The sequence below is a fragment of the Euprymna scolopes genome, chromosome 1 (assembly GCF_053919585.1).
Source record: "Euprymna scolopes isolate OS-2025 chromosome 1, ASM5391958v1, whole genome shotgun sequence".
Classification (NCBI taxonomy): domain Eukaryota; kingdom Metazoa; phylum Mollusca; class Cephalopoda; order Sepiida; family Sepiolidae; genus Euprymna; species Euprymna scolopes.
Window position 1 is genome coordinate 99,339,059 of NC_136482.1, and position 129,335 is coordinate 99,468,393.

The 129,335-nt window shown below is 32.9% G+C and overlaps 3 protein-coding genes and 1 long non-coding RNA gene across 7 annotated transcripts; 2 read left to right on the forward strand and 2 right to left on the reverse strand.

The window, feature by feature from the left end:
- Positions 1-9,623: 9,623 nt before the first annotated feature.
- On the reverse strand, positions 9,624-24,123 carry LOC145258714 (uncharacterized). 3 transcript variants are annotated; one of them, XM_080116636.1, is made up of 4 exons: positions 23,244-24,123; positions 17,927-18,096; positions 13,462-13,620; positions 9,624-10,314 (listed from the first exon to the last, which is right to left on the reverse strand). In XM_080116636.1, exons 1-4 carry the CDS (start codon positions 23,704-23,706, stop codon positions 9,772-9,774), a joined length of 1,335 nt encoding a protein of 444 aa, XP_079972762.1. In that variant the 5' UTR covers positions 23,707-24,123; the 3' UTR covers positions 9,624-9,771. The 3 variants fall into 3 exon arrangements, with proteins under 3 accessions (XP_079972762.1, XP_079972773.1, XP_079972780.1); XM_080116647.1 differs by lacking the exon at positions 23,244-24,123 and adding an exon at positions 22,273-23,229; XM_080116654.1 differs by lacking the exon at positions 23,244-24,123 and adding an exon at positions 20,092-20,294.
- A 54-nt stretch (positions 24,124-24,177) lies between these two features.
- Positions 24,178-87,496, forward strand: LOC145258349 (DNA repair protein complementing XP-C cells homolog). The gene is made up of 22 exons (XM_080116596.1): positions 24,178-24,324; positions 28,232-29,346; positions 30,599-30,692; positions 32,271-32,358; positions 33,258-33,452; positions 38,085-38,153; positions 41,272-41,355; positions 43,456-43,808; positions 43,932-44,065; positions 46,617-46,670; positions 49,692-49,784; positions 54,602-54,754; positions 56,784-56,841; positions 61,001-61,112; positions 62,966-63,010; positions 64,976-65,020; positions 66,903-66,992; positions 69,627-69,708; positions 74,935-75,028; positions 76,642-76,735; positions 78,449-78,538; positions 84,790-87,496. Exons 2-22 carry the CDS (start codon positions 28,236-28,238, stop codon positions 84,922-84,924), a joined length of 3,273 nt encoding a protein of 1,090 aa, XP_079972722.1. The 5' UTR covers positions 24,178-24,324; positions 28,232-28,235; the 3' UTR covers positions 84,925-87,496.
- Positions 33,446-100,336, reverse strand: LOC145259054 (uncharacterized). The gene is made up of 3 exons (XR_013864117.1): positions 99,769-100,336; positions 63,655-63,722; positions 33,446-33,751 (listed from the first exon to the last, which is right to left on the reverse strand). It is a non-coding gene; the product is annotated as an uncharacterized LOC145259054 (long non-coding RNA).
- LOC145258458 (uncharacterized) lies at positions 94,671-120,083 on the forward strand. Of its 2 annotated transcripts, none has more exons than XM_080116612.1 (2): positions 94,671-95,273; positions 115,550-120,083. In XM_080116612.1, exon 2 carries the CDS (start codon positions 115,629-115,631, stop codon positions 117,009-117,011), a length of 1,383 nt encoding a protein of 460 aa, XP_079972738.1. In that variant the 5' UTR covers positions 94,671-95,273; positions 115,550-115,628; the 3' UTR covers positions 117,012-120,083. The 2 variants fall into 2 exon arrangements, with proteins under 2 accessions (XP_079972738.1, XP_079972747.1); XM_080116621.1 differs by lacking the exon at positions 94,671-95,273 and adding an exon at positions 95,941-99,274.
- Positions 120,084-129,335: the final 9,252 nt, after the last annotated feature.

Consider the following 129,335-nt stretch of genomic DNA (forward strand, 5'->3'; position numbering starts at 1 on the left):
ACTTTTTGTCAGGGAAGGGTGGCTTTTTTCACCGATATCTTTGAAAGTCTTCCCCTCTTTTCGATTGACTAGCCTTAATTTAAATATTCATCACTTCCGGTTTGGTGATGGGTGCAACAGCAAAGACATCACTTTTTTTTTTCATGTTCTTTTCCTCCTTCGCGGTACGGGTTTGAGCCTGCCTACTTATTTTGCTCAACACCCAGGCAACCCCGGGCACCCAGGCTAGTTTTTACATAAATAATAATTTAAAAACTTTCTCATTTATCTTTTGATTATTTTCATTTTCTAAATTAAAGAATCACCCGCTTCTTCCCAACTTAAAGTAGTGATTTTTGTGTGTGGGTGGTGTTGTAGTCTAATATAGAAACAAACATGGTTGAAGTATGTAATGCTGTCACATATTAAATAAAATTTTTAAAAATGATTTAAAAAGACCTTATAAAATCTATAAAAATGCACAGAGATTTCTAAGAATTTTATGACCATGAGTATCCATGCAAAAAAATGGAACTATTGAAATAAAGATTCCTAAGAGAGCTCTACATGAACTCCAAGGATCCAAAAATTTAATGAGGCCTACAAATAAATTTATTTTTATTTTGTTTCTATTTGTTTTTTGTTTTTTTTACTAAGTGATGTATGTATGTTCATTGAAATTGTCGAGATTTTTATTTGAATTTTATGTTAGGAATATAATAAAATTGATTCATTGTTAGTTTTTACTAACCTATAAACAAATGTTTGATTTTTAAAAAATTATACATTCATATATGGTGTCTATGGACGAGAAAATAGCTCTCAGGAGGTCCATTAGTAAAATAAGATAGTAAAAAAAAATCATGTAAATTGGTCAAGTAGATTTTTATATATATAAAAAAAAAAAAATCAGGTAGATTTTTATATATAAAAGTAGATTTTTATATATTAAAAAAAAAACAATAAAAATTCAGCATACCAATGTATAATAAACACTTACAAGCCTCCACCCCTTGGAAAAACTTCAAACTAACGAAAATCGCCATTTTTACACATTTGAAAATAATTTCTGACGAGGATGCATCAGACCGTCTGAAACGTACGTAAACGATTTCAATGACTTAAAAACATTATTACAATGATCCAAACATAATTCTCAATGAAAAACCAAGACACGGAATAATAAAATAATGTTAAAAAATACACATTGTTGGTGACTACTCCCTTATTTATATATATATATATATATATATATATATATATATATATATAAAATCGTTTTTTTTTTTTTTTAACAATTTTTAGCGATTTTAATAGTAAATTGTATCCATTATAAAGCTGATTTTGATACTAGTAGTTTGAATTGAGTTGCTTCACTTTATTTAAAACAATATGGCAAATCAAAACACACTCTTGCTTACTCTAAACTCTAATAAAATTTGATTTTCTTTTTTTAAATAAAAATAAAACTGGCACTATGGGTGAGGAGCTTTGAGTTTCACACATTTTGGGCCTTTATGTCAGGCTTGCTCTTGTGGGGAAGCATGCTCGTATCCTGCAGGTGCTGTATGATTTTCAAAATGTCAGAATATATCAACCAGGTTTGACTGACAGTTATTTACGAAACTCCCTTGTGTCAAAATGATCTGAGACCCCAGAATTCAAAAGAACTCCTCACCGAGGCCTATAAAAGCTAAATGTTCACGTGTTTATACATCTCTCTCTCTCTCTCTCTCAATGAGGAAAGAGAGGAGAATTGAATTGTAAAAAAAAAACAGTCACAGCGTGGATTCCATGCGCGACTGACATATAGCAGTTTTGCACTCGCCGTTGGTGATACGTAAATAAAAGAATTATTTTTTATAAAAAATTCCTTTGTTCGCTATTTTGCACAAGCGTTAATTTTCAGCAACAGAGAAGTGATTCCTGCCATTTAATGCCAATAGTGTAAATGCTGCCCATAATGATGCAAAGAAGACTTGACAATCAGACTTGCCAGCTGATTATAGCCAACATCATATTGGACACCTTGATGTAAGGGATGTACCTATCATTTTCATTGTGGTTAGGTCTCGGGGAGTTGCTGCCATGCCAGGATGGAACAACTGTTTTAGAAACATCTCTACGACACACACACCAAGAAACACTCCTCATTTCTGCATCCCTATAAGCTAACTTAGCAAACAGAACCAACTGACTTGCTAAGTCTCTTTCATTCTGCTTTATTCTTATTAAAGCCCAAGCGGTGTCTGCGGAATTTATGCACTCACTGTACTGGACTACTATTTTGTTGAGTAGATCTTTATTGGTACACTCCTCGGCAAGCAATTGGATCACATTTGATACCATGACTAGTTATCATAAAACACAACAGCGGTCCTAACCACTAAATGATCAGACATTGTCGCATTTGTGACTTAAAAACAAAGAAATAAATCAATGGAACACAACCAAAAGTCCAAGCATTAGGCGACAAAGAAATAAATTCACGGACACAAGAAACCACAAAAAGCCACATCAACCCGAACAAGCATCAACAGGGGAACAAGAAACTGTAAAACCAAGAAAAACTAAAGTAGGCGACCTTTTGCCCTCCTCTTTTTTTTATCACTCTGAAAATTTGTTGGTTAAATAATTTCTAAAAATTATTTGTGGATAGAACTTTTTATTTTAATGTTGGCTATATATATATATATATATATATATATATATATATATATATATATATATATATATATATTTATTTTTGAAAAAATGGCTAACCGTAACCCAACTAGTAACTATGACATACAATTTTTCAGATGGTTTTATATCGGAATGAATCAGAGAATATCTCGACAATCATCCGAACTGTACCAATAAAGATCTACTCAACAAAATAGTAGTCCAGTACAGTGAGTGCATAAATTCCGCAGACACCGCTTGGGCTTTAATAAGAATAAAGCAGAATGAAAGAGACTTAGCAAGTCAGTTGATTCTGTTTGCTAAGTTAGCTTATAGGGATGCAGAAATGAGAGAAGGTCCAGCTGTGCAAGTGCACCTAGCTAAATTCTTTATAGATGCTCTAAGTAATCTCTTTATTAAGGAGGATATGGCCAGGTCCAATCCGGCCACATTATTGTCTGCTGAAAGGTTCTATGGGCGACTCCAAAGTGTCCATTAAAAAGAGCAGGTTATCTTAAACAATCGCTTATACTATAGTGTTAACAGGCAGCAAGGACCGAGGGAGCCTCCAATTAGATTTAGGGTACTCAAAACCAAACCTTATGCATTAAGGAGTTTTGTGGGTGTGCTTTGTCAAGACCGCAGCTAGGGCGTTTAAGCCATAATAGACTAGAATGAGAATGCTAATGGCCACCGGAGGAAGAAGTAAATGACTTGTCTAGGGAAAAGAAAGGCCAGGTTACCCTCGAAACCCACTTACCACTGGCCTAAAAAGAAGCCAAACACACGGACATACAACCATGTCAAATCCTCAAATAAAGGACTAACTCTGGGAAAGATAAATCCCAGAAGACATGAATGTCCAAAAGGTAGTTAAAGCAATCCTAAATAGGCTCACCATAAACTTAATGAATCGGACAGGGAAACTCGGGTAAACAAAGGAGCCCAAAAAAACAAACTCCCCAATAAGAGCTCTGGAATTTAGTGTATAGTTAAAAAATAAGGGATAAACCGATAGAGGCACTGATCGACACTGGATCAAAAGTCTTTCTCATCAAAACATTAGTTTTTGAAGAGCTAAAAACACAAAGGGGAGCTCAGGTATTCTAACCTAATATTGGGGGTGAACTGGTTGCAAAGGAACCAAGCCCAAATAACTTTTTACCATAACCAACTAAATGTTAGAGGGGTGAACATCTTAATAGTAATACCAATGATAGATTCGGAAGTTCCTCATTAAGGAAAGTGGACTTGCCAGCATGCACTACCAAATCCTTCACCATTAGATCGGTTCCTAACAAACACAAAAGGAATCCACCCCATCAATATCAGACCCCCAAACCTGTAAAAGAGTCAATTAAGGTATCTCTTCCTCTACCTACCTATACCACAAAAACTCATGAAGTGTAAAAGCCTCAAAAGCACTAATTGTTTTTGACAGAACTTTTAGACGAAGGAGAGACTCAAAATTGTTTATCTTCCTTCACAGAAAGCAAAACATTAAGAAGATTAAAAAAATTATGCCACTCCCCCATTATACAGGTAACAGAAGCTGATGATAAAAGTTTCTGATGGAGCTTCTTGATGCCATACTAGTGGGTAATTGTTACGGCTTTACCTTATCATGTACTACAAAAAAAAAAAAATTCCTCTCTTTCTCTCTCTTACTTTCCCCCTCTGTCCTAACCAAGTCTGTCTACCTGTTTCACAAACTCCAAAACTTCAACATGAAATATCTCTAAAAAAAAAAAAACATGAATAAATCTAGAACCTAATCCTCCAACATAGACCTCTACTACCATGTCTCCTTCTCCAACATCAGGGGTCTACGTTCCAACCTTCCAGAGGTTGAAACCCAATTACAGGAGACGAAACCGGACTTAGTCTTTCTAAGCGAAACTGGCATAGGGCTGACCACTTCCCTAGATGAGTTCATAATTAAAGGATACTCTAACTTAACATCTAAATTTGACCCCCAAGATCGCCATGGGCATGGAACATGCGCCTACATTAAAGATGGCTTTCCATGTGGTAGGGATATCTCCAGAGAAGACCCTAATTTACCTTATATGTGCTTCCGGGTTGCACTTGCTTACACCACCGCATTCATATTGGCTCTCTATCACCCCCACAGCAGCGGGGTTACTGTCCTTAAGAGTATATCTGAGAAAATTGACCTCATCCTGTCTGCTCATCCTTTGGCTACCATTCACATTTGCGGTGACTTCAATGTCCATAATGTGGAATGGCTGACCCACTCAAATAAGACAGATGATGAGGGGAGGTTCTGTCATGATTTTGCCATTGCCTATGACCTCACTCATTGTTCATGAACCCACCCGTGTGCCCGATACTACTGGTCAGTATGCAAGCCTTCTAGACCTTTTTCTCACAACTTCCCCTTCATGTTCCGTCCCATCTCCCCTGGGATCCTCCAATCACACAGTTGTATCAGTTAAGATAAAAATGAAATGTAATAAGTCTTCAGATATACCTCTCCATCGTACTGTATATCAATACTCTATGGCTGACTGGGATAGTTTCCCAACATTCATATCTGATCTACCTCTTCATTCCATGTTTAAAAAGGATGTATCCTCTATAGTATCAGACCTTACCGAATGGTTAATTGTAGGTATAGACCGATTCATACCATCCAAAAAATTCCAACAAAAACCTAACAGCCAGCCATGGTTCTCCCCAGAATGTGCCACTGCCATTGCGCACAGAAATCACTTTTTCCATAGCTACCAACATAATAGATGTACTGAGACTAAAGCTGCCTTCAGGACTGCCAGCAACCACTGTAAAAGAGTAATAAAAAATGAAAGAGAGCTATATGCTCAGTTCGTCAAATCCAAAGTAGCTGAGCAGCGGCTTGGTTCCCACCAGTTTTGGCAAATAGCAAACATGATCCTGAACAGAAGTGTGCATTCCATCCCAACCATCATCAATGGACCAGAGGTCATCCCATCAGCATCAGACAAGGCCAAACTATTCGCCAAGAACTTTGCATGCAACTCTACCCTCTGCGACAAAGGCATCAACTTCCCATATTTCCTCCTACAACAGACAACACCCTATCCAACATACAAATATTCGTGCACAAGGTCGCCAAACTAATCAAGAACCTTGATTCCAGTAAAGCAACTGGCCCAGACGGCATTCCAATTATAGTGTTGAAAAAGCTTCGACCAGAACTTGTCCCCATACTTACAAAACTGTTTAAGCATTGCCTTAAGGAGAAGTGCTTTCCAACACACTGGAAAACCTCGTCAGTATGCCCTGTATTTAAGAACTCAGGTGATAAATCATCCCCCTCTCAGTACAGACCAATAAGTCTCTTGTGTGTCATGAGTAAGTTACTGGAATCCATATTAAATAAAGAAGTAGTCAACCACCTCAGCAGAAATAACCTCCTTAGTGACATGCAATATTGTTTCCGTTCTGCTAGATCTACAGCTGGTGTGCTAACAGTTATATCCCATAGGATTAGTGAATCTCTTGACAAAGCTTCCTTTCTAGGGCAATTGCTCTTGACATAACAAAGGCCTTCGATAAGGTTTGGCATAAGGGCCTACTTCACAAGATTTCCAGCTACGGTATACCTGGAAATGTTTTCTCAATAATTAAATCATTTCTCTCTGATAGGTTCATAAGAGTAGTGGTTGATGGGCAGAAATCTGAGGCCCACAGTATTAATGCTGGAGTCCCCCAGGGGTCCTGGAACCAACTCTCTTCCTGATCTACATTAATGATCTCCCAAAACACATACTAAATTCATTCGTTGACGTCTATGCTGATGACACAACCATCTACGGCAACACATCAAAGGCCGTAAATGACAAAGCTCTCTCTGATTCCCTCTCCTCTGATCTTGAGTGCGTCATTCAGTGGGGGAAGAGATGGCTGGTTACTTTTAATGCATCTAAAACCAAGCTCCTAACTTTACATCATCAACGCTCTGTTCCTCATCTAGCATCAATTGAAATGGATGGTTCTCGTCTTGGGGAGGCTTCATGTTTTAACAAGTTCCTGGGTTTGACCTTTACTCCTGATCTGAAAAGGAACACGTATATAAAGTCTGTTGCCTGGGCTGCTGGGAAAATGGTAGGATCCTTCTACCGCTCCAGAAGATATCTCACTACTGATGCAATTCTCTATCTCTATAAAAGCCAAGTACGTACAAAGATGGAGTACTGCTGCCACATCTGGGCTGGAGCTTCAAAAAACAGCCTATCCTGCCTTGACAAAGTACAAAATAGGCTTAGTGGGGGATGCTCTCTTCTCTTCCCTGCAACCTCTCTCCCACAGAAGAGACATTGCGAGCCTGTCCTTGTTTTATCGTTATTTCCATGGCAAGTGCTCATCCGAGCTCCAATCTCTGCTCCCCCCTCGCCAATCCTTCATGATAAACACCCGTCTAGCTAAAAACCACTGTCAGTAATTTCCCCCACCCTTTGTCTGTGCCTTAATCAAAACGTAGATTCCATGAACATAGCTTTTTTCTTAGAAGTGCACGCCTGTGGAATTCTCTTCCGTTTGGCTGTTTCCCACCTGACTACAACTTGGACGTCTTCAAGTCCAACATAAACAAATTCCTGATTAATCGCCCCCTTAAGTAAGACGCTTTATCAAATCTCCAATACCAACTATTACTACGATATTATCCCATTGATTATTGTACACAAAATAACCCTTATCCCTGAATATCTCACGGGCTTTGATAAGTGGTGATCCCCATGTAAAAAAAACAAAAAAAAACAAAAAGGCTTCCCAAACCACCAAGAAATTTGGAACGGAGAGAAATTGTCACACCTTAAAACATAAAAAGAAATATAATTGTGGAAAAAAGGGTAAGGACAATAAATGTTTTTCTAAAAAGAAAAAGAATCAAATAAAATATAAAAGTCAATAAAGTTAAGATGTTATATAAAAGTAAGGGACAATTACTGTCTTTTTTTTTTTAAAATAATGAAAAGAATTAACGTTTCTTTTTAAAAGAAGGAGGGCAAATAATTAGAAATATAAAAGTAAACAACCTTAAAATAAAAAAAATGGGGAAACTAATGTTTTTCTAAAAGAATAAACATTAAAAAAAAAAACTGAATAATTAATAAAAACTAGCAGGAATACCCGATATTGCCTGGGATTGAATGATGATCATTGAATGTTTTACACTCCTATATTTTTATTGTCGGTGAAATCGCCCATTTTTCAACCAAATCGATTGAATGCCTGCTCTAGTTGGGGACCCAGCGTGGTGCACCAGGAGAAGGCTCATATGCCTCTTGCAGTGACTTAGTTCACAATGCACTGTAGAGAACCTATTGTTGAATTTATAAAATCATTTTATATATATCATGGCTTGAATTAAAGTTTAAAATGCAAAAGTCAAGTATCATACTTCAATTGTGCTCTAAAGAAAAACATTCATTTCAAATGCACCCCAGTCATATTAAAAAACCCACTGCAGATTTTATATGTTGAGCTTTTCGACTTGTATGGTAATAAAACTTCTCAAATGTATTTGTGATGTTAGGCTGTGTAAGGTGTTAACTTTGGTCAAAATCTTTTGCTCCTTTTTTTCATCGGATTATTTTGATTATCGATACTTATCAGAGACATTCCTATACAAAACCTATCTAAGAACACTACCAATCACATAAAGTATCATCTCAGCCATTTTCAAATCCATGGGGAATGAACTCACAGACACACAGAGAAAGTTCATTTTATATAGTAGAAATAATTGAGAGAAGAGGTAAAGAATTTTAATAATAATCATTGTGCCCTCAAAAGAGTATGACCATTGCAATTTGGAGTAAAGGTCACAAAAAAGGGGTGAGGAGGCAAATGTGGCACTATGGGTGAGAAACACTTCTCCACATTTTGGGCCTTTATGCCAACCCGCTCTTGTGGGGAAGCATGCACATATCATGCAGGTGCTGTGTGATTTTCAACATGTCAGAATATATCAACCAGGTTTGACTGACAGTTATTTTTTACAAAACTCCCTGGTGTAAGAACGATCTGAAACCCCCAGAATTTGAAAGGTCACACCCAAAAGAACTCGTCATCGAGGCGTACAAAAACTAAAAAATGTTCAAGTGTTATGTACACATATCTCTCTTTCTCTCTTTCTTTCACGCTTTTTCAATAAGGAAAGAGAGGAGAACTGAATTGTATTGTAAAAAAAAAAAAACAGTCGAAGCTTAGGTTTTGTGCGCAATGGATACATGGCAGTTTTGCAACGCGTTAGTTTAAATATGTTCGACCAGAGTTAAAATAAATAACTATATTTTTATAAAAAATACCTTTGTTCAATATATTATGCAAGTGTTATTTATTAGCAACAGAGAAGCAGTCCCTGCCATTTAATGCCGACGATAGTGGCTGCCAATGAAACTTTAAAAAAACAATTTTTAATTAATATAAAAAACAGTAATACTAAACAACGCAATGAAGACTTCACGCCATACCATTTATGTAAAATGGATGTGCCTATCAGGGAGCTGGCTGCCATATCAGAACATAGCAACAGTTTTAGAAATGTCCCCACGACAAACCAAGTAACTCTCTCCGGGTTCATGAATTATCGGATCAGAAAACTACTTGATCAATTTACATAATTTTTGGAACATTTTTGTTCGGTGATGTATACGGACATCATAAAGATTTTTTTTTTTGTATTTTATTTTTTTAATTAGGTTGAATTCTGGACAACCACCAAAATTTTAAACAAAATTATATTTTGTGTAATGACATGTAAGAAACATTACAATAAATCATGAAATTGGATGAGATAATTCATGGTATCAACATTCATTTTTCTTTTCTCAGATTAATTTAAATCAACATAACTTTAGTAAAAATTACTAATTTTATGCAAATTATAAAAAATTTTGTTTTAATTTAAAAAAAAAAAAAAGAAGGTAAAATATATATAAAAATAACAAAAGGAAAAACAAACACAGGAAGAAATCATCAAAACGAGAGATTTACCGGTTTCGTTCGGATCGACGAACGTTTTCAGAAAAAGCGAAATATATATATATATAAAAAAAATCGAGATAAATTTCTTTTAAATTAAATATTTCAAAGAAAGAGTGAGAGAGGGAGTGAGTGTTAATGTTCTGGTAAGCTTATATTATCACATTTTGAGGGAGCGTATATCTCATTCATGAGTTTTTGTCTTTTAAATAAAGCAATATCTTTTTCAATGGATATTACTTCCATTCTAGCTTGATGTTCCTCAGCCAGGTACTGCATCTTTTGCTGGTGCTCTAACCTGTGAAAGTCTAGTATTTGTTCCTCCAAACATCTGTTATCTTCAACAATGTTATCGGTCATGAAGTTCATATTGTCCATACTGTTCATAACAATCCCTCCTCCTCCTACTCCTCCCCCTCCCTCACCTCCGCCATCGTCGGGAAGATATTCATAGTTTCCCGGTTGCTGAAAATCAACAAGGTTGTGTTGTGCATCTTGAGGGAATTCCGGTATGTTATCTTGATTGTGGAAGTTTGGTATGTTTTCTGTGTTCTGGAATTCCAACGGGGCTTCTTTTATTGGAGGGTCAATTATCTGTACTCCATTGTTATCTGGTGGCGGAAGTATGTTTGCACTTGTGTTAATATTGTTCTCAAGTAAATCGGGGTGATGATCAAACTATAAAAGAAAAAAAAAAGGAATTTTTTAATTATTATAAAAAAAACAGTGATACTAAACAATAGCAATATTTTTGTGTCGGATATTTTTGAGATAAGGATGGATTATTCATATTATTTCGTCCGCAAGGACTCATGGCATAGTGGATAAAGTAGTTGCTAAAATTCAATTGTAAGTTACACTCTTCTGAAGATTAAAAGCTCAATCCTCAGTGTAGGCAACACTCAAAATACAATTGTGAATTGCTTCGGACTTCTAATCAGTCGTAGGTGGCAGAACGAGAGCATGTTACCCCCGTATATTAAATAAAGAGTTTCTTTTGAAATTTTGTGAAGATTCCCAAGTTCAACAGAAAAGTTCTCGAGTTTGACAGAAAGATTCCAGAGTTCAACAAGATATACCTGAAGAAGGTTGGAGGTTACATCGACCGAAACATGAAAATAGCACTCAAGATGAGAATATTAATGCGAATAATCCAAATAATACGACTTATCAATTCTTATCTAAAACAGTTTAGAAACATAAGGATGGATTAAATGTGAAAGATTACAATGCAAAGAACCGGGTGTTAAAATGATGTGATGTGTGAACAAAAATGGACAAACGAAAGCGGGTCTTGTAGAGCTTGTTTTTATATCTTCATATATTCATTTATTTTTCAGATCAAATCATAGATACAAAACAGTAAAATAGATTTAGTGTTTGAAATAACTGGAATGGTAGAAGTCTTTGATATTTTGAGAATATAATCACATTTTCAAAAAAAATGAGACCAAAAGAAATGCTGTTAAAAAGAAAATGAAATTGAAAATATTGTAAAACTGGAACCGGGAATAGGTAGGTAGTTGAGGTGTCATGCAGAAATAGGATTTATTTTAGATTAGTTCAGTATTCCAATCATTGTGTTATTTGTGCATACTGATGTGTAATTTTACTTTACCCAATAATATCACTAATACATCGTAATATTCACTGTTATATTTTATTTTATTTATTTATTCATTTATTTGTTGAATTATTATCTGGTTTAATTTTAGCAAATCAGAGACCGGTTAGAGTTTTAATCTGAACTGGAAGTTAAAGCGTTAAAGGTGTTCATCAATGATGGATTATTTGGACTACTGTCAACTTGGATGTTATTCTGCCAACATTTTAACCAATGTAACCTCTGATCACTTTCAGGTGCATGTGTCAAACTCTATAATTAAAAATTAGTTAAGACTCATGACTACTGAAACAAGAACAATCTACCATCATTGATTAAATAAAAGGTTCAGTTCGAAATTCTATACAGGTTCTCAAGTTTGACAAGATGCAGCTGGAGACGGTTGGAGGTTACATCAGCTGAAACATTGTAAGAATAACATCAAAGATGCCAACTGTAATCCAAATAATATAAGCAATATATATTTTTTAGTTTTTAAACTAGCAGGCCTAACTGGCATCGCCTGTGGCCTTAATTTTCTTAAAGTACAAAAGAAGAAAAAAAATTAACTTAAAATAATTTAATTTACATAATATTGTAATTGTAAATGTTGAAGTTTATTTTAGGACAAAACAGAGTAAAAAATACTTGTGAATCAATTCTCTCTCTTATACAGTCTAATGTTGGTTAAAAACAAAAAAAAATTGTCCTGTTAACAGTTCTTGTCAATTCTTGTATTGCTTTAATGTCCTGTTGTCCTTTTAGCTGTGAAGAGATTGCTTTGAAACTTGTAGAATTATATTAGTTTATGCTCAATCCTCTCTGTTCATATGTCGTGTGTTTGTGTGTTTTTTTTTTTTTGTAACATCACCTATGGAGCAAACTTGGGAAAGAGACTAAAAGTTGGAAAGGATGCACAAATTGAACCAAGCTAGTTTTACTAGTTGGCCTCTGACTGGTTCTTAATCACTTCTAGACATTGTTACAATAGAAAAAAAGGAGAAGTCAGTTTAGAAGGGAGATGACTCCGATAATACTGTAAACTATTGATTTATATAGATAAAACAGATGATTGTGTGTGTCTGTCTGTGTGTAGATATTTAATCAATAAACTGTTAAACTACTGGTCACATAAGACTGAAATTAACTCATTATTAACCATCCTTGGTGTATGATTACTATTTAATAATAAATAGTAATCATACACCAAGGATGGTTTATAACGAGTAAAATCCTTGTTTGGATGGATGAGTAACGCGTACAAACATATATCGGCAAGTTAAAATGCAGACTGTTCATTCCAATTTGCTGATATATTTTTACATCTTTTTGTGCATACCCAAATTCAATTAATTTCTTCAAGTCATTTAATATTAAATCTTTCTTACTTATCTCTCAGTAGGAAATGTGGTTAGAGTGCTAAACGTTTTGGTTTCAATTCTAGCTGATGGGACCCAAGTCATTTTTTTAATCACTACTGTATATTAGGTACAAAATAATACTCAATAGAGAATTGGTTTTGTAATAATAAATGTGAAATCTGCATGAATTAAAATATATTTAAGCGTATTTTATGACCTGGCATGCCCTCCCCATCCCAATAATTGGTAATATTTTGTCCCTTCATCTATTGTTAAAAATACACCTCAAACACCAGGTGTTAATAAATGTTTCCATTTTTGCCAAAACTTATTCACCAAGTCCCTATTTACTTGCCTACTCACAAAGACAGAGTTAGATGCAAGTTCAATTTTTAATGTGGGGAAAATCCACCATCTCAAAAAGGATTATTCTAGATTGAGGAAAAAAAATAACTCAGCCTAGGATTTCTCCTTCACTTACCAAAGACAAAAAAATTAAAATATCAAAACAGATACTACAATTTGCTCCTAGTCAAAAGTTCAAGGAACCAAACTGTATGACTGATTTGAAAGCACATTATTGACATTGCTTTTCTTTGGACACTTACCCTCATCAAAGTTGATGTTTATATTCCATTTCTATTCATTGTTTTCCCTGCCTGTACCGAAATACAGAAATTTAAATGTAATGTGAACAAACATCTTGTTGTCCTACTCCCCATCCAGGTTTCCCCCCATTTAAGGTGGCTTCTTATGTCTCAGTGAATTAAAGTAGAAAACATATTATTTAAGAAAACAAAAAATATATGAGAAAGAAAAAGAAAAAATTCTTTTGAAATTCACAATAGTCTGTTTACTTACCAATCCGCCTTGTATCAACAAATCGGCATTTTTTTTCCTCGTTGGAGGAATGTGTGGACTTAACTGTTGTTTTAAAGCTCGTTCATTTTGAGACAATGATGTAAACATGGGTTTATTCTTTACACCTTTCCTCTGCAGTTTCAGAACTTTTGAATGGCCCTAGTTTAAAAATCAAAAAAAAAAAAGAAGTTACATACAATTTTTTATTGATTAGTTTTGTTTTGTCTTTTTTATGCAGTGACAAGTTGAATTAGTGCGCTGTGCAAACGTCCATTATAAAATAGGAGTCATTTTTTAATAGGCCACCACTGTCTAGTTTATTGAGTGTTCAAGAAGTTTTAATGTTTTTTTCTTCTGATTTTAATGGGTTTCTTTTTGTTTTAATTTTGCAAATATTTCAAATAATGATTAAAGATTAGCGTTTTTCATTATAAATTCCTCAACCTAATATTCACAAGTAACATGAATTGGAGCAGATACATTGAAGATACTACCATGGCTGCTGCAAGAAAAGTTGGTTCTCTCTACCTACTACTGCTTCTTATGCCAATATCCTATATCTCTACAAAGCTACCATCCACCAATGTGTAATGTATTTATTGTCACATCTGGGATGGTGCACAAACCACTACTCTCTTCCTCTTAGACAGGGTTCAAAAAAGAGTTTCTAATCTAAGCTCCACACTGTCTACCAAGCTCCATCTCCTGACCCATCACCAGAATGTTGTCTCCTTGTGTCTGTTTCACAAGTACTACAATGGAATGTGCTCCCCCATAAATACACCCAACCGATCCGACATTCAGATAAATCTCATCCATTCACTGTAGAGTTTCGAAGATGCTGGCGGGCTTCCTACTCTAATAACTTCTTTCCTAAAACTGCTCACCTTTAGAATTCCCTTTCTATTCACTGTGTACATCACTGTACCAACATGCAGAAATTTAAATTGTTATGAACAAACATCTTGCTGCATAACTCCCCACAGGATTTTTCTGTTGATATCACCCCTAATTCACAATAGACTCTTACATCTCAGTGGCAATGTGGCTTGTTTAGGGTGAAATGAAGTAAAAAAATGTTTTTTTTTTAATTTCTATTCAGCTCAAACAAGGCATATTACCACTGTGACATAAAGGGCTACTATGATCTGAGGCCAAATTTATAGAAAGTATTATAGGTAGGGAGTTGTGCAGTGATATGTTGGTTCACATTAAATTTAAACTTGTGTATTTGTACAGGCAGGGAAACAGAGAGCAAGAGAGAATTCCAAAGACAAACAGTCAGAGGAAATAAGCTATTAAAGTTAAAAAGTGCTCTGGTATTTGGGGACATCAACATTGAAGGGGTGGAATTTTGCTACTAATTGAGTTCGTTGGGAGTGCTTACATTGCATCAAGTTTGTCAGAGGTCGTTTTGTGGAAGTACTTGCCACTTGCATCAATGATTCAGAATTGTGATGTAGGTAGTGGCAGAGTTTAAGTTACAAACACATAATCTCATTTATAATAGGATATAGTCACATCTTATTAGGTCCATAGACTACTTGCGGATAAGGATTAATGTCAGGACAGTGAAACAACATGCAGATTGGTAACAATTGTTGAAACCGGTCTGAATTAGATTATTTAAAGGACATCTCCACAAGAATTGGTTAACATTGGATTTAAAAACAACTGTAGTCAGCTGGGAAGCAGCCCTGTGGTATTGTGTTCCACAGATAGATCATTCTTGAAGAGAAACTTTGCTCATGAAAGTTTTTTAGTTCTAGGTACATAGATAGAGAAACAAAAATTGTTTATAGTGGTTGCAACTAGACGAGTTTTTGTTGTAAATTTAAATATATTTGTTTGGGTGGATCTAGCCTCATGTGTAAATAGGATATATTCTAGACAGGTGGTCATGATAAGATTAAAAGGTTGACCTGCCACGAAATAAGCTGAAATGGTGAGAATTGAAAGCAATAAAGCTTAAGTAGAAGTGACATCAGACAGGTAACTGTGTGAGTGGTGGTTTATATCTGGGGGGGTTAACAAGTTGGATTGATAAAATGTGTTGGATTCTCATGTAGCTGTTGTCTCTCTGATTCTACTTCTGCTTTTTCTCACTCACATGCCCCTATTCCAAATTTCTGCAGTGGGCCGACATCAGTGGACTTCTTTTTTTGTTTTTTTTTCATAGAATCAGGAGACAACAGTTACATGAGAACCAATGTGTTCTGAGACGAGTTAAACTGATGGGAAATAATTAAGCCATGGCCTTATAAAATAATCTTTCTGATTCATTTCTTCTGCCTCCTTTTTGCACTAGGCAATCAACATGTTGATATGAATAAATTTTTCCTCTCTGAAAAGATCTAATGTCATATCATGTAATTAAATAGAAAATGCTATAACATGGTTTCTATTACATCTATGACATGGTCCACAATCTGGCAAGATCACAACACATAGACATGAAACACTGGCTAGCAAAGAAAGTATGATTTAAGATGATTTGAACTGTTCATTTTTAATGACTATTTAATTGTGATACTACTGATGCCCCCCCTCCGAATTGTTAGGAAATAAATTTAAAAAAAATAGAGGAAAAAATATAACAATAACAATATCAGACAATTCTTTTCTTTACACCCAAAAAAAAAAACTCAAATCAAGTGTTATTAAAAAATGATTAAATGAGAGCATGTAACTCCCACGAAGTAAATAAAGGGCTTCATTCGAAATTCTGTCTAAATTCTTGGGTGGTAGAAACATTCCTGAGTTCGACAAGATACATCTGAAGATGGTAGGAGGTTACATTGACCAAAATGTTATGAAAATGATATTCAAGATGAGAACAGTAGTCTGAAGAATTGAAATAATACGAATAACCAATCCTGATTTAAAAAGTTCAGAAATGTAATACAGAATATTTATAAAACACCCTCCCTTCCTCATGTTAAGAACGGTTTTCTAAATAAGATCATTTTTTCAGCCTGGTATCTTTTCTACAAATATTGTGATACAAGAAAAATATCTGTAATGTTATTTAAATATTTCTAGAGTGCACCAGTAGATAATAATGAAAAAATAAAAATAAAAGAATGAATACTTCATTGTTGTAAACCAATTTGAACATACACAAAGATTTTATTACGAATTTTTTTTGTGTACGCCACGGCACACAAAAAAATCTCATTATCAGCACTTGTCACCATTTCTGTTGATACTTACATAAAACGTTTTTAATCAATTCTCTTATAATTTTAGGAAAATAAATTAATATACTACTATTAAATATGGTTTGAACAAAGTTTCTTCTATGTACTATAAAGTCTCAACTTTGAGATAGTCTAACAATTGATTGGAAAGATGCCCATATTTTGTTCAAATTCTGTGAAAAAGACAATTCTTTTCTCTGACTGGTTAAAAAAGTATGAAACATCATCGACTGGTAGAAGTTCCGTAGCAAGTGTTTATATGTACAGACCTTGACCGCACAGTTGCAAAAAGTCATCTATTGCTAGCAAGCATGCTATGTCAGCATGTTTCATTATTAATAGGCTGATTTGAATAGCAATTTTTTGGAATATACAAATAACAACAAAAATATTAAAATAACATTTTAAAGAAAAATTTATTGTGAGTCCAGTCGTATAAGTTTTATTTTGATGGACATAGGAGAAATCTACTAATTACTGATTTGCAGATTCTGACTTAGATTAAGTAGCAGTGTGTGCCATAGCTGAACAGTATGTTTTCTGATATTGCTAATAAGAAAAGGAGGAAATAAGTTTATCAGCAGAACAATGGAGAAAAAGTTATTCATCAAGATACACAAAGGAAGCTGGATAGGATTGTTGATCAAATTGTGGCAGAAAAAAAAAACCTGGACATATTTAGAGTTAGTTTATGGGCAGTTTTAGGTTTGGTGAAGAATTTTGCGATAGTTGCAGATAGTCTTGGGTTTGTGATGGTTGACGACACTTAGAGTGGAAAACAGTGTCCAGTTTTGGACAATTGGTTGCTCAGAGTTTTTTTTTTTAAGAAAGATCAAAGAGATTGGAGTCCACATTGAGCGAGAGTAGATTGGACTGAGAAGAAAATCACTGCAACCAGTTTTTGACAGATGTTTGAAGTTCCTTCTTCTACGCCATGTGATTATCACACACACACACACACACACACACACAGAGTTTAGCTGATTTACACTGTGTACTCGTCTTGTGTTATTTTATTCCAGTGGCAAAGGTGAATGTCAGAATCAATGCTGTTTTATTTTGTTTTAAACTAATTTTTTTTTTTCCAGATGACTTTTTTCATAACTGAGGTAGGAAGTCAGAAATTTTCACTGAAACTGGAGTTCAGATTTTTTAATACCAACTCCCAGTTGAGGTTAAATTGGTTAGAACATAGTATTAAAATAAGTATCAGACCTAATGCAGACAACAGTTTGTCAACATACGTTTTTTTTTTAAGTACATACCTTCCGTTCTCTGAGTTTTTTGACTGGGGGTACCCAAGAATCCTCGGGTTCAATGTGACAACCAATTGTCTTTACTTCCCAAGTTCCTATCCGGTCAGAATGCATTGTGAGTAAAACTTTAAATGAACACCGATGACCCATTTTTGCTCTCTCATTTTTCTTTGGACAATCTAAAAAAGAGAAAAATATATTAACCATAAAACATAATGACAAGATACTTCAAGACTGATTGGGAATCCATCAAGGATCACATCAGAGATGTTTCATGGAGTAGTATCTTTTCTCTTCCTGTGGAACAGTGTGCTACTGGATGGTTGAAAGCAGCAATTGAAGCACATGTTCCCACAAAGAAGTTCTATAGCTAACCCCACTCTCCCGAATGGTTGACTTCTACTTGTGCAGCTGTCATTGCTCCAAGGCAGCATGCATTTCACAGACTTATCACATATAAGCCTATTACAAATAGATAAAAGTATATAGAAGCTAGAAATAATTGTAAGAGTGAAATAGCTACAGCTAAGAGAAAGCATACCAAAGTCACCAGAAAACGCATTGAGTCACAGAAATTAGAAACTTGTGATTTCTGGAAAATTTATTACAGTGTAGCAAATAATGAGCAATCAACAATTCTCCTACTATCCAACAACCACGAGGTTGTTTCCACAGCAACCAAGAAGGCTAACCTGCTTGCCCAGCAGTTTGCTCTCAACTTCACTTTAAATGCAAAAACTACCTCCTCCCAAATTTCCATTCGTGGACAGAAAAATGTTTGTAATATCATATAAAACCTAGACACTTTGAAGGCATGTAGACCTGATCTCATCCCTGTTATGGTATAAAAAATGCTTTGCTGAGGTTGTCCTGAATCTCTCCACACTCTTCAACGAATGCCTTAATGAATCTTGCTTTTCTAACTAGCTAACTAATCATCAAGAGGCGGGGGGTGACTTTTGTGCTCGGCAAATAACTTGAATTCTGGGTGAGAGCTGATGAAGTACTGTTGAAATAGGAAGATTATTTTTTAAATCCCAACTCATGAATTCTGTTGGACTGGTATCTTTCAATATTATAAATACAAACTTTATGGTTTGTGTCAACAAATGTCAACACAAATAATAAAAGTTGTTAATAGTTAATAAAACAGTGTCATTCTCTTATCTGGATGAAAACCCTTTCATTCTAGTTAACTGGACACATTACAACTGTCATTCATTGAAATCAAACACCTACACAATCTGGACGTGACATTTTTTTTTTACAAAATGGTTACCGATTATCAAAGCCTAGGGATCACTCAAGGATAAGGCTTAAAGAGATGGTGAGTCATGATCGCCATCACAAGAAGACATAAAACAGTGAGTGGAACAGATAGAAATTACTTAAGGAGAATTTGTTGTCCATGATTACAGATCAACAAGTGTTTGTTCACATTACACTTGAAAATGACCATGTTGCAGTCAGTTGGGAAGCAGTCTCATGATATTTTGTTCCACAGGTGGGACATTCTTGGAAAGAAACTTTGTTCATGGAAATTTCAAGCAAAGTTCCTTGCTGTGGTTGCAGTTAGATGACTTTTTGCTGTGAATGTTTGACAGGGAGGTACCAGGTGTTGGAGCTCAGTCAAGCACCTCACATTCACCATAAACATAACAATAGAAAAGAGAGAGGTGAACAAAATCTCGTATGTGTGAAAAAGGCTGAAGGGATGAGAACATCTACTAGATCACAGTCAAGTTTGTACTCTGTCAAAACAGGAAAGAGTGCTCCAAGTGCCACAATGATGATTGTGGATCTCATCTGACGCCACAATGATGATCACTCGATCAGAGAAAGATTGGTTTTATTTCAGACTTTTTCTTCTCTTATATTAGTTATATAACCAAGGCTTGAGAATTTGGTCAATCCTATTATTTAATCCATAGCTGGATAGTATGTTTGTTAATAAAGGATGAAAGTAATACTAGAAGAGTACCCTGATTAATGGATTTCCAACTATTGTATTTAGATTTTTCCCGATTTTTGTTCATTGTCAGTAGACATTAAATGTTTTGTGGAACAAATGGAATTCATTCTTATTTCTGAACAAGATCTTTTTTTGTTGATATGCCATTTTTTTGACAGAGTAAGTGAATAGATTGCGTGTGTTTGAATGAAAGCTCAATTACCTCAATTTAGCTGATCATCATCAGATTGGCATTCTTCACTAAATTTTTTACATGAATTTTTTTTAAAACATGTTTTCTGATAAAAGACCAAAAAATGTTAACTTTTACAAAAGGAGCTCAGTTTTATTGTAAATCGATCACCAATATTACAAAAATTGGAATTCCTAATATTTTCGTGTATTAATGTAAGTTAACTACACAATATGTTTGTATTATTTCTACCTGTTATTGTTACAACTAGGCTGGTGCACCAAATCACTACTCTCTCTCTCTCTCTCTCTCTCTCTCTCTCTCAGACAGGGTTCAAGAGGCGCCTCTAATCTAACAATTCCCACACTGTCTACCAAGCTTTATCCCCTGTCCCATCACTGCAATGTTGCATCTCTGCACTTGTTTTACAAGTACTTCAACTGAAATTGCTCTGGTGAACTTGGTGTACTTATGCTCTCTTAATGTAAATACTCCCGACCAACCTGACAATCAGCAAAATCTTACCCCTTTAATAGCATATTTCCTCAAATCACTTGCCTTTAAAATTCCCTTTCTGCTCCGTCAACTGTACCAACATGAAGAAATTTAAATGTAATATAAACAAACAAATTACTGCACAACTCCTCACTTGGAATGCTCTTATAAATCTGGTTCATAATTTACAGTAACCTCTTGTGTTTTAGTGGCAATGTCCCTTCTTTGGGTTGAATATAAGTAAAAAACAAAATAAAAAAAATAGTGCATAGGCAGCAATAACACGGTATGGATTCTCATTCCAAACTATCCTATCTGCTTGATATTACTAAATAGTTTCTGAAACGCACGGTGACACAAAACTGTACTTGATACAAGTAGACAAGTTGTGTATGTCCATCTCAACTAAGACAATTGGAATTTTTCCTTAGTACAGAGTGGAACGATAAAATTGTTGCCCTAGAAAAGACAACATGATTCCATTTCCATTTGATGAAAACCAGTTTTCTTTTTTTGTTGCAGACCAACTACTAGTTGGTCAGTTCTGTACAAATCTCAAAAGCGATAAAAGCCTTCTATCATGTTTGAAAATGACACAATGTTCAACGAGTGAAATTAGAGATGTGCTGCTGTACAACTCATGCTCTCTAACGATCCAAGTTATGACAACAGGACCATTGCCAGTACCATCAAAATGCAAATCCAGATGGTTCAATGCTTGAGGACATAGCTCAACCGAGTTTCCAAGCAGGTTCATGGTTTTTGGTGTGGTTTCAAGTGAGGGCTACATCATACCATCTCACATCTTTGAAGTTGGCTTGAAAGTCAACACCAAAGTATATCTGAATGTGCTGAAGAGTGTGGTGATCCCCTGATGCAATCAGGTGGCCACTAGCAGACTCTGGGTGTGGCAGTAGGAGCCAAGCCACAAGTTCAAAGAGACCCAGGTTTGGCTTCATAAGGAGTGCTACGATGTTGTACCCTTCTCTCACTGTCCCTCTCCTCTTCTTCTACTGGACTACTTTGGTCATACATCGAGAACATCACCAACATGACCTCCCACAACACCAAAGCCAGCCTGATTGCCACCATCTGCTGAGTATTTGCAAAGCTCCCGCCAGCGCTTGTGGAAAAGGCGCGCTCCTAGTTCTGGATCCATATCAAGGCGGTGGTTTAGGCTGAAAACAACTACATTGAATAGATGTCAACTACACTACATAATCAAGTTATCAATAAAAGTTTTAAAATAAAGCTGTAGTGTTGTTTTCTTTAGGGCAAAAAATTTATCGTTTCATCCTGTATATTTCTAACAGAAGCTGGACTCCACCGTGGGTTATAGAGCACAAAACAGAACCAGTGAATCATTCTTTCTTTTTCAATGAGTGAACAAAATTTGCAAAACCCAAAAAAGGAAGATGAAGTGCTCTTTAGTTTTGATAGACCATCACCTAGAGATAACGCCTTGATAAAAACACTGGTCCCGATCATCTTGTTAGGAAGGGTATCTGACCTATAAAAATCTTGTCTCAAATAAGATAATGACATCCAAAAAACATGTCAGTTTATTTTATATGGCCAGATATTGTCATTCTTTCTTTTAATATTGCCTTGCCCTCTACACTAACAGTCATAATCATTTGTTCAATCCTAATGGATGAAAAAATAAAGGGAGGTGACAGTGGCTAAGTGGTTAATCGCACAAAGTTAGTTTATTACCTCTTCAGATGTGAAATGGAAAGTTGCCAGCAGAGTAGAGATCACAAATGCTATCAGTGATGAACGCCATCTTCATGGACGTGAATCAAGATCCGATGACTGAAGTCAAGAAGAAGCTTCTTTCGGCATGTTGAACCCTTAATAACATCCCAGGAAGAGACAAGACTACAGTTGTGAACTAAACGGCTAGAAAATTACCTTCTATTAACATGGGAACTTCTCCTTCTAAGGCCCTCCCTTCCGGGTCAGAAGGCTGCAACGGAAAACACTCAACCGCCCGAGAACAGGAATAGGTCGTTCAAAAGCTGCTATGACCAGATGGGGCTTTAAAACTGACCCAACTACCTGCAAATGTGAAGACCATGCGATGCAACACCTGCTCACCAGTGCAGTTTGAAAAATGGCACAATAATAATATAAAGGAATGCGTAAAAAGTGGAAAACTGTTGGATAACAACATGCTTCAAATGCAAAGAAGCTAATCGTCTGCAGTGCCTCTACCACAGCCCCGGGGTTGTAGGGCAAAGTGCACACATTTCTTATGGAACACCTTCCAACCTTGTGTCACATCTTCCCGAGGTGGAACAGATGTCAATACAGCGACAAGAAGAAGGAGAAATCGTAGAATATAAGAGAGAGGGCATGAGATAATTGGGAGAGAGAGAAAGTGTTTAACAGAATCTTTGTAAGAGACGAGTCATTTGATAACTACGGCTAATTAAAAGAATTAAAATGCCCCCCCCCCCATATAACCCAATCCCAGAACTACTAAATACATATGTATTTGGTGTTACTATTCTTAAAGTAAGAAAATGCCTCCACCTCCAACACAAACGTCGATTCAGTTAGCTTTAGTATAATAAGAGGTCACAGATATGATTATGAAAATAAAATATTCGAAATCTAATTTGTTTTTGTTTTGTTTTTGTTTTTGTGTGTGTGTGTGTGTTTAAGACAACATCATCACGAACCTGGAATGCAGGATCCGATCCCTCCACATTTGCGCCGGCAACTGCCCTCCCCATTGCACAACAGATCTTCCTTGACAACAATGCATCGTCTCGATGGGGAAACTGCAAAAATCGGATGGAAAATGTCCGTTAAAAACCCGCTGGGCCCTTCCTCGATTCCGACAAGATCCTTTCTCATAATCTCCCGACCTTTTCTTATCATAATGGCACGGGCGAAATTTGGTTTACTGGCAAGGAATTCAACTAGCTTCTCCTGCCGAACGGTTTCCAATTCGCATCGGACTAGACTTAGAATTTTATTGAGTTTGTCGTTTTCGGAGTTTTGTGGTTGTTGGTTCATGTTTGTAGCTTCCTTTTGTATTTTTTTTTCTTTTATAAATATAAGATTATAATTTTTGAAAAAGTCAATTTTAGAAGTTGTATATGAGCCACGATGGTTACTTTTACCTTTTTTTTTTTTCATTAATTTATTTTAGAAAATTAAACTAAGTTGGAAAAAGTAAACATTTAGTGATAGACTCCATCATTTCACGCAGATTAAAACCAATAATTCCTTAAATAGACTAACTATCTATCATAATCATTTTAAGAAATAATAATAATAATAAAAAAAAGAAACACAAGAAAATGTAAACACTATACAGGATTATTAAAACCTCCAAGTAAACAAACACTACTGGATCGTCGAACTTGCTAAGAAAATAAGGAAAAGCTAGTCTAAAGTCATAATTAAACTATAGTCATTTAGAATTTATAGACTCTAAAAAAACACCGTAGGAATTTTATATTAGCATATAAATATAATCATTGTAGTTGTAATTTGTAATTTGCTTTTTCAAAATAGAGGAAGACACAAAACAGGTTTCGAAGATGGTCACTACGTGGCGCTGGTGTTGTGTGTTGCTGCACAGCGATCCCTAGCGGTCAATCAATGAACTGTCATATAAAACGTTTTGGGTTCGTGGATAGTGCGGGAAATTTCCACGTGACCACATGCCATTTGAATTGTTATGTAACCTGTTTCAAAACTATCGGCTTAATCGTTTATAATAAGTTCGATTGCGGTGTACAAGTTAACCAGGTTTGTTGGCAACTTTTTAATATTTCAGTTTCAAAACCAAAACAGTTAAAACCTTTGCTTGAACTTTCGCATTTCAAACTAACGCACTGTCTTTAGATATGAGTTTGTTGGATTTTTTTTTTTTTTTATTTTAGTTTTTTTTTAGTATGGGTAAAATCCAGCTTTGCCTTTGCATGGAGGACAAAAATTAAAATTGCTCCAGTTTGAAAGGATTTCTCCTTTACTGACCGAGGGCAGAAAAAGATAAAGTGTAGTATCAGAACAGCCATATTGTCGTATTTACAGTTCAACAACAATAACGGCACGTGCATTTTTAACACCCCCAAACAATTAATTCTTTTCGTTTCAGGAGAATTTCATCCGCGCAAGGGAAAGTTAACAAAGCCTCTCCTCCCCGTGTTAAGAATGGATTTCTAAATTTACCGTGAATAATAAAAAGTTTGATTTGAAATATCGTGGCTTTTTAATAGTAAAATAATATCGTTCTTTTAAAAACTAATAATAATGTTTGTTCTAGCAGATCTTCTAGTGATCATATTTTTTTTTTACCAATTACATAACCTGCAATTACTTAATAGTATATTTTTATTTTATTTTATTTTTTTACTTGAAATGGATTTTTTTTTATATCGGATTATAATACATAAACGCCTATTTTTATTTAGGGGTTTGTGTTATTACACGCATAGCTTCGAAAAAGTACTCAAAAACAAATATAGGTATTATTATACAAACACCGTGACAGCGTTAGGGTTAGGATTAGGGTTAGGGTTTAGGATTAGGGTTAGGGTTTAGGGTTAGGGGTTAGGGTTAGGATTAGGGGTAGGGTTAATTCGCTGTCACGGTGTTTGTATAGTTTTACCCAAATATATAACAAATAAATAGATAAGGATTTTAGTGGTACTCATGCAGAGAGTGATCCGTGCTGAAATAATAACGTTATTATTTAAAAAAAAAAAAAAATTCTTAACATAGGGAGGATGTTTTGTGCCTATTCTGTACTTTAACCTTACAATTGAATAAAAAAAAACATATAAAACTTTAATTAAATGTGGAAATACGATTTTAAAAAATAGCGCGGATATCACTCTGTATTAGCACCGGATTGTTACCTTCTATCTATCTAGAAAAGTTTTTAGTGGTTTTAAAACGTGTAATCGGTTCGGAAATCATACAGTGTTATCGATCTATTTTAAAAAGACAAATGACGGCGAACACGGTAAGTTTGGGGGGTTTTGTTTACTCTTTTGTCTCCCAATTTTTCGTCTGCTAAAATTTTAATCACGTGATTACGGTTTGGCGTCAATAAAAGAAACCATTCGTACAAATTCAAGTTTTACGATATCTTTTTGTTTATTAAATTGGTAGGTGAAAGTACAGAATAGTTACAATACGCCCGCCATCCCGGTAACATAAGTGCATAAGTATCAATAAAGATTTTTAATATCGTATTCACTAGCTAAATCCATAAAAAGCGACATTTGAATGAATGGTTTATTTTATTGACGCTGTCGCTAAAATTTTAGCAGACGAAAAATTGGGAGACAAAAGAGTAAACAGTTCCCAACACGGTGTGTTGATCGTGAAGAAAACTTAATGATAATATTTTATTAAAAACGTATTGTACTTTCCCAACTATGTTCGATAACTCTAAAAGAGGCATCTTCCCCCTTTACACTGTCGATAATTTCAATTTAATGTCAATCAATTTACTGGTGTTCAACAAGTTCCGTTTGTGTTTGTTTACAATGTCACGACGATGAATACCCTGGAAAAGTCATTACTGATTAATGCTTACCAGTTTTAAAATATTTTCTTATTTTGGAGAAAAAAAGAAGAAAAAAAGCTGCTTATGCACTTTTTGAACCGCGCTATTTTTTTAAACAATATTTTCAAGTTAAACTCAAGTGTTACTGTTCCGATATATATATATTTTTTTAAATTGTTAGGTGGGTAAATGTGAAGAATCTTTCCACCCTCAAAAAATCCTTTGAAATTACCACTTTTATAATTTTTCGGAGATGCTGAAAACGAAAATAACGTTTACAATACCGGCAAACGAGTAGTTTTAAAGATCTGAAGAAAATGTTAGTTTTAAAAAAAGAGGGGGATTCCCTTTTCTATTATAATTTAACGTAAAATGAACACTTCGTTTATGGCTACCTTTGTTTGGGTGGGGGATCAACGTAAAATGAGCACCCACTGTTTTTTTTTGGGGGGGGGTCTTTTTTTTTCTGGCAATATCAGTGCAGTGGGAGGGAGCACTTTTTATATTAATTTAACGTAAAATAAGCTCCCACTTTTTTTTTGGGGGGGGGGGGTAACGTAAAATGGATAATGTCATAAAAATAGTATTTTTTGTGATTTAGGTTGTTTTGGGGGCTCAGATCAAAGTATAGTATGCATGTGGAATTAAGGTTCCAACAAATTTTGTCTTTTCTTAACAGCCCTTAGTGTAAACTAGCCTGGGTGCCTGGCGTTGCCCGGGTGTTTGGAGGTGTGTTGAGCAAAAAGAAAGAAAAAAAAGTGGTATTAGGCAAGCAGGCTCGAATCTGTACCGTGAAGCTCGAAATGGCGAAGGTAAGGCTAGTCAATCGAATAGAGCGGGTGACTTTCGAAAATATTGGCGAAAAAAGCGACCTACTCCTTGTAGAAAAGTGCCCAGTTGAGAGTGAAGGAATTAATATTTTTTGCCAATTTTTCGATATTTGTCACCCAAAGGGTCGGTCTTCAAAACAATACTGATCTCATGAAAATCTGTCTCCTCTGTAGAAACTTTAGGCAGACATACAAACAAACAAACATACATACATACATACCTTTAAACAGGCAGGTGAGATTTATATTATAGAAGATGTGGTATTGTGTTGTCAGATGATTTTAATTAGAAGTAGGATAGACATTTTTATTACTTTAGACCACGGATGACCGACATCTTTTTTCCTCACTTTTCATGGTCTTGTGCCTAATTTGTTTTAAACATAATTTTTAAATATTTTCTGCAAATAATTCAAAGTGTAGTATCTGTTCTCAGAATCCCAGCAACAGGAAACATTTTACTATGGACTAAATTATTGCGTATAATATAAAAAAAATATGACGATGCAAATTACAAATGTATATTGCAGAATACAAATTTAATAGGTGTTTATGAAATAAATATGCAAATTACTACCCAAAGATGTTTGTGGGTTTTTTTGCAGGTTACTATATATACAGTATTTCAAAATATAATCTTGTATCATAAAATTAAATACGCATAAGCCGTTTTAATGTTCATATAATTAGCATAGGTGGAAAAAAATCTTTTGAATTTGTTCAGTTAGATCGATTAGAAGTAAAGTGTTAATTTGAAGATGTTACTGAATTTCTTTCCTTTACTTGATCTGAAAAATACTTAAATATTCTTTAAAATCAGTTTACGGATATTTTTATGTTTTGACCTACATGTTTTTTAAACTATGTTAACATTCATTTTCTTTTCTAATTATTTGAACAAATTATTTAAAAAATTGTTTAAACCTATTTATTTTAAAGTTATTTAAGCATTTATTTAAACAAATGTAAACAAATTATTTAAACAGATTATGTAAACATATTTATTTAAACAAAAAAGCACCCAGGTATTCATATTTATTATCTTAAAAAAAAATATTTTACTTTCAGTATTAATAATTTCTGTAAAAATGAGTTTATGGATATTCTTATGTTTAGACTTACATTTTTGGAATCGGTCTTCAAATTAAGTGCCACCGTTTAGTTCTGAGGATTTCTAAAACTAGAACTCATTTAGATCAGTAAATACTCGATATAGCTAATAAATAATTTTATTTGAAAATTTCTTTCTTCCCTTTTGAAATGCATGATTTTTTTTTGTTTTTAACAACTATTTTTTATTTTTTAATAGACTAATGGGTGTCAAGAGAACTCAGAAAACAGCATCAGCATCTCTCCAAAAGAAGGCAAAAAAGATTTCTGCAGTTTCTCAAGAGGACAAGGACAATGGAATGAACCCCAGTGAAATTAGGCGGAGATGTCCGAGGAAAGATTATTATGAGTCTGACAATAGCTGCATGGATGATTCCGATGCTGACTCTGACTATGAAAAGCCAGCTTCTAAAAAAAGAGGATATAACAAAAGGAAAATAAACAGTGAATCAGATTCAGCTGAGGACACCGATGAGGTTTTGACAAAACCGAAAGTGCAAAAGCGCAAACAAGTTAGTGTGAAAAAGAAAGCCGTGACAACAAGGAAAAAACCTAAATCTATAAAAGCCTCTTCAGATCCGTATAGCAGCAGTGAAGAAAGTGAAGGTAGCAGGAATGAAAGTCATTATTTTAAAAAGTATCAACCTTTGCTAAGTAGTGAGGGCTCAGACTCTGACATCCCAATAGAAAGCAATCGGGGGAAAAATAAAATGGGTAATTCATTAGAAAGTAAACTACTGGATAAGTCTGAAATAAAGATGGAGCCTGTTACAAGCATCAAACTGATGAGTAAAACAAACGCAGATGAGGATATCCGGGGGAAAAATGAATGTAATACAAAAATTGACAAAGACGTTTTGAAAGAGGAGAAACTATCCTCAGATAGTGATAAAGAAGATGAAGGAATTAAGATGGCACTCAAAAAAACTGAACGTGACAAGCTGGTTTCATTGGAAGATAAAGAAGATCCCAAGAAAGATAAAGCTTTAATGAAAGCGAAAAAAAACTCAAAGGAATCTGCTGCTACAAAGAAAAGTAGGTCACGGTCAAAGACAGTAAAACGTGAGGCAGATTCTGTCATCAAGGAAACCTCAAAGAGAAAAGAGGCAAAAAAAACTCCTAAATCCAAATGCATAAAGAATATTGCTACAAAAAAGGAAATGGGAACGTCTAAAGTTAAAAACCTTGATGATGTATCTGCTGTGCTGATGCAATTTGAAGGAAAGAAGAGTGAAAATAAGATGAAGCTGGCTTCTGGAGAGAGTTTAGAAGATGCAGAAGATAGCAGTGAATCAGACTGGGAGGAAGTTGAAGGTGACTTTTTCTTCTTTGTCTTTTCCCTTTTTTTTTCTTTTTTACATGACTTCATTGTTATTAACTTTTCTTTTGTTAAAACTTAAAATTTAGTGTTAATGTGTAAGTCACAAAAAGATGGGAGAAAAAAAATGTCTCAAAATCTAAGGGAGATAACTCTTAAGTTTAAACAAGAATTATTTCTTACATTTTGAGGTCAGTATTTAAAATTGCCTTCATTGTAATAATCTTCCATGTCAGAATAATGAAATTACATTATTATAATGAAAGTATACTTTTTAGTCCGTGAAAAATGGGTAGAAGCTGTTGATTTAAAATAAGTGCTTTCTGCAAAACTTTGAGTAAATATGGTATTGTGGTGACTGATTCTTATTGATCCTTAACTGAGTATCGAACAGACTGAGACATGTAATGTCGATAACAATGGAATATTTTTTAGTGATATACTGCCAAGTTAAAAATGAATAAATTGCTAGTTAGAATCAAATACAAATTTGTCAAATTTATTACATTGTAAGTCTAACGTGAAAAATTCAACTTTAGAGATTAGAAGAAAAAGCTAGAAGATAATGAAATCATTGATACAGTGTTTAAGTACACTACTTGTGCAATTGTCATGAATATGAACGGTGTATGAGTCATGATATACATGTGTGCATATGTATGGAAAAGGGGAGGAGGGCATTAGGTGTAATTTGGGTGAATTTTGGTAAGTACGAGAGTTTGAAAGGATGCAGAGTCCCAGCAGCCAACAACTGATACATGGAAATTGTTGAATAAATTTCAGTGTTAAACTACAGGGCAGCAGACTAATTGTTTCATCATTGCCCCAAACACAATTTTAATTGTTCTGAATAAATTTCTCTATCTCTCTATCCCCTCTCTGCTTTTCTTCTCTTCCTTCCTTCCTTCCTCTGTCATCTTTTCTCTTTTTTTTACCACTCCCTCTCTCGTTATCTCTGGAAACTGGAGAAAAAAAATCATTGAGGAATTATTACATAATAACATAAAAAAAAATGGCTCTAAATGTCGCCCACCCCCTACTCTTTTTTCAAGTTTGACCAACACATACAGATGTTTGCCATTTGTATAATAAATGAACAAGTTCCAGTGTTACAAAAAAGAATCTTTGTAAGCACACGCAATGAGCATTAGATTTATAGATAATATTAAACACAATTGATTTGATATTGATTACAATCTATTGAAAGCTGAAAATATGAGTGATTAATGATGTATTTTCTGCCTCCAGATGATCCATCTGTACCCAGCACAAGTAGCGGAAAACCTCAACAGGCTGTTGAGATTACACTTGAACAAGGACAATGTATGAAGCAGAAAAAAAAGTAAGTTATAAATTTTTCAGATTTTTTTATTGGAATTTTTCTTTCTCTTACTAACACAAATCATTGACTTTGGGAGGGGGGGTCCTATTTACTTGGTTTCTCATAATGACAGTTAGACACGAGTTTGGTTTTTAATGTGAGGAAACAATCCAGATTTCCTAAAAAGAGGCACTCTAAATAAAAATTAATTTAGTTTATGTTTCTGAATTTCTGAGATGAGGTCTAAATAATTTGTATCATTTGGACCACCATGCTCATCTTCAGTGGTGTAATGGATAATACTAAGTGACATTTTTTTTTTTTTTTTTTTTTTTTATAGGAGATTGAAGGTTCAATCCTCAGTGTGGGTGATATTAGTAATATAATTGCGACTTACTTAAGACTTTTACCTGGCCATGGTGGATCAAACAAGAGCATGCTATCCTCATGTATTAAATAAAGAGTTTCCTTCAAAATTCTGTACAGACTCCCGAGTTTGACAGAAAGATTCTCAAGTTCAGTGAGTTACACCTGAGAAAGGTCAGAGGTTATATCAGCAGGAATGTGAAAATAACACGAGATGAGAACAGTAACCTGAATAATCTAAATAATACAAAATACTTCAGTCTGGAAGGATTTCTCCTTCACTGACTGAGAACTGAAAAAATGAAGTGCAGTGTCAGAACAAATACTACCATTTACTCCTAGCCAAGAAGAGTCACCTGAATGCCAGAGATTAGATTTCACATTCAGGTGACTGGAAAAAGTTTACGGAATGTTCACCTTAAATACACAAAGATCAATATATCCACTCTAAGGGCAATATGATTTGATATGTGACTTGGAAAGCAACAGCGAGATTGATCAGTGTGGCATTGTTCCATCTAATGAAAAGTTATGGAAACCTTGCCAGATCACTTTATGGCATTCAGCTTCTGCCTCGCACTTAGACATTTTTTGATATTTCACAAGCGCTCTCTAGAGTCCTCATAGTTCAGCAGGTCAACTGTCTCCAAATTTCATTTTATAGTCTTGTGTAATCACTTGTTTCTAAGTTTTCCTTGATCAGTCAGCCTTTCTACAATTCAAGAAGACTTCTATGCTCTTGCAAAAGTTGATCCTGGAAGATGAACGCTCTACATGACCATACTAATGTAACTGATTAGTCCTTAGGATAATGTCTACGCTGAAAAAATGTAGTGCTTTCAGCAAATTCTCCAACTTAATGTCTTGAGTTTGGTCAGATTTCCCACTGCAAATCCATCTATTCATAAATCTGTCATTGTGCAAGATAGGGAATTAAATACCGTATAATATGATGCTTTTATACAGCTTACTTCAAATGTAGAAAAGAACAGCTTGTGGTGTTATCAAAGGCAACAGATCCGGAAATATTGCCTATGCTTTCTCACCCTTGCGGTTTTTACTAAGTTCGCATCCACCATATGTGCATAGCATATCTTTTCTTTTAGATTGCAGAAAAAGTCTACTACCTCCAAGTTGTCATCTAGTACCATTGCTTTGTGTGTGTAATATAAAATATATTTTGTCTTAAAAATAAATGTTAATCAAATGCTATATTTTTTTTTTTCTTGGTAGAAAAAAGACTGGTGCCTTTGACTGGAAGGCATTTTTCCGAAGACAAATGAATGTTTTTCAAAGAGAATTACAAATAACAAAACACAAGGTTAGATCTTTTTTTTTTTTTTAATTTTTTTTTTTTTTTTAATTTTTCAATAATCCAACTTTGCCTTGATTGTAAATCAGTCCCCCCTTCCAAACATACACACCCCCATAATAACATGCTCTGCACCTTGATGATGTTTTACCAATTTATAGAAGACTTTGGTTGCCATCTGAAGAACCTGCTAATAGCAGTGTCTAACTAAAATGATTGGCGGGAACGGATCGGGAGACTCATAAAAAATTCTCAACCTGAAAAAAAATAACGTTCCCTAGTATATTGAAACACAAAATTAAACAAAAATCTGCATGATGTACATACTCGTGACAAAATGAAAATATATTCCAAAATTGACTCGGTGGTTTTAGTTTTACAGTAAAATCAAATTTTATGAGTATCCAAGAAGTGGCTTTCTCGTGTTGTCATTTTGAAAAAAAAAAAAAAAAAAAGTTTGAAACAAAGGGAGATAAACTTGACATTTACTCATACTCACGAGATTTATGTTGTAATCCTTACAAATTCCTATTAATCACTTAAAAATGATTTTCTTTGTAAAAATAAAACTACTTGATCAATTTACATGATTTTTGGAATATAATATTTCCATTTATTCACTGGTACATACATCATACATGTTTTTCTTTGTTTTTGTTTTTTTATATAGGGAGAATTCTGAACAGGGACCAAGACATAATTTACATTATTTTCATATTTCGGAATGTTTTTTTCATTTTAGTTGTTACCATTTCAGTGTGTGTGTATTTTTGCACCAAAACATACAAAATATTTTTGCGCCACAACATGCAACCAAGATGAACACAGCTGTCCAATTTGCAATGTTAATAACTGAATTCTTTTTAAATAACCTATGCATTTACTTATTTCAATATATTTATTTATAGGTTCACCTGCTTTGTCTGATTGGTCATGGAATGGTTCTGAACAAGCTTTGCTGTGACCCTGTCTTAAAAGCACTCTCTCTTTCTCTTGTTTCTGTTCCTGATGAACCAGATTTAACAGTAGGAACAATAAAAAACATACTTAGAGCCTTTGCCACAAATGTACAAATAAAACCACCAGAACATGATATTACAGCAGTAAGTATGATTTGTTTACTACTTTTAAATGAAGATCAACTATATTTTTTTATAGTTTTACTTTTGAATTGCTTAATTATGTATCTGCTCTATATAATAAAGTGCAATGTGTGTGTGTATAACAAAAAAACAATATTTCTTATACTAGACGAGATACCCACACTTCACACGGGACTTTGCTGTATGATCGGGTACCTGCTTCGCGGACACCCTTGCAGTAAGTGGATGTTGTAAGAGCAACTATTTCTTTAGTGGATGTTTCATTTCTATTTCATTTGGGTGGCATCTTTAGTGTGCATCTGAAAGAGAAAGTATTATCTTAAATTTTTCAAAAGAATTATATACATCTCAAGAACAAAGGATTCTTAATGATCCGTTACATTGTTTTTGGACGGTCAAAGTTAAAGAGATAAAGTGCAATAAATTTTGGCCTATGTTAGGGACCACTATCATGCCAAATTTCATCAAGATTCTTTGAGGAAATGGGGGTGGAAGAGGATCTGATTCAAATTCACAAAGAAGTATTTTTTTTTTCTTCCTCTTCCAGCATCTGCTTTATTTGTTTTGTTTGGCTTATACTTAAGAATGACTCACAATATGGGTAGAGAAAGATTTTTTTTTTTTTTCATCAAAGAATGTCCCCCACTACATATGCACTTGGAGTTTTTCCCTCATGCTAATGGCAATGTTATTTTTTTCTTTATTTCTTAAAAATGAAACTTTGTACATTGTGATACATTTATTAAAATGTATGATAAATTATTTTATTGATTTTTAGCCGAGAGATATATTTTCAGTATATTTTATTTACTGTATCATTTTTGGAGCCAAAAAGATCCATTCTCGTCTGCTCGTTCACATTTTGTAAACAAACCAAGAAAAAAGGGGAGGAGAAGGCCTGCGAGCAAGAGGAGAAGGAAGAGACAGAGATACTGTGAATGAAGGGTGGAAGAGGAAAGAGAAAAGAAAGCTCATAGATGAGAAAGAGAGGAGAGAGAAAAGATAGAGAGAACTAAACCGTATATAGAGAGCGATAAACTGTATAGAGAAAGAGAGAGATAAACTGTATAGAGAGAGAGGGGACTGAAAAAAGTTTTTAACAGGCAGTGGAGCTTCGCGCTTCAAAGCGACAAGACATAAGTCAGTGAAGGTTGGGGTGGCGAAAGGCGATGGCAGTGTTGTAGCAGCGTCATGGAGGTAAATATCAACGACAACCAGCCGATGTTGGCGGTGACGGCAAAAACCTGTTTTGATCAGCGGTCAAAGTTAGAATATTGACTGAATAAAAGAATGAACCCAGTGAAGGAAGGATCCATGGAGCAGTGAAATTTTTACTATAAATCAAGGACTTCGATGAGCTTCGGAAACAAATACATGGAGCAATTAACACGCACGCGCGTAATGAAACGTAAATAATCCAAAGGACAAAAACATGAAACCTGTGCGCGCGTAATCAAATATAAACAATTTACAGGAAATAAATATATATAAAAAAAAGAGACAAAAGAAAGGTTACATTTAAAAGGACATTCAGTGAGTTTTTTAACCAAAACTTTAATTTCTCCAACATCTCTCTCTTACCCTAGAACCTGTATCTAATTGAGCAGACGATTTCTTGTTTTATGTGAACATTGACTGTTGATAATTTTATTTTATTTCGGACTATTAGTCTCATCTTTTTTTTATTGGTGCACAACGTTTCGGCCAACTTCCTCTGGCCTTCGTCAGGTGGTAACCGCGACGGATAGGAACTTTGAATCTCCTAACTGCATTCTCAAAAAAAAAAAAAAAAAAAAAGATAAGACTAATAGCCCGAAATAAAATAAAATTAACATACAATGCTCATCTCAAAAATAGAAAAATTCCAATAAGGAATAATATATATATATTGACTGTTGATATATTTTTCTCTCGGTAGAATTTGAATCATTAAATCATTTCATTTAGTTAGGCATATTTAATTTTCTTTTCTTGAATTTTCTTTTATTTTTATATAAATAAAAGTTTGTTAATTTTTCGACGATACTTGTCCTTGTTATTTATGTGATTTCGTCGTCCAGTATATTTCATTTTATTGTTGTCTTCAGGACAGTTGTCCCATTCCCATAACAATGCATTATCAAGGAACCTGGGAAACTTTTTTTTTTTCATATATTTCGTTACGTCACCCATCTCTACCATCTCCATTAGGACTGGGATACGTCATAACAAATTGGGAGCTCATCCGTAACAACATAAATCAGCTTTTTGTATAAACGCACAAAAAACTAATTTTAACGAAACTTGAGGAATTTAAAAGCAAAATCGAAGTTCAAACACAAGTTGATATTTTCAATACAAAAAAACAGTATTGTAGATTAACACTCTTATCGGCCCCACCCAGACAAAAAGAAAAAATTCTATTTATTAGATGATTGTGGAAACACTGAAAAACTTAGTAGAAAAAAAAAACAATTATTTTAGAGTGAAGGATCATATAAATTTAATTTAAAATTACCTTTTATTTCTGGACCATTCTAATGTTTTAGGGCAGTTAATCAAATGTAAAATTTTTTTTTTCTTTTTGGAGGGTCTATTGTGATTTTGGAGGTGTGCCACTCGAACTTAGTTTGTGGTAGGATTAAGGAAAGTTTTGGCTTTTGTCAAAGGATTACCACTTGGTAATCTCCTTACATTTAGGGTTAATGGTAGGATAATTACTATATATTTTTTTTTTTTTTTTTTTTCACTAACCTTTCACCATGAAAAAAAAACCTACAAAATTTATCTCTTACAGGAAAAATATTTTTTGGTTAACTGCCCTAAAAAGCTAGAATGCTCCAAAAGGAGTTGATGTAAAAGATGACATACAGTACATGGTCAAACCACCTAAGAGACTTAGTGTGTAAGCTATCCATAATCTCAGCAATGTTAAGTTTCTGATGAAGCACGATTGATAGGATTTTTTCTTCCAGTTTTAAGTCACACATCCACCCAATCATGACATAATTATTGAAGCTACTGCAAATCAAAAGTGTTTGGGGTTCATTTCTCACTGCTGTGCAACATGGCAGAGTGAACACGCCTTGAAAAACTTTGTCCCAAATCTTGAAGGAAATGTGCTTAGATGACATGATTGGCAGTAGATTCCTGAATCTTCCCCATGCAACACAATTGCTTAAGTAGTGATGGTGCATTAATAACTACCACCAACATTTAACATGTCCAAGGAACAGAAGATGATTTTAAGTTTGGTGTCATGTACATTTGTGTGAACCTCGGCTTGATCATCGATTGGGTGGGCAATGCCCTGTTATCTATGACAGACATAATCCTAATCGACAACTAACCTACCAATAAGACCACTACACATTTTGTTGGCTCTTCATTTATACTCAGAGTACTCAATGAAGTTTACACCTACTTTTGTAATCTAGCTCAGAGAAACTTGTTAGTTTTGCAAGAGATCAGAACCTATATTGGAGATAAAAAAATTTATCTCTTTGATTCTGTAATGGAGAGAGAAGAGACGTAGTCCAAGGTTGTGACAAAGTCTATCCGTACATAATATGAAGTGCCAAGGTGGTCAACTGAAGGTGCGGCTTGCAACGGTCAAAGCAGACATGGAATTTGTGTCCGGTCCTGGAATTGCGAATGGCTTGATCATGCCATTGATTCTGCTGCTGATTGACAAGGGTGGATGGCTTTGATGCATGATGCAGTTAACACCATTGGAACCGGCTCAACCCCTCCTGGGTAAATACTCCTACATGTACAAGTATACATAATGTATCAACTTTATTTGTGTTTTTTTGAACAATCAAAAGTAAAGGTTATGGAATGTTCAAATTTGAGACAAAAAAATATTGTTTTTATTTACTTGTCTCTCCATGAGGATAAGTTAGATACAAAGTCAATTTTTAATGTAGGAAAAATCCAACTTCCTCAAAATGAGCACTCTGAATTGGAATGAAAATTTGCATCAGTCTAGAAGTATTTATCCCTCACTGACCAAAGACAGAATAGGCTAAGTGTAGCATTAGAACAGATACTACATTTTGTTTTTAGCCCAGAGAATAAAGTATTGTTTTTGTCCATATATGTATGGACTTGTTGTGAGTGACTTTGTGTGAATGTATCTAAGTTGTTGTTATATTTATTAGTTCATAACTGAGTAGTGTGGTTTGGCAAGATTACAGTAGCCTGCCAAGAGTATTTGTAGCAGTTAGTAACAGTGATGTGAATGAGATAGGTTCCTGTGGCAAGTTGGATTTTTCACTGGCAACAAGGTTTGGATTCTTTTATAGTCAATATGAACAGGTGTTCAGCTTCCAGAGGCAAACTCTTTCTGATTGGTTGAAGTCTGATTTCGGCAACCAATTGTGATTGAGTATTTTGATAAAATCTACCCATCAGTATCAAGTGTTTTTACCAAATAAACATTGAATATCTTACAGGGATTGTTTTTCTGTTATCGTTGGAAGAGGAATTCTAACATTCTAAGACTCTTGCTCTCTAAACTAGTCTTCCATGTCTGAAATTTGATTATAATTTGTTAAACATTTCTAGTAGGTTAACAGAAATTGTCTTTTAAAAGTTGGTTTTGTTTGTTGATAAAATCTTTTTTAAAGATAATTATTTTTTCTTTTATAGCCAACATATTTTTCTATTGTGAAAGCATTTTCTAAATCTGAAGCTACAAGTACAAAAGAATATACAATGGTAAGCATTTATTTTATTATTTTTTTCTTCGGGTGTATCTTGTAAAATTGGGGGAATCTTTCTGTTAGAGTTTATCCAGAATTTCGAATGGAAATATTATGATTTATTTAATTCATGGGGATAGCATACTCTTATTCCATCGGCTATGACCTGGTAGAAGTCTTAAGTAGTTCACAATTATATTCATAGTATTATCCACACTGAGAATCGAAACTAACTTCCAGAAAAGTGTCTCTTAAAACTTAACTTTACTTTGTACTTTATCTATTATCCCACAACTTAGACAATATACACCTGAAGAAAGTTGGAGATTACATTGGCTGAAATGTGAGAATAACACTCCATATGAGAACAGTTTAAATAATACAAATTATCCATCCTTATTTCAAAAATTTAGAAAAAACATCTTCAACAAACTACTCAGAACTGTTCATTGTAGTCGCAGATTGCTAGTCTGTCCTCTGCTTGCAGAATCACCAAGAATGAGTTTTCTATAAAGCATCTGGTATTTTCAAATGGTCACCCATCTAAGTACTGACCAAACTCAATGTCGCTTAACTTTGGTGATGTAACATAAACCAATGTGTTGATGCGATTATAGCAGTATATTATACTAGCTATACCAACCTGGCATTGCTCAGGATAGAGTAGTCATTTTAGATTTTAATTTTTATTTGTTTTAAACTTAAGGTAGAGAACTCCTTTATATTTTTTAATTTAACATACATTATTCTCCTTTGCCATGTTTTATTTTAAGTAATTATTTAAAAATGTTTCTAATATGAAACATTTTATCTGGACGTAACTAAGTAATTGGTTTTAATAAATTGTTGCAAACTGTTATTATATTGCCAATAACATGATACAAAAATCACAATTGAAAATTGGCAAATCAGAAGCAAAATTTGAGCTGTTAGCTTAAATGTTATTTAGGTCTGATTTTGAAAGTTCAACAAGATATATATATAAATTTATCTATGAACATATATTTCATATTTTACAACTCCTCAGCATTGTAGTGAGATTTGAAATCAAAACCCCAGTTTGAAGCCTGAAGCTCTACCACTGAGCTAACCTTTGCTGGAATGTACCACATTTTTATAGATGTCATTTTTTGTTGCCTATTTTTGTTTGGAGTACTTATGAATGAATTCAATTTTGTTATATAAAAGAGCATTTTTACCTTAATGTTAGTTGGAAATAACTTTCCTTTCAGTAATCTGATTCCCCCCAGATGCAGACAAAGCATGTGTCTGGATAATTAAATTTTTTAAATATTTATGTTGCTCCTTCATCAGTGAAGGGAAAATTATTCCTAACTAGTGTTAAGGATAAAAATTCACTTTCATATAAATAATTGAATTTGTCCAAAAGTATTGCAAACGAAAATAAACAAATAAATCACACACACACACACAAGGGTTGTTCCAAAAATAATGCATCCTATTTTTTAACTAAAGAAAAAAAGTTAAGACCTATGAAGACTGGTGTGATACAATAAAAATGAGCAACCTTTTTTTTTTTTCCAGAATTTATTTTTCTTCATAGTCGCCACCATTTTCAATGATGGCTGTGCGTGGGCATCCAGAGCGTACTTTTTCAATCATATCTCTGTCACCACTCTAAAATTGACAAACCCATCTAACTGTACTGGCACTAATTGTATCAGCTTCATAAAAGTTCAACAGGCACCGGTGAATATTGATCGCTTCAATTTTTTCTGCATGGAGGAATTCAATGATGCGTATCTGTCCATGACAGGGATTACTTCCTTAGAGTCTCTCGCTGGCAATATTTGCAAATAGATGAAACTTTCATGTGATGAATGCATAAATTCGATCATCATAACAATGCAATTTGCAATCTCACCTGATTCATGCGAAATAAAAAATAGGAGACCTTACTTTTGGAACACTCCTCCCTTGTGTGTGTGTGTGTGTGTGTGTGTGTGTGTGTGTGTGTGTGTGTGTGTGTGAAAATATATATTTTCCTGATTTCAAAAAAAGAAAAACTAAAAGGTAACTATCTCTATATATTTTTAAATCAAATTTATTATGTAAATTCAAAAATATATATTTTTTCTACTCATTTCTATCTCTAACCTATATTAATTTTCTTATAAATTTTAAATCCAAACCTTTTATTTCAATTTTTTCAGATTCATCTGCCTTACTTTTAATGCTAGGTTTATTTATGGTGTCTTTTAAATTCAATAAAAATCCTCCTAAATTTGCTGATGAGGAGACCGTGCTTACCAAAAAAACTATATATAATTGTTCTATATAACTTCATGTATACCACAAATAAAAAGCACGGATTTCCGAAACGATCGTACAAATAATTGACTTTGTTGTTGTTCCTTCTTATGAAACTGATTTTTAATTTAATTAAAATTTGATTTTTAAATTTTAAAAATTTATTTTAGATTTTTAAATTTTAAAAATTTATTTTAAATTTTTAAATTGTAAATCACATTACTTAATATATATATATATATATATATATAAAATATATATGGTGATTAAGCTACACTGAATATTCCACGTTTCATTCACTCTAGGATTCTTCAGGCCTGAAGAATCCTAGAGTGGATGAAACGCGGAATATTCAGTGTAGCTTAATCACCATATATATTTTATAACTTACTAACTAGCTATACCTACATATTGAGCACTGTTGAAGTAAATACTTAAGGTTTACGCATTAATTTATACTTTTGTATCTTAATTTATGTGAGTAAATGAAGTAGTTATATATATATTACCCAGTTTAGTTAACACTATCAAGACCAGTGCCTCTAAAATATTCTCTATTTTGGCTGCCTCGACTAAGTTATGCTAAAAGTAATATTATGCTAGCATGTTTTTAAATGTACGTTTATCACTGCGGATATAGCTAATTAAAAATAAAAATGGCCATATGGAAGTCAAAGATTTGTTTACCATATTCAGATTTGATAGATACAACTATCAATATTGTCATTTCAGTTTTATACCACTGTTAAAAATTTCTCTTTAAATAAATATCTATCTAGCCGTGAGCTATTTTTGATTCTCTCCCATTTTTTTTTTTCTTTTGCATTTCTCTGCATTAACACTATCTTGTTTTTTTTTTTCAGATGGTTGTGATGTCCCTCCGTAGTCTTGGATTGAAGGTTCGCCTTGTTCTGTCTTTCCATCCCGTACCATTGAAGGTACCCACGGTAAATACATTTGGAGTAATTCTCATTGGAATATAATGTTTTTTATGTTTGGCGAACTGAAAAAAAAAATAACTTATAAATTTGATAATGTTTTATTTTATTAAATGAATTTTAGATTCAATTCTACAATAAGGACTTCTATAAAAAAAAAAAATCTTGCCTAAAGTGATTGTTGGACATAAATTGTATATTTAGTTGTGAAATGAAATTATAATCATTAGCTTAAAATCTTAAAATTCATCTTTTATTTAAAACTTTGGCTTACAGCCATGTTTTAATGATTGTCTATAAAATATATTTGTTAGATAATTTTTATGTGTTTGTGTGAGTTGATACATAAATGTTACTGTTTACCTAGAGTTTTAATTTTAAGCCATTTCATTCAATAAATTTAAGTATCAAAAGATACCTTAATACAATTTAATTCAAATTTCACAAGTGACTGAATTAAAAAGGTATAATTTGGTTAAAAATGCAAAACAAAAAATAAACAACTCCAAATCTTGAGTTGTACCTCCAACCTTCTTCAGGTGTATCTTGTCAAACTCAAGAATCTTTCTGTCAAACTCTGGAATATACACAGAATTTTGAACAGGTTCCTTTTTTTTTTTTTTTTAATCCACAGGGGTAACATGGTCCCATTCTGTCATCATACTCTCGTAACAATGAGTAGAAGGTTTAAGTAATTCGCAAATTATAGAAGAGTGTTACTTAGAACAGAATTTTAATTGATACTTTATCCACTATGCCATGAGTTCTTGGGGACAATTCTAATATGAAATTTGAGAGCCTTGCAGTCAATTCTTATTTTTAGATATAAAAACAAGAACAAGACTCTCAAAATTCATACTAGAATTGTGTGTAAGGCTCTCAAAATTTATCTCAAATTATTCACAAGGACCTGTAGTGTAACTGATAAAGTACTCCATTCACAAACAAAATTATAAAAATAGCTACACATATTTTTAATTGAAATAGAAATTTAATTTCTCATTTTGGATCTTTGATAGAAAAACCTTGTCAGTAAAACAGTTCCTTCAATCATGCGAGGTATACAGGCAAGCCTTTGACTTATTTTTGTGACTCCTGTTTCGACATGCATTAGTTTAGGATTAGAGTCCAGGGACCAATTTTATCAATCGGGGCTTTTGGGCACGCACTCAAATCATTTAATGTTTTGGCATCTCTAGAAAAATTTAGAATAAATGTCGCTATGGCATGTGTCACAGAATGATGGATAGCTGTGTGAGTTCATGTGGAGGCAGAAATATAAGAGGAACAATCTTTTCATGCAGTACTTAGTGATTTGAATGGATTCTTTTGAATATGCAATTAAACGTTTTTGGTTTTTTTTTGTTTTGTTTTTTTAAACTACAATTTACATTTTGGATGATAATATATTTGGAGCAGGGCACTTCTACAAAAAGTCTTATTTGTTTCAAATGTTGGGAAAATTTTGTAAAGATGATGTTGAAAAAAAGGTCACAGATATAAACTCTTGAATTAGAAGCCATGTTTAATTTCAGAACAGTTTCTGATGAGTAGCTATTCTATACAAGTCCTGGAGATGAAGAATTTTTCAGTGGGTAGCTGTCCTGTACAGGTTCTGGACCTTATAATTTTGCAGCTGAAAAGCAAAAGATCATTCTTGTCTTTACATGAAAAAATTATGTACTGGAATTAGATTAAATTGTTATGGAGAAATTCTGGTTTCTGATTATTTGGTAGGAGAACGTGGTTCAGTTTTATTCGTCATTTCCTATCAGCAGCGTTTATAAATAGAATCTCTCAATTTTTAAGGATCATACCCAATTAGAGATCAAAAATATTGCCCCCCCCCCCGTTTTTTTCCCTAATTGGAAATGTGAACCATAATTATTTACTGATCCATTGATGTACAAAAATTATGATTCTTAATAGACAGGAAAAGTAACATCTTATGTAAGACCTGGAAATAGGTAAAATCTATCACTGGAACGAATACTCTGGAGATATGCTTTGAACATCCAATGTTTGCGATAAAGTTGTTAAACTAGATAATGATGATAAAAGTGAATGATATTTTAATCTCAAATTAAAAGAAATTTTTTTTTTATATAGGAAGGCAAGAAAAAAAATCCAACTACAAAGAACATTAAAAAAGAAAAACCTGCTGTGAAGAAAAGCTTTTCTGAATTAAGAAAAGTTGTAAAGAAAGAACAGCAAAAAATAAAAAAGAGCAAAAGTGTGAAAAATTGTGAAAACAAAAAAATTGTAGAAGGGAAATCCAACAAAGACAACAATGACTCGCCATATTGGAAAAAGAAACGTCCAAGTCGAACAAAGTCACAGAATATCAGTTATAAAGAGAGTGATGGAAGTGATTTCGAGGACGATAAAGCATCTGAAAAGATGAAACCTTGCAAGAAGACATTAGCTTCAAAAGTTTCTGAGAAAATGACCAGTTCTTCAAGGTATTATTATTGAAAATATTTTTTCTTAATTTCTTCCTATCTATATTCTGCAAATATTTAGATTCAAGAACTTTTCAAACACTTCTGATGTTCTTTTTTTCTCTCTTTACATTTCATTTGTAGTTCTGGGTCTTCTGATGATTTTGAAGAAGAACCCGTAAATTTGAAAAAAAGAAAACAAACAGGACCTAAAGCTGGTCATAAAATCATATCGAGCAGTTCATCCGAACAAAGTTTTACAAGTAATCAGGTTGATGGTAAGTCATTTTTCTTTTTTGTTAGTTTTATTAACAATTTGAGATTTTCTGATTTGTGTTGTTGGCATTTAGTTTTAAATAGCCAGGATTAGTTTATCTGGATGATCTCTACTTAAAATCTTCTTTTTATATAATGTAATCCTTAAATAAGGAGAATGGAATCTTCTGTTTTTCTAATAAAAATGAGAACAGTCAAAAAGTGTCACCGTGATACTTATTGGGTGGATTCTTATCAGTATTTTGTTTATTTTTCAACTTTTAAGACATTATTGGCTTTCTGAAGAGGACATGTTTGTGGTCGGTCATGTTGTTGTCAGATTAACTTACCAACTCAGCACTAGTTTTTATCTATTTATTTTATTTTACTTTTTTTAACCGAATAAAAGCTTTAAAATATGTTAAAATACACAAAACTTATCTTGGTAGGTAGAAGAGTAACTTATCTTGCCTTTGGTAACATTTATTTGTTATATATTTGAATTTTTTTTTACCCTTTTTTTTCGTTTGTTGGCTTTTCTGCTATTTACCAAAATTTTTAAGTTACTAAACTTCAATATTTTGTGAAAAATAAAGAAGTTCAAGATAGAAGACTTGAAATCAGTCATGTTGGAGCTGCTAAAATGGCAATAACAGGCGATTAAACGATAGTGGTTTGAAGAATTACCTAGTTGTTGTTTCTGGACATAACAAAAAATGTTGGAGTAATACACTAAATGTGTTTTTATTTTTACAAGATGCTATTGTAAATGCAATATCAGTATTTGTCTGAAGAAAAAAAATAGCATTTTCTTTTGATTTTTTTTTCATAAATACAGTATGTTTAAAGCGGGTCTGGGCAGTTATCTATTCTTGAGTTTTTTACTGCTTATTTAAATAACATTTTAATACAAATATATTAGAAATATACAAAAAAGAAATATATATAATTTAAACTAAGAAAAAATATAACATTTTTTGTCTTCAACAAAACTAAAATATTTTGAGGGCAAATCATTGATATAAATGTGAGGAAACTAGATCTTATCAGTGAGTGTTATTAAAACTATGGTCACTCCAGAAAATTTAAGTTTGTTGAAGATTTTTTTAGGTTTTGTTAATTATGGGCTTGTTCTTAACCTGCATTTTATGGTCACCACTGAAATAGCCACTGAAATAAGATAAATTTATACGGACAAAATATAAAAAAAAATATTTCAACATCAGATTTATTTTTAACACATTATACCCCCTCCCAACATCAAATATAATCATATCTAGCAATACTAACTTGTACAGTTTTGTAGCTATCATATTGCATAAAAATGGAGCTAATCATTAAAACCAATAAAAAATGTGTCAAGAACGCCTTACTAACAGAAAAGAATTATAGTTGGAGAAAAAAATATCTTCCTATTGTATTAATGCTTTGAAAATTCCAAATTAATCACAAGATTTACCCTGCAAGTCAATCACAGATCATTTTCATCCATTCATACGCTTAAAAAAAAAAATGTCTGCTCATTCAGACAGAAAATCAACTACAATGAGATATCACTTTAATCAAGTCATTTCAAAATTAAATTTTTGCCATAAAATAAAGCAAATCTCGATAGCAATTTATTCAGATTGATCTCTAAATTTTATAAACTTTTTGAAGTTGAAGTAATTTTGGCTTTACAAGTGAAGAATGACAAAAAAAAACAAAAAAAACATGTAATACTAGACAAGATCTGATAGTAACTAATTACTAGCAATTTAAAAAAATAATTTAATGTATAATTATCAAAATTATAGTGATGCAAAAAAATACACATATGAAATTGTCCCATAATATATTTCAGAATGTTTGATATGAAGATTAATAATATTTATTAGTTGGATTATTCAAATTACTGTTCTCATCTTGAATGTTAGTCTCATAACATTTTGGCCATTGTTACCGCCAACCTTCTTCATGTATGTCGTCCCAAACTCAGGAATCTTTATGCCATTTTAAGCATAATTCTTTCTTTAATTCCCACATAGATTGTTCTCATTCCATCAGACTTAACTATATAGAAGTATTAAGTAATTCGCAATTGTCTCCTTAGTATATCCTGTACTGAGGATTGTACCTTCTGCCTCCAGAAGACTATAACTTAGAACTGATACTTAGCACTTTTATCCATTGTACCACGATTAGAATAGAATGAGAATAGCATCTATGATGAGGACATATCTCATAATCTTATGAATACAGGTAAACAAAATAAGAATATTTGTTAAATGTATAACTTTATTACAGTCTGGAAAGGGAAAAAATGTATAAGTTTTCATTTATGAGCATTTCATGCAGTTAGATTTGAAAAAGAAATTATATGCTTTTTAGAACTTTATATTCATGTTTTAGTTCCTAAATGAAATGTGAAAACTTTAACCTTTTGATGTGGAAATTAATTATCTCTGTAGGTGGATGATCATTTCAGCATTATAATTATATTTTACACAAGACCCCTCCCCTTTCTAAAATGAAAAGATAAATAATATTTTGAAAAAATCTGATTGACTTTTTAAAACTTTTCTTTTATATTAGAGAAGATTGGAACATGGATTGAAGTCTACCTAGAAAACGAGAAGAGGTGGTTATGTAAGTATGTTCTGGAATTGTTTGGCTTTTCTTTCTTAATTATTGTATTTTATATTGTATTCTTCGCTATACTCCCTCTATTTAAGAGGTCACTGTACCCTATCATTTGCACTGATTCTTTTAGTTTCCTGGTTTTCCAGTGTTCTTCTGTCTATTACGTTAACCTTATTCTACAGCAGTTGGTGACCTTCCGTTTCTTTCTATACAGGATCGACCTTGCTTGATTTTTAGTGACTTTTCTTCACATCTGGGTTTACTTTCAACGACTGCAGCTTTCACTTTTATATTCCTTGCAACAACTGCATTGGATGCAATACATTTAGTCTTTAGTCCATGTTCTCTTCCATGAGAAGCCTAAATTTGGAAAGATGTTTTGAGGAGTCAAACTGGTACAGAATGCACCTTTGATCTTATTAAATACAGATATTTTGTATTTTCTGTGATAAGCTTATAACAGAGCAAACACACTGCTGCATTATTCTTTTTATTATCCTTCACTTATCAATTTCTTAAAAATAATGAAAAATGATCCAGTAGAATTTGAATTAGTTTTTGTATTTTGCTGAGCCGCCATTCATTATTACTTTGTTGAATGACTGACTTATCTCCCCTTGCTTTATGTGACTTTTGGCGGATTGGCAAGATACAAAAAGTAATTTTTATTTTTAATTAAATTTTTACTCAATAATTTTTCCTAATTTTTGGCAAGAATATTTATATTTGCGTAATATGTAAGTACATCAAAGAATTTTTACTTGGAATGCGATTTTCATATGTATAAGTGCCCAGAATTTTTCTGATGATTTATTAAATTTGGGAATAATTCATTTTGAAATGGGGAAAGTCTAAATTTTTTGCAAGGAACATTAGATTTTCTTCATTTACTTTTTTCTATTTTTTTCTCTAGTGATTAAACGATCTCTCTCTCTCTCTCAAATGGATGTGAACGGTGTTAAAGTAGGTACAAAGAAAGACATAAGAATATTAGGTTATAGTCAACTAACATACTTCCTAACTTCTGGGGTGACTGCTACTAGAGGGAGTGACAAATCAGTTCCTTTGCCTTTTTCTCACGTTTATATCTCCACTGTGCATGTACTTTTGTTTTTTTTATTATTATATTTTTCGATCATTTTTTTTTTTTATTTAATAATCTTTTCAACATTTTTTCAGTCTTATTTTAATTAAGAATTATTGAAAATCTTTTTATTTTTTTATTTTATTTTTTATTTTTTTAAAGAATTATTGAAAACACTTTTTAAAATCTTTTAAAACTATTTTAGGAATATTATGTATGGGATACGTTTTTTTTATGATGTTTGAAATTTTGTTATTTTGATTTCCATAATTTTATTTTTATACTTCCGTAAACTTATTTATTATATAAATTCAAATAAAATTATTGTTAAGATTTAAAAAAAAAAAAAGTATTTTTATAATTTCATAAACATGTTTCTTTATAAAATCATAATTTAATTTTTTGATTTTGTTAATAAAAGTGCAAATAAAGACTTTTTTTTTTCTATTTGTATTTGTTAATTTTTATTGTATATTTTTCAATAATGTCCTTGTTTTTATATTTTATTTCAATAAATTAATTCACTATAGAAATACTGAAGAACAATAAACGTGAAGGAACTGATTTGCTTTATCATTGCTTCCAGTAGCAGCCACGTCAGAAGTTAGGAAATACATTAGCTGACTATAAACGAATATTGTTTTCATTTTTTTTTTTTTTTTTTTTTTTTTTTTTGTCTCATGCTTGAGATAAGATGTTTTGTGAATGACGTCCAACTTTGCCTGTCTGTTGCCAGTTTGCTTGTGCCAGCTTCCAGGATCAAGTCTTCATCAACTGATCCCCTTTATGTCTTAAGTGGTCTACCACATGGTTTTATTTGGTTCATAATCAATGTGAGACATACTTAGAAGCATTTCAGACGACTTATGGCAGGTGATATGGCCATACCAGTTAAGACATTAGCAGCATATTTTCTCAGGGAGAATATTATACAGATACATTCGTGCTTCATATATTTATATATACAGATATATTTATAAATTTATAAAAGCGAAACAAATTGTAGAAATGAAATTGCAAGTAAATTTTTGTGGCACGATAGACCAGTGCATTTTGATTCTTAATTAAATGGTTGGTGATTAAACTTCATTCGAGGGGATGATTTTCCTAATTTATTAAAATAATTTAAAGAAAAAGAGAAACCTATTTTGGTCAGGACACAGAAGTCTTTATGCTCCTCTCAATCAGTCAATTCATCTGTAATTATCTCAGACATTTTTGTACAGATAAAGATATAATTCAAAGAAGTAATCTATTATATAAAGGAAAAATGGTTGTGTAAATAATGTGCGCATAATTAATTAAAACTGTTTAAAAACCTTATTTTGCAACATCATGACGTCATAAGCACTTGTGGCCGTGTTGGCTAAAGTGTTTGCCTGTAACTTTTTCCCTTCTTTCTCTTTTGCATTTCAAGTTTGAGCCCACCTGCAACGGCTCTTTTTTTATTGCAGGGGCACTCGCTATTTTGATAGAAAGAAAAGTTGTTTTGATTCATTCATTTATTAGGGGGAGCAGCACACGGGCAACAAAACTTGCTCAATATTTGGATGATAGTTTCTCTTCATATTCTTTCTGCCGAAATATCTGGTGGGGAGGTTGTCACATACTTCTTTTTTTATTGGGGACGATTCCGTTCTTTAATTTTTGAAATCGTTGTGGTGGGGGGGGATATTGAGGTAAGTGCTCAATATCCTTAGCATAGCAGCTGTATCCAAATTAAACTTCATGTCGGGCAACACCGGGTGTCCATGCTAGTCTATTATATAAAAGAGACCTGTGTGTGTTTGTATGTTTTAGTCTTGATTCCATTTGTTTTATATACATTTCGATGTTTTTTATGCCTTAACTTTTTGTTATAAACAACTGTAAAAATTATGATGTGAAATCGAATGAAATAAAGAGGGAAATACTAAATATATATTTTATTTTTTCTATTTCAGCCATTGATTGTATAAATATGGTCTTTGATGATTTGCCCCATTTTGAAAATTTAGATTCTTGGCCTCTCAGCTACGTTATCACTTTTGATAATGGTATGTATGTCTTTCGTAATGATTACATTTGTATTTTCATTTTTCTAAATATGACTTCTACAATTTGATATTTATCTTCATTTCTTCAGTATTATTGCTGCGCTTGACTTTCAACATTGTCATTCAATGAAGGATAGAGTAGTACAGAAAATAAATTATTCCCAATAATTATGTTACAGCAGAAAATAGTCCCTTTTTCGATTTAATATAACGAAAAGTTGGCTGGATTTGAAAAATTAGACTTAAATAGCATTTAAGCCTACAAATGTTTCTTCTGAATAGTCAATTTTCCATTGTTATGGTTATATCATGTTCCTATTTATTTGCTGTCCCATGAGGGTAAAGTTAGGTAGTAGGTCATTCTGTTGGTAGAATGCAATTCCTTAAAAAGGGACTCTCTGGATTGGAACAAAAATAAAAATTGTTACAATTTAAAAGGATTTCTCCTTCACTGACCAGGGACTGAAGAGACAAATTGTATCATCAAAATAGATACTATATGTTGTTCTGTGCTAGTTGTTATTATAATGATGTATTAAACTACAATTTATTTTAAAAATTAACCTAGTGTAGCCAATACAACTGCTTATATGAAACATTATTAAATAGCCACCTAAAGAAAAATTGGTGTCCATCAGTAATAAATAAAAAAAAAATAAAAAAACTTTATCGAAACTCTATTAAATTTAATATTTTTCTTTATACTTTTTTTTTTTCTTTTTTAAGTAAGGATACAATTTTTCACTTTATCATAGCATTGCAAATCCAGAAATTTGCCATGGAAAGAAATAGATATTAACTGAAAATTCAAAAGCCATGGTCAGATTGGTAAATCTGTGGAACCTCTGTTCCAACACTAATAACAACAGCACTGAAATGATCTTAGAAATAGTCAATGTTTATTGATTGAAATAATTAATAATGATTGGTAAATCCAATCAAAATATACAATCTTGATTGGGTATCGATATCAGACTTTAACCAATTGGAAAGAGTAGCCTTTGGGAGTCAAGCATCTTTCTGTTTCGGCTGCATAAGTAAGGATTCAAACACAGCTGCCAGTTAGACTCAACATGCAAAACAAACACTTGTCAGTCATAACACTACTATATAGACTTTTCACAAGCAAACTAGACGTGGCTGCTTGGCTACTAGCATTTCAGCCAACAACACAATCAAAGTCATAGACTAATAGTCTATGACTGTGATAGGAAAATATTATACGCAGTCTCACTCGCACACATACAGACAAAAGAACACTTTTTTTATATTAGTCCATAACTCCCACAGCCCTAAGAAACAATAAAAATAAAAAAAACTTTATGATGTACATATGTTACAGAAGGAAAATATTATACATCAAAAATCACGTAAATTAGTTTTATTTTTGTATTAAAAAAAAATCATTTTTTAGCAAATTTGAAATTTTTCAATGCCTCCCTTTTAAAAATGACTTTGTAAAAGTTCCAATTATTTGTAATTATCTCCCTTGCTCTGCAAAATGGTGTTGAGATTGTCACTTGTTTAGCCATAAATTTTTATTTATTTATTTAAAAAAAATTTTCTTTTTTGAGTTACTTGATCAATTTATGTGATTATTTCTGTACAATAATTTTTCTGTCACGGGAACATACACGATAAAGATTTTTTTTTATTTTTGGGTGTAGCCACATGTGGCCCCACTGTCAGGCAGCCAACTCCAAATAGTGTGTGCCGTGGAATTTTCATTCATCTTATGTTTATATGGCCGTATCGTCATTTTCTCACTGAACGTCAATAGGGACGTACACTGGTCCACAAGTAATAAAATAAAATAAAAAAAAAAAGCATAGAAAAAATACAGGCACCAATTCTTCACATATATATATTGATGGGAATCTAAGTGTGTGTGTGTGTGTGTGTGTGTGTGTGTGTGTGTGTGTGTGTGAAACTGCCCTCTACACACTGAGGTCCACAGTTATATCTACTGTTGAGGTCGTGTGCGTTTATCAGTTCATCTCCCTCGAAGAACTTCCGAGCAAACAACTGCTCTTGGCTGTATTTAAAATCTAACTATTCACCAGAGTTCCGGTTTCAACTAAGTAAATGTCGACTGACCCCCCCCCCCCTCCATTTGTCAAGTGTTGTTTCTATTGTTCAATCCTTAGTCCATTGTTCAGTCCATTTGTTATTGCCATTCGTCACACTCTGATTTAAACCTTCCCTTATTTCTCTTTGTCTGTGTTAACAAATTCTTATCCATTATCTATTGATGAGTCCTTTTATTACTCGCTAAACTTACTTCCTTTTCTTTTGTCATTTATCCTTTGTTTTTTTTCGTACCTCTCTAGCACTCAATGACCTCAGTCAAGCATAGTGTCTCATGGGTTTTTGTTTTTTTGATGAAAGGAGGGGAGTTTCAACTTGAACCCACTTTTTTCATCTAGACCCTTTGACCTCTTAACTCTTTTCTTAACTCTTTATTTTTTATTGTTCTATCAAGACATAAATAAAGTTGATATATTGTGATTACATTTGACTTTGGTTCTTTCCACAACGCCTCCTTACAAAGAGTATACAGGGTCTGCACAATTAATATTCATTTCAATAGAAATGACAGTAGTAGTATAAATGTAAAATTAAAAAATCAATCCTGATTTGGTTCCTTAGAGGAAGATGTCTGATTACAAAAAAACAAAAAAGAAAAAAAGACTTCTTGCGATCATAAGAAAATACATATACATTTGATAATGCAAACTGATAGATTTTCAAAAATGATCTTGTTTTATGGAAATTTGGTATTAATTAATAAGTAATAATTAATATAATAAATATAGTGTTTCTATTTACTTGCTTTTCAACAAAAGATAGTTAAACACAGGCTAATTTCTAGTGTAGAGAAAACTCAGCTTCGCAAAAATCACTCTGGATGGGAGCAAAAATAAAAATTTCCTCAGCCTAGAAGGAATTTTCCTTCAGTGACTGAGGACAGAATAGCCTAAGTCTATCATTAGAACAGATACTACACTTTGTTCTTATCGAAAAGGCCAATTTATTTAGTCAAATAAAAAAATTACAAAATTTTCAGTCAACTTAGGAGTTATACCCTGCATGATTTTGGGGGAAGGGTCGAGTTTTTTTTGTTTTTTTTAACAACAAAATCTTTTGCTTACTCTTAGCTAGATTCTTTCATCAAAATACCACATTCACTCCATAGCTTTAAACCTACTTACAAGATTCAGAATGGTTTCAATTATTTTTTTTTTTTTTAGTTTATAAATGAATGCAAGAGTGGTGATGTAGAGTGGGAAAATTTCTAAACACCCAAAAAGAATTAAAAATAAAGAACTAAATACGAGAGGTGTGCAATAAGTAATGCCCCTGACCCACTTCCAGTTATCTGATCTGGCTGAAATTTTGCATGAGCAATGATTTATATCTCTACGGGTTATGTGGCAAATTACAGCTCTGAACTAATTGTGTTTTCTGTTTTACAGGTGTTTGAACTGAGTCAGGTGTGAAATGGAGCCTGTTGAATGTCGAGCAGTACTCCAGTTTTTGTATTTGAAAGGACACACACCACAGGAGACTTTTGATGAAATGAAAGAAACTTATGGTGATAATGCCCCATCATATGACCTTGTAAAACGCTGGCATCGTGAATTCAAACATGGCTGGAAGTCTGTGGAAACAGCTCCCAGACCTGGTCGCTCCCCCCCCTTCTCCCATTGATGAGGCATCTGTCCGTCAAGTTAAGGCTGCCATTTTGGAAGAACGGCGCATCACTATTCGCCAAATAGCCCATGATGTCAAGATTAGTACAGGGTCTGTGGAAACTATCATTCATGACCAATTGCATATGCATAAGGTATCTGCTAGATGGATTCCCAGGTTGCTCACACCATTCCAGAAGCGAGAACGCGTCAAGTGCTCGAGGATGAATTTGGAGATGTGCCAAGAAGATGTCAAAGTTTTTCAAAAGACTGATTACACAAGATGAAACCTGGGTCCATCACTATGATCCAGAGACCAAAGCCCAGTAAATGCTGTGGAAGCACTTGGACTCACCACCTCCAAAGAAGGCAAGGGTGTAGCCCTCCGCTGGCAAGGTCATGCTCCCAGTCTTCTGGGACCAGGACAGAGTAGTGATGACAGATTTTCTGGCAAAGGGTACCACAATTACAGGAGCCTATTATGCTTCACTTTTGAAGAAATTAAGGGGAGCTATCAAAATCAAGAGGTGGGGCAAGATCAGCAAAGGTACCCTCCTCCTGCAGGACAACGCTCTTCCACAACTCGCATATCGCCAGATCAGAAGCATGGGCGTGTGGTTATGAAATCCTTTCCCATCCTCCCTACTCTCCTGATATTGCACCCTCTGACTTTCACCTCTTCCCAGCCATGAAGTTGTTTTTAAAAGGAAAGCGTTTCCCAGATGATGCAGCCTTGATTTCTGGAGTCACGTCGTGGTTGGAGGACCAACCTTGGGTGTTCTACAAAAACGGTCTCCAGAGCTGCATCAAACGATGGTAGAAATGCATAACTGTGGGTGGTTCATATGTAGAGAAAGACTAATAACTGTGCCAAGTTTCGTTGCTCTACTGCTATAGGAAGTGGGTCAGGGGCATTACTTATTGCACACCCCTCGTAAAATGCTGATGAGGCAGATTAGATTAGTTTCCCAATCCTTTGGTAAGTACCAGGTTGTCCATTGATTTCCGGGTCAACTGAAAACAAGCAAAAGTCTAAGGAAGAAATTAATGCATATTGTTATTTGTAGTAATAATGATATATTTATTATAGGCATTAATTAATGTAATTTTTCTTTTTTTCTTCAGATGGTTATCTCAAAGATGTGACACCTCGATATTCTACGCAGTGGATGTTGAAAACTAGGAAGTTGCGAGTCCAGGAAGAATGGTGGGAGAAAACTATGAAAGTTTATTTGAATCAAGATGAAGATAATAAAATAGAAGATACTCAAATACAAGGTGTGTGTGTGCGTGCATTTTGCTTTGAACATCTTATTAGCTCCATTTATTCAACCAAGTGTAGTTCTGCTGGCCTATGAAAGGAATGCATTTAGCATGACACCATATCTGATATCGGTGAAGCATACCATATTTTTTAAAATGTTAACATGTATCTTTAAATTGACTTGTTCTCAGAATAGAAATTATTTTTCTATTTTAAAAAAAAAAAAATCTGTAATATACCTTTCAGAATAATTTCCTTGTTTATTTGCGTAAATTCCAGATTTGTTATTGACGTTTAAAAGAAGATATATCTTTTATTGAAATCTAACATGGCAATGCAAAACATTATCCACATTTGTCTTGAATTCAATCATTTTTGAGAGTAGGTACCTATAAGCACTACAATAAATAATTTTTACATTTATATTTTTAAAGATTTCTTTACATATCTCCAATTTTATTTTTCATTCTATATACTAAACTTTCTAGCAGTTTGAGGAACATTCATTCATCACTGAAGGGTTGTTTACTGATCATTTGCTATTCAACAAAATACATGTAAGATGTAATTTAAGAAAAATCAGGTGTCTGCATAAAAAAATCTAATAAAAATCTGAGTGTGAATTCTATTTTGAATAACTCATGATTTTGTATATATATATAATTTTCACTGAAGCATATAACAGCATCTAGATTTTAAAGAAACAGTAACCAAAAACTGCCCGAAGACGACTGATGAAAGAAACTCAGTTGAAAGTAAATGTAAAAAACAACCAAAAGAAAAAACAGATGGATGGAGACGACTATGGAACTTTCTAGCAGATTTGACTGAGAAATAAGAACAACAATTCGAAAAATTGAAAAACTACAAAAAAAGCTCATTAAGCAAAAACATTCCATGCTGTTTAACAATACTTGTCTGAATAAATTATATATATATATAAATGGAAATAGCCTGGGTGATCCGCTCCTAGGTAATTTTATTGCAAATAGGTTACCATGTACCGCTATGTATAATTTCAATGTTTTTATTACAATAATAATTAATATTGCCTAATGTGTTAAATATTGTTTTACTTAAAATGGTTTTAGTCATTTTTTAGGAATAATTCTCAAACTCATTTTCTTATGAATAATCTCTATATAAATAAAATGAACTCATTTTTTCCACGTCTGATTTTGACCTTAATAGGATTAAAAATCAAGATATTTCATGCAAATATAATATGCACAAACGGCAGAACAATATCTGAGGTGTGTTATAGGCTTATTATTTCTCAAATTCCTTGATAATCTTAGATTTCTATACTTTTTCTGCTGAGAAGTCACGGCCAAAATCGGTTAAGATCAATGGAAGTGGTAAAATATTTTCTCTCTCATAAATTCCTCCTCCCCCTGCCACCACTTAACACGATTTGGGGATCGTTCACAAGGAACAGTTGAGAAGAGAACACCGGTTTGGCTTCGTAGTTCTTTCATGTGAAGTTATTTAAAATCACTAAACTAAGCTGCAGTGCTCTGTGGCGTAGTGGTTAGCGTGCTGGACAATTCACATTATATTTTCACGTTCGCGCCGACCTACCGTAGTCGTTTTTTTTTTTTTTTTTTTTCCTAAACAACTGGAATGGACTTTTCTTGGTGGCCGAACTGTTAACGTTGCAGATGTTTTTTTTTTTTTTTTTTTTTTTTTTTTTTTCACACTTTATTTTCCTACTTTTACTCATGACTCCGGGTTTGATCCTTCCTACTTACCTACCATAACATTTTTTTAAAACTCCCCCCCCCCGTCCCAGAAACAAACACTCGGGCAACGCCGGGTACCCCCGCTAGTTAACAATAAACTAGTAAATTACTAATACTTCATTAATCAAAGATTTTTACAGATATTTTCATTATTTTATACAAAATTCTTTACTATTTATCACTTATCAAGTAAATATAAGCTTTTTCTTGTTTTTTATAGACTTTATTTTTAAGATTTTATGAATATGAATATAGTTTTAATTTTTTTTCTTGTTTTCATTAATTTTTTTTTTTTTATCAGATGAACTCCTTAAACAGCCTCTTCCTAAAGCGATATCAGAATATAAAAATCATCCTTTGTAAGTATTGTACTCTTTTTGTTTTGATTTTATTTTTCTTTTATCAAATTTAAAACAGCAATTATATTATATTTTGTGTATTCAGCAGAGTTGGTTGCAGAGTTTCATAAATTCTTTACATTTTAACTAGTTGTATCACCTCAATGAAAAATTATTGAATAGCAGAAGGGAAATGGGTCTTTTGATGTTTAAAGCAAACTTCATGATAAAAAGAAATACTCTTGAATTTTTTTAATTAGCTTAATATTGGTTATATATATTATTAAATATATCATTCCTTAGTTTTAATATTGGTTAATAATCAAATTTTAATAAAGTATTTACTTTAAAATGGATGACTTCATAAAGGATTAACGGGAGGTTTTTGCATCATGTTAAGCTTAATATGTTTTACATCTGGATATGTGTTGGATAGCTTTTAGAAATTAATCTCAAAACTAATTTATCCTTAGACCCCCCCCCCCCAACAAAACCAAGAAAATCGCCCCCCCCCCCTTGAAACTCTCCTTCCAAAATATCCCATATTAAAACAAACCTTCATGATGTAAAATCCTTCTTCTACATAAAATCTCCAGTTATCAGAGCACTATACGAAATTAACCTAAACTCTTCAATCCCCAGTTATTTTGATATGACAAGGTATCTCCCACTTTGCTGTCAAGACTCAGATAAACATATACAGTCTTAACTTGAAAACTAACCTAGAATCAAAAAATCAGGCTTACATGTTCTTTCAACTAATCATACAACATAATGTTAGCTACCTATGTTTTCTCTATCATTGTCCCTTCGACCCAAGATTGTATCTTAAATGACTGTCTTGGATAGTATCGATACGGTACTTTCCTTGGATTTAAGTGCTCAAATACATGTTCTGAGACTTTGATATTCATCATGGTGATTGATGTAGCTTCTGGAGCGCCACAGACCCAAATCTTAATAATGGGTTACAGTCAACTAATTTACTTCCTAACTTTTGACATAGCGTTACCAGAAGCAGTGACAAATCAAATTAGTTCCTTCACTTTTATTGTTCTTCAGTATTCCTATTGCAAAGAGATTTATTGAAATAAAATATAAGAAAAGGACATTATTGAAAAGTACACAATAAAAATTAATAAAATTATACAGATAAAAACAACACAATTAGTCTTTATTTGCATTTTTAATAACAGAATTAAAAAAATAAAAGTATTTAATTTATTTGAAATTTTATAAGAAATATGTTTATGAAATTATAAAAATTAAAAGGAAAGATTGGAAAAATGTAACAAAGAGAGTACATACACAGAGGAGATATAGGCATGAGAGAAAAAAGTAAAGGAACTGATGATTTGCTTTGTCACCACTTCTGATAGTGCTATGCCAGAAATTAGCTGACTATAACCTAATATGTAGCTTCTTAATTTCTCAGTCCCTTACACAAACTGTCAGCTTTCCAAACCGCTTCTTAGATCATGAAGACCAGCATGTTTTGCTTCTCAACTTGTTCCTGACAATACTAGCCAAGCATACTTGGAAATGCTGATGGCCAATATCATTATAAACTTCTGATCCTAATCAAAAATGCTGTTACTCTAAACAAATAGATACTATGAACATGCTGATTAAGAATTTTTCAGATCTTATCAGAGATGCATCTCATGACAAAATTTTTTCTTTCCCTGCTGAGATATCTGAATGGGTCAAATTAGGTTTAGAAATATTTGATCTAACATGGAAATTTCAAAGCTCCATTCTAGTGCTTCACATTAATATGTATAGCTGCCATTACACATAGGCAGCAAGCATTCTGCTGAAAATACAGGGTAGAACAATAAAATTGTCGCCCTAAAGAAAACAACACTACAGCTTTATTTTAAATCTTTTACTGAAAAAAATCAATTCAGGTAAATTGATTATGTAGTAGAGCTGACATCTATTCAATGTAGCCATTTTCAGCCTCAATCACCGCCTCAATACACGTCAGAAACTGGGTACATGCCTTTTCCACAAGCACTGGCGGGAGCTTGGTGAATGGCGGTGATCAGGTTCGCTTTGGTGTTGTGGGAGGTCATGTTGGTGATGTTCTTGAAATATGAACAAATGAAGTAGTCTTGCAGGTTGAGGTCTGGGGAGCAAGTGGGCTAGTGAGAGAAGAGTACAAAGTCATAGCACTCCTTCTGAAGCCAAGCCTGGGTCTCTTTGGATTTGTGGTCTGGCGCCAAGTCCTGCTGTCACACCCAGCGTCTGCCAGCAGCCACCTAATCCACCAGGAGATCACCACACTTCTCAGTACATCCAGGATCTCTTTGGTATTGACTTTCAAGCCGACTTCGAAAATCGAAGCCATCACTTGAAACTACACCAAAGACCATAACCGTGGCCGGAAACTTTGTTTTTATCACCCTGGGCATGTCCCTCAAGCATTGAACCATCCAGATTTGCATTTTGAGGGTGCTGGCAATGGTGCTGTTGTCATAACTTGGATCACTAAAGAGCATGAGTTATACAGCGGCATATCTCCAATCTCACTCGTTGAACATTGTGTCACTTTCAGACATGATAGAAGGCTCATATCGGTCTTGGGATTTGTACACAACTGACCAACTATTAGATGGTCTGCAATAATAAAAAAAAAACTGGTTTTCATCAAATGGAAATGGAATCATGTCATCTGTTCTAGGGCTACAATTTTATTGTTCCACCCTGTAGGCAAAAGTATCAAGATACCACTTTGAGAGTACACTGAGATGACTAAGAATTGCATTAAATCACAGAAACTAGGGACTTGTGATTTCTAGAAAATCTATAATAGCATTTTGAACAATCAATTCCCTTTCTATCCAATAACTATGAAATTGCTTCCACAGCAATAGATAAGCATAAGTAGTTTGCTCAAAACTCTACTTTGAACTCCTCAAACCATCCTAACCCATAAAAAATGTAACCACCCTATCTCATAAAAAAAATCCTTGACACCTCCAAACCATGAGGACCCAATCTTCCCTGCTATATTTGTAAAGAAATGCTCAGCTAAGCTGGCTCCTATCTTCTCTAAATGCTATAATAAATGCCTTGCACAATCATGCTTCCCTGATAGCTGGAAAATTGCTTCTGTGATACTAGTATTATCGCCCCATAAGTTTCCTCGTGTTCTTTTCTAAAATCTTTGAATTCTTAATGTAGCGATAGTTCAACACCTAAAAAAAAAAATACTAAACTTAAATCTGACCAAGAGTATGGATTCATTCCATCTTGTTGTACTACCTATATCCTAATGGTCATCTCTGAATGTATATACCACACCACTGTGAGGCTTGGGTAGTAGTAACACTAGATATCTCCAAAGCATTTGACAAAGTCTGTCATGAAGGTTTTCTCATGAAAATTAACTTGTACAATATTACTGGAAAAATATTTACTATAATCAGATCTTTCCTTGTTAAAAAAGAGGTTTATATGAGAATATTGATTTTTCTCACAAAGGCCCGTCCTAGCATGACTTTTCTATTAAATGACGTACATTTTTTTTTTTTTTTTTTTTTTTCAAACAAAGAAAATATCTCTTAGGTAGTCAAATTTCAACCAGAAATATTTTCAGTTCTCTGTGCACCCTGCTCCCCCAAATCTCATCCTTTGGCCAAGCATCTATCACCTGCAACAACTGCCATTCAGATGCACCAACAAAACATGCTGTGCAGTGCATGTTTACACTTATAATGCAATTGCCTTAATTGATAGAAGACAAAAGTAATTCTAAACAAAGAATTTATATTTATATATTATTTTCATTCAAAGAGCCTAACAATAAGAAAAAAAATAGATCAAGTGATATATGTTAAAAAATAATTTTCATTCACAATTTTCTTCAATGAACTTGTATTACATTTTATAAATCTGTTTTATTAAAGATAAAAATCTTAAAATTAAACTAAAAATGTTATCAGCATTTCTTATTTATTTCTCTTTTTGGTTTGGTAAGGCTTTTTTTAGAGATGGAATAGTGGTTCAACATTAGATTATCAAAATTTATGGGGACGTGGGAGTGTTTATAGCCTTGAATATAGGGAGCAATTAGCCTTGCTCAATACATAAAAATTGTGTTTTTTTTTTGTTTTTTTTTTTAATTTTTCAGATAACAAATTGTTTTGTTTCATTTTTATGTTTCATGTTTTAGGTATATTCTTAAACGACATCTTTTGAAGTTTGAAGCAATTTATCCAAATTCAGCTGTGCCTTTAGGTTACATAAGAAATGAACCTGTTTATGCGAGAGAATGTGTTCATCAGGTAAATAAACTTCTACATTTCTTTTGATTTTAACAGCATTTTTGTTTTTATCATAACATATCTTTTCGTTTTTGTTTTAGAAGGAAAGTGTAGTATCTGTTCTGATACCGTACTTAGTCTATTCTGTCATCTGTTAGAAAAGGAGAAATCTATCTAGAATGGCAATTAAAATCCGTTGTCTTAATCCAAAATACTCCTTTTTAAGAAGTTGGATTTTCCCTATAGTAAAAACCCGATCTTGTTTCTAATTCTACTCTTGTGGAGAGATAAGTAAATAGGGACTTAATATTAGTTTAAACATTCAGTGACACATAGTATATGTCATATAAATATAATCACATTGACACACTGGTTCTCGTTAGATCAGTGAAGTTAAGAAACATTGAGTCTGGTCAATATCAGATGGATGACCATTTGAGAATACCTGGGGCTGTATGTGGGAGGATTGCAACAGTTCCCTATAAAAACTAATGTCGGTAAAATCAATTCTCTTGACCAGACATGTGACTGTGGATTGCTTTTGAATTCAATATTCCCTATAGATGTAGATGGCAGATGTCACACAATTACAGGTTATATGGTACCAATTTCATGGAGAACTTTGACTTAGTACATGTCATCTAAGTAAAATGTTCAATGCCTGATGCTTTAGAGGGAGTCGTACATTTGATCCTTGAAAGTTGAGTATGAATAGCTGTTCTTTTTTTCAAAAGTAACACATCAGAAGGGAACATACCAGATCATGCTAGAGATGAGCATGTTCTGTTCATTAAATAAGGAATTAAAGGCATGTCAGAAGGAAAAAACAGAAGATAGATGCAAGGCTATGACTTTAATGTGATCCACAAATTTGCTAATACCATCTTGTGATAACTTCTTCCTTGCCATTTTTCTTTGACCTTGGCTTGTAGACATCTCATGGCCAAATCGTTATTAATATCTATTTTATAAAGGGCAATTGTCTAGGTGTTTGTATATCCAGCTAAAACTTCCTAAATATACAAATCCCAACAAAGTAGTTTTTTTTTTTAATGTAATGGGAAAATAATATCTAAAATTTAGAAAAAGATTTATTACTTGTGGGTAAAATGGCTATTTACATCATTTAATGTTATCAAAAAGTAAGCACTATTTTTAATGTTATTAATACAGCCCAGGAAACGAGTCAGCATTTTGTCAATTGCAAGATACAACTCCAGATTTAATTTATCGTTTCGTAACTATTGTCATTTCTCTACAAAGTAAGAGTGTAGGAGAAAGTTTTTTTTAGTAATGCTCTGGAGGCACCCTTAAGTTATTTAGCATTTTCAGTAGCACTATGGAGAACTCCTGAATTTTATTTTTTCACTGCTCATTTAAAAACAAAGAATGTTTCTTCTAGAGAGAGAAACTTTACACTATTTAGTTTTAAGTCTTCAAGCAATGTTGGATAGTCATGTTAGTATTACATAAAAAGCAAACGTGTGTGTGTCCAGCTATATGTCAAAATTTACAAAACAAACACCCACAAAGTTATATTCTTGATTAGCATTGCTCTGGATGAATTATATCTAAATTAAAAAAATATATATTCATTCTTTTGGGCCACGTTTTGTAATAACAAAGATCATCCAACTGAAAAATTAGTTTATACAGTAGTTGGTTTGTTCTTTGCTCTTTTTGATATTTAGGCAAATATTTAAACTTATTTGCTGGTGGATGAACAAACAATCCCAATTCATACTGATGGAAATTGTACGCATCAATAAGTAGCCGTATTCTTTATTAGTACTTAATCATACAATAATTAGAAAAAAAAATGACCCCATTTCTTTATTTTTCTTTCTAATCTCTTATACATTTATATTTTACAGTTGCATGCACGAGAAACCTGGATGAAAGAAGGAAGAAATGTCAAGGTATTATGCTTTATTCATAAAGTTTTACTTTTTAGATATAAAAATTAAATCTAAAGAGATAATTTAATTCTAATTAAGTTCAAAATGATATTCTCTTCAAAATTTTGTAATTCATATCCTATAAGTATTTCATCTAGAAATGAGTGCATGAATTAAAAAAAAAAAAAGCCATTAAATTTACTTCATCTAAATTTTTGTAATTTGTCTGTTCACATGCAAATTAGAAACATAATTGGTTGACAAAAAAAAAATATTCAGAATACACATTACAAGGCAGTATTTTTTACTATGTCAACACCTGAGTTTGAAATTCATACAAATCTAACAACTTTTTTTTAAATGATACATATTTTATAAATTTAAAGAAATTAGCATAAATATTTTTTTCATTTTAAACTAAGTGTCCTTTGTTAATAATCTGTAGAAGTAGGCATAAACCATATTCAGCATTAGTTCAAAGCAAATTATTTTTGCTTAAAAACACTTTTTTTTTCCAATAAAAACAATATGTAAATAAATCTATCACAGTTACTTACTCTCATGCAAATACTAAATAACATTTTTTTCCACAAAATTTCACACATATTTTTTACATACTAGCTTAAAAAACGATGAAAGCTAGATAAAGTTGGAAATTGACATACCCAGGTAATGTACCAGCACTTCTCAAGCTAGTAATCATTTTCTTCCTGCGATTCTGTTTTGCTTTAAACTGTGTGAAATAAATAATAGCCATTAATGAATAATTTATTTCTTTAATTCAAATTTTTAATTTAAGTATTGTTACAAATATGTGAAAAAAATATATAATTTGAGACAATAATTACTTTTAATATTATAAAAAAAAAAAGTCGAGAGAGAAAATTCTGTTTTATCGCGCTTTATATTGTCGTCTGCTCTCAGTGAATTTGTAAACATCCGGAAAAAGAGAGAGAGAACATACGAAAATACAGCGAGGGGACACCTATAAACTGTAAAGAAAGAGAGAGGGGGAGAGAGAAGATATGAAACTAGAGAGAGGGAAAGCTGCAGGCATCCGCCTCGCGTGTTATTGAGCGAGTGACGCGAGAGAGATGCAGGTACATACAGTGAGAGAGGGGGCGCCAAAGAGAGAGAGAAAGGTTTACCATTAGAGAGAGGAAAAGGAGCGACGCAGAGTGGCGAGACAGTTACGATATAGCAGCCAAGGAGGAGGGTCAGGAAAGCAGCATTGTTGGCGATGGTGACGACGTTTGTGGTGCTGACGACGGCGAAGAAATGAACAATGTATTTTGACGACAGAGAAAACGAAAAAAGGCGATAATGAGGAATGACGATGTATCCAATGGACGAAGGAATGAAATTGTTTCAAAAGAAAGGAATGCGACAGAAATATTTAAAACCCGGCGCTGAGTGAGTCGATTGTTTATTTTTCTCTCTCTATATCTGTCTCTCATATATGAAAACAACTACAAAAACAAAAACACAAAAAGGATATCCTTTCATTTTGGAGTTAAAAGCAGACGACAGGGTGTGAACTGTTTATTTCTTTTGCGCAGAAATTCTCTCTCGAATCTATTTCAAGTTTGTTTGTTCATCCAGTTACACATTCTCTTTTACTTTCGTTACAATATATTTTTATATATGTAAATAAAATTGTGTTAATTTTTCCATTGGCCTCGGTATTGTTACTTGGATGTGTTTTTCCTGTCTTGTTTTTATAAATGTCTTTTGAGAAAATGGATATATCCTTCCCGTATCTAAAAACCCGGGAAAACTAATTTCTTTTAAATAATTTTTTTATATTTTGTGTTACGACTTTTACCCCTAGACATTCCGGGTCGTAACAGTATTTATATTTGAAAAATATAAAAATACATGTATATATATTGTTTAAATATTATGATGTATTAACATATATTCAAATTTTGTATCACAAAAAAGTTCATTTAAATATATTTAAGATGTTTACTTAATTGATTTTAGGTTGGTGAAGAACCTTACAAAATGGTTAAATCAAGACCAAAATGGGTAAGTCCAAATTAAGCATACAGATATAACAAAAAAAAATTTTTTCAAGATACGTTTTTTAAGTAACTTTTGTCTTATCGCTCCGTCACCTCTTCAAAAAAGTGCCACCCATGGAATCGTTATTAAAAGTCAATCTTTTTATATTATTTCAAAACCACACCGAGATACAACATACAAAATTGTCAATAACTTTGACACACTTCTCTCTTGGCACTGGCCTGATTTGGATCCTGATGACTTTTTAGTTCTTAAATAGTCTGCATATAAACTAACTGAACCAGTAATGGTATTAGTCCTGGAAGAAATTTACAGGGATTATCAAATTCATAAGCCGTCCTTAGTCGCATGTATATCTCAGTTATAAGAAGGTGACGTACAGTATCTAGCATTCTAAAATGGTCATTCATCTTGTACTGACCAAGCTCCACATCATTTAACTATAGTGATCTAGTATGCCGATAATAACCACGCAGAAAAAAACTGAGGTGGGCCTAAGTGAAGGTCACTAACACCTTGATGAGATAGTCACCAAAGTGACCACACATATTGAACTGCAGTAAAATAGACTGTTGAACATTTAATATTGAAACTTGGTAAACAAGTCAGATTAGATTGAAGTTTACTTGTACCATTGAATTAAAAAAAAGAAAAAGAAGGAAGATTGCAAATTTTATACCCAATTCCATGCGTAGTCATGCTGTAAAACAAAATATTTGTGTAAAAATAACTTTTAGTTTACTTGGTAAGAGCAATATGATGAGAAGCCTGCCAGATATATTATGGTTGGAAAAAATATACCACCCAGTATGGGGAATGAAATGTTATTCTGTTAGAGGATTCTAACCCATCAAACTATTTTCAAAATATCTAAAACCAACAAATTTGACTATAATACATTATAGTCAAATTTGTTGGTTTTAGATATTTTGTGAAAGTTTTGTCATAATGATGTTTAAGGTTTTCTCTTCATATTGATAGTATTGTTTAATTGTCAAATTCATCAATTAGCTCATCATGGTTCTTATTGTCTTGTTATTTTATATGTAAAACACATAAAAACATCAAACTAATCTCACAGAAAAATTTCCCTTTAGTTTTTATGGCTGTACCCATTATCTAAGAAAATTCATATTACTTCCAATGAAATATCTTAGTTGCATTATCATCTGGCTTCTTATAGTGATGGCCCTGATTTCTAATCACTTTTTTATATCAATATTTTCCGATGCTAGTAAAAAAAAAAAAAAAAAAAAAATTAGACAAAACTCCAAAATGCCTTTCTCTCATATTATACCTCTCACATTGCCCTCATTTATAAATTAATTCTGAAGGGACTAATAATTATTTTTCTTGGTTTTTGGTTCCCTTCTTTCCCCAATTTAAAAAAAAAAATAACAAAGATTTGTAGAGATATGATCTAAAAAAAAAAAAAAAAAAAAAAAAAAGTCAACAGAACTGGTCTGTATAGAGAAAAGACTGGCATGTTGTCTCAAAGATACAGTGACAGAACTGCTGATGGTGAAGAGAAGTGGATAAACAATGTTGTCACATTGTCACTTAAAAGGAAAAAAGAGGAAGTGAACTTTTGAGTCACGTCTCTTTTTTTTTTTTTTTTTTTTTTTTTTTTTAGATAAACCATGTGACTAAATTTTTAGATGTAACCATGTGACTAAATTAATTAATGGTTACCTATTTCATTATTACATGATCTGGGACTCCACACGTTAGAAAAAAAAGTAGTTTCAACAAGGCCCACATGTTTTTTTTGTTTTTTTTAAATTGTTTTGGTGTTTTTTTTGTTTTGTTTTTTTAATTTCTAATAATTTTCCTATTACCTTTTTATAAGTGTTACAATCTTTAAAATGAAATTCTTCTATTAAAGAATAAACCTAAAGAGAATCCAGACGTTCCAGATCTGCCCATATTTGGAAAATGGCAAACAGAAATATATGTTCCGCCCCCTGCAGTAGATGTAAGTGCAAATAACATTTTATTTCTCAAATATATATATATATATTTTTTTTTTTTTTAAGAACTTTTAAATATAAAATCAAGCATGTAAGATAAAGAAACAATCTACCATGGAATTAGACTTCCTTCTAATAAAGTAAGATGTTTATACAATAGCTGTTAGAACAGCAGCCCAACAAGCAGCAAAATCCCACCTCTTCACTGTAAACATTCTCATATGCTGGAAAACTTTCTACTCTAATGGTTTATTTCCTTAAACTATTTGGTTTTGGAATTGCCTTCCTGCTCCTTGTTTTCCTAACGTAGAAATTTAAATGCAATTTCAACAAACATCTTCCAGTACACTTTAGATTTCTTGTATAGATTTGGCCCCTAATTCACAGTAACCCCTATATCGGTAGTAATATGTTTTGTTTGGGGAGGATAAAAGTTTAAAAAAAAAAAAAAAAATCTGGGTTCAGGCTAAAAAGCATCATTATCACTAGCCCAGAGCACACCACGATACTACCAGGCTTGTCATCATTCTGTTTAATTGCTTTATCAAAACTGATGCTGCTTGAAACTTAGTTTGGATTTTTGTGTTTCCTCTTGTCTGATAAAGAATGTCCTAAGATTAGTTAAGAATGCGCAGGTTGAGATGGCGATAAAACTTTGGCATTCAACCTTAATAGGAAATACATTGGTTATTCAGCCATTTCTGACAAAGTGTTCTCATAGATTTTCATAATTTTTCAACTTTTACTAATGTGCACAGTTAAAATTTTCCTCAAACACTAACAGTTAACTCAATGATAATACTTTTTATTTATAAATTAGCAGACCCAGTGACAATGTTCTGACACCGAGCTAAAAGCAAAAGTTTTTGTGTTTCATAAATTTTGAGATGAGGTATGATAATTTGTATTTTTTTTTTTTTTAATTGTTTAGACTATCCTCATCTTTGATGTTATAATGTTTTGACTGATGTAACCTCTAACCTACATCAGATGCAGTTTGTTGAATTCCAGAATCTGTGTAGAAATTTTGAACAAAACCTTTTGTTTTATCCAGGGGGGAGGGGGGTAGCTTGCTATCGTTCCATCAGTCATGATCAGGAAGAAGGCCTTAAGTAATTCATAACTGTATTCTTAATATCACTTGTACTGAGGATTGAACCTTCAATCTCACAAAGACAATCATTTAGAACTGATTGTTACTTAGCATTTAAATCTGTTTTACCCCTGCTCCTTCAGAGTTTTACAAGATACATGTGATAAAGGTCAGAGGTTACAATCCAAATAGGTAGTTTTTGTTTTATTATTACCTGATAGTGTCCCTATTTACTTGCTTCCTCACGAGGGCAGAGTTAAACACAAGGTTGGTTTTTAATTGTAGGGAAAATCCAGTTTCCCAAAAGGATACACTTTGGATTAGAATGAAAAAGTTGAAAAAATAATTCAAAATTGCCTAGATGTTTCTGAATTTTTGAGATGAGGATTGATTATTCATATTATTTGGCTTCATCGGACTACTGCTTTCATCTTGAGTGTGATTTTCACAATGTTTCAGTCAATATAACCTCTGACCTTCTTCAGGTGTATCTTGTCAAACTCGGGAATTTGGACAGAATTTCGAGCGGAACCCTTTATTTACATCACGGGGGTAGTGTGCTCTTGTTCCATCAGCCATGACTGAATAGAGATCCTAAGTAATTTGCAGTTGTATTTTTCGGTTGCCCACACTGAGGATTGAACTTTCAACCTTCAGGAGAATATCATTTTCTACAATTGATTTTTCCAAGTACTCGAACCACTGTGCCACGGGTCCTTGCGAATTACTTACGACCTCTATCCAGTCATGGCTGATGGAACAAGCTACCCCCATGATGTAAATAAAGGATAGAACAAGCTGCCCCCGTGAGGTAAATAAAGGATTCCGTCCAAATTCCCAAGTTCAACAGAAACATTCCCGAGTTCGACAAGATACATCTGAAAAAGGTCAGAGGTTATATCGAGTGAAACGTTGTGAAAATCACACTCAAGATGAGAACAGTAGTCCAATGAATCCAAATAATACAAAAATTGCCTAAGTCTGAAAGGATTTTCCCTTCACTGACCAAGGACGAAAAAATTTAGTGTAGTATCAGAATAGATACTCCATTTTGCTCCTAACCAAAAGCCCAAAGAATGTTATTAACAATCAAAAAAGGGTTATAATGGTACATCATAAACAAGATGATAGTACCACATCCAGTGATAGTATTCAAAGAGAGAAAGAGAAAAAAATAAATTGCAATCAAAAAGATGCTAAATTTAGATTTTTAGGGTTTTTTTTTTATATTTAACTTTGGAACCTAACTGTTCCCTAATTTAAAGAAACATCAAATTTCTTAGTGAAGATAAACCTTGTTGCTTGCAGATGGAGCATACATGATAAGAACAGATCTTTCATTTAGTTTGTCCTCATTACCTTGAAGCTACAAACCAATGTTTTCTTTACTTGAAACTGAAATTTGTGTCTTTAGTCTGAATTGATCTTTGTGTTTTTTACCATTAACCAAACTGACATTGCTAGCATAGCATGGCATTTTTTTTTTTTTTCTAAAATGTTTGACATACAAATCTAATTATTTATTTATTTCTATTTTTTTTTTCAGGGAAAAATTCCTCGGAATGAGTATGGAAATGTGGAACTTTTTAAACCTACAATGCTCCCAGCAGGAACTGTCCATCTAAAAGGTTGGTCTGATGTTCTGTTTTTATTCCCCCTTTTTTTCTCTTTCATGGAAGGATAAGTAATATTTATTCCATCATTCATATATTTGAAGTTATTTTGTGGGATCTTCTGACTAGCCAATTTTTATTTATTATTAAGCATGTTATTGGCAATAATGCTACAATCTATTTTTTAAAAAGATTACTTAGTTCACTCAATATTATATGAACTGAAATTGTTTGTACAACAAAATATAAAGCTAGTATCTATGTGAAAGGAATAAGTATATGTCTTTAAAGTTCATGATTCAAGAAAGGATGGACTATTATCGTAGCATGGTGATGTTTTTTTTTTCTAGTCTTGTCTTTCACTGAGAGTTGTTAATTTTGATGTCACTACTGTTATTTCTGTCACCACTGTAATGATGGCAGGATCGGTTCATGATTGCGACTATGATGACGACTGTTGACAGGTTGAGAGCTTTAAATGATGAATGTTGTGGCAAGCACATGAGAAACTGTTATTATCTCTCTTGTTTTTGTCATTGTTGATGAAAGCTGTAGAAATCTGATTGATTGCAAATTATGTGGTGTTATCTTGTAGGAATTCTGGTAGCAAAAGGTGCTTGCTTCTGCTAGCAACTTTTGCCATCTCATCAAGCCCAAAAATGTTTTTGCTCCAAAGCCAAATGAAAAATTGAATTTAAGATTGCTACTGTCATATCAAAGGTTCAAAGTTCCTAATTCATTTACAATATGAATAACATAAATATTGTCTATGAAAATATTTTAGAAAATAAAAAAAAAAAAACCTTTCATTTAAATAAAAATAAAGTTTTTGGAAAATTTAATTCAGGAACTGTTTTTGTATTTTTTGTAATACTTTACAATTGTCATCTGTTTGCTTCCAAGAAAGAAATATTGTTACATTTATTTGCTTTTAAGTTAACCCTCTAGGGCCACCCGTGCCATATATGGCACATCAAATTCAAGTGATCAGCATTTTGGCTAAAGGGATGTAACTGCCTCAATTTCATGTTAACTAAGGGGGGGGGTACAGGTGTGTGTGTGTGTGTGTGTGTGTGTGTGTGTGTGTGTGTGTGTGTGTGTGTGTGTGTGTGTGTGTGTGTGTGTGTGTGAGTGAGTGAGTGAGAGAGAGAGAGTCAAAAAAAGAAAGTTTTAGTAGGATAGAACCCCGAAGCCTTGACGCGGAGGTGGAAACAAAAGCCAACCACTTAACCATTTCGGACACGAGTGAGAGAAATTGGTGAGCGTGTTAAGGGTTGTAAAGTGAGTCAAATAGGTTTGATTGACAGGTAGCCGCTTAATGAGGTCATCGCAGGAGTGTTACGATGACGTGGCAGTATTTTATTTAATGCAGGACAGCTTTTTGGGATTTGTTTACTTTGTTTCAATGCAAGGCAGTTTTCGCTTCCTCAAGATGATGGTGGGGGTAAACCAGCTCCCCATTTAAAGGGGATTGTCCAAATTGAATAGCAATTGTCTGATATAAGGAGAAACTCCACATTGATCAAAAGCTGATTGCTTTCTGGATGTTCTGACATGAAAGCCGAGAACAGGCAACGTTTCAATTAGTTTCACTTTATTTATACTTAAAAGTCGAACAAACAGGCGACACGGCGAAATAGCGCAATTTTTATAAAAGTCGATGTAAATAAATCTAGACACGACGTGCGTTCGTAAATCCTCGATATTATGATTTAGACAGTATATAAAGTTTTAAGACATAGTAAGCCCCTCGAGAATCGCGGCGAAAAAAGCCTTTGCAAGACATGCATAAAATGATCACACACATTTTGCCTTTTATATATATAGAAGATAGATTAGTCAAAAGTTATTTTTCTGAGTTATTTCCCTTGAATTTCCAATCCGCCTTTTCACTTTACCGCCAACAGCCTGTTTCCCCATGCTTCCAATATGTGTTTGAAAGACTGCTGTGTTGATGCTGTTTGCTGGCCAATTACAACGGAAGGTAAGCCTGCTAGCCTTTCTTATATTGAAAGGTTATAAAAACGTGTGTTTCGCTTAGAGTTTATCATATTATCATTTACAAACAACTTGAATACATCAGGCCTTTTCAAAAATTTCTAGCTTGTTTGTGATTTATTATTTGTTCCAAATTGCAAAATACTCTTGAAAGCATTTACGTGGATACAAAATTGTATTTTCTGTTTTCAGAATGTCAACATTTGTACCCATCACCAACATTTGCCGGTTTATCGACCCCAACAACAGTGACTTCGAGGTCTCAGACAGCTCTGAGGATGAATGGCTGCCGTGCAACAAGTCAGATGAAGATGAAGAGGAGGTTCTTCATAGAACAAAGAAGAAACAAAGAAAAAGACTGCAGCAGTGTACGGACAATGAAAATGATTTGGCACAATTTGCGAGCCAACATCAAGTTCCCGCTGAAGATGATCTGCCCCTGACAAAGCAGCTGAATGTGGATTCGGAAGATGATATTCCTCTGGAAAACCTGAGGAATTACGACATACACTGTCAATGAAGAAGATATTGAGATGTTGGCCGAAGTGCTTGACATGCCCATGTGAACTGTTTCGGAATTCACTCCACCAGAATCCACTGCCTTGAAAGGAGAATGTGAGGGACCTCCAGCAAATGGTGATGTGATGACACCATACCAGTATTTCAAAATTCTGGTGACATGAAATGCTGGCCAAAACTGAAGAAGAAACAAACAACTATGCCATGCAAAAGTCTGGCATTGAACTCAAGACAAGGAAAGAGATAGAAATATTCATCAGGATCTGTCTGCAAATGGGTTTGATGAAAGCACATGCAGTGAGGGCCTACTGGACGGATGGAACCCGATATGAATCTGTTGCTGGTTCAATGTCAAGAGATTGCTTCAGAAAGCTGGCAACTTTGTTGCACTTCACTGACAATTTGAAGGCCACAGAGGAAGAGCAATCAGCTGACAAGGTGTGGAAGCTGAGACCTTGGATCACCGACTTTCGAGCCAACTTGAAGAAGATTCCTGCTGAAGAGCATCACGCAGTAGATGAGATTATGGTACCCTTCAAGGGAAAATTTTCCTACAAACAGTACATGCAAGGGAAACCCCCATCCTTGGGGCTTCAAGTTGTGGGGGAGAGCAGGTGTCTCAGGCATACTGTCCGATTTTGACGTCTATTAAGGATCAAAAGATGGAAAACGGCAAGCTCCTTCACCTCTTGGCCTTGGAGGTGATGTCGTGATGGAGATGACATCTTCACTTGAAGAGAACAAGAACTACAAAATCTTTGCCGACAATTTTTTTTTGAGTCTTCAACTTGCTGAAGCACTCAAGGAGACAGATCATCTTTTCGTTGGCATTTTTCGATCCAAGCGCCTCAAAGGATATGACTTGAAATCCGACAAAGATCTGAAAGCAGCTGGCCATGGATCCTATGACCAAAAAGTAGAACTAGGATCGAATTTCATTGCTGTCAAATGATTTGACAACAAAGCTGTCCATCTGATGTCAAGCTACATTGGCACGGAACCAGAAGACAGAGCCAAGAGATATGAAAAGAAAGACAAGAAAATGATTGAAATTCCACGACCTGCCATCGTGAAGGAATACAATCAGTTCATGGAAGGAATCGATCTGCTGGATGGCCTGACTTTACTGTACAAATTCCCAATGAAATCCAGATGATGGTATATGTACATTTTCTTCCACACCGTCTGCATCAGCGTCGTCACCTGTTGGCTGTGGTACAAGCTCCAATGCAAACTCCTTCAGAAGAAACCCATGAAGCTGTCTGTCTTCCAAAGCGAAGTTGCCTCAGCTCTGATCTCTGTCAAGAGTTGGTCGACCTTCCTTGGACGACCCACTGCCATGCCCTCCACAAAAAAAGGCCACATAACCTGTTGACGACGTCAGGATGGATGGAGCTGGTCATCTGCCAGAGTGGACGAGCAAAAACAGATGCATGGGGAAAAGCTGTATAGCAAAAACTTTCATTCACTGTCAAGTGCCACATCATGCTGTACTGCAACAAGGACAGAAATTGCTTCTTTACCTCCCAAACTCAAAAGTGAACACCAGTTTTGTAATACTGTGTCACAGATGAAGCAAACAGTGCACAGATGCAGTAACAGTGTCTGCCATATATACCAAATGTGACTTTGTATGGCCACAGCAATGATATACAACTTTTCTAGTCAGAAATGTTCTCAAATGTCCATGATGTTTTTCTGCAAGTTTTAACTACTCAATCATTGATTTTTAATTGCCAAAATGAGAGATTTTTTATGCTTTTACATTGGAAGAATTAGAGCCCAAGGTAACAGATATGGCACATTTCATAACTTTCAAGTTTTTAAATGAATTCACTTTTTTTTGTTCCGAGTCATGATTCTTGATCCAATGAAATCTATAATTTCAAATTTCAGAATTTTTGTTCAAGTATTAATATGTTCAGGCCCTAGAGGGTTAATAAATAACTGACAAATTTATTAAAGCTTTACTTTTAAAATTTGCGTTTCTCTTTATTTTGGAGGTGAAATCTATTTAATTTGCATTTTTATCAAAATAAACTGGACTTAGCTTTGTTTCTTTGTGGGAGATTACATTAATTTTGTATCGAAAATGACTCCATTTACATTATTTTAATTTAGTAATATTAATATTTCACTTAATATCTGTATATACAAAATAAATACAAACCAATAAAAGTTAACCAATAGATTTTTTTATTTTTATAACACAAAAATTTTTAAACTGTAATTTTACAATCTGTAATTTCATACAATGTAATTTTTTTTTTTTTTAAGCAACGTATCTACTTTTTACTATCACTTTAACTTTTTGCGCTTGTTTTTTAGTTATTACATTGAAAAATACTTTTTCTTAAAAAAGATCAGTAAATTTTTAAAATTACAGTATTTGTTTTGTTTGAACATTTCGGTTCAAATACATATTTGTTTTTTCACAAACTTATTTTTTAATTTAAAAATTAATATTAAACTGAAGCTTCAATAAAAACATGTTCCTTTTAAATCAATCGATTATAAAATAGTTTTAATAAAAAGTATAAAATAATTTTCTAACCAATAAATTTACATATGTTAAAAAGTGAAAAAAAAAAATTTCTCCTCAGTAAGCTGTTCAGATTTGCACCACTGGTTGGACAAAAACAGGTCAAAGAAAGTAAACATCATGGTTAAATGTTAATTTGTTTACACTTTAAAATTGCAACATTTTTAATTTCTATTTTGCAGAATCTGGTTTGAATAGAATTGCCCGTAAACTCGGCGTTGACTGTGCAGCTGCGATGGTTGGATGGGACTTCCATGGTGGAGCTTGCCATCCTGTGTAAGTTCTGCATGTCTATTTTTAATTCAGTAAAATATTTGAATGATTCTTTTATTGCTAGTAGTAACTAATCAACTCACACAAACATTTTCCACCCAACAATTCATTTCCCATATTTATTCTTATGCCTTGTGTATTTATACAACTACTGTCTTCCTTTCTAAACCATCTCTGTTTTTTTAATCTGTTTTTCCCCTTTTTCAACCCTACCATCTCGTATCTATTCTATACAGTTTTGTAGTTATCAATCAATGGGTTTGATTTCATTTGCAATTTTGTCTCTGGTTATTCATTTATTTCCACTTCTTAAATTTAGATCAAAATATGAAAACATAATTAACAGTACATTCTATGTTATTTGATTGTATTCTTTGGTGTTTATGTATCTATGTACAATATGACGGTTATGAATAAATCAACAGGGAAATTTTAGGAGTTATTTACTTGTGGTGTAAAAATATTAAAATGCACTATAAAATAGAATTTTAATTAAAAATAAAAAATAACTATTTTTATTTATTTGAATGAGAACATTTTTAGTCTCCAGGTCTTGTCTTGTTTCGGCATTCATCTTGGAGCAGTTAGACTGGCTCCATCCAGATAATTTACTGCATACCAAATGAATGCTTACCAGATGTGATGGTCCACCATAGAAATTGATACAAGCATTAGCCAATCTCAGTTCCAGTGGTGAACTCCATAAAGACAAGGACCCAGGATCAGCTTGGCATCCTGTTTCACCATCTTGAGCCATAATTTCAACTGGTCTCTGCATTGTTTTTTTTTTTTGTTTTTTTTCTTTTTTTTTTGCCGAACCCTGAAGAGCGGCTAGATTGATGATTTTGTGGATGAAAAGGAGCTTGTTGCAGCGTGAATGAAGCGTGAATGAACTGCAGCATTTGAGATGAACTGTTGCCAATGAACACAAAGGTTGCGACATAAAAAGTAATGATTGGACACTTCAAGTTTTTGGAGATCACTTGCTCTCATCGGCCAGATTTCACAGCCATACAGTAGAATAGTGCAGACAAGAGCTTGATAGATGCGGATTTTAGTACCAAGTTTGATTTCAGGTCTGTACCAAAGCAGAGATTGAAGATGGCAAATAAAAGCATTTGACTTCTCTTCCCCTGAATCAGTAATGATGGCGTCATTATAGGGCATTGAATATTACTTTCTTTTTTTTTTTTTTAATTACTCCAGGCAAAGCATTAAGACACTTGATGTAAGGAGCTAAAAAAAAAAACTACTACTTAAGATCAAAAACTTACTATGATGTGTTAGATGGATAAATTCCAACCTAAAAAACAGCAATTTTTTCCCTTTTGTTAGAGATCTCAATCATGGAATGTGAAAACTAAAGGACAAAATTAAGGAAGCAAAAGTTAAAAGTAAACCAAAGTCCACTTTCTACTTTTTTTTTTATATTAAATAAAATTTAAAAAATTGCATTAATTTTTGTAAATTTCAATGTACATTAATATTTTTCCATTACAAGAAAACAATTCTTAAGGTTTTCCTGTTTTATTTATAGTTGTCATAGCTATGTGTATGTGGTGTTACATAAGTAAATACCTATTTTTTGTTTTGTTTTTCTATTGTTGCTTTTTTAGTTTTGATGGCTGGGTTGTTTGTGTTGAAAACAAAGATATGATCTTAGAAGAGTGGGCAAAAGAACAGGAACGTGCACAGTTGCGGGAAATTGAGGTAAAATATTTTATTCATTGCATTGAAACGTGTAAAAGGAAAAATGCGAAGAAAATGCATTTGTTTTTTGTATTAATTGTGTATTGTACTTGGTAGTAATATACTTTCAAAATTAAGTATGTGTATATATATATATATATATAAGAAAATTGCTGCTTATTTAGGTATCTTACGTCAATCGCACAGGTGACTCTGAACAATCAATTTAAACAGTAATTTGTTTCAGTTGCATCCTGAGGGCGACTTTGACGTGTGCATGGCTCCAAATTTCTGAAATGGAATGCTAAAATTAAAGGTTGACCAAGAGAGACAGCAAAAAGTTAAGAGTGATAATATTATTTAATCTGTTGCTAGAAAGAGAGAGCTCAAAAGAGAAAGATATACCAAACAGGAAATCTCATTTTTTAATTTTTTTTATATAAAAAACTTAATTTTTTTTTTGCACACTTTTTCTGATTTAAACAACCAGAGTTCAAAGGCCACAATTTTTTTTATATCATTTTTATATTTTAACCCATTTATCCTAATATTTGTAATAGCATCCCTTATTTATAGGAGCAGTATGGTATTACAGGTACTTATTTAGAATTCAATCTAAAAAAAAAAATACAGAAAAATCTTAATGATGTACATATTCGTCATGGAACAGAAATGTCATATTCCAAAAATCACATTAATTGATAGTTTTATTTTTATAAAGAAAATCATTTTTAAACGATTTAGTGATTAATGTGAAATCAGAAGCATTACAAGGCTGCTTTTGCAAGTTAGAATTATTATGAACTAATCTGCCTTTTTTTTTTTTTTTTTTTTGATAGCGACATTAGACAGTCCCTTTTTGCTTACTCATAAAATTTGATTTTCTTAGTTTAAAATAAAACTACTTGATCAATTTATATGATTTTTGGAATATCAAATTTTCATTCTGTGACAGGTATGTACATCAAAAAGATTTTTCTGTAATTTTTTTTTAAAATTAGGTTGAGTTCTAAATAAGAATCAAATTATTTGTTGTTTTTAAATGAGCCACAAATCATACAAACCAGAAATCATAAAGGTTAGAAGCCATTTCAATCATGTTCAACACATAGCTGAATCACAGATGACAAAAATCATCCAATTGTTTTTTTTTATCAATATTGTTATTTTCTTTGCTTTTTGTTTTGTAAAATTTATTTTTCTATTGTATTTTAATTTGCATCTGGAATAATTGTAAACTTGTACTAATTAAGCAACTTTAATATTTTCTAATCGTTTTTATGGGAATGGAGCATCCTACCAGATGCCAGACATTCACCCACTATTTTAGTCACTCCAACCAAACAATCTTTTTAAAATTCTAACTCTCCTTTTGAGTGCAATTGTTTATATTTCTCTTGCACTTGGTTCACTGGATATAGTCGACAGGTAGTTTTTGAAATTCTTTTTCATAAGTCCGGTTGCTCCTATGATTAATAGAATGATGGAGATTTTCTTAAGATTTCAGTTTCTTTTCATATCATACATAAGGCCTTGACATTTTTTTATCGTCTCCTCCTCAGTTCTGTTAAGCCCAGCATCATTAGGGATACTTATACCAACTAGGGTTGCTACTTTCTCCCTTTAGCCCCATATCACTTTATCTGGCTTAACAGCTCCATTTTCTAGGTATGTAGCTGTATGAATTTCATATATATTTTAACTTCATATGATTAATTTGTTTTTACTTTTCAGAAAAGAGAAAAAAGAGTTTATGGAAACTGGAAAAAATTGATTCGCGGCTTATTAATTAGAGAAAGACTAATGAAGAAATATGATTTAACGGTAATATTTAAAACTTGTTTTCTAATATTTTAAGTTGTAACTAATTTATATTTGCCCCATGAACCGTGTTGGTACAGTACCTGGATATGTCAATTTCTATCGTTACTTAGCTTTTACTTTCTAGCTAGTATGAAAAAAAATATTTGAAATTTTGTGGATAGAATATACTATACTACTTGATATTTGCATGAAATAATAAGTAACTATTGTGTATGTATTTATGTATTGTTTTTATTGGAAAAATGATTAGAAATTGTAATTTTTAAGCATAAATGTCATTTTAAACTAATGCTATTATTATAAAATAAAGGTAAATTAATTTTAACAAAATAGCTATGTAATGTTATTTTTGGTACTATGCTATGTTAGTTTCTTTAAAATTTATAAATCATGTATCCAGTTAAAAGTAAAATCCTTTTGGACTTTGATTCTAACTCGAGTATTGACACCATAAAACCATTACCTCAGTAACATGTACTCTGCCTATTCCTTTTTTATCATCTTTTAATTAACTTTTTAATAGTATATAAATGATTTCTACGATGAGTTAGTATTTGTCCAGAATTCGCCCTATATTAAAATAAAGAAAAATCTGCATGATGTACATACTTGTAACTAAACGAAAATATCATAATCTCTAAAAATCACATAAATTGATCATGTATTTTATTTTTAAATAAATAAAATTCTATGAGTAAGAGAGGAGCAGCTGTCTTGCTTGCCGTCTTGAAAGTAATTTTAAGTAACAAGGGAGATAATTCAAATTGTCGGATTTTCATTATAATGTCTATGAATTCTCATTAATCACTTAAAAATTATTTTCTTTATAAAAAAAATAAAACTACATCATCAATTTACATGATTTTTGGAATAAGATGTTTTCATTCTGTCACAGTATGTATATCGTGCAGGTTTTTCTTTATTTTTATTTTTTAACTAGCGGGGCTACCCGGCGTTTCTCGGGACCGTATAAACAATGAGAAAATATAAAGTTGATTTTGAATATAATTGTTATTGTTATTCTTTGGAGAAAGAGGAATTTTTAATCTGTATGTATCATTTGCTATTTCGAACAAAATAATATTTTACCTACCCTAGGACGACTATTACACATGTATGAAATAATTTTTACATAATGTATATGAAATAATTTTACCTCTTTGGGACGTGTAATTTACAATATATATTTAAAATGTATACTTAGGTTCGGACAGGTAATTTATATACATATATGAAACAATTTAACATACTCTTGGCAGGTATTGTACAACATATATGAAATAATTTCTTTTTCTACCAAGGCTACCATAATTTTAAGAAAATTGAAATCATTTTTAGAAGATGGATCATTATGGTTTCCAAATTAATACATAAATACATTGTATTGGTTAATGAGTTTGAAACCCTTGTTTCACCATAAATTTCAATGTTACTGTGTTTCTTTCTTTTCTCACTATCGGCACTATCATTGTAAGAAAAATTATATCATTTTTCGAAGATGTCTCAGCAGGATTTTAAAATTAATGCATAAATACATTGACACAGTTAAGTGATTAAACAACTTTTGCTTCATTATCAAATTCCACATTACTCTGTTTCATTTTTTCACCAACAAGAAAACTGTTTTGGAAAAAGACGTCATTTTCGGAAGATTACTCCGCAGGCTTTACAAACAAATAAACAAATATGTTGAAAAGCTTAGTGGTTAGGCAACCCTTGCTTCATTACAAAATTCCACATTACTGTGTTCTTTCCTTCCCTACTACTAACACCATCATTTTAAATGAAATGACATCAGCAGGTTTTCCAAATAATTACATAAATGCATTGATGCAAATGATGATCAGTAAATTTACTTTACCACAATTTTCAATATCAATGTAGTTCTTCCCGCTTCCTACCACAACCACCAACAAGTAAGAGAAACGATGTCATTTCTGGAATATGATTCCATAGTTATTCCATATTTTTGAAATATGACATTGTGGGAGATTGTATAGTGACCCCAAAATGGACATTACTCCCTCCAGCCTCACTCCAAAAGTGAAGGTTTGTTAATTGCTATAGAACTTCAGAGCATGTAAAAAAGCAGCATAATCATGTCTTTCTACTCACCACTACAACTGTGATATCATTCCCCGAAGTTAACATTGAAAATTCAGAAAAATATTCTTTAACCACCTACAGAAACTGATAAATTGTCTGGGCCGATTATTTCATTACAAACAGACCAATCAATTCACTCACATTTCATCATTTTTCATAATTCTTGGATATGTTACTAATTTCGACAATCATTTTTCATAATTTTAACCCACATTATCGCCCTCCACCTTATGAAAATAATGACTTTGATATATTGTCTGGGATGATTGTTTTATTACAAACACATCAATCAATTAACTCGCATTTCATCATTTTTCATAATTCTTGGCTATGTTACTAATTTCGACAATCATTTTTCATATTTTAAACACATTTTGCCACACCCTTTTATGAAAATAAACACTTTCATATATTGTCTGGGCTGATTATTTCATTACAAACACACCAATCCTTTAATTCACATTTCATCATTTTTCATAATTCCTGGGCATGTAACTAATTTTGACAATCATTTTTCATAATTTTAACCCACTTGCCCCCCCCCTCCCCGTTACTAACATAATAACTTTGATATATTCTTTGGGCCGATTTATTCATTACAAACGCACCAATCAATTGACTAACATTTCATAATTTTTCATAATTCTAAGATATATTACTAATTTTGACAATCATTTTTTTTATAATTTTAACCCAAATTATGCTCCCCTTACAAAAATAATAACTTTGATATATTGTCTGGGCTGATTATTTCATTACAAACACACCAATCAATTAATTTGCATTTCATCATTTTTTCATAATTCTTCGATATGTTACTAATTTCAACAACTATTTTTTATAATTTTAACCCACATTATCGCCCCCCCCCTCTCTGTTACAAAAATAATAACTTTGATATATTGTCTGGGTTGATTGTTTCTTTTCATTACAAACAGGCCTATCAATTAACTCACATTCCATCATTTTTTATAATTCTTGGATATGTTACTAATTTCGACAATCATTTTTCCTAATTTTAGCCCATATTATAGCCCCCCCTCCCTTACGAAAATAAACACTTTCATATATTGTCTGGTTTGATTATTTCATTTAAAAAAACATCAATCAATTAACTCACACGTCATCATTTTTCTATAATTCTCGACTATGTTACTAATTTCGACAATCATTTGTCATAAATTTAACCCACATTATTGCCCCCTCCCTTACGAAAATAATAACGTTGATATATTGTCTGGGCTGATTATTTCATTACAAACACACCAATTGATTAACTCACATGTCATCATTTTTCATAATTCTTGGATATGTTACTAATTTCGACAATTATTTTTCATACTTTTAGCCCACATTATGGCCACCCCTTACGAAAATACTGACTTTCATATATTGTCTGGGGCGATTATTTCATTTAAAAAAAAAAACACACCAATCAATTAACTCACATTTCATCATTTTTCTTAATTCCTTAATATGTAACTAATTTTGATAATCATTTTTTATAATTTTAACCCACATCATCGCCATATTAAAATGGTATTCTAAATAATAACTTTTTTATTTCAGCACAGTCCATATTCTGTATGTCAATTTCTTATTTAATAAATTGTTAGGTGAAAGTACAAAATAGTTTTAACCCCCCCCATATTATTATTGGCTTTCTAAATAACGTTAATATTTCAGCACGGTCCTTATTCTGTATATCAGTTTTTTTTGTTTTTTTTTTATAAAATTGTTAGGTAAAAGATACCTTCCTTTCTCCATATTAAGAATGGCTTTCTAAATAATAACAGCACGGTCCGTATCCTGTGTTCTATTTTTAAATTGTTAGATGAAAGTACAGAATAGTTAAAAACATACACTCCCCATATTAATAATGGCTTTCTGAATAATAACGCTATTATTTCAGCACGGTCCATATTTCGAATGTCAGTTTCCCTCCCCCCTCTTTTAAAAAAGAATATACGAAAAAGTAAGTATGAAATCGTAAATTGCTTCAACCATTTCCAGGACTGATTCCATATCACCCCATCACTTAAAAATAGATCTGAAATAAAGAAAATTTGACATTATAAACTGCTTCAGCCATTTCCGGGACTGACTCTATATCACCCCCCTGTCTTAAAAATAAATATGGAATAAAGGAATATTGAGATCCTAAACAGCCTTAGCCATTTATGGGGCTGACTTCATATTCTCCCTGTCTCTTATAAATATATGTAAAATAAAGTAATTTTGAGATCGTAAACTGCTTCAGCCATTTCCAGGATTAACTCCATACCCCCTCCCCCCCATTCTTAAAATATATTGTGTCGATTATTTTGTATTTTTGCTTTGGTTTTTTTTTTTTTTTTTTTTTTTTTTTAAGGAGATAATACCTGGTAGGAAACTATATTATGCTTACTTGGCCTTTTTGCTAAGATCAAAGTGTAGTATCTGTTCTGGTGTAGCATTTCCACGACCTCATCTTCCCCCCCCCCTTTTGTTTTTAAGGAGGAGATAATGCCTGGTGAAAACAACTTAGTTGCTTGGTCTTCATGACCGAGAAAATTATTTTAAATTTTTAGAAGAGAGTAAAGAATAGTAAAAAACATACCCCACGCTATCCATATTAAGAATGGCTTTCTAAATAATAACGCTATTATTTCAGCATGGTCTGTATTTCAGTTTCTTATGTAATAAATTGTTAGGTGAAAGTACAGAATAATTTTAAAAAATACCTTTCCTTCCTCATATTAAGAATATCTTTCTAAATGTTATTATTTCAGCACGGTTCGTATTCCATATATTATTTTCTACCCCCTCCATCTTAAAAATATACGTATGAGATCGTAAAATAAGATATATAGGCTTACAAATTCAAAACCGCGAGTAAAATTTACATATTTCATTCTTTTTTATTAATACAAAAAAAAAGAGTTGGTGTTATCAACTAGAATTTAAATCAAAACATCTAGCGTTCCTGTTTAATGTAGTGTTCTCTATTAAGTGTGCGCATGTGCATGAACACAAAGTGTCTGCTTGATGTTAATGTACATTTTACATGTAAATTTGCCGATGTCTGTATGCGTTATTCATGCATGTAAACAAAAATATTCGCTATAAACCATCCTTGGTTAATGAATATTATTTCCTGAAAATTTCAGTGCTATGTGACCAGTAGTTAGATGTTAGATATTTACACACACGCACGCATACATTGTACTGTTTTATTTATATAGATATGGGGGGAATTCTGGACAAGAACTAATTAGTCTTATCATTTCATAGATTAGAGATCTGAATTATTTAGCGCTATAACATAAAACTTCTGTAAATATGAATGATTCTAGTTTTTATAGATGAAGTCTCTTGAACCTGAGTGGTGGTGCTTCGTTATAATAGCACAATTTGAAATATTGAATTTCAAGCAAAATCAGTAGTATCTACTTAATTGCCATGTCACAGTAATGAACATATCCAAAAATTACAAAAAATGATTAGGTAAAAAATTAGTTATTAATGAAAATAGTTTTTGAAGACAATTAGCAAAAGTTGAGTTTTACTAAGATTTTCAAAATTTTCAGAAAAAAATTACCTTCCTTGTTAGAGTTTGAACCTTTTATTTAATCCACGGGGGTTGCATGCTCTCATTCCATGAGCCATAACTGAGTAGAAGTTCCAAGTAATTCACAATTGTATTTTCAGTGTTGGCTGCACCCAGGATTGAACCTTCAACCTCCAGGAATGTAACTTTTACAACTGAATTTTTATCAAGTACTCTATCCATTGTGCCATGGATACTTGCAGGCAATTCTAGTATGGATTTTAGGAGCCTTAAACCTATTGTCTTCTAGATGTACACTCTTACTACTTATCATTATATGTCAGTATTTATTATTACATATTACTACATACACATCGACTGAAACGTGAAAATAACTCTAGATGAGAACAGTAGTTCGAAGAATCCAAATAATACGAAGAATCAATCCTTATCTAAAAAATTTAGAAATGTATTATATATATATATATATATATATATATATATATATATATATATATATATGAACATTTTTTTTCTTTTTTTATGTTGACCTAACGTGATCTAAATAATCCAAATAATCCAAAATTTCTTTTTCTGTTTGTTTTTTTCCTTGTAGGAACCAGAACTTGTTGATGACAAGAAAGAAGCTGTAGATGATGCATCCTCATCACAATCCCAAATTCGTAAAAATGATAATAAAAAAGCAACAAAGTCAAAAAAGGCAGAAAAAAAAGACAACTTTAAATCATAATTTGTAACTACATCAATTTTATTTTTTTATTGGGAGATGATAATTATATATTTTTACATATGTACACGTCTTTTTTTTTTTTTTTTTTTTTTTTTCTACTACAGAAAAAATTTTTTGTGTGAATTTGTACAGTCATGTAAGCATTCATCATGTAAATGAATCCTATAAGCCTTTGATATACACATTATTATTGTTATGGTCTTGGGGAAAATACTCCCTTTCCTTTATAGTTAATAGCTAGAAGAATGCTTTTTCTTGGACACATAAACTAAATCCTTCAAATGGAACAGTTTTGTACCAATTTTATATCCCCTTTCTGGAGGTTAAAATCAAGATATAATATGACTAAACCTTATGTCTATAATCCTGATTCCAATTTTTATCAAAATTCATTATTACATGATTTTGCTTTAAGAAAAGAAAAAAGGTACTTGTACAGTTTAATCAAGACCTTAAAAAAAATGAAAATATTGAAAAAAAACTTATTGTATGTACTCGTTATGTAATAAAGTTTTCATACAAAATAGCACTTAATTTGATTAAGTAGTTATGTTTTTTTGTTTTGTTTTTTTTTTTTACAGAGGAAAATCAAATTTTAATGAGATCGATCGAGTAGCGTCCATCTTGATTTTTCACTCACAAGGAGGTAGCGCCAGGGGAGATGACTCAAATCACTGCTTAAAGTTTGTCAAAATTTGATGAGATAATTTTGAAACTAGGCAGATAAATATTTTAGTTCTTTTTTTTTTTTTCAGTTATTTTAAAGAGATTATATATCCATTTGTTCGTTTTGTCCTTTGTTGATCAATTTTTCGTTTAAAGGCACTCCCTCCTCATATCTGTAAAAAGGCAAATGGCAATGATACGATCGATCTCATTAAAATTTGATTTTCCTCTGTAAAAAATAAACTACTTGATCAAATTAAGTGAAACTTTTTTCGGAGAACTTCATTCCATAAAAGGTTGGTAGAATATAACTTTTTTCAATATTTTCATTTTTTAATGTCTTGATTAAAATGTACAAGTACCAAAAAAATTTACTAAAATTTAAGGCATAAGGAGTTTAACAAGAAATTCAGCAAATCTTGCTTAATTCGTGTCCAATGACTACACGTCAAATTTAATGCAAACCTGTAATACATGAATTTTCAAATGAGATTTTATCCATATTAAAAAAAAACAAAAAACTCTTCTAAATTCTGCTGAGAAATACAAATTAGGGGAGTATTTATTAATTAAAATCTTCTATCTCTTATTAAAATTTTACAAAAATCAGTGATATTTGAATTTTCACAAAGAGCTCCCACCCCTCTTTTTCCTCCCCATCCGTATGGCTAGCACTTGTGAATACTATACATATGCTATTTATTGATATCATCTGCAGTAGATACGAGTAGAAATACATTTCATGCATTTTTTTTCCATCATAAAATACATCCAAAGTCGATCATCAGTGATAAGCAAATTTCAGGTTTTAAATCCACTCCACCAGCAACCCAAACACTTTTCAAAAGAAAAATATTGCCTCATCAAATGTGATGCCATACAACACACCATATGATCTTTGCAAACTAAATAGCCTAACAGAGAAACAAACTCATACACACACACAAAATGAAAATGATACTCCATTGTGATGGTATAATAATAAAGAAAAATACAAAATTATTTATATATTCAACATTTCGTCTTTATTTGGACTTTCCCTGTATTTCTTTAAATCAGTCATCCCGAGAAAGTCTAAATGTAGTTTTCCTTTTTCCATATATATATATATATATATATATATATATATATATGATTTAAAAAAAAAAGTTTAATAAAGGTGTTTTAAAATAGTGTGGTTTGAAGCTATGATCTGTTAAATTAAAACCATTCACATTTTTTTTTTATCAAAAATTGTTTTCATTTATGAAAATCTACCATTTTTGTTATGGACGACCTTAATAATGTACAATTCCAACAACTCCAATAGTACTAAACCGATTGGGAATATGGCATATACTCTCCATGTTCTACACTAGTATTTTTACCTCAATCCTTTTTGCAGTTTTTCATTTTGTTCTTTTTATCTTATGCATTTATGAAATTCTGTCTTGGTGTCACTTATTTTAAGATCTATACATGCCTTTATTTTCACTATTAGTTTTGTATGATTAGACTGGCCTGGTTCATTTGCGCTCTCGATAACTCTAAAAAAATTTGATTTTTATAAATACATACTAGTAATCAAATGGTTATATCTCCTTAGTTGAGAAGAGAAGAAAAAAATGTATTTTTTATTTTGGATATAAATACATTCTGTTTGATAATGAATAGATTATCTTTTAAGATAATCAATTTGTTTCTTATTTGAATAAGGGGAGTTAATGTTGGACTTGAAATTTGTTTTGATTGTTAACATTATTATGCATATAATAAACTGCACTGTTCTTGTATCTTTCAGTTTTTAACATTTTTATTAATTTATTTTCATTATTAGTCTCATTAGACTCCTTGCATTTACCCCCAAATTACTTTTTCAGTTTATGTGTCTTGTTTTCACCTAAAAAAAAAAAAAAAAATGAACAAACATTTTTCAGCCAACCCAATATTTTTTTTTTTTTTTTTCTGACCTCATTTCAATTCTTGTAATCTGTCATCTGATATGCTTTGGAATGCTGACTCTTATTATTTCTAATGATTAAATTTATGCACTCATAATTTTCTACATGTCCAGATGCTAAAATATGTTGTAGAAGGTCAGAGAGTACAATAACTAAAGGATAAAAATGACATTAATTTCAATCAACTAATATATAAGGATTGGTTAAAAAAAAAAAAAAATTCAAATAAGTGTTTGGTTTTGAAACATTTTTAAAGAGATCTGATATTTTCTAAGTATATTGCTACTACCTCCATCCAGCCATTAAAAAAATCTTTTGTTTTGTTTTGTTTTCAAAGATGGGAATAAATTTTTAAAAAACATAAATTTCTGAAAACAACATTGATTGAATTAACTAGTTTTGTTTCAGTTTCAAATATGTGCGTTTTTTTGTAACATTAAAGAAGGTTCTGATGGTCTCTTATTATCAATATAAAAAGAGACAGAAGTAACAGGGGAATGTTTTATTACTTTTTGACTTTTGACTACTAATGTCTAGTTTAGTGACCAGCATAAATCATCAGTATGAAATCACTTCATATGAATATTATTATTGTCAACCATGTTTTAATGGCTCAAATGTTTTCATATCATTACGAAAACTTATCAGGGATTTTTGTTATATTTTTATTCCAATAAATTTTTTATGAAAAAATTCAGATAATAAAACAATTTCAATTTTCAAGAATTAATATATTGTCTTATTTTAAAAAAAATTTTATATTCTTAAAAATTTTATGTAACCAAAGCCAATTCATTTTGTTCAATACTTTTTTTATATCAAAACATTTACACCAGCTGAACTGCCCGGCAGCTCTCAGGAAAATCTACCCCTGTCAAACATTAAACTTCAACTCTTATTCTTTCTTTGATCATCTCCTCTCCCCATATCTTGCGGGAATCTCTTCACCTCTGACTGACTCTAGGTCTTTGTTAGTGGTCACAATTCAACTGCCCAGAAGTTAAAGGTGGACTACTCAAGACGTCCACTGGAGATAGCATTTAGATTGTCTCTATCTGCTGCTAACCCTAGACATTTTTTTCTCACAATACCAGCATGACTTTCCCATACAATGGGATGTTTGTATTTTCCAACAAAGAAAATATCTCTTAGGTGGTTGGACTCAGGCCAGAGATATTTTCAGTTCTCTGTGACTCCCCCTCTTCCTCTGGTCAAGCATCCATCACTGCCATTCGTATTCACCAGCAAAATGTGTTGCACAGCACGTGTTTACAGTATATGCAAGAGAAAGATGAACTATACTGGTCAACAATGAGAATGTTTTTGAAATGCCTATCCTTGGAGAAATTTTATGATAGATCAAGATATTCAGATATCAGAAAGAAACTTAACATATCCATAAATAACGTTTAAAAAAAAAAAAAAAAAAAAATAGTTATATATATATGAAGCTACCTAATGTAATGAATAAAAACTAATAAAAAAAAAAATAGTTATTATAACCAGACTTCAGCTCTGTAAAGAAAGCATATGAAGACAATTTCCATGAAAGATCAAGAGGTCGACCATCAACTCCTCAACTGGTAGCTGAAAATCTGGCTCAAGACTCTTAAGTGGTGGAATTATGTTCTCAAGCATATGGTGAAGTTCTCTAGATATAATAAAAATCATCAAACAGATCTAAACATTTTTTTAACAATGAAAACTACAATCGCCTGCTTACATTTTTGTCGTTTTGCACAATTTAAGTCAAGAATTTGTCTTTGCAATCTGTTTCCAGTTCCAGATTAACAACAAATATATTTGTGTATGAATAAATGCGGCAGATGTCATCATACAAATTCAATTGGATGTACAGAAAAAATATCATAAATTTAGTCAAGAAAAGGTAATTACTATGAACTAGTAAATGTATGTCATCTTAATAACTATGTTTTATACTAGTTGTATTTATTTTTTAAGTATGCCAGATTATTTTCCAAAATATATATTTTTCAAATCAAAGGGAAATAATCTTGTATGAACAAATTTTAAAATAAGATGTTTGTAAATAATTCAGACTTTCTGGACAATTTATTTCCTTCCAGAAGATACTTTAACTTAAATTTTATCCTTAACTAGCAGGGCTGACAGTGTTACCTGGGGCAAAAGTGTAACATAACTTTTATCCCCCTCTCTTTCCTCTTGTCTCGTTTTCCTCCTTCCCCTTCCACCCCCTCTCTTCTTTGCTAAGCCCATTCCTCTGTCTGGGTATATGCACATAACTTTAGTCAGTGTAAGAGAAATAACTACGGAAAACTAACTAGTTACTTCACTTTACCTAACATTAAAAAATCTATGTAGCATGATAACATTAAATGATCTAAGTGCCTATTTGACCCCAAAATAATAAAGCTTCTTCCTTTTTTGGAGAGGGGGGGGGTTACTCCAAACAAGATATGAAGCCACCTAATGTAATGAATAAAAACTAATAAATATTTCTTCAGAGTTAAAAACTAATCGACAATGAATGTTTGATAAATAGATTGGAGTCCAGAAAATAGCAATTCTTCCCCCCTTTGTTAGAAACATTGCTCATGGAATGTGAGAACTAAAAGATAAAATAAGGTAAGAAGAGTTACGAAGTTAATGAAAGCTTTATGATTGTACCATGTTATTGGTATTATAAGAATATACTGTGCTACAGTTTATTTTAAAAAATTATGTTCTATTCCAGGCTAATGGGAGAATCTTTAATTACAATACTAAAAAAAAAAAAAAAATAATTAAGCAAAAGAATAATAAATGAAGAATAGATGTATCCTTACAATAAGATTCCATTTCATATAGTTTATAAGTATTAAAAAAATGTGCAAATAATTCAAAAATGTCTTTACTTTATCCTTGGCAATGTTGGATACGTTCAGATAATAATGTGTATAAAATGGAGCCAGTTTTTCCTCATGTCTTTTTGGTTAATAACGTTTTAAAATGCAAGATAAATAATTGAATCTGTTACATCAGTTGTAAAATGGTAAATCTTGCTCTGTTGTTAAAGAATAAAATTGTATTTTCAATCGATTTTCATATTTAATCCTGATCAATATTTCATCTTAAAATAGTCAGATGAGTTTTTATCATCATGCTTAGAAGTCCTACCACCGCAACACATAACACCGGGTAGAAATTTAATAAAACAGACAATTCGCTTTTGCTTTTTCCTTTCATATTAACTGCTCAATCAATATTTAACTGTAAAGAGAGAAATGGGAGATAAAGTTCTTATTTAAAATTCAACTTAATTAAAAAAAAAAAAAAATACAGAAAAATCTTTATGTGCGTACTCATCATGGAAAAAAGATGTCATATTCCAAAAATCACATGAATTGATCAGGTAGTTTTTTAAATATAGAAAATCATTCTTAGCGATTTTAAGAGTAAATTTTAACCAATACAAGACTGATTTTGATCTTAATAGGTCCAATTGAGTTGTTACTTCCTCATCTATATATCTATAAAAGTGAAAATGTCTGTGTACATTTCCCTGCCAAATAACTCTGTCAATTTTCAGTCTAGCGACTCGAGATTTGACATAAGAAGTATTGAGATTTGGGAAAATCTTTTTAATTGGTTTTCGGCCAGAAATTTTGCTGTAAAGGGGTCAAAGTTCAACGATTTGACCTTTGAAAATTCTACCAAACTCCTCTGCCAATTTTGGGTCTGAACACTTGAAATTTTAAGCGTAGGCTACTTGGACATGGATCAAACTTTTTAATTTGATTTGAGCCCAAAACAAATGTTAAGGATGTCAAAATTGAGGTCAAAATTATTTTTAAATTTGACCTCTGTGGTCTCTTCCAAATTACTCAGACAATTTCTGGTCTAAACACTTAAAATTTTGCATAGTATATTCAGAGATAGGGCAAGCTTTTTAATCAGTTTGGGTCGAAAATTTGAGCTGCCAATGGGGTCAAAGTTCAAAAGATTTGACCTTTGCGGTGTCTAGCAAATTACTCAGCCAATTTTGGATCTAAACATTTGAAATTTATACATAACAGGTATTCAGACATGCAGCAAGCATTTTAATCAGTTTTGGAGCAAAAATTTGACTGCTAAAAGGTCAAAGTTGAAAGAGTTGACTGTTGCAGATTCTATCAAATTCCTCCACCAATTTTAGGTCTAAAGACTTGAAATTTTAGATATAGGTAACTTGGACATGGGTAAAACTTTGTATTTTGATTTGAGATCAAAATAATAAATGTTAAGGGGGTCAAAGTTTTTAAAAAATTTACCTCTGCAGTTTCTACGAAATTACTCAAATTTTAGTTTAAACATTTGAAATTTTAAATGCAGTGTATTCACACGTAGGGCAAGTTACGAACAGTATATAAGGTCTGAGCAAAGCCGGGCTGAACTGCTAGTTTATAAGCAATGGGAGATCAAAAAATAGTGCCTCACATCATAATAAAATTTGATTTTTTTAGTTAAAAAAAAACTATTTGATCAATGTGACTAAAATTCGCGGTAAGAAATGTGTAATCAGCATTTGACCAATCACTTTCAGTGAGGAAGTTGCATGGCCAGCTTTGATTGGTTATTGAAGGATATTGAAGCCACCAGCCCATCCATTTACCCTTAATTTAAAAAGGGTTGCACACGCGATTTGGCAAGATTTAAAGAAGTGGAGAAGAGTTGAGAGTCTTGCAAGGTTTTGAGAAGAGTCAGAATAGAGTTGCAGTCAGTTAGGCTGACTAGATATTTTGCTCTATTTAAGAATCCTAGCCAAAAGCCACAATTCTGACAAGAGTTCCTTGAGAAACAGAAGGATCAAAGAAATAGCTAGAGAAAATTACCAAGGAGATAAACCGACTAGATAATTAATCCTTATAAGAGTATGAAAGCAATAGCCTGAAACTTATACTTTGTACTAACATCACTCGAAATGAGAGGGAAGAGGGATACTATGGAGATGAAACTTTCCCCGTTCTCATCAAAAGCCTATACAATTACTACCATATATTAGGCCGACTAAGTGAACGAAAGGAAGGGGAAAAATCTATCTAAAAATAGTGAAGTGAAGGAACGGAGAAAGAGACTGCCATAAGTTTTTTTTTTGCACACTTCCCCTCCCCCCTTTTGTGAATAGACAAAAAAAATAAAAATTTGTACAAATTGTTTTCAGATTCATCATTAATTTTTCTACCCTATATATATCATGAAACAAAGAGACTTGTTTTTTTTTTTTTTCTTTTTTCTTCTTTTTGTTTTGGAATGTTCATTTGTTGAAGATCTTTTACAATGATCTTGAATACAACAGAGATGCAACACAAATAGCATGGACGAGTGATTCTTTTTACAATAGAGGCGCAGAACAACACAATGTGGATGATCGATCAGTTTGACCACAAAAACAACCGACAACTGAAGTTATCCACTTGAGAAAACTCTGGATCTTCTTAGACTCGGTGAACAGTGACCCTGAGAAGTCATTGTGGTTGCACGTGATCCTACGGTATTATATTTGATACTCATGACCAGGGATTCTTCATACTTGACCCAGGTCAGTGCTTATGATGACACAACCAACGTCATATTTGGGGTCTGTGACTCGGGATACAGTAGACTTTGTGACTGACTGGGGTAGCCCATGCGGATGTGACCCTACAAAAGTTATATTTTGTGCCATTACCAGTGTAACCACATCTAGGAGGGGTTGTTGCAATCCTGTATCTGGACCAATTAGAGAAATCAGACTCGGGGTTGTCAACCTTGGCACAATGGCACTAACCCTAAGTCCCAGTAGCTTCACTTTTACCTTGGTCTAGCAATGGACCCTTTCAAAACGTAAGCAGACACTCACTGGAAACTACTGCTCAGATGCTCTGAGCATACAAAATGTGCACAACTGTGTAGCAATACCTTTAATACTATTAGTTGGCCATTTGTTGTCAGTTGACAGGGGTTGAGCCCTTATTTTTCAGGTGCACTCATCAGAAGATATGTGCCTCTTACAGCTGCAGTTTAGGCATCAGGTTTTAGGGTATATCTGGGTATTAACTGGATTATCTTCCAAAGATCAAAGCAATCAATAAAAACTTCGGAGATCACTTTCTTTATAAACGAAAATAATTATTGCATAAGATATTTTCGCATACAATTGTGCAAAGAAAAGTTAAACTATTCTGATTCTTCTGTACTCTATCAACATAAACTGTTTCAAGATGCAGGATTTTTAACTTGAATTATTTCAGACAGCTTCTCGGTTTGAGAAGGGATTTTCCATTTAGCTCTTTCAGGGATTCAGCCCAAAAAGTTGACCTGCCCCATTCGAGGCTAGCAGACAAGTCTCTCCTATCTGCCAAACCAATAGTTTTATGGAAACCCTAAATCTGCCTCCCATCTCTTTGAGATCATTCTCATCTCTTTCTTCCAAATCTCTCATTAATTCTCTTTCTTTTCCCTTCTGAACTCATCCTCTTTCTCTCGTCATCTAAGTTATTTTGTTATCACTTGCAAGATCGTCTCTTTGACATAAAGACACATGGTTTATTTCTAAGATTTTTCTGGTCAATCAGCTTGACTTTTGACGCTAACCTGTCTATTTTATTTCGTTGGGAAATCAATTTTTCGCCCACAATATCTCAACAAAAATATATTCTATCATTTCTCTGGACATATGAGACTTTTTTTGGTCAAATGGTCACACAGGCCTATCTTCATTTCTAAGACTAGAAAGTGAGCCTGTAGTGTACTTTCATCAGCCCAATAACTATCACTTCCCTTATTTTGTTCTTTTAGTCCTCACATTCCATGGGCGATGTTTGATATAAAAAGAGAAGAATTCCTGCTTTCAGAATTTATCCATCTATCTCACACTTATCGATGGCAGATTTTTTGTTTTTGACCTTGGAGTAGTATTTTTTTATCAAGTGGCATCATGGTTTGTCTGGAGCGATTAAAAAAAAAACAAACAAAAAAACCTCTCATAATGGATTTTTTTTTTTTTTTTTACATTCAACACGAGTTCTCTTTGCCCACGTGTATCAGCTATCCTCAAATAGCCATTAAAAGCAATTATTATCAATTCAGATAGTAGTAACTGGGCTTAATTTTAGTAGTAAGTACGCAAGTAGCCATATCAGCGGACTAGCACTAAGACTTAAAATGGTTCGTTAATAATTGTAACAATAACAATCTTTAATCCTAGTAAGGATAAGCTGTATAACTATATACTAAAGAGTTCCTCTAGTAATAACGGTTACAATGACAGTGCTTATATTCGAATATGACAGCGGTCGAAATGTACTTGATTTTAAAAAGCTTTATATTGAGTTATACAAATACTAGTAATTAATTAGTATATAGTAGTAGTAATAATAATAATAATAATAATCGTAAAAATGGTGGCACTATTCATGATGATAATATTGTTATTAATAACAGTAGTGGTGATAGTAGTAATGATAATAGTCGTACTTGGTTTTAATATTAGCTCTGGCAATAATGCGATGACGGCTAGCCTCAACCGGAAGAAGAAATTGGAACGAAAAGATTGAATTGCACGATGTTTTGCCTTGCTTAACTCCCTTCTAAGGGACTTCCGCCATTCCTAGTTAATTGTCTTTGTAGTACTCCCGACAACGAATCGTCATTATTATTAGTATTAGTATTATATGTTTTTCGCTTCCGTAACGCGTACAGAAAGTTGTTTTTGCTCTAACATTTCCGTCTGGGTTTCTGGGTGATCCTCTCGTCTTCCTCTCGGTAAGAAGGTTATTTGGGGTTTATTTATTCCCTTTTTTTTCTCACTATTTAACGATTTTCGAGGGTGTGGAAGTGTGAATGTGTTTGTATTGTCATATATATATATATATATATATATATATATATATATATATATAGTCGCTTTTATTCGAGATTTCGATTTTCTTTTTCTTTTTATGTGCTTATTCTTGTAATATATATAATTTCGGTACTTATGCGGAATACGGACCGTACTGAAGTAATAACGTAATTTAGAAACGGAGATGGGAGGGTGTTTACTGTTTTGTAACCATTCTGGACATTCACCTAATAATTTAATAAAAAAAAGTTCCCGTAAAAATTGAATTTAACTAGAAAATCCTATCTAAAAAAAAATAGCACGGTCCGTATTTTGCATGAGTAACACCATTGCCTATTATTGCACAAGCACAACTGCATAAATAAAAAAAAAATCGTGATATTATTCCGCAACTGCATGTAAAATCAGGATTCCCTTTATTTTGTTGGACAGTGAAAATTATTATTGTAGAAATATGTAGACATTTGTTGTGTTTGAACGTTCTTGTTTTTATTTCTTTTGTTTTATACCTTAATAAACAAAACTGTCAAAGTTTCCCCCCCCCCTAAGATTTGACAATAACATACCAAGAAAGAAAAGAAATTGAAAGTATGAAAACAAACCATAGTTAGGCTAACACAGATTTTCTTCGGTCTACTACCAAAGTGGTTCTGTTCGATTCTAGGCAATGCTCCCAGGTATTATCTCCTCTTTCGGGAAGAGGGATTGGTTTATCGCCGATCGTACGAGGCATCACCATCAGGGAATACCGACGGATCAGATTATGGCAAATGACCCCTTCCTTTTTGGGGAGCTGAATTTCCCACTACTAAAGCCACGTCCAACCTTGCTAGAGTGGAAGAGAAACGTAAATAAAGCGATTTTCTGTTTATAAAAGAGGTCCCTTTTCATTTCCTTGAAGATTATTTATACTCATATTTGAATCTCAAGCGACTGATAGGTTAATTTGAACGGAACTGTTTTTGTTGATTTTTTTTGTTTGTTCTTAATCATAACTCTAGTTTTTTTTTGTTTTTTGTTTTTTCGGTTTGTATTACTGTACACATAGATTCGAAAAAGTTGTCAAAAAACAAATATATAACAAATAAATATTATCAAAGGCAAGATAAGTTACTTTTCTACCAAACTGGATACATTTTTTGTGTTTTTATTCAATGTAACATGTTTATTCAGCTCGAAAAACATGCAGTGTTTACCGATGTATTAGAAAATTCAAAATGGCGCCCGACACTCTCTTTAACATGGTAAGTTTGGGAAAAGGTGTTATAAATAATAAACTAGACAAAATACTATTAAAAAAAACACCAAATATATGTCAACTTATGTCACGGTAACATATATTGAGCGAATTTCTAACAGTATTTTGTCTAGTTTATTATTTATAACATCTTTTCCTGAACTTACCGTGTTAAAGAGAGAGTCGGGCGCCATCTTGAATTTTCCAATATATCGGTAAACACTGTATGCTTTTCGAGCTGAATAAACATGTTACATTGAATAAAAACACGAAAAATATATCCAGTTAGGTAGAAAAGTAACTTATCTTGCCTTTGATAACATTTATTTGTTATATATTTGTTTTTTGACAACTTTTTCGAATCTATGTGTACAGTAAAATACAAACCCACATTAGCATAAAAAACTAAAGATACCATTATATCGTTGGTACTCATCATAGGCACTTATTGATCCGTGCTGAAATAATGACGTTATTATTTTAAAAGCCATTCTTAACATGGGGAGGGTGTTTTGTACCTATTCTATTTTTTAATTTTACAATTGAATAAAAAAGCATATTATAAAACTTTAATTAAACTTGGATATACAATTAAAAAAATAGCGCAGATCAGTAAGTGCATTTGGCACCCGTTATATAAAACATTAATTTGTGATTTTTACTTTTTAACCGACCTTTGATATGTCAATATTTTTTTCTAACATAAAAAAAAAAAAGATAAATCATATTAGTGACTTTATTTACCCGGGGTTGTCCGAGTGAAGGATCAGAAGACAAGTAATTCAGAAGATAATCTCTATTCATGTGCCTCCCCACGAGAGCATACTCTATATATCTATAAAAGTGAAAATGTCTGTCTACATTTTATTACCAAATAATTCTGTCAATTTTCGGTCTACGGACTCGAAATTTGGCATAAGGGGTGTTGAGATTTGAGAAAAAAAAAAATTTAATCGGTTTTCGGCTAGAAATTTTTCTGTTAATGGATCAAAGCTCAACGATCCTTGAGAACTCTACCAAACTCCTCTGCCAATTTTGGGTCTAAACACTTGAAATTTTAGATATAGATTACTTGGACAGGAATCTAACTTTATAATTCTATTTGAGCCCAAAACAATAAATGCTTAGAGGTCAAAATTGGGGTGAAAATTAAAAACAAATTGACGTCTGCAGTCTCTACCAACTTTTCTCTATAGTAGTTAAGGAAGACTATTATATAGAAAGGCATTACCGTACATATTCACACTTTTTAATATATACATAGACACGTCAAGTTATGAACAGTACATAGAGTCCGAGCAAAGCCGGGTGGAACTGCTAGTAAGACATAAAGTTGGTTCTTAATGTGGAGAAAATATCTCCTCCCTGAAAACGAGCATTCTGAATCGGGGACAAAAGTTAAAAAAAAAAAAAATTTCTTCAGTCTAGAAGGATTTCTCTTTCGCTGACTGAGGATAGAATACTAACGGTTGCTACACTTTGAATTATTTATTTGCACAAAATATAAACATTTACTCTTTCATTGTAGTTAGTAGGCCGAAAATCCAAAATTTAGTGATGTTTACATTTTTTTTAATAGGATTTTTTAAACATTGCTTTTAGTTTTTTTTAATTTTTGATTTAAATAAAAATTGAATGTATATATATGTGTGTGTGTGTGTGCGCGCGCGCACGCGCGTGTCTATTTATCAAAGTTACGTACAGACGAGAAACACAAATACGAGATCTTGTCTAATAGTTTCAATACAGAGATTATGACGCTTTGCTTTGCTAAGCCTTAATTCAAGGAAATAAATGGGTTAACAAAACATTGAAACCAGATACATTAGACATTGTGCGTGACTGCAAAGCAAATAACTTTAGCAAAATTTGCTGAATGGCAGGTTTCTTGTGGAGTTTTGATGATGAAACTAAATGAAAACTATGTATAAATATTTTAACTTTAGTGGTTGAAGAAAATAAAGCTGACATTAACAACTAAAAATGGGCATATAAAAAACGTCAGTCGTTGTGACGAGTAAGAGCGTGGCTACTGTCGTAAGAGCCGCAATGACGTCATCAGGACTGGCCATAATTGACTTTTCTTTTCTTTCTTCTTGATCGACAAAGAAGACGGACAGGTGCTCTCTCGCTTCTTACATGCCGCCCAAACAGTAAACACTGTACATAATATCTTAAAAAAAAAAATGTAACCAAAGTACTTTTTTTCTTCTTTTTAATTTTGTTCTCTTGATTATGTTAAAATAAAATTTTATTTACGACTAGCATTTTTACGCTAGTAAACAAACAAAACAAAGCGTTAAATTGTTTACAATTTTAAATGATCTATTCCAACGCGACACCTTTGTTAATACTTATTTTATCGCCGGAATCAGTTTCAGCTCTTTATGCATCAGTCGTGGAGTCGTGGGTTATCATTAAAAAATGAATTGTTTTCAGCAGAATCTTCAAAGTAGCCATTTACTTGTCTTCCCGCGAGTGCAGGGGCCCCCTGCACTGCACTGCCGGCTTTTGAGGTAAAATCTAGTTCCCCCAAAATGAGAACTCTGAATTGAGACAAAAAAAAAAAAAAAAAAAAAAATTGCCACGTTGACCGAGAAGAGAAACTGAAAAAAAAATAATTGTGAATGTGTTCCATAAATGTCTGTTGTGTTTGTAATACCGGCTGACAACAATTGACGACTTGTAAGTGTTCATATCTCTAATTATCTAAAGTCAGATGTTTATATATTTCTATGTGCATATGATTAATTTCCAAACTAATTAACCGATCACTATGAACGTTTAAACATAGCTGTTAGGCGCGAAAGGTTATTGTGGTTGGGTTAAAATGGGTAATTTTTTTGGCGCTTTCTTTCTTTCTTTTGACATCCGATGACTTTCTAAACACTGCATGCATATAGGTGGAAATGTGCGCAAGGTAGCAAACGGTGTCTCGGCGATCAATCAAATAAAAATAATACATGGTTCCCCGATAGTATTAAAATGTACCAAGTTCTATGAAGTACTTTACTGAGGGTCATATTAAGAGTTTAAAACCCAACATAATGAAGAGCTTTAAGTATTTTTCATCAACACATATATCAGATGAAGTTATCTTATTCTTGTATACATTATTTTTTACAATAAAAGTCATGTTAATGATCAGTATCACTTGGTAACACACGGGGTACACTTACTTGTCACAGATGTCGCATATCAACTCGTATCAGGTCACAAATATAAAATGAACTAATGCTATGTTTGAACATAACACTTGAAATATTCCGAAAACAAAAACTCGGAATCATTATGCAGCTTTGAAGTTTTATACCACTCTTCTTTTTTTCTTTTTTTTTTTACAAGGAAGTCACCACTTATCAAGGCCCGGAGGCCACTCGGGGATAAGGGTTATTGCGTGTACAGTAATCAATGGGATAATATTGTAGTAATCACTAGAAATAGAGATCTGATAAAGTGTCTTGCTTAAGGGGGCGGTTCAACAGGATCTTGTTTATGTTGGACTTGAAAACATCCAAGTTGTAGTCAGGTGGGAAACAGGCAAACGGAAGAGAGTTCCACAGGCATGCACTTCTAAGAAGCTTTGTTCATGAAATCTACGTTTTGATTTAGGCACAGATAAAGAGTGGAGAAAATTACTAACAGTGGTTTCAGCTAGATGGGTGTTTTTCGTGAAAGATTGGCGAGGGGGGACCAGAGATTGGGGCTCAGACGAGCACTTCTCATGGAAATGACAATAAAACAACGACAGAGAGGGTGCAGGGAAGAGAAAGAGGCATCCCCCCCCACTAGGCTACAAAGTCTATTTTGTACTCTGTTAAGGCAAGATAGGCTGTTTTTAGCAGCTCCTGCCCAGATATGGCAGCAGTACTCCATCCTTGGACATACTTGGCTTTTATATAGATAGAGAATTGCATCAGTAATGAGATATCTACTGGAGCGGTAGAAGGAACTTACCATTTCTCCAGCAACCTTGGCAACATTTCAGATCAGGAGTAAAGGTCAAACCCAGGAACTTGTTAAAACATGAAGCCTCCCCAAGACGAGAGCCATCCATTTCAATTGATGCCAGATGGGGATCAGAGCGTTGATGATGTAAAGATAGGAGCTTGGTTTTAGATGCATTAAAAATAACCAGCCACCTCTTCCCCCACTGTACCACGTGCTCAAGATCAGAGGAGAGAGAATTGGAGAGAACTTGGTCGTTTTTGCAATTATACTTATATAGTTGTCCTCACTCCAAGAATATCATACACTGGAGTTTTCAAGTGATATAAATAGAAACGAGCAAAAAGTTTTATTTGATAATGAAAAAGTACATATGTTGGTATTTACACTTTCTTCTTCATTAAAGTGAGGAACAGAAAGAATAGTACAGTTTCAATGGCCATATAAAGAAAATGCCTGATGCAATCCAAATTTGAAGTATCAAACTCTGAGAAAACTAAGTTGGAAGAAAATAGGGATAATCATTTGTGACTCACTTCAACCTGGTTTACCCTATATTTAGGCAAAAAGGTGCTGGAAATCCTTTGTGAAAATTTAGATACCTCTGATTCTTTTGTGAAAGTTTAACAATAAGTACTAAACGTCAGTTAATACATTTTTTTTCAGAATTTCATTTTCTTGGAAGTATTTTACAGGATTTTTTTAGAGGGTGTAATAACTTCTCATATTAACATTTAAATATTTCAAATTTATTTGAATTTTATCCATAGTCATTAGTGGGCTATGACAAGAGAATATTCTTATCATTGTTTTGACTCTCGAGTATATATTCAACACAGTTAAATACAGTTAATCAATCGAGAACCACATCACTCTATAAAAAAAACATATAAGATATTAACTGATATATACTCGAGAGTAAAAATAATGAAAAGAATATTCTGTTGTCATAGCCCTAGTTATTAGTCAAGGAACTTCTACAATTTACAAAATATACTATGTTATACACATAGTATATTTTGTTTATTAAATAGTTAGGTGAAAGTACGCAATAGTTAACAAAGCTCTCTCTCCCCTTCTCATTTCTAAATAATGTTATTTCAACATGGTCCATAAACTACAGAAGTATCAACAACCAATACTCAAGGTTTCCCGAGTTTCAATTTCTTCCCTTAAGCAGTAAATAACATACCATCCTCCTAAACAGAATGCAATAAAAATTACATCTAGGCAATAAAAATGGTTTTACCTTTTTAAAAAAAAAAAAAAAGAATATTACATGATGAAGCATTTTGAGTTAAAATTTATTTAGTATTATATATGATATCTGAAAAAAAAAAAAACATGTTTAAAAAATATAAATATGGTATCATACTGAAACAGGAAGTACGTTATTATGTAAAAAGCAAACCGAGTTTATGTTACCTGAAACGAAGCAAGCACTTTGTTATCTTAGAAAACAATTTTAATAATTCCCCAAATAATATTTGATAACTAGCAGGATCCGCTAACTGGCATTGCCCAGTGGAAGCATGCCCCTCTCATCCCCTAGAAAAATTTTAAGTACGGTTGTTGTTGCCAAACACCCAACCTCATGTTAAGAAAGCTTTTGGAATAGACACCCCCAACCTCCTCATGCTAGGAACGGCTTTCAGAATGACCATTGATAACATTCCCATGTTAAGAATGGCTTTTAAGTTTGAGCCATGTCCAAGTAACCTACATCTAAAATTTCAAGTGTTTAGACCCAAAATTGGCGGAGGAGTTTGATAGAGTTGTCAAAGGTCAAATCATTGAACCTTGACCCCTTGACAGCCAAAGTTTGGGCCGAAAACCAATTAAAAAGATTTTCCCAAATTTCAATATCCCTTATGTCAAATCTTGAGTCTGTAGACATTTTCTAGGATCAAAATAATGTAATAAGGATTCTAGGCATATTGATATTAATCTTTTTAAGGGGACTGTTTTATTTGGGAAATTAATTTTACCCTTATTGGGTTTTACATGTGTGTTTGAGTGTATATATATATATATATACGTACACTAAATGTATATATCAGGTGTTTCCCGGTAGTTTTTTACTTTTATTTTCGTTATTCTTTTTTTTTTTTTTTTTTTTTGGTTCCCTGACAAAAGGAGGGTGAACCTGTAAATTTACCCTTGTTCGTCCATTCGTCTGTCTGCACTTTTCTCAATAACTACATCTTGGAATTTTTTTGAAATTTTGCACAAACATTAAACATGATATGAGTAAAAAAAAGTAACAGAACGGAATTTCTGGGAAAACTCCGGTTGCCCCTCAAGGGGTGTCTTCGAGTTAAAATGGCTAACATTGACAATTAAAAAAAAATTGATGCCTTGGATTTTTATAAAACTTTCTGAAAAGTTGTAACTAACTAATTTCTATATAATTTTCTTTGTCTATACTTCACGATAACTCTTGAGTGTGCCCCAGGGGCTCTTTTAGGGCTAATAAAACACTCCATTTTTGGGACTATTTTACCATATTTGTCCAAAATTTTCTGTGTATGTCTATTTAGCAGTTCTGCATGGTGCTGAACTCAAATTTAAATATGTTAAGGCCTTGGGGACTTTTGGAGCTAAATGGGGGGTGAGCAATGATGAACTTAGCCATTTTTTTTTTTTTGCATGGTGCAGAACTCAAATTTACTTATGTTAAGGCCTAAAACTACACTGTTCATTTTCACTAAGATTTTCCGTCCCCTGAGGACTTTTGGGGCTAAATGGGAGGGGTGGAGGCAATGCTGAACTTAGTCATTTTTTTATGCCTCGTTCACTGTGCACTCACAAGGGATCATGCATGCTTCACTTGTTTCTTTTTTTTTTAAATAAGATTTTCAAAATTAATTATTACAGTATGGTTTTATTTGTAATGATTTTTATTTATCAGCGACATGGAATACGAATAGAGGCTTCCTTCTGCCTCTTGAGACAATGGATACCTGCTGAAGGGGTACCAGCTCAAAAGGTTTTATAATCCTCAACTGCTTTATAATCCTCAACTGCACTTTTTATCATGCAACATTTCTTAAGTCCTGCGGCAAACAAAAATTTCAGATGACAGAAGCAATGCTGGAATAAGCAGAGAAATATTGGTGTTTTTTCAGAGAGATAGAGTCTAGTGTTGAGATGATTAATTAGGATTGCAAATCAAAAACCTTGGAACTTTTTGGGGTATCTGAATGAGAAAAAATTGTGTCTATTTTCAAAAATATTATCATAGTCCCATCACTAATAGATTCATATCTTTTTCAGGAGCATTAGAGAAGTGACTTTTAACAACCACTTTTACACTCCAAACTTACAGCATCTGGTATTCCGAAACAGTCACCCATCTAAGTTATGATCAGGCTCAAGGTTGTTTAATTTTGGTGATGCTACAAGAATCAATGTTTTAAGATGACACAGATGTAATAGTGTAGGAATCAAATGCATGAGAATCTGAGAAAAGAAGACATTTTTAGAAAATTAATTTGTTTCAGGTTTCATCAAAATTTTTTTTTTAATAAATAATATTCAATCAATTTTTTTTAATAAATAATATTCAATCAATTTTTTTTAATAAATAATATTCAATCAATTTTTTTAATACATAATATTCAATCAATTTTTTTAATAAATAATATTCAATCAGTTTTTTTTTAATAAATAATATTCAATCAATTTTTTCCATAAATAATATTCAATCAATTTTTTTAAATAAATAATATTCAATCAATTTTTTCCATAAATAATATTCAATCAATTTTTTTTAATAAATAATATTCAATTAATTTTTTTCAAGAAATAATATTTAATCAATTTTTTTTTAAATAATAGTCAATCAATTTTTTTTTAATATTTAATATTTATCTTCAGTGCAGGTAATACTAAGAATGCAATTACAAATTACTTCAGACTTGGCTGGCGTAATGAGAGCAAGCTACCCTCATGGATTAAATAAAGAGTTCCATTCGAAATTCTTTACATATTTCCAAGTTCAACAAGAAGAACGTTGGAGGTTACATTAACCAAATTTTGTGATAATAACATCTAAGATGACAATAGTAGTTGCAATAATCCAAACTAGCAGGACCTGTGGAAATTCCACAACCGACTCTTTCACATGTAATATATTGATGTTGGCATTCTGTGGATGTTCAGCATAAATGGAGACGCCCTGATATTGTAGCTCTTTTATTAAAACTGCAAAAGTATTTATCTATACAAATTATTCCAAAAAGTTAGTATGTGTGAGGTTTATGATGAGCATTTATCTGTTAAATTACGCATGACGAGAAACTTTAGGCAAATGCAGAATTAAGGTTAGAAGAGAGAAATACTGAAGCTTGAAATGGAATGTCATGATGAAAGGAAACACTAAAGCAAGGTTTAAACGATATCATAAATAATGTTTATTAAGTGTGATGAGAGAGAGATGTGTTTAAGGATTTGAAGAAGAAAGTTTGTTACAAATAATGGTGTTGAGCTTATTGTTCTGAAATGCCAAAAAAGCTGTAAATATGTAACAGAATGGGGGGGGGGGTAATTATCATGAAGTAAGAGAGATGTATGTGTTTGAGTACAGAATGGATTCATAGATAAAGAATACTGATAGATTAGTAAGCATCCATATCCCAGGACGTGTGACATCTCACATCTTGTCAGTTTGAATAGACTTGTGAAAAGAGGATGAAATCAAAATATAGTCTTTTCACTTTGGTGGTCTAGTGTCTAAGAGATAAAGAAGTCACATGACTAGCGGCACAGCATTCAGATCCAACAGTGTGAGATTCAAACATATACATTTTTGTCTCCTTGTCCTTTACATGCATTATATTTTCTATTAGCTTTTCTTATAATTCTCTTGAATAGCTTTCTGGCATAAGTAGGGAGTCAGAATCAGTAATTTAAAAAGAGAAGTAAAAAAAAAAAATGACCAAACCAGCTCAGCAACTTAGAAAAATTAAGATATATGAATAACAAATTTTCTTTTTCGGTTATGCATATTATATGCTTAAAAAATGATTATATTTATATTACTAGAATTATGGAACCAAATTCTAGTATATATTAAATATGAAATTGATTTAATGCCAATACATAGTTAAAGCAAAATAAAATGTTTTTAACTATTAAAATAATTTCCAACATTATTAATAATGCTTACCCAGTCATTCATTTATTTATTTTTTATTTTATATTTGAATTCATGTTTTGAAACATATCATAAATCTATGACGTCATACCAAAACTATAATTATTTTATTGAGATAATGTTTTAAGCTCTATCTATGAGAAAGTCCCAATAGCTCAGTTGGTAGAACATCGATTTTCAGTAACGGCATTTGCTTTATATGTTGTGAATTTATTATTTACTATTAATGCAATATTTTCCATTTGTAAAAGTAGTTAAGATCTGTGATATTTCGAAATGAGACAAATCCTGCTATATATTTATTATATCTAACAAAATTATGACTGATAGAAAAATTGTGACAGATGTACAAAATCTCTATCTATATAAGATGAATATAATTATCATTATACCTACATATTTTTTACCTATTATATTGTAAATCTGTAGAATTTATAAGATTACTGCTAATGATAATTAGTTTTATAAATAGTTAATATTTAGTTTAATAAATTCTGCAAACATTTATTTATGAAAATTAGACATTTATAATTATGTATCTTATTATAAATTTTCCTACTGTGTGTGTGTGTGTGTGTGTGTGTTGTGTGACGCGGTTTATCTCAGCCTACAGGCAACCCACCCAGGCAAGTTAGGTACCGAAATGAAGCTTATGACCCAGCAGATGTTTTAGTGATATTTATATCTATGTATGGTGTATGGAAAATAAAAAAAAAAATAACGATTTACTAAACAACGTTTTATTTACTGGATATTTTTCCAGTACAAGAACCCAAGTTTGCCCAGCGGGGCAAACTTGGGTTCTTGTGACTTAAATGATCTGTATTTTTTCTTCATCTCTTCTGAATACTAACCCAGTATTATTATTATTATTAGTAGTAGTAGTAGTAGTATTTTTTTTTTTTACTTCATTTTTAAAATAGAGTTTAAAAATGTGTTTAAGACCAAAGTGCTTATGTTATGCCCAACAAAAAAAGCAAAAGAAAAAAATGGGAAATAAATCCAGAGTGTTGTCATTAGAAAATTGCATCCAAACATACCCACCCCCACTCACCTTAGGGCGAAGACAGCACACCACACTACAACACCTATCCCTGATTTGCTGACTCAAGTACAGTTCTTGTAACCCACCTCCGTCCGTAGCCTCATAACAGGAAATCCTGACAAAAAAGCACCTTATTAGCAGGTTTGATTTAAGAGTTAAACGTAAAGACTTTTTTTTATATTGCACCAAGATCCCAACAGCCTGACAGTTATAATTATTTCATAGCACATACTGTATGGAAAATTATACTTTTGTTGTTAGTTTGCCTTTTATTAAGGCAGTTATAAAGCCTTCACTGCAATGTGGACAACGTGACACAGGAAGTGATTTATTAAGCTACCAATAGAAACAAAGTAATATATGAATTTTATTTCAGATGAATACATTTCTGTGGAAAATGAATAAATAAATGAAAAAAAAATTAAAAATTAGTTGTTTTGTTTGTAGTGTTGGAACTGTTGGAATATCTCACCTATTTTGTTTAGTTTTCAGTAAAAATTAATTGTTAGTCTTAAATTGTATTTCTTATCCTGAAATTAAATTTTAATTTATTTACTTTATAAAGTCTTGGGATATAACTTTCATTCAATGTTTTATTCATTGGCAACCATATTGTTTTTTTTTTCTATCTTATACTAAAAAAAATATTCTTACATTTTTTTAAATCTTAATATTCACATAAACATTTTATTGCACAAAAATAAACTTTGAACATTCTTTTTGTGCAAGAAACAAGTTTTAACAAAATTTAATCATCTTAAAAAGAAAAAAGTGAAGCATTCGATATGTGATGATAAGTTAATGATAAAAGAATGACCAAAAAATAGTCATAAATAAAAAAAAATTTGAATAAAAGTTTAAACATATCTACGTTATATGACATAATCACATTGACACACCAGTTCTTATCAGATCACTGAAGTTAAGCAATGTTGAGCCTGGTCCGTACTAAAATGGGTGATCATTTGGGAATTCGAGGTTCTGTATGTGCTTTCTACTTATCTCTGCGTTATTCCCAGTCAGTCTTGGGCCTTTCCTTGCCACTGGACCCAAGTGTGTCAAGTCAGAAGAGGTGTGGTTGGTAATTGCGCAACCCTTGCCTCACAATTACATGCGCAGCTACTCTTACAGGGGTGTCCATTGTCTCTTGAGACTGAACCTGGCTAGTGAGGGTTGAGGACATGTATTGCATGGAGAGAAATGATTTGAGAATGATATGATGAATGTGTAATTGAATCTTAAAGAGAAACTTGGATTTGATGACTTAAGAAATGAAATCTGGATCATATAAGGAGATGTGTGCAGAACAGGAAGCTTTGATAGTATGGCCACATTGAAAGAATGCATGAGAGTTCTTGGCTTAGTAGATGTAGAACAATTAAGATAGCAAGTTTAATGCACAAGAAGGCCTCCCCCCAAATAAAAAAATTGGATGAAATAAAAATGGACTTGATAGAAAAAGGACTAAAGTTCTAGCCAATGATAGATTAGTTTGAAAGTCAATTTCTTAAAGTTATCCATCACATGTCAACATGTAAAATGAAACTTAAACTGAATATGATGATGATTAATTGAGATTAAGCAAACCCTATATATATTTTTCTCATATATAAGTACATTGCAAAAGTATTGAATACATTTTTAAAAGTTATTTGTAAAAAAATAATTACTCTTAATTCTACCAACTTAAAATTACATCTGAGATACTTAAAATATCTTATGCATAGAAAATGCTATATAGGTATATATTCATTCTCAAAAGACTATGAATAACTCTTGTAAGCGTGTTTGCGCAGGCATTTTTTGTGAAGCAAGATTTTTTTTGCAATCTCAACGACATGTTTTCTAAACTGGCATTGCTTGAGGTCAGTGGCAAGGAAAAGTCTAAGATGATTAGAAACAATAATAGGCTCAGTAGAGAGGCCTCCCAAGTACAACACCTGGTCTTTCCAAATAGTCAATTCTTTAGTACTGACCAGGGTCAATGTTGCTTAACTTTGATCTAATATGGGAACCAAGTGCGTAAACATGATTATTCTGTATTAACCGTTACGCTATCAGCATGAGCTTACTACAGTATGTAAAATCTAGAGGCTTATATTATACAATTTCAGCAGCTGAGAATGCTTTATTCTTGTAAAAAATGTTATGCATTATCCCTAATGAATAACTCTTGCAAGGGTGATTGCACGGGTGATTTATTGTGAAGCAAAAGTTGCTCAATCTCTAACCACATGTTTCATGAATCAGCACTACTTGAATGCAGTGACAAGAAAAAATTTAAAATGGCGGGAAACAATATCAGGCTAACTAGAGAGAGCTTCTGCATACAGCACCTGGTATTCCTAAATAGTTACTCATTTAATACTGACTAGGTTCAACATTACTTCGATGATGTAATGAGAATGTATGTGCCAAAGTGATTATGCTGTATATGTTATTGGCAAATAAAATGAATAAGAGCAAAAGTTTTGAGAACATTCCAAAACTTTGAATAAAAGAGAATAACATTTGGAATTGAATTTTATTCAAATGAGTCATCTGCTGACCAACCAAAAGAACACCAAGCACAAAAATACAATTGGAACAAAACATTTAATTTGTAAATTGTAATTGCAAATGCTTTTACAATGGCAAATGATAAGGTATTTCAAGACATCCGTAAAGTGATAATTGACAACTATAAACATGGAATCGGATATTGAAAGATCGCATGAATTCAGTGTCCCAATTACTGATTAGTCGTTATTTTGCACTCAGAATCAATATGGTCTGATTGTGAATATGCCTTAAACAAAAAGTCCTTGCAAGTGAACAAAGTGATAAATATATTTGTCAGGAATTAATTTGAAACACATTCACCAAAGAGAGCTGCAAAAGATCTGCTGACGGCTGTGACAGAAGTGATAGAGATACAATCATTTGTACACTCATCATGTAAGACTGCCTTCTTGTACTCCCAAGAAAACTCCTCTTCTGAAACCAAGTTTCTATTTACTTGCCTCACCACAAGAGCAGAGTTCAACACAATGTTGGTTTTTAATGTGGATAAAATGAAGCTCCCTCCCAAAAATGTGCACATTGGATTAAGACAAAAATTAAAATTACTTCAGACTAGAAGGGTTTCCCTTTCACTAACTGAGGACAGAAAAACGAAGTGTAATATCAGAACAGATGCTACACTTTGTTCCTAAAATCATGTGAAATCCCATTTGCTCTGTGCATGACCATTTCAAGGAGCCTGCTTAGTTTTCATACAAAATATTATGGTCTTGTCAGATCAAAATTGAATGCTCTGGTAGAAATCGTTCAAGACATGTTGAGAGAAAAGCCATTTCATATAGTCCTCAAAATACCATCCCAACAGTTAAACCTGGCAAAAAAATATGATTTGGGATCATTTTCTTCTAGGGATATTGGTCAGGTGCACTACATATTGCAGGATCTCTAAAAAGTGCTGTCTATCAAGAAATACTAACTTCAAGAAAATTGCTTCAATCTATAAAATAACTACAGAGGAGGGGTGGGTTTTTCAACATGATCATGGTGAAAAGTATATTGTTGGAATAAAAAAATTAAAAAAAGTGGGTAACGGGGGTAGAAAATAAAAGTTTTAGATTATTAAAAAGGAGGAAATTCACTTAAATTTATCTTCTGCATTTTGTTGCAAATTCAAGAGATGGAGGAATAATAATTTGGATTATTTGATTGTTATATTCATAATATTTCGCATAATATAAATTTCAGTCATCTTCAGATCTTTTTGAACTTGGGAATCTGTACAGAATTTCAAACTGAACCTTTATTCAATCCACGTTGGTAAATTGTTCCCATTCCATCAGCCTTGACCATGTATACATGTTAATTTATATTATTCCTGGTTATTGTTGCCTGTAGACAGGATTGAATCGTCAACATTTAGATGACTGTCATTTCTAAGTGATACATTTTTTAAGATCAAAGGGTCAAGCATTACTATATAAGTAATTTCTAGAGCAACTCCTACACACTGAAGTTTTGTAGGCTTTCTTTTGAAATGAACAATTTTTTTGTGATTATTTTAATTTTGTGATAGGTAATTTTAATTTTCAACATGACAATGTCAGAGACCTCTGCTAGAAATAATTGTTACGTGGTGGTGTTATTATTAGAAGTACCAAATACAGCACCAAATATTCGTATATGTTATGTAATTCTTATTAGAAGAGGACTGATGTTATTTGTTGTTGTTCATATTTGTGAGAGTCTTAGTGAGAGATTAGAGTCTTAGAGTGATAGAGATAGTCTTAGGAGTGTTCATATGTCTTAAGATGTTCATGTTGTAAGAGATAGCATATTGGAGACATAAACAGGTATATATAAAGAGAGAGACACTTCTGTATGAACGGGAGTGTTTCTATAAATATTGATACATATATTTCTTACCTATTTTTGAGATGATGATTTTCACAAAGTTCTTATAATATAAATGGACAATACCTTTTCTGTTGAATCACAACACGAAGACGCAGATACACAAAGATGATGATGTCCTTTATTTCATGACCGGTCCATGGTTTTGCTTGAGGGATTCAAAGTTTCTTTATATGGCTTTTTTTCTTCTCTAACCTTTCGCTTCCAAGGTTTGACGTCAGCAGCCATTTCTGACCTCTCTCTCTCGACTCTTTCTCCCCGACTCTTCTCTCCTCTCCTCTAAGACTGCATCTAAAAACTCTACCTATTTTGAGAACTCGTCACGTCATCGCATAATTAAACGTGCTCATAAAGCACGTTGGATGACATGCATCACGTTGCCAAACTTGACATGACCCCGAGTTCAGTAACCTATTTTTCAAATAACTTCTTTACAAAATATGTTTACAATTTCAATTGACGATTAAATTCCTTATTTTAATTTTCACAGAAACAAATTTCATTATTACATTCCTTTTCCATATACAGATATGTAAGCTAAACAATTGCAATTCCTTATTTCAATAACATTCTGTATTTATTAACTTATGATTGGAATTTTCAATTCCAAATCTAGCTTCGCAAGTTCGAATCCTTGACTATCCTATTTCATATTTACATTTAACTAATTCCTTATTTTTTTTTTACTTACATGAAAAGGGGACAGCCCTTATCATGTAACATAATAGCATTGTTCTTAATATAAACAAGACATCAATTATATTTCTAAATTTGTGAGATGAGGATTGATAATTTGGATTGTTCCGACTAATTTTCTTATCTTGAGTGTTATTCGCTCAATGTTTCGGATAATATAACCTCTGACCTTCTTCAGATTGACTCCCTTATTCTGTTTTGTGAGCTGGCAGACCTCAAAACGTCAAAGCCCAAACCTTGCACAAATTGAAAGAAAACATCAGGAACGAAATAAAGGAGTTAAATCGCAATTCAGAGATTCTGCAATCTGTCATGAATAATGTTTTGGAAAGAGTACAAATATGCGAAGCTGAAAATGGACAACATTTAAAAGACATTATTTTTCATAAATAAAGATTGTTTGAATTTTGTATTTTTTAAAAAGAATTTCCCAACGTCTTAGTCAGATTGTGTTAAAATTGCAGAAAGATATCGTCAAAAATGAATCTATTTAAGTTCAAAACCCTTCAGTGACTTTTTGGACCCTGTACTAGGTAAAATTCAGTTTTCAGTTATATGTGACACTCTTCTTGAGGTTGAAAGCTCAATCCTCCATGTGGATGATACGAAGAATATAATTATGAATTACATAGGACTTCTGCGCACTCATAATTGATAGAAAGAGAGCATGCTAACCTCGTGGATTAAATAAAGGGTTCTGTTTGAAATTCTGTGTAGATTCCCCGAGTTCAACAGGATACACCTGAAAAAGATCAGAGGATACATTGACCAAATTATTATGTGAATAACACTCAAGATGAAAACAGTAGTCGAAAGAATATAAGACAACAATTGTTTTTCTAAATTTATCTCATTATAAAAAATGAAGTTAATTTACATTCGTAATACCCTCCCCCTGACTAGAGAAACAAACCTAGAAACAGATGATCAAGCCTTTATGTGCTTTAGACTAAACATGCAACACAACATTAGCTACTTTTATTTTCTCTACCGCTCTCCCTCGACTCAGGACTGCACCATAATAAACAAAGTCTCTGACAGCATAGACACGGCACTCTCCCTCGACACTAGCGCACAAGTACATGTATTTGGTGACTTTAATGTCCACCACAAAAACTGGCTTGGATTCTCTACTTACACAGATGCAGCGGGCAGCACAACTCATAGCTTCACTGTATCTCACTCCCTATCACAAATTGTTACGTTTCCAACCCGTTTCCCTGACCAAGAAGAACAACACACATCACTTCTAGATCTGTTTTTGACCACAGTTCCCGATGATTGCATAACGAAGGCCCACAGCCCACTCAGGAACGCTGATCATGCAGTGATAATGGTTGAAATCGCCCTAAACTCTAGACCCAAAACTGAAGAGCCAGTGCTCAAAACAACGAGATATTATAAAAAGGCTGACTGGGAAGCCATCAGGGAACTAATCAGACATGCCCCATGGGGAAATATTTTTTCTCTCCCTGCTGAACAGTGTGCAAACGAGACCACTGACTGGTTCAAAACTGCAATCGAAGCGCATGTTCCCATGCGGAAATTTTATAGTAAGCCCCACTCTCTCCAATGGTTTACTTCGACTTGCTCAACTGCCATTGCCCAAAAGCAGCATGCATACCACAGATTTAACTGACATAAGTCCAGTTCAAACAGACTGAAGTATATAGAAGCTAGAAATAACGTTAAGAAAGAAATAGCGACAGCTAAGAGAGAATTTACGGAAACCACTAAAAAACGCATCGAAGCACAAAAACTAGGAACTCAAGACTTCTGGAAAATCTACAACAGTGTAGTAAATAATGGGCAATAAACAATTCCCCCACTAACCAACAATCACGAGGTTGTCTCCTCAGCAACCGAGAAGGCTAACATGCTTGCCAGTCGATTTGCCTCAAACTCCACACTGGACCCTTCCAACCACCCTCTACCTGACTTTCCTATGCAGACTTTCCTATGCTAGACGATCTGAAAATCACCCCTGCTCAGGTGAATGCCATCATAAAAAACCTTGACACTTCAAAAGCATGTGGACCCAATCTCATCCCAGCTGTGCTATTAAAAAAATGCTCAGCCGAAGTAGCTCTAGTTCTCTCCAAAATCTACAACAAATGCCTTAATGAATCTTGCTTTCCGGGCTGTTGGAAAACTGCTTCTGTTGTACCAGTATTCAAGAATTCTGGCGAAAGGACTAACCCATCAAATTATCGCCCCATTAGCCTCCTCCCACATTTTGCCAAAATATTTGAGACCTTAATTAACCAAGCTCTAGTCCATCACCTTACAGATGCTAAACTTCTGACTGACCAACAATATAGATTTAGACAAGCCCGTTCCACAGCAGACATCCTAACTGTAATCTCTGAACGTATATACCATTCACTGGACAAAGCGGGGGAGGGCAGAGCAGTAGCTCTAAATATATCTAAGGCTTTTGACAGGGTATGGCATGAGGGTCTCCTCAGGAAAATTAGATCATACGGTATCACTGGTAGAATATTTAACATAATTAAACCCTTCTTAGATAAGAGAAAAATCCAGGTTGTCCTCGACGGTTGTACATCTAAACAATATGATATAAATGCGGGAGTGCCCCAGAGGTCTATCCTTGGACCTCTGTTGTTCCTGATATTCATAAATGACCTCCCAGACAAAGTTGCCTCTGAGATGGGTCTATATGCTGATGACACTACACTCTATGGCAGGCACGACAGGAAGACGAATGAACACATTTCTAAAGAAATGGCAGAAACACTAGAGGAAGACCTCCAATCAGTAGTGGAATGGGGACAAAAATGGTTGGTCACGTTCAATGCCACCAAGACTAAACTAGTTTCATTCAATAATTACAAGAAACCCTCTCTACCACCTATAGCAATGGCCAACGACTCTTTATCTGAGAGTACATCTTTCAAACTCCTTGGCCTAACGTTCACAGGAAACATGAGTTGGAACAATTACATTGAAGGCATTGCCAGGGCCGCTGCAAGAAAGGTAGGCTCTCTCTACCGTGCTAGACAACTACTAACACCCGAAAGTATCCTGTACCTCTATAAGGCCACCATTCGCCCATGTATGGAGTATTGCTGTCACATTTGAGCTGGTGCATCTGCTACTAGTCTCTCGCTCCTTGACAAGGTTCAAAAGAGAGTCGCAAATCTGATAGGCCCTGAACTGGCATCTAAGCTTCAGCCTCTGTCCCATCGACGAAATGTTGCATCCCTCTGCCTGTTCTACAAGTATTTTAGTGGTGAATGCTCTGACGAACTGCAGACACTTGTGCCCCCACGACGTGAGCACCCTCGACAAACCCGACAGTCTGCTAAATCCTACCCCCACACTGTAGAGATCCCTAAATGTAAAATACTACTCCAATAGTTTCTTCCCCAGAACCGCTAGACTTTGGAATTCCATTCCAGGTCCCTGCTTCCCCAACAGTACTGACATGCAGAAGTTCAAGTGTAACGTGAACCGACATCTTGCTGCCCAAATCCCTACATAGTACCCCAGTAGTTGTTGCCCCTGATAGTAGCCCCTTACACCAAAGTGGCAATTTGCCTTGTTTTGGGTGAAAATGTAATAAAAAAAAAAAATTTTTTTAAATTCAATCTTTAGCATGCTTTCTTTTAATAATTTGTTAAATTTTAAATGCTTATTGAATGCTGCTAATAAAACTTCTTTTTTTTTCTATTTTTAGATATTTGCCAAAAGAGAAAAGAAGACCCAGACAAAAAAAAAGTGTTAGTAGACAAACTTAGAATTTGTCAAAAGAAATTATGGGCAAAGACTTTGAATGCAGAGATTGCAATAAATCATTCAAGAACAATTATATTCTAATGCAACATCAGAAAATCCATTCCCCAATCCAAAACGAGAATTTTTATGAAAACTGCTCCTTCCAAACTTTATCCGAGACTGGCCAATTGACCCAGAACTATGAACGAGACCACCACATTAAGACCAAAGTTTACAGGTGCAACCAATGTGAAGAAGCCTTCACGGAAATGAGCAAGCTCGACACACACTTAAGGATGCACAATTTTGAAAATCCTTACAAATGCACAATATGCCACTGCACATTTGATGAATCTGCTAAGCTTGGTAAGCATATGCGACTCCACAGCATGAACACCGTCCCGTCATGCCAGCAATGCAATCTGACATTTAACAGCGAGGAAGATCTACAAGAGCACGGGGTATCTATGCACCACATAAATGCAAACACTGTTGAGGAAAATGAAGTCAAAGTAGAAGAAGATGGAGCAGAGGTAGAGGAAGAGGAGGAGGATGAAGATGATGATGATGACGAGGAGGAGGATGAAGATGATGATGATGATAATGATGGTGAGGAGGAAGAGGATGAAGATGACCAAGCTGATGAAAACGGGCTGAGAAAATGCAAGTTCTGCCAACAGCTGTTTCAGAAACTTTCCGACCTGCAAGAGCACAAGCAACTCCACACTGTCGGAAAGGATTTCAAATGCGATATCTGCATGACTGTATTTCCCTCCGTCAGAAAGTTAAACAAGCACCTGCAGACACACCCCAACTCTCGCTCATTTCAGTGCAACATGTGCAACAAATCATTTGCAGAGGCTGCCAAGCTGCAGCAGCACCAACGCATCCACAGCGGAGAGCGGCCGTACAAGTGCACCGTCTGTCACAAGCTGTTCCGGACGTCCGGTGCGTTGAACGTCCACCAAAGGATACACTCTGGTGTCCGGCCATACCAGTGTGATCTCTGTGGAGACACGTTCACTACATCAAGTAGCCTTGTTGCCCATCGGCGTACTCACACCGGGGAGAGGCCGTTCAAGTGTACACTTTGTCCAAAGGCTTTCACGACGTCAGGCAATCTTACGGTACACTTGCGATCGCACACAGATGAAAAACCATACCAGTGTGAGATCTGCCATAAAGCATTCACCACTTATGGCAATCTCAATGTCCATCTCCGCATTCACACTGGTGAACGTCCTTTTAAGTGTAGTTATTGCAACAAAGCTTTCTCTGTATCAGGAAATCTCAGTGTCCACATGAAAACTCATGCAAAGTCATCCTTTTCTGCTTCACCAACAAAAACACCAAAATCTCCAAAGACTCCAGAGCTCCCCTTGGTTTTTGATGTTATTGATTCCGCTATGCAACCTTCTATTTGATGACACATTATTAATGTATTATCTAATGTAAATTATGACATTCTTTAAAGAGAAAGCTTTAAAAATTACCACGGTATATTTATAGATTTATTTTAATCTGTGGGGCTAGATATAAACAAAGAATATCATAAAGTTCAAAAGCAATATTTGTACAGGATTTGAACCTGTATCTCAAAAGGGAGAACCGTCTAATTCATTGTGTTAGATCGTTTGACAAAATAACTTGTCTCTAAATCCTGTATGTGCCTAATATTTTACTTTATGGCATTCTTTCCTTATCTCCACAGACTAAATAATTTTTTTTTCTTTTAGCAATATTATCCGGGGAAACTGCATTGCCGTAAAAAAAAAAAAGAAGAGCAGCATAATGTATAACATCCTATATGGATACATGAAATAATATATAAACATATATATATATACATATATATATATATATATATATATATATATATATATATACATACATATATATATATATATATATATATATATATATATATATATATATATATGAATACACACACACACACATACTACACTGTAAGTAACTACATAATTTTATTTCAACAAATAGATCTAACATGGACAAAATATGTAACTGCAATATGGAAACTAACAAAATTTTTTACAACATAATGTGATGTTCGTTTAAGCTCTGTGTATCCTTCATGAAATTCAATACCCTTTGCTAATCTTTCAGGATCTGAGCAGCATACTTTGACACACAGCTCTTGAGCAGTGGTGGCTTGGATTTGTCCCTTAAGGTCAATAATAATATGTCACTTTGCTTAGTGGAGTGTCTTTGAAAATATCCTCACATGAAAAAGTTGTGAGAGGTCAAATATGATGAATGGACTGGTTCTCATCCAACCAGTCTCACACAAGCAAAGCATAAAAACTGCTAGCATAAACCTTCCGCATTTTCCTGCTGTTGTAGAATAGCCAGATAACTTTGTGCAGTTACTATATAGTTACTTATAGTAGACCCTATATATATATATATATATATATATATATATAATAGACAAAGGTAGTTTGCTGGTAAATAGATGTGAAAGAGTATAAGAAGGCTATAGCAATGCAGGGAATCGGCTGTTTTGTTGGTGTGATGTATGAATAAAAATGGACAAATGGAAGAATGTCTTATTTGTTTTTGTTACTTTATTTAACTTTGTATATTCATTTATTTTTCAAGATAATCATAATATAATGTAAATATGAACTTACTGTTGGATGTAACCAGGATGGTGGAGGTCTTAATATTTTAAGATAACATCTCTTTTTCAAAAGAAAAGGGACCAAAGAATGTCCCTAAAAAAAAATAACGAAAACAAATAAGACATTCTTCCATTTGTCCATTTTTGTTCATACATCATACCAATACAACAGCCAGTTCCCTGCATTGCTATAACCTGCTTATACTCTTTAATATATATATATATATATATATATATATATATATATATATGGGTGTGTGTGTGTGTAGAAGTTAAAATAATAAAACATACGAAAATACATATCTTATGTGAATGTCACTTTTCTCCAATGTTTTAATTGTTTTATTAGCTTTTTCAGCATGTGATGTATGCATATAAACAATATAAACATTAGTCTTGGGATGATTGCTCATAATCGTGAATCAGAACTTTTTGGAGTATTGGAAAAATTTCAGTCTAATTTTTAATTCCAAAACAAAATTTAGGTAAAAAATGACCCCAGAAAACAAAATGGCACCATAAAAATGGCACAATTGGATAACTAGGAAAAAATGGCAAAAGTGAAAAATATACATGAAAATCTCACAATGAGTTTATCAAAATTTTGTATAACGGGGAAACATTAAGAAGTTTTTAAAATTCAAAAGAAAATAATATCTACATTCAAAAGCAGATGAAAACATGCATAAAATGAAAGTCTACCTTTTTAAGTGATTTTAGAATTGGAATTGTTAATTGTATTAGAATCGAGAATTTAAAACAGAATTGGTAATTGTATCAGAATCAGGAATAATATTGGAATTGTTCCATCACTAATATGTATATGTATTCAAGCTCTATGTGTATATTACACTTTGAAGAACCTGATAAAACAACAAAGTGTTATTGAAGACTGACATCAATATAAAAATTTCATCATATTTTTATTTGTTTTAACTAAACATTGTTGGCTCATGCATTCCATTTTTTACATGTATGTATGTATGTGGGATGCTGATAGCTATACATTCTGCATCCGAAAAGCATAAAAATCTAAATGGATGCAGTAAAATTTTATCCACGCATCTCAGGGATGCATGTCAATTTATACATATGAAAACAATACATTGAAACATACACAGAAAATCCATTATGGGTTTTCTGCTAATCTATAAAAGTATCTTTGTTTCCTTTTTATTTGTTTTTTTTTTTTTTTATAGGAAATTTACATGAGTGAATTTGTGTCGAGGTGGTATGGGTTCTCTTTTTTTTTATTTTTTTTTTATTACCAATTTCAAGATAACTATAAAGAGAATCAATCCAATGAACCCACCATTTTCTTTGTAACCGAACAATTTAACGATTGGTGAAATATATTTCAATATAAAAGTGAAATGGGGTACAAGGTGAATTGATGGACAGAATTTTGCATAAAAGGAATAAGCCAGGACACATTAAAATCAAGCCACTGAATTAAAAAGCTCTCAGCATCTGTGTCTGTGTAAGGTTAGTGGGGAACCTCAACAGAGTGTTCAATTATTAAGAAAAATTTTTTAAAAAGAGCATAATATTTATTTATATATATGTTACAGAAGATCAGAATAACATTGGTACCAATGGTTTCAAATCCAAATGAAGGGGATCTATAATGGTTCCCTATGTAGAACTCTGTTCAGTCTATTTATATCTGTCTCCCTGGAAATGGCGAATTTAGCAGTTGGTCTACTCAGTCAGGTAAACAGGGATTCAGCCAACCAAGCATGCATATTTTACACGAATAAAATCTTCGGAACACTTTGTTTCAAATGTATGACTCAGGCAGAAGAATTTACACTCTGCCCCTAAGAATAAAATAATCATAACTGGCTTTAAATTTCTCTTATGTTTACAACTTAAAAAAAAAAAATGGTGGAATAAATGTTTTGTTATCTATGGTTTGTTGGCATCTGCTGGCCTTCTTTAATTTATCTTAATCATAGTTAAACACATTTATTGGCCCATCCACACTAAAAATACCATTTACCATGTGCAGTTATTCATGTTGCTCACACTATAACCACCATAATCTCACATTCACTCTATGCGGCTTTAAAAGAAGCACCAAATTAAGATGATAAAAGGTCTTATTATTTTTGTTGATCATGTGTATGGAGGGGATAAAGAGAAATACAGCAAATAAAATTAGGGGAAGGTTTGTAAGACTCTCCCAACACTCTCTCAGGTAAAATACCTACTGTTTTGGCTCATATGGCTGGTGACTTCCATTTATAAGTTTTATTCAAATTTAAAATTATTTTCAACTAACTTTAGAATATTTACGATTTAGAATAATTATACATTTTATTATAATCTATTCTATATTATTGTTTTATATATATATATATATATATATATATATATATATATATATATATATATATATATATATATGAAGTAAAATGTGATTTTATCCCTTATATTTTGGACTGGTAAAACTTCACAAAAGTTATATACAGAAAACTGTTTTGTTAATCATTTTCAACATAGGTTTTTTTGTGTCAGAAAAATGTTAAATTACGTTTTCATTCAATTTTATAGATTAACATTTTTTATTTAGTTTGCTCACCTGTTTTTGCTTTGATCATTGATATCGAAGAAGGAGTCAAAGAAGGTAACTCTTTCTCAGTGACAGCTACTCTTACTGCAACTTATTACGCCATAAGGAAATACAAGGAAATTTAATAACTAAATTCAGTAAATATGTATAACATAGTTGTCAATCTTCTTCAATTGTGTTGTTACATTTTAACACTGAAGCACACACATTGTATGTAGGAAACAAACAAATTTGATTCAGCTTTTTTTTTCTTTCTTTTTTTTTTTTTTTTTTTTTCAGTTTTAGCAAAACATGTTTTCCAATGACGCATTTCATATTGTTTTAAAAATTTCTTATTTTGCCATGAAGTTAACAAAACCCTGCCGTCTCGACACATACTTAAAAATCTTTCACAGTACCATAGGACCACATGTCCATCTCATGCCAACATGCGGTTTTTCTCTTCCTCGCCACATGATGCATTTTCCCTCTTTTCTTTTTCCCCTTCTTTTCCTCCGCTGTGACGTCACATCATGCACCGGCTTGGTCATTTGCATATGTGTCATGCAGCTACTGCTGCTAAATACGCTACCAGTTCTGTTACATATGATAACCTGACAATAATTGTATAATAAGCAAAAACTATAACAAAAGTACTTCTTCCAATGGTGACCCTGATTTTCAACTACACCATTTTAATACATCATGTGTTTTCTTTTATTAGTTCCCTGACAAAGGAAAGATTGGATCTAGTAATTCACTTCCATTCGTCCGTTTGTTTGTTTGCACTTTTCTCAATAACTATGCCTTGGATTTTTAAAAATTTTGCATAAATATTAGTCATGGTGAAAGTAAATTTTTGCCAGAACAGATTTTCTAAGATAACTCTGGTTACCCCCCTAGAGTACATTATAGGGGTAAAATTGCCCTCAAATCATTCAGCCGTTCATTTGTTCACACTTTTCTCAATAACCATGCCTTGGACTTTTAAAAAATTTTGCACAAACATTAATCATGGTGAAAGTAAATTCTTCACTCATGTATGAAGACGTCGTATGCTCGGCTTGTTTCCTTTGAAATGGATTCCCTCTTGTTTTTAAATACTGTTATTACCTATTCAGCTAACTTCAATATGCATAACTATTATTTAATAAGATTTTTTTATGCAAAACAAACTTTTTGCATTATTAAGACTTTTTTTAGAATTTTAATAACAGACTGCTACATAGCTATTTTTACTGCTTCTCCAGCAACGGATTCTGAATTGCTTAATTGTAGTACGAGAGCAATATATTTTATTTACATACTGTACAATTAAGATTTCATTAAGTTCACAAACATGTTTTAGCAGTCACATAACTTGCTTCCCTTATTTTGTCCTTTAGTTCTCACATTCCATTAGCGATGTTTCTGACAAAGAGAGAAGAATTGCTGTTTTCTGAGTCAGAATTTGTTCCAGCTAACACTTATCGTTGGGAAGTTTTTGACCTTAAAGTTTTTTTTTTAGCTTGTTACATCAGGTGGCTTCATGCCTTGTTTGAAGCGATTTACATTAAAAAAAATAACTGTCAGAAAAATGTCCAAAACAATGAAATTTTAATTTGTATAAAATGTAAATTATTTTTTATATATATAATTTTGTGTTGGTCAGATTTTAGAAGTTAGATCTACATAGCATTTAAGCTGATAAATCAAACTATTTCTGACTCATCAATTTTCATTTGTTATTGTTGTCCTCGTGTCCAGATTGCATATTGGCCATAAATGAACATACTTTACTACAAATTATTTTTTTAAAATACTTAATCTGGTTCACCAGTTTGCAAGTATGGGGACATTTTTAGATAAACACATGAAAAGAAAAATCAGTTAAGGGAAATGATTCTTATTTTTATTCTTATAGTAAGAGTGTTCTTTATTTACATTTTTACTTTGGATACCAGAAAAAGAACACATCAGATCAAATTTGTTGACCATTTTGTTTTGCTTGAGCTTATTTACATAATGTTCACACATTTCAAGCGCACTTTTCTCAATTTTTTATGCATAATACTAAGTGAATCTTAAATGGAAATTAAAAAAAAAAACATTTTCAATGCTGATGCAGAACAGAATTTTTTTCACATTCTTCTTAGACTGCACCGATTAAACATTACCACTAATTCAACACTGACACTGTCTACATTAACAGCAAATATTCATTAAATTCAACATTTGATATCATAGAATTTAAACAAGATCATATTAAACAATAAAGAATGTAATAGATATTTGCTAAGATATTCCTTCTGGAATAAAGGAAACTTTCTCAATATTTCAGTAAAATCTGTTTTCATGTGATGCTTTAGAGAGAGTTGAAAACAAAATAGATGGAAATTGGTTGCTGTCATACATTCATTATTTTAATTAATATAAAAAGCTCTCTGCCATTTTTAAGCATCCCCCTCAAAAAAAAAAAAAAAAAATGCATCAAACAATGATCACTAATTAAACAAGAAATTTATATAATTTTACAATGATATTTTGAGCTTTATCTGTGCTTAAAAAAATCCTTCTCCCCAAATGAATGAAACAGCAAAAAGAAAGAATACAATAATAACAAATCATTTTCTTAAATATAAAAGTATTTATTTATGAATATTTAAGAAAATTTTTAATACATTTTTTCCAGCAAAATTATTTCAATGGATTGTCTCCCCTTCTTTTTCTAACGATTGGTTACTTATACTTAATTAGAAGAATATCCGTCCCTCCATGTGTAATTCATGTCAACGTGCATGTTTATTCGTTTTATTTATTTGTTTACATTTTATCACACTTAACAGCATAATCTTATTAATAAATGGTTGAAATTCAAAATTCAGTCCAGAATGATGGGATTTATAAATGTTACATATCCGGTTCTTCTTCATTATTGTAGCAAAATTTGAAAATTGAAATATTGAATTTCAAGTGAAACCAATGGTATCTACTGAACTGTCATGTCACAATAATGAAAATATCCAAAAATTACAAAAAGCGATAAGGTATGAAATTAATTATTAATGAAAACAGTTTTTGAAGACAATTATGGAGAGTAGATAATGCATTGTGGTTATCGGCAGATCCCGTTACTCTCGCTTCTATTTATTTGTCCCTCAGTCCTCATTTTTTAATGTGATTTTTTTGACAAAGGGAGAAGAAAAAGCTGTATTCTAGGTTGGCAGTATTTTGCGTGAATAGTCGCCAGAAATGTTGGAAATTTTCTGGTTCTATGTCTATCCTTGTAGCCATGTCACTAGTAAGGGTGCTGGAGGTAAACGTTTTATCTGGGCTGACGTTATCCATTTCTTTTCTCTCTTACTTTCCCTCTCTGCTCTGCTCTAAGCACGTCTGTCGACCTAGTCCACAAATCCCAAAACTCCATCATGAAAAGTTTTCAGAAAAAATACATGATTAAACCCAAATCTCCAACTTCTAATGTAGACCCCCACTACCATGTCTCCTTCTCCAACATGAAGGGTCTACATTCTAACCTTCCAGAGGTTGAAATCCAATTACAGGAGATTAAACCAGACTTATTGTTCCTAAGAGAAACTGGCATTGGACAGATTATTTCCCTAGATGAGTCTAATTAAAGGATACTCTAACTTCCAAATCTGACCCCAAAGATTGCCATGAACATGGAATATGTGCCTATATTAAAGATGGCTTTCCATGTGGTAGGGACACCTCCAGAGAAAATCCTAACTTACTCTATATGTGCTTCCAGGTTGCACTTGCTCACACTACTGTGTTTATATTTGCTCTCTATCGCCCCCACAACAGCAGAGTTACTATCTTTAAAAGCATATCTGAGAAAATTGACCACGTCCTGTTTATCTTTCACGTATGTGGAGACTTCAGTGTTCACAATGTGGAATGGTTAACCCACTTAAACAAGACTGATGATGAGGGGAAGTTCTGTCATGATTTTTCCATTGCCTATGACCTCACTCAGATTTTTCGCGAACCCACTAGTGTGCCTGACACTGACGACCAGTATGCAAGTCTCCTAGACCTTTGCCCTGAACTATGTTCAGCTTCCATTCTGTCTCCACTGGGATCTTCTGACTACTCTGTTGTATCAGTTAAGATAAAAATGAAATGTAATAAGTCCTCAGACGTACCTCTCCATCATACAGTATATTGATACTCTATGGCTGACTGGGATAGCTTCCATACATTTATATCAGATCTACCTCTGCATTCCATGTTTAAAAAGGATGTGTCCTCTATAGTATTAGACCTGATAGAATGGTTAATTGTAGGTATAGACCGTTTCATACCCTCAAAAAAATTCCAGCAAAAACTTAACAGCCAGCCGTGGTTCTCTCCAGAATGTATCGCTGTCATTGCACACAGAAATCACTTTTTCCATAGCTACCAACATAATAGATGTACTGAGACTAAAGCCGCTTTCAGAACTGCTAGCAACCACTGTAGAAAAGTAATAAAGAACGCAATAGAGTTGTATGCTCAGTCCGTCAAGTCCAAAGTAACTGAGCAGTAGCTTGGTTCCCACCAGTTTTGACAAATAGCAAACAGAATCCTGACCAGAAGCATGTACTCTATCCCAACTATCATTAATTAATGGACCTGAAGTAATCTCGTCAGCATCAGACAAAACCAAACTCTTTGCCAAGAACTTTGCAACTTATTCTACCCTTTGCGACCAAAGCCGCCAACCCCCAATATTTCCTCCTGTATCAGAAAACATGCTATGTGACATACAAATATCTGTACGTGATGTTGCCAAACTAATCAAGAACCTTGATTCCAGTAAAGCAACTGGTCCTGATGGCATTCCAAATATAGTGCTCAAAAAACTTCAACCAGAACTAGCACCCATACTTACAAAACTGTTTAAGCGTTGTCTTAAGGAGAATTGCTTCCCATCACCCTGGAAAATCTCATCAGTATGCCCTGTATTTAAGAATTCAGGTGATCGATCATCTCCCTCTCAGTACTGGCTAATAAGTCTCCTGTGCATTATAAGTTGCTGGAATCCGTGTTAAATAAAGAAGGAGTCAACCATCTCAGCATCTTCTTAATGACATGCAATATGGTTTCTGTTCTGCTAGATCTACAGCAGATATGCTTACAGTTATATCTCATAGGATTATCGAATCTCTTGATGGAGGCTTCCTTTCTAGGGCAATTGCTCAAAGGCCTTTGATAGGGTATAGCATAAAGGTTTACTTCACAAGATCTCCAGCTATGGTATAGCTGGAAATGTCTACTCAGTTATTAAATCATTTCTCTCTGATAGGTTCATAAGAGTAGTAGTTGATGGGCAGAAACCAGAAGCTCGCAGTATTAATGCTGGAGCCCATCAGGGGTCTATCCTGGGCCCAACTCTCTTCCTAATCTACATTAATGATCTTCCAAATCACATCCTTACATCATTCATAAACATTTATGCTGATGACACTACCATCTACGGTAGCACATCAAAGACCGTAAACGACCAAGTTTTCTCTGATCTTGAGCACGTGGTACAATGGGAAAAGGAGTGGTTGGTTACTTTTAATGCATCTAAAACCAAGCTCCTATCTTTACATAATCAATGCTCTGGTCCCCATCTGGCATCGATTGAAATGGCTCTTGCCTTGGGGAGGCTTCAAGTTTTGACAAGCTTCTGGGCTTGACCTTTACTCCTGATCTGAAATGGAACACATATATTAAATCCGTTGCCAAGGCTACTGGAAAAATGGTAGGATCCTTCTATCAATCCAGTAGATATCTCACTGCTGATGCAATTCTCTACCTATATAAGAGCCAGGTACGTCCAAGGATAGAGTAATGTTGCCACATCTGGGCAGAAGCTGCTAGAAAGGACTTACTCTGCCTTGATAGAGTGTGGTAACAAATAAGGCTGGGGAGCTAAATGTTTTGGTTTTGATTCTAGCATCCAAGCATTTATTTTTAAAACTTGAAATCACTACTATATATTTGGTACAATATAATAATCACAGAGAATTTGCTCTATAATAATAATAAGTATGAATGCTACATAAATTAAAATATCATATTTAAGCATATTTTGTGACCGGGCAATGCTGGGCAGCCTGCTTGTATATATATATGTGTATGTATATCTATATATCTATAAAAGTGTAAGTGTCTGTTTGTGTACATTTTCCTTGTCAATTTTCAGTCTACAGACTCGAAATTTGATATACAGGGTATTGAGATTTGGGAAAATTTTTCCAATCTGTTTTCGGCCAGAAATTTAGCTGTTAAGGGGCCAAAGTTCAACGGTTTGACCTTTGAGAACTCTACCAAACTCCTCTGCCAATTTTGGGTATAAACAATTGAAATTTTAGATATAGGTTCTTTAGACATGGATCTAACTGAATAACTTGATTTGAGCCAAAAACAATAAATGTTAAGGGGTCATAATAGGGGTCAAAGTTTTTAAAAAGTTGACCTCTGCGGTCTCTACCAAATTACTCAGACAATTTCTGGTCTAAACATTTGAAATTTACATAAAGGGTATTCAGATATAGGGCAAGCATTATAATCGGTTTGGGTCGAAAATTTGAGCTACCAATATATAAATGTATGTTTGCATGTCTGCCTAAAACTTTCGACAGAGGCGACGGATTTTCACAAGATCATTATTGTTTTGAAGCTCCATCCTTCAGATGACAAATACTGAAAAATTGGCTAAAAACATTAATTTCTTCACCCTGAACTGGGCACTTTTCTACAGGGAGGGGCGGCTTTTTTCACCGATATTTTCGAAAGTCATCCTCTCTTTTCAATTGTCTAGCCTTAATGTAAACCTACGCCACTTCCAGTTTGACGGTGGTCATAACAGCAAAGACGTCACGTTCTTTTCCTCCTTCACAGTACGGGTTCGAGCCTGCCTTCCTACTAGCACTTTTTTTTTTTGTTCAACACACATCTCCAAACACCCGGGCATTACCGGGCACCCATGCTATTAAATAATAAATGGTAAAAAGTCTATATTCCAAATTTGAAGATGCTCATCTTACCGTTTATTTTATTCAGCATGTTAAAATGTTCAAATCTTGACTGCACCTGTTTTGTAATGCATAATTATTCATGTAATTATTATGTCAATTTTTTAAATTTATTTTGCCCTGACTCATCAGAAGAATAGGAACTCACCAACTTTAAAAGGAATATAAGCAAGATTACAAAAATATATATCTTATTACAATAGAAAAATGCGAGCATGAAAAGTAAAAAAGAAAAGAATAAGATATTCTAGTAAAAAATATAATAAATTTATAACTTTAAATATTGCAGCATTAAGAATTGATTATATAATGTTAAATTGAAATTTTTTAAAAATTTAATGCTGCAATATTTTAAGTTATAAATTTATTATATTTTTTACTAGAATATCTTGTCCCTTTCTTTTCCAGTTTTAACTAGTCCTTTACTTTTCCATGTTTAAGCTTTACCATATTACTTTTCATGCTCGCATTTTTCTATTGTAATCCATGATTTGCCCAGGCTTCCAATAAATTCATTTGTTCTTTGTTTGATTTCAGTCTTATTTTTTTTCCCCCATAAACATAACATACACATATGTAATAACAATGTACGACACTCGGCTGCTTCAATAAAATCCCCCCAACTATCTCCCTTTCATTCTGTCTGTTTCACTTGTTACTTTTTGCAACAGCAGTGAATTGGTAGCAACACTAGTCGCTGAAGCGATGTGGTTGCTATAGAAACTAGTCATAAAAAACATTGCACACCTCCTTACGTCTTTTTACGATTTTGAACACCATTAAATTCATTATAACTTTTGTTTTACGGAACAAAAATTGAAAAAAGATTTCACAATATAACTGAGAAGGTGATCTATAAACTGTAATAATTGTTTGAAATTTGGTCAAAAATGAGTGAGCGGTGAAGCTTTAAAGCAGTTTTTAATGACTAAAACTGCCATTTAACCATATATTCAAACACGGTAGTGTTTGAATGATAGTACAAGTTTTGACGTTTACCTATAGAAGGATTAACTAAAAAGAATTCTGATTAGAAAGGGACAAATAAGTTAATTGAAGAGAAGAATGTTAAATACTAAATTTATTCTGATCTGTTGGAGGAGGCTTAATTTTGATGGTAAAGGTTCACTGCTGAATCCTTTTCAAAACATATTGATTTTTGTTATCAAGAAAATATGTTTTTAAATCAGCAGAAACAATAGTAGGAAAATGTATTTTCGGGAAAAAAATTGGAACATTTATGAAATTGTTATTATATATTGAGCTCTTATAACTGATACACTATTGAACTATTACCTCAACTTTTCTGTGAATTTAAAAGGATTTATATAAAATATATAAATTAATCTGTTACCTACAAATATGCATAGAATCTGTTTACCGAATATAAGAATTAGTGCAGTGGTTTCATATTAAATGACATGTACATTCTTAGTGACACGCAATATGGTTTCCGTTCTGTAAGATCTACAGCAGATGTGCTAACGGTTATATCTCATAGGATTAGTGAATCTCTTGACAAAGGCTTCCTTTCCAGGGC

What these genes read in the sequence shown, in the direction of transcription:
- LOC145258458 (XM_080116612.1), top strand. Translation starts at nt 115,629, where the DNA reads ATGGGCAAAGACTTTGAATGCAGAGATTGCAATAAATCATTCAAGAAC.
- LOC145258349 (XM_080116596.1), top strand. Translation starts at nt 28,236, where the DNA reads ATGGGTGTCAAGAGAACTCAGAAAACAGCATCAGCATCTCTCCAAAAG. An exon ending in TTCCGCCCCCTGCAGTAGAT is followed by an intron (nt 66,993 to 69,626) that starts GTAAGTGCAAAT and finishes TTTTTTTTTCAG; the next exon opens with GGAAAAATTCCTCGGAATGA. An exon ending in TGAAGAAATATGATTTAACG is followed by an intron (nt 78,539 to 84,789) that starts GTAATATTTAAA and finishes TTTTCCTTGTAG; the next exon opens with GAACCAGAACTTGTTGATGA.
- LOC145258714 (XM_080116636.1), bottom strand. Translation starts at nt 23,706, where the DNA reads ATGAAAAAAAAAAAAGGTAAAAGTAACCATCGTGGCTCATATACAACT. An exon ending in GATCGGATCCTGCATTCCAG is followed by an intron (nt 18,097 to 23,243) that starts GTTCGTGATGAT and finishes TCTCTTTTTTAG; the next exon opens with ATTGTCCAAAGAAAAATGAG. An exon ending in TGTTGATACAAGGCGGATTG is followed by an intron (nt 10,315 to 13,461) that starts GTAAGTAAACAG and finishes TTTCTTTTATAG; the next exon opens with TTTGATCATCACCCCGATTT.